The following is a 144,179-nucleotide window of genomic DNA, read 5'->3' on the forward strand; positions in this document are numbered from 1 at the left end:
AAGGTGGTAAAGTTCTAATCGCTATTCTTGGTATTTTCCATAATGTAAAAATACATTTCCTAGGAAATGTATGTGTTATTACATTATGGTGGGAGGTCATTACCCAGACCGGTTTCAGCCTTTTTTGAGGCTTCATCAGTGAGTAGCTGATGAATATCCCTTTAATTTAAATAATGTTTATATCGCCGAAATGAAGCCTATTGGCTCTTTATATTTAAGTAACTTAATGGGGCACTTTTTGACAACTCGTATAGCAGAGTATACAAGTTCTTTTCGCTATACCCTTTGGTATCTATTTGGTCTAGTTACTCACTGATGAAGCCTCAAAAAAGGCTGAAACCGGTCTGGGTAGTGACCTCCCACCATAATGTAATAACAGCATACATTTCCTAGGAAATGTGTTTTTACATTATGGAAAATACCAAGAGTAGCGATCAGAACTTTACCACCTGTTGCTGCGAGTTGTCCGAGATTGTATTACGTACTAGGACTACTTGCATTAGCTCACGCTAGTTATCGCCGATACTTTTATAGTTTACTATATTCGGCATGAAACTCTCTGATTACAATCTGTGGGATTTAATATCCCCTTAATTTAAATAATGTTTATATCGCCGAAATGAAGCCTATTGGCTCTTTATATTTAAAACTCCATGGTTAGATAGATTCTTCAATTCAAACTGATTTGAATCCATGGCTTTCTAACCCTAATGCAGCACATTAGAGTTAAGCAAAGAGTTCGCAAAATAGATTACAAACACTTTGTTTGTAATTTAATTTTTTCCTATCTCTTCCTAATACATGTAAAATTTTAGAGTATTACAGAATACTCAAATTAATCCGCCAGTATAAATGTTTCTGGACAATTTTGCTCCCTCGTTCAAGTTTTGTTGCTCATCAGTATCCGCTTTATGATTTCTGCAAGTATTTCGCATATTTTCAATGTAAGTGCTATCCAGGTCTGGTTTGGTTGCTTTTTCCTATCAGAATCGTGCTTGGAATTACTGTTCGAGCTCTTGTTTTCGCCAACAGAGGAAAAGGCGGATTTTATTTCTCTGCAAATTTGCTCATTTTCATTTCTTTGTCTTAAGATACAAATATTTATATCAATGAATTGCCATTTTTTAAAAAATCTGTTTGACAATATTACTCTATTTTAATTATTACTCTATTCGAATGTTTGGCATACATTCGGATTTTAGCGTACTATTTATAGGTACATAAGCTGCTCAGTGAATTTTTCTGCTGGTATACGGAATATTCTTTTCCTGGTTTTATATTTTCAATGGTGCTATTTGAATTAAAGTTTTGTAAGTTTTTTTTTTGTTGATTTTAATGCAGTGTTTACATCTGTGTGTGTGTGTGTGTGTGTGTGTGTGTGTGTGTGTGTGTGTGTGTGTGTGTGTGTGTGTGTGTGTGTGTGTGTGTGACTTCGAATTTCAAAATATCAGCATGATATCTCATCTCAGGTTTTATTGAAAGCCACAGCGTTGCTCAAGTGACGAAGTGTGAACGTTCTTAACAATCTTGCTAATCACGTGTTAGTCTTTTGTCTTTAAGTAATTTTATGTGAAATATATCTCTGTGCTAAAGAAAAAATTATGTATCAGAGAGAGAGAGCAAAGTTTTTTGACAAATTGAAACTAAAATCTCAAGCTTTTCATTTTTGGAAACAAGAGAAAACAGAATGCAATTCCAACATTGTTTAGAATATATCGTCTAAAGTAGAGTAATATTGTCAAAAATAGAATGCCAGATAATACCTATTCTAAGAGGGGACTTCAATCAACTTAGGGCTTTATTCTGTACCTACGTGCATCTGCAGGCGTAAAGCAAAGTTACTGCATAGACATTGTATATCGAAGAATTATGAGGTTTAGAAAATGAAAATGGCAAGCACACAAACCAGTGATGGTCCAAGTTTGACTCTTGGATCTGAGATAGGATTCGATGCATACGAAATAATATTAGCAAACAGATTGAATGGTTTTAGAAGAGATTTTGGGAAATTAAATTCATAAATATAACATTCTTTCGTTTTATTTTATTTATTTTTGCCCCGTTTCGACTCTTACTGATAAATGAGATGCTCAATTTGGAAGTGCCATCTCTAATTTAGGTCTCTCCAATTGTTTCTGACTTAGATTGTTTCTGATAGTTTGACGTCTTTTAAAATTAACTCATGGTGACATTAGAAAGAAAGTTCCAATCTGTAAGTGGTGCATTCTAATTTGCTCAATACCATTAGCTCTCAAGACACGAAGAACGCACAGAAACAAAATAAAAACAAATAGGAACTTCGAATTAATTCAAGTAATTTATTTTAATATATTTTTTATTGATGAGTTTATTATAGCCAATAAAGATTTAAGCAGAGGATTAGACTTGCGATTTTAATGGAAATACCAACTGGCTTCGTAAATTCCGTACTGTGCAGTAAATGTTGAGATTGTCTGCCCCCGCGACGAAATATTAATTACACTACTAAAACTTTTCATGACATCACAATAACATTAAAGTAAATAAATCAGGAATTTTTAAGAGAGCTGGAATAACACAAAGAAATAAAGGATTGCATTATAGTCAATCTCATCGCTTTCACAAATTTTCAGCTGTTGGAAACTCGGAGTTTCATCCCCGAAGAGAGGTTGATAAATCGGCAATGGACCCACGAAGCAAACTTACATAACATCCTTACATATGCTTAACTGCTTTGCGCAATCTAAACAAACTACCGTATACTATTTAATGTTTCTAATATTTCAGGAAAAAGCCATGGAATCATCATAAATGAAAACATCTCCCCTAGTAGAGGGGAAAGAAGGAAAAACGTTTCTGCTTAACAATCTCTTTCCAACTTCAAATAATGCGCTTCTTATTTTGAGGTGTTTAAAGTAATTTTAATAATCCTCGCCCTAGTATCAACTGTGGAAAAGAGAGTCGTGACATTTTGCTACACAATCCCCCATCCCATGAAATTCGTCTTTTTTGTTATCAGGTGCAGGTCTGCTAATACAGTTTAAAATATTCAAAATACACTCTGAAGCTGCATTTGCAATGACAACTGAAGACGCGCCTTTGGTAATTAAGTTGCAAACTGACGATCTCGTTTTTTTTAAAAATCACGAGTCATTCTCATTTGTAACAAAAGAATTCGATTTGAGGTTTTACAGCGGGACAACTCAGGCGAATCTTTCACTGTGGAACTTCTTTGCTAAGATTTATGAGTCTTCAGATACATTTCACAGAGTTATGACCTTATGTGAGGACGACTCAACATTTATCTTTCGTAGTATTGAACTTTATAAACGATTTTCATCTGGAAGTGAGTTTTAGCGTTCTCAAACATATTTTTTTTCTCGGAATCTTTGATTTTCAATAAGATAAATAGCTGACCGACCGGAGAATTTCAGCGATTAATAGATAAAATACACTGGTTATCTCAGTTTATTCGATATTGCGAACCAGTATCAAAGAATTTGGGAATTGTAGGGTGGAGTGAGTGCAAAACCACTGCATATATTTCAGTCTACATCTTCAATTAAAATCCCACATTTTACACATTGACACATTCACAAATCGGAAAGTTAGCTGTCGGGTCACTTCATAACCACATTCCCGTTTTTTAAGGCTCATAGACTTCGGTTATCAAAAAAAGAAAAAAGAAAAGAGATTGACAGGGATTGAAATGAAGTGTTGGAGGAAACTAAAACAGCTTGGGCTGAAATGAAAACCAATCAAAAGATCAAAGAAGAAATTCACTAATACTGTCCAATAATAATAATAATGAAAGAAAAACACTTACAGTGGTACGAAAGAGAAGGAAAAAATACTGCCAGGATTGATCAAAGTGATAAAAAAAAAAAACAGTAACGGTATAAGTGGTCTTCCGAACTCTTGCAGAAATTTAAATAATTTGACTGCAGACAGATTGAACTGGAAAGTTGCTGTTCTTGGTAGCCTCAACCTGCCTTAGGGGGAGTAGAGGATGATGAAATTGCGATATTAAGGAAATTTCTTATAATCGCAATAGTAATCAAGTATTTTATATGCATTTGACAGGGTTTTTGAAAGCCTTGCGAATATTGGATATGAGTGTAGATGGTCATTGAAATAAATTCTGAATAAATTGCCTCTTATTGCAGATTGTAAAGAATGTAACAGTTTTATCAATACTAGTTTAGATTGAATAACATTAATAACAAAAAATTTCATCGGCATGCTTATTTTTATGATAAGCTGAAAGCTTGTTTAGTGCTTTATTTCGGTAAATTATGCAGTCTACAAACGTGCTAGGAATAATTACTTTAATTTTGGCCCATATACTCCAGATGATGGCATATTAATGCCATCATCTGGAGTATACACAAGCTATATTACATTTCAAAGAGTATGCCAAAGTGACAATGATTTGATCAACAGTTATTATACTGGCCCTGACCTCTAGTGAAAAAAAAACCACATCAATGCTATATCCTATTCATAACGTCATCAAAGAACAAATTCATGTGGATACTTTTAATACAGCAAACTTGGTGGTCTAATCAATAATTTAACATAAGCATTTGTTATTTTTTTATTATTACAGATTACTAGATTATTACAGTCCTAATTATAATTAACTTTTAGAAGAAATATGAAGTTGAAACGTCGGAAAAATACTGTTAAATTATTACTAAAACGTAAGTAAAAAAGTAACTATACGAATAAGTAAATATAGTCGTAAGTAAATTATTACTAATACGGTTGTAGACTTCATAATTTAGCGAAATGAATGCTGATCACGTAGTAACACTGAAGGAAAGGAATTGTTTAGTGTTTGTTGGCTTATAAATCCTTTAACACATTTAAACGATATTTAACAGTGAAAGTTGAGTTTTGAGGATTAATATATATTACAATGGGGATAGGGTATGTAGTCTTTCGAAAGAAAAACGTATCGAATTAACTCGACATTTTTCCGTTTTTGAAGTGTGTTGAACCATTTGTCATTTCCGAGAAAAAAAAAGAGGTTATGCGAACTCATTTACGGTTTTCATTATTTTAATAATGCTCAACCACTTAAACTCGCTTGAATTTTTATTCCCTTGTTGTGATGCACGTTCATTTTAAGATCTGACAACCGTTTACAAAACATGCCAAACATTTTAGTATCGCTGACGTGGTTTTATTGCAATGGTAAGTAGAAATCAAATAAACATTTCGATTCCTTGGCGAAGGCCGCTCATTTTGAGACTGTTGAAGTGCCAGGAGGAATCGTTTTGCGTCTTTTTTCATGTCTTTTTTATTCTTAAGATGCCTGAATTCTGATTGTGACTTCTTAATGTGATGAACCTGAATTATACCCATTCAAGTTCATCACATTTACCACTTCATCCGCTGCATCTCTTTGGAGATTTAGAAGCACTAAGTGTCAAGACGGTATTTGGATGAAATTGAGTGGAAGATAGAACAGAATCAGCCGAAAATGAGACCATTTCACACGAACGTCATCAAGCCGAAATATATTTGTTGTTTGTTATCGGTAAGGTGCTCTCTTGATGTTACTAGAAATGCCATGACATCAGTCGAGAGTGTTTGCTGAAGATTAGATTAGCTGTTATTAGGAAGAAGAGCTCTTTTATGTTGGATCGATAGGTTCTCGCGGAGGGAATGCGCGTTTCTCGCGATCCTAGACGAATTATTCAAATACTAGCGTTGCTAATAGCAACGACATTCCGATATGAAAGAATATTGAGATTAAAGCACAGAGCAGGAATAGATGATAACCTGATGAGTAAGTGTAATGGGAAAGTGTTCGTGTTTGGCTTTCACACTCCGTACAAATTTACGCATAGTGAAAAACGTAGCGAAATAAATGAATAGTTTAAATCGAGTTTCGATCCACAACAAATTCATTAATAAGAACAGTCAATCTGAAACATTGTGTTGTATGGTGTGAATATTAAGAAATTTGACTCGCATGCATGCTACGAAGTGTTACTTTAATTTCTTTTGAGCTTCTTGGCGCAATTCCATTAAAGAAAGATAATAGAAATGCTACGAATATGTAAAGAGTCGTGGTGTTCAATGAGGAATAATCCAATAGTAATATTTTAATTTTGCGTAGAGCCTTAACTCATCATGTATTACACCATTTAGAATAACATTATTTTGAATGATTCGCTACAACAACAGTTCTTATAACTGTAATGACATTTAGACCTGAGTTTAGGACGCCAGAAATATTAGCAATTTTCAACAACACACGAGTTGTTAGTGGTATTATAGCAAATAAGTTTCCCCATCCCCCTTAGAAAACTCGATGTTTCCCTCATATAGGACAGGTAACACGGATGTAAATACATCTGAGTGAGTTTTTAATATATCAATTGAAACATTTCCTATAAAATATTTAACGACAATAAGTAATGAATAAATATATAGGATGTGTTACATGATAAATCTAATTAATCCTTTTTTATAAATTCAAACGCCGAAGAGGTTTTAAGAGCGCTGGTGGTTTGAATAAGTTGGTGGCTGTGAAGGTAAACACTGTGATCTAAGCAGCAGGTGTAAGCGTGAAGAACCACAGAAAGAAAATAACCCGAAAAATAAATAAATCGAAAATGAATGAAAACAGAGGATTGCAAGTCAAGTGAAGCTCACTTAATATAATGAGAATGAGATGCCACTTCCTCAGACGTTACGAAGCCGCACAGAACTTCGTTAATTAAATATTTATTATGTTTTATGTGGTCTTCTCTACTGATATGTAAATTTGAAGATAGCGATATATATATATATCTCACTGGCAGCACTCCACTGATATTTAAATAAGCGAGTGCTGTCAGTAAGTGAAAGTTATAGTTCATCTATATTCTCTGAAGCTAAACCACATAGTAGTTTCAATAACGACTTTTAATTCAATTCAGTTAACTCTAATTATCTTCAATTCGGAAGGAATGTCTGTGATCATTCCTATGCAAAACTATTGCCGCATAATAGTAAACCCATAATTCTTTGAATGCATTATCATATAGTTAGAAAGTGGCCATTTGCGGTATCCGCACTACATTATATTTGTTGTCTGAGGCGCCCAAGGTAATCTGAGTTAAAACCTCTCACAAAACACTTTACAGGACTTAATGAAAATATATAAAAAGCGAAGCTTATAAATACACCATTCGGTTACTTATACCGTAAAGTATTATTTCTGATAGCAGAAAATTACGAAAGAACGCTTCCCAAAGTGCAAGTAATAAATGAGATGGCTTAGAGAAGGAATGATTATGACGTTGCCTAAGGAGATTAATCATCCTTTAGGGGGGATTAGTGTTGCCCACTTAGTTGACGACACATTTTGTGAATTAATATCTATTTAAAACATGTTACATTATTAATATTACATGAGTTTTCGGTGATAAATCTCTTTACAATTATTTTTTCACTAGTTCCAATACAGCTTGGGTACGTTTAAAATAAAGTAGTTTGATAGAAATAAAATGAGACGCTTAATGAAGCAGTAAATTGACATTGACACAAAGGGAGTTCATAATTTTCAGATGTTTTTTTTTAATGTTGCCTGCAAGTATTGATGATAACAACCCGAAGTGGAGCATCCCTCTCTTCATTCAACTCAGTGAAAAGAAAGAACGTCATTATTTGTCCCTAAGCAGCAGAATTTCTTAAAATGATATCGTTAATCGAAATTAGTTCACTAACAAATAAGTAATTCCAGAAGTTCGCTTTGTCACAAGTGATTCCGATGGGTTTTTTATTTTTATTTTCTGAAAAAGGAATTCTCTTTGTGCACTGTGGAGGATTACACAAATATGAACTAGTTATTAGTCTGCCAAGTCGCCACGTGCCCAGTAGACGCGTGTTCAGTATTGTGTACGTAAACACGTGACTCGCTAGTAATTTCATAGATAATATCAGTAATAGGGGCAGAAGCCGAGGGAATAAGCAGCTGGGGAGTATACTATCGCATCAAAATTATCACTGAAAAATGCTATAAAGGGGGAGGGCTATAATTAGGAAGTCATTAATCATTGCAACAGCAGCTTCCGTGGGAACGAATTCCTGTTGCCTTCATAAAGCTAGAAGAGGAAATTTAATTTGTCCTCTTTCCTCTCTATTCTAGTGGATAGAATTGTTTGCTTCTGTGAATCCCTTTGATTTCTTAAGCGAATGCGATCAGTACATTATAATTACACGGTTCATCTTTGTGAATGCCACCTGTATACAAATTTTGGTTTAATCGCATATAACACTTTTTCTTTTACTTCTTTGGACTGCAGTTACGCAGCATTAATCTAAATCACACTAAGCAAAATAAGCTCATGTTTTGAATAAGCACATTTCAAAAAAACTGAATCCAAAAACAGTCGTTTTGTTCATGTGTATCTTGATCAAATAATGTATTTTGATGATGATTCTAACATTTTAAATGGTAAAGGCTGGTTCCTTTCTAATCCAAGTTCAGCGGTGTAACTTCAGTTGCATATATCCAAAACCTTCTCGCATTCTGAATATATCTACATATCTTCCATTTACCTTCCCATCTCTGAGATTGGATTTTCATACGTAAATCACTCGTTCAGTCGGAAGCTCGAGTTTTTCATTTCGCAAAACAAGCAAACCGGAAATAAGAACACGCAATTAACAGACAAAAAATAACACTATAAGCTAATGAGTTCAGTCTTACTGGACTTACTGGACTCATTAGCCTTTGTTTCATCGACATTCATTCTAAATAACCCTTCCGAGACTGGCTCGTAAAAATCTAGAAAATATTTTTAGCGACACATTTCTGATGAGTTTCTTTTCGTAGTCAGAATTGCAACTTAACTTCGATGAGCAGCTCTGCTGTCTCTTGAGATGTTTCCTGAAACACTCAAAAGACAATGAAGAGCATGTACTTCTATATCATTCGAAGCACTTGCAAAGCATTTATCTTTTTATCGCTTATATTTTTGTGGCTCATTAATATATCCTTATTTTGATATTTAAATGAAATTTAACCCCATTTTCCTTTTATTTTTATTGCTCTGAGGAATATTTTAACCATCCCTAAGGCACGAGAAACTGAGGAAACCAAACGAATTTTGTACAGCTTTTCACCTTTGTTAATCCGAAAGGTAAATTGGCACAGTGAAAATGGGCAAGTCTATAGCAGATAGGTAAGAGTGGGTACTGTCCTCATGTATTGTTCTGGATGGTTATGATTCCTTAAAATACAGGCAACGTTGTCTATTACGAAATCATTAGCTCTTTGCTTATAATAAAATATAGTATTTAGTTTATATCAGAATTAGTGAGAATAAAGATGGAAACGATTTAAAAAAATTCTTTACCTGTATAAAAATTTAACAATAACAAAAATGTATTAAAAGATGCTGATTTACCCAGTTTACTCCGACTTTTGGTTCTAGGTTAAAACGATTAAAGATCGAATCTTTGGAATTCGACACGTTGAATTCCAAAGATAAGGTGGAATCTTAATGAAGGCATACATCCCATAAAGTTGACAAATCCATTTAAGAAACTATTCTGTTTATCCACCTTCTTTTATCCTCTTAACCTAGAACTAAAAGTCAAGTACAGAAGTTTATATCAGTTTTAGATATTTCTATCCCCCACTTACTTTCCTGCAGTTACTGAAGCAATCGAGGGGTGATGTCCAAATATTTAGATACTAGCCATTATGGGTTCCCTAATATCAGATTTTCGCTTCCAAAGTACACAGGACATAAGGAGTACAACTTATGTCATTATGCTGTTCATATAATATAATATTAATAGTGGTGGTGGTGTGCGTAGATGGCGTTGGTGTAGTTGAGGTTCGTTGTAGTTGGTGGGTTTTGAGTGGTGGAGATGAAGTTGAAGAGTAGGTTCCATCCCTCGATGAGTCTTTGGACTCCCTGTAGGTCTCATGTAGTAGTAATAATATCCAAAATATAATTTATAAGAATTTTTGATATAAGTGATAAGTTTCATTGCGATCAAATTCGCTAAATGTATGGAACTGTTGAACATTTCATGCCGTCCCATTTTTGTTGCCGTTACAGAACTGATCTTGGTTGAATAACTTTTGATGAAATTTAATAACTAGATTTTATTAAAAATTGTGAACCATTTTAAGAATTTTTCCGCGAAGATTTAATACATATCTGACCAAAACAGTGACTAAATTTATTCACTGTTTCAAAGCATTAGCAAAAAATGAGTAGAATTGTACTAATATCGCGATATATCAGCGTGCTATATTTGAATTGCAAATTGCCATCTTCGATGCTTATATCGATTCCAGTAGTGGTAATGTCGATATAAACATCCAGCTTCTCATATAGACCTTGAGAAGAACCAAATTTTAAAAACTTATGGAAATTGTAATTTCTTTTTAATTCACATAAACATCTGTGAAAGAAGTCAAACCTATGATACATTTAGGGAGTAAGGGTTTGACTCGGCTTCAGAGACCAGATAGTGTTAAATAAAATTGCTTCAGGCCTCTAGTAATTAGAACGGTATTCTGCAGTGATACAATAGGATTATTGTATCACTGAGGTATTTGCATTCATGTTCATGGTAAGATTTGAGCCCATGGGGTCAAAATTCATATATTATCACAAATTAAGAATATGTACTGTTTATTATATTGGACTGTACTAGTTTGTTTCAAGTCAATTTTGGATTTGCGTAGATATGCATATCTACAATCGTATTATATGTGTAGTATGGAATTCTACTGTCCACCTTTTCTAGCATTATCGTAATTCCAGACAATTCTTTCTTAGACGTTTCTTTAAATGGAACTACTTATCAATCAAGCGAAAAGTTTGTTGCGTTGTGAATTACGATATTTCATACCCATTCAATTACACTTGGTTACGGAGGAGATATTTTTAGCGAATTCATTGGTGAAATACGTCAGATTTCTTAACCGCCCTGATCTGGAATATCATCACTGGTCCATTGATGACAGTTATTTTGATTGTAATGAGAAGTTTTATTTGACAGGCGTTGTCTAAATCCATTGTGTAAAGAAAGTTAAACAAGTGCAATCATGCAAGCTGAAGACTTTGTCAGTTGCATAACGAAGTTCAGTTTAAGATACTTTCTGAAAGGACTGAATCGTTCATTAGTGGCTAATATCGTGTCATTCACAGTTGAATATGTGAAGCGAAAGGACGAGAGGAATTGTTTTTTCATTGACCTGAGATATTATTCAGTAAAAGGGTAACTCCAAAAGCGTAGAGAGAGTGGAAGGCGCAGATTGAAATTATTAATTTGCTTTATTTTTTGCAAATATGTTGTAGGGATCTCTCTCTAAAGGCCGGAAAATGAAGAAAAGTTATGTTTGTGTTTACATTCAAACTGAACAACAGTCTTCCACACATGAATTTTAATCATGAGACAGCACAGCGAAGACAATTTTGTTTCTAATTCCTATTTTGCGCAGTCTCAAGTTTACTAATATGAATTAATAGGCTAAAACTGCTCATTTATTTACATGTGAATGACATTGATTCCTAGTACACAAAATAAATCATGGCACGCTAAGCGAGATACCCCTGCATTTGGAATGAGGGAGAATGCTCGCATATAATTTTTAAAATTACTTTTTGAGAAAACTGTTTTTTACCTCTCGGTGTTCATAGAGCCTCCTTAGCTCAGTTGGCTTCGACGATGACCATCGCTTGGAAAGGTGCGAGTTCGAATCCTATCTAAGACGCGAAAAACCTTTATCAGGGCTTTTAAAAATGAAGGTAAGGTAGCCTGTCTCACGCGAAGGCGGCAGTAGCAGCCCCCATCCCCCCCGCAGCAACCAGACAAACCGGCCAGGAGAATTTACGAAACTGATGGACAAAATGTATTAAAACCAATAGCTTTATATTGGTTTCATTATTTATGATACTTGTATGGGACTCATGGCCATTGCATCATCACACTAAATAAATAGTGTGTCCGAACAGGTTGTAAAACTCAACCTTCATAATAAGCATCTCCGTAGCGCATTCGCTAGATTACATTCTTTATTAAGGAAGATCCTAATTTGAATCCTGACTCAGATGTCAGGAATTTTCAACTTGGGTTAGTAAATGCGAAGTTTATAGATATTTCTGGAACATTAAAAACAGACGAAATGGTAGAGGAGTTGTTAAATGGTGATCCTTTAGCCTCTTTTCTCGCCGATTTAAACTTTTCTCAGCTTTAAAGCAACTTCACAGCGATTTAAATAGGGGAAACGAAGAAAACATATGTATTTCAATAATTATAAACTGTTTATAAATTCGTTTATATTAATGTTTAGCAGATACCAAAACTGGTCGATGTTACGTATTGACGCAAGTTCTAGTTTTCAACTTTCCAAATCAGTTCTGGATGGATGAATATGATGAGTTATAACTAATAAGAGTGGCTACAATTAAAAAAAGTGAATTAATTGCAGTCTATTCTGAGGAATAATTTGTTCTCAAACCAAACTTAGCACACTGTTTATGGAAAATAATTTTAGATGAAGCACTACTGTAAATTAAAGTATTGAGATTAATTCACTTAAGAATATACAGTACAACCAAATTATCAGAGGAATCTTATATAATATTAAATTTATTATGAAAAAAATAATAAATTTAGCCCATCTTAGTCTTACTAAGTCTCTCTTAGTCTTTTTTTTTTTAATCAAAAAGATTATGCTTATATTTATTTTAGCTAAAATCCTTAGCATCTGGAGATATCGAATTGGGCAATATCCGATTTTTTATTGTTGTATTTCCCCAGAATTGCCCGCTATGCTAATAACCAGACCCTTCACTTTTCTATCACGAACTCGAACAGCTTTGCTCAAAAACTACCGCACATTTTCCACAATATGTTTTTTATTATTATTTTCTCTTTATTTATAGTTTGTGTGAGTAGCAAGCGTGTTCATCACAGTCTATTTAACTTTAATAAGTAGATAGAGCAGGTAATTTTATACCGGATGATAAAAAAAGAAAGCGTTCTCAGTGTTCATCGCACTCCATTTAACAACGGATACCAAAAAATAGCTAATCTGCTTAATCACACCTATATTTTAAAACAACCACGTGCTGCGCTTCAGAATGCTTTTCTTCGTATTTTTACACTGTGATGTAACGATCTTACGTTACCGTAAGTGAAAAAAAAAGTGTTTTCCATGGAATGAGAGCAACCTTAACAATTTTGATATTATCAAAACACAATTTCTGTACTAAACAAGTTTTAGAATTTTTTTTTCAATGTAGCATAAATAAGAATTTGATGCAGTAATATTTCGAAGATAAAACTTTGACATCTTCATAGGCCAAAGAAGGATCGAGAACCATTGGATATAGTTTAATTGAAAGATGGCTTGAATATGTAACTCTCCTCTCCTGTTCATTAAGATTTCTGAAAAATAAAAATACCGAAGACGTTGTTTCTCATAATTAATTCTCATTCCTTAATTGCTAATAAAGCGAAAATGGGCAAAACATTTAACACATTTTTTCCATTAATAACTCGCCCTTTATTTGTTGCATTTTCAGAGTTCGTACGTTGTAAATGAAGAATTAAAATGCATTGTAACACGGCTCATAACTGCAATATGCTTAAATGTTACATTGAAGAGGGTTCTCAGTAGACTACAGAAGATATTTTATTTTTCAATTCTTTGGACTAATAGTTATCTCAATTAAATCTTTCGCATTTCAAGACAGCTAAAATCATGATCGTTAATAAACCAGTTTTGCTGTTAACGTTGGATTGTTAAAATGGTATTTTTATGGTATTTTCATAAGCATTAATATATAAATACAAATATATTCTAAGAACTTTTATTGTTAAAAGACCATAAGATTTAATTATTACAAATAAAAAGAGCCAACAAGTTTCACTACCCACTGTCTAGCATTTTCAAGGCTGTACTGGTGTGAAAACAAATGCATCAAGTTACATCAAAACATACACTTTTACTAAAGTGTATGTTTTGAAATGCTAGACAGTGGCTAGTGAAACTTGTTGGCTCTTTCTATTTGTAATCATTAAATATTATGGTCTTTTAACAATACAAGTTCTTAGTTTTAACACATTAGACCAAATATGAACAGCATAACTTTACAAATATATTCTATAATTGCAGTTTGACGTGAAATTCTGCAAAACCAATCTCCTTAAAATTTCACCTTTAGAGGATAAACTACCTTATAAATATTTATCGATATCTGTATTATTATTTATTTTTTTATAATTATTGCAATGGCTGTGGTGGATGGATATTCCTTTGCTGGATTATATTCTCAAATATAATTCGATTTTGGTTAACATAAGAATGCAATCCTTATTACTTGATTCCCATTTTTAAAGACTCCTAGGAACATCGGAGATAATTTTTCTTAGAAAGCTTTAAGCAATGTTGAGCTACAATTTTCAGTAGATTCGAAACAAGCTTTTAAACAAAGTTGAGAGAATGGAATACTACATGTAAACAGATGGTCGTAATTACTACAAATTTGGCTCGTCTAAATATCTGTCGATTGGACGATTAGTAAAGAATAAATATTGTTTAAATGGATGTAAAGAATACAATAAAATATCTTAATTGAACTTACTTTAATCCATCGATATTAATAATCAAATGACCCTACCACAAACATACGAGTACGCCAAGTTTATAGGAAAAACATTTAAAAAATTTGAAAGGTTTTAAAATGAACAAAAATACTGTTCGAAAATTGAACACTTTTATAACCAAAGAACTTTTTTGTCTGACTAAATTCTTTGTTATTTACAGTAGGGCATTTGTTTTATAAAGTAAAGAGGAAGAGTAAAGGAATAAAACATAAGCAGATAATGGAATATGAGATACTTCAAGTAAATGAATCCAGAACCCCTCCTCCTCCTCCTCCTTCAGAGGTTTAGTGTTATGAGTTTCGTTTTCAAGAGCGTTCTCATAATAAATATCAAATTAGTTTGAACGGAACCAAAGTTATTGCCTTCCTTAGGTAATATTATATTAGATTATTTCTGTATACACAATAGCAAAACTTTTATGACAGACTATGAACTGTCATAAAATGGCAAGTTGAAGAATATTGTAAACGCGATAAATACATAAAGTGTAATTGAGTTTTAGAGTATGACCCTGAATTTCATTAAATGCCAATCTCATTTGTTATTCTCCTTAAATAACGGTGATTAAGTTTTTCTATCCTGCGTTCTTTAAATATTGAACCAAACTCTGAAATCAGTTTCTCTTGGGGGAGTGAAAGAAAATCATTATAAAATGTTCAAAAAAGATAGTAAACTTCTCGTTACAGTAGAAAGCTACTCATATTATTTAAGGTACAACTTATATATCAGTGGACTGAAATGGATCCCCTTAACTTATATAATGGTTCGCTTTATCACGACTGACCATTGTGCACTCTCATGATTGTCAATGCAGAATGAGCAGAACTAATACACTGGTGGCCAAAACCCAAGGACGAACACTTTCTGAAGATTATAACCGCAAATTCAGAGGAATAAACTTGTGGCAATTTGTCTAACTGCCGATTTCGAGTAAAAATCGGGTACACATTCAAATTTTCGAATCGCGCAACGGGGTCACGTGGTAGCACTAAACACGACAAAAGGTAACAGGCTCCGCTAAGCGAATTGTGCTTGAAGGAACCTATTTTCGTAAAAGAATGAATCTGTACACTTGGATGTCTTGTAATACCTCAAAGGCATCATCTAGATGATTTCACGCTGAGAAGAATTATTGGAAAGCTTGAAGGTCGAAGAATTACTGATATTGCCAGAGTGTTTGGAAGCTCACAGTGCGTTGTATCCAGCTTTTGGGCACACTTTCAAACCATGGAATATGGTCCAGACTTTTGCTAAGAGGGCAGCCTTGCTCTACCACGGAACATGAAGACGGATTTTTGGTTATAACTTCAAAACATAATCGCCGCACCACGGCAGGTTAGCTTGCAAGTCAGCTCCATTCAAGCACAGATATGCAGATAACTCGACAAACTATTTCAAGACGTCTGCGACTAATAGGCCTATAAGTCAGCCAGCCAGCCCTTTGGTCTTGTGTTCCTTTATCCACAGCTCATCACAGAGTACGTTTTCAGTGGTGTATCCATAAAAGTTGGGCAAGACATCAATGGGCTAATGTACTCTTTACAGGTCGTTTTAGTCTTTCCTCCGATTTTAGGCGACACTTGATCTGGCGTGAAAGTGGTGCTGCTTACCATCGCGAGAATGTTCTTGAAATAGATAGATATGGCGGTGCTGGAGTCATGATGTGGGTATTCATTATTCTTAATGGGCGCACTGAGCTTCAAGTTCTGGAATTTTAATGGATGACAATGCCACACCACATTTTAGACGAGTAGTGGAAATTCCCCTGGGGACCGAGGATATTAATCGAATCTAGTAGCCAGCACGCTTCCCACATCTCAACTCTACAGAACACGCTTGGAACGCAATAGGTTGACATATTGCTGCCCGAAATTCCCATCAGAAAACAAACAAGGCCTTATCCTTGCTCTGAAGGAAGAAGAGGAGTGGGCCAGTTTGCCTTAAGAACTCCTGAATGAATTGTTGTGAGAGGTGCATCGCAATTCTGGTTGGAAATAAAAATCGAAATTCCTTAACTACGTCCTTACAAAAATTTTAACTTTTGTTAAAAACGTACTGCCATTTAATTTGTAAGAAATTTATAATACATTTTTGTGTAATGTAATTTATTCATATACTGGCAATAAATTTATGTCCACATTTGGCTGTAATCATGAAAATGTTTTCATATATACAGGTAAAAATGTAGTTTGTCCTAAGCTTTTGGAAACAGGTATAATTATTATGATGAATGTGAAACAATTAGATAATCATATATAGAAGAGTTATTATAATACATTGAAAATTGGTGTATATTAGTACAATGAAGTCCTTCTCCCGTTTTTTCGGTATACTAGTTATCACAAGGTTTGATTGTTTACTTTGAAAACTACAGTGATTATCAGCTTATATCATATATTTGTTTATTATTAATATGTAAGAGAAAACTTGATATCCCTTAAAATGTGTTCTTCTGTCGTGAATTATGATAATCAAGCTTTATAATTGACACACAATTCTTTCTGTTCACAGAAATTACCCATGTAACGCTGTGGGAAAGACGACTCTGTTTCAGTTGATTGGTTTTTTTTTCAACTAATGAGACTGCTTCGCTGAATGTCACTAGTGCGAGCAACATTAGTACTAGGTAACAAAATCCTTCTCTGCTTGTTTTTTTTTCCGGATGTAAGTTATCATTTGCACGTAAAGATCGTATTTTTATATGCTGCCATGATTACATTGATTCTTGCTAGTTTTACACAGAGTAGGTTCATAAATAATTGCACTGAAACATGAAGAAACTAGTTTTCCGAGACTTTCCCAGGTCTACTGTGATTGACTTTCGAGTATGAAGCGGGACGAATTTACAACCAGTTGCATTTTGTTGCTTCTAATTTCCAAATGATAACTTAATAGAATAATTCCCTTTACCAAAACAATTATACATCTGGGAAAGATGTGCATATATTAACATCCAGTCGTTCATTAAAAATATCAGCATCAGTTACTCGCTTCCGTACTCAATAAGGCACGCTTTTTGCTAAGAAAACTCTTTTCATACATAAAAAAAAAAAAAGCCAAGCCAAAATAAAAGTACGAAATTGCGAAAGAAGCGGAAAATAATTCTCATGACAGACTGAACAGATGGATCTGGGTCAGAGGAAAATAGTACAAATAAAAAAGCAAGGATATCTCTAAAATGGTCATAACTTTATTATCGCTACTGCATGTGATTATTAATATCTGCTTTGTATTGTGTATGGAAAGACCAGTGTGACTATCGAGCAATAATAATGTGTGTATTTTATTAGTGTAATGAAATGAAAGTGCCTGAAATGACGCATAAACCCCACTACTCCGAAATTATATATTTCTTTTATAGCATATCTGATTGATTAAGGCTGAAAGCAGCTCTCACCATTTGTCACCACATTGTTCATTTGATAATATAATGGAAAAAAATTCATATTTTGTTCAGTTTCGTGATATACTGTTCTACAATACTAATTGATAATCCAGTATTCGTGTTTTTGCACGTCACAAAAAAAGCCAACAGTTTTTTTTTTTTGTTTGTTTCTCCGCTTAACGTCAAAATACTATTTAAACATTAACACATCACGTGCTATCCAGCTTCTGACCGCAGGAGTCATATTTCTTAATGATTAAATGTCCGATGACTTGTGAATTCATTTTCAATAGGAGTTTTGAAGTCAAGTCTAATAAAAACACTATCGCATTTCAAAGGTCAAGAAAATAATTACGAAATAGTCTTGAAAACTGAAGCTTACTAAATTAAATACAGTGATGAGTCCTGTAAGTGCTCATCTTAATTTTCTCTGTTGCCAACCGCCACTTCTTTGATTTCTGCGACTCGTTAACTCAGTGTGTGCTCATTAACGTCAACATCAGACTTCGATTTCTGTTGAATAGAGGAGAGATTTATAAGCCTTCAACTAAATGTGAGTTCGTTGGTCTTATACAAAAATAGCAGTTTTATTTCATCTCACAAACCGGCCAGAGAATACAAGAAATTTAAGGTCATAGTGCAGTCGACCCTTAACTTTCATTGCCCCGATGCAATGCACAAAATAAACCATTCTGCATATTTCCCATTCTAGAGAGAGCCCAGTCTACATTTTGAATTTTTACATCTCAACATCTCCTCCAATAATTTTCAGTTTGATTAGTGCGTATCGTTCTCCGAACTCGACCAGTGATTCCCAGCCATTTGATATTTTGTTTCCATAAACCATTTTCTGCCATCTAATAGCGAAGTCCTCTGAGACAACCTCCATTGAAGCGTTAGCTCTCATTAATGATCTCGTGCAAATACTTAACATTCCAACCAGGAGACCAGATAATCCGAACTACTTGCCAAACGCAGTTAATCACTTCCTTATCGACATTTCTTCCAAATGTATACCTGCTATCCAAATATATTCTTTGCGGGCAACACTTCTAATATGAAGTGTTTCCCGCAAAGCCGTGTCATCCACACGTTATTGTATTTAATATTTTCTGATGTCTTTGAATTACTATTTTCAGCCTTCCTATGTAAACGTTTGCGGCGATCGCAACATTCAATCGGTTGTTTACATTCCAATTCTTGTTCCTTACCTTTACAACTTCCTTTTTGCCTGCCTACACTAACGCTTTCCCTAATATCAAACTAGCAGGATGTTGAAACCTGATTTCGGAAAAGTCAAAAAAATAAGAAGAAACGTAAAATGCAAATATACTAGTGATTCTAGTTTCTTATTTAGCTCCTGCATATAACGTGTCCATCCTAGTTTTGCATAAAATAAGTTCAGTTGTAGATTTACTAATGGGAGGTTGAAACTTCCAAAATTTTCGTAAATAATGCAAATGAAACTTAAACTGCTAGAAGAATTTTAACAAATCTGTATGACGTAAAGTATACTAGTTCTGATCATATTTTCATTCTTCTTAAGACTATTTTTTGTTATTCTGTTTGCCCTCCTGTTGCACTGACATTCAGCTGCTGTGTATATTCGAAAATTAGCCATTCAGTAGTATTTTAAAGACTGCGGAAAATCGTTTCTACTGAATTACTATCCCCTTGCGCCATTTAAGATATTCCCTGGAAAACCATCAACAGTCACCTTGCGTAATGGTTGGAAATTTGACCCCCGATCCAACTGACACACTCTAAATGGATCTTTTTTTTATTCGCGTTTAAAGATAAACAGAAATTACGAAGAATTTGGTTGAAATTGTAAAACTTCAGTTTGGGTACATTTCAAACAATAAATAAATGCTTTTTAAATGTTGCATTGCTAACAAATATATATTCCTCCATAACAAATCCTTCTTTTCTCGCTGGAAATTTAAGATGTTTACATAAAACATCAAAATGATCCATTCTCCAACAGCACTGAACTTCTTTGACCATACTGACATTTATCGTTCATTTTTATCACCCACTTAACTGATATACCTGCTACCTCCATAACTTGGAAATTTATAGACCATGTTCTTCCTAATCCCTTCATAGATGAGAAGTAGTTCTCATCCATGAAGGGATTAGGAAGAAATTCTTCACCTTTCATGGTGGTTCCAGGTCTTTTTATTCTGGAAGCAAACTGTTCCACAAAGCCACTCAGTGAGGACGTAATGTACAAGTCTCATAGGCTTAATTGCTTCGGTATTAATTCCAACCAGCCCATCACACTTTATCTATCTTCGCGCTCTCTCTTCACCCACATACACAATTTGGAAAGAAGTCAACGGACATCCTCATGGGTAAGGTTCATCGTGCCATGTAACGATCAGGTGTTTGTAGCCGGAATAAATTGGAGGAATAAGATGCTCCCAACTCATTTCAACTGTGTGTCCGGGTGAAATGGCTGCGAGAAGGGAACTGAGGGAGTTTGAAAGAGGAGTTGTGATGGGATGCCATGTTGTGCAGGCCTATCTGTTCGGCAACCTGTTGACAAACTGGGTCATCCCAGGTCAACAATCACTGATACCATACTTAGATGGAAGTTTAGGGAGTCAACTGCGAGTGCTACCATCAGAGGTCGACTCATCAACATGACCATAATGTGCAACGAAGAATAATACGTAAAAATCGCCCATTCGTCGGTTGACATCCTGAATGCGGGGTTCCATTGACTGGAACACGAATCTGCACAAAAACATTTGGAACCGAGGCTCACAACATGAGTGTCCATGGTAGGACCGCAATATGCAAGCCCCCGCATTACCCGAACCAACATGCAGTCGTCTTCAGTGGTGGTGCAAAGAGCATGTACAGGGCACCTGGAAGGTTGGAAAGCTGTGTTATCGGAGCAAGCGTGTGTGTACACACACACACAACAGTATATAATGAATGTATTATATGTCAAAGAATAGTAGTTCTCTGTTTTTGCTCTAGAGATACCACTGAAGTTTTAATTTTTTGTTATTCCTCATTAAAGGTTGTAAACTTACAGTACTTTAGTTTCGTTGTTAGGATAAATATTTTCCCGTAATCCTGAATTCTGGTCTAGAGACCAAACAATGAAGTTTTTCCAAGCTATTTCATACTTCCAACGAGCGCTGGGGTGGTCTCAGATCGGGTAATGAAATTCATCTTCCGCTTAAAGACAGTCAGAAATATTCATCCTCACAGCTTGTTGATTAGAGAGCAATTGCATTTACCACTCAGCTAGAACAAGTTTTCTATAACTGCACGATAGTGTAAATTATTATCTGAGAGATTGCAGCATGGTTAACCAACACAAACACTAAAAAAGAAAAAAAAACATTGCTTCGGTGGGAAAGAAAGCTGCTTGAAGGGCGCGTGTTACTATTTCTGCTTAATATACTCTTTAACAGTACTTCGTGAATAAAATTCAGTTGAAAAAGTCAAGAATTCTATCATCCAGTACTAACCTTCTTTAGTGTGTACGGAACACGTGCATGAGATTTGTAAAGGTTTCTTACCAGTCGTAGTGTGATATCACTACGTCAAATAGCCGATAAGGGCAACCTTTACATATTGTGAAAGTGCCTATTCAGTGGTCTGAAACTAGGTCTATTTGCAAAGACGATGACAACGTGTAGTTTCGTTGTATTTGAAGAGTTACGGGTTCGATCCTGCCAGTCAAAAATAGAGGGTGAAAATAATTAACTAGCAGTACGAAGTTCAACGGAAATGAAAATCTCCGACAAGACAGAAGGAACGGATAGGTGTTGTCGGAGTTGTCTTTACTGAATACGTAATGCCCCATCCTATGTAATTACCATTAGATAGGATGGGGAATTCTTGGCGTATCGTTTCGCCTGGGCTCTTTTTTGGCTACTGTATCCGTTGTGTTTCATGCATAAATCCACAAAGTAGAAGATCTTAATTACTTTAGATATGGATTACTGTGCACAGTAATCCATATCTGAAGGTATTTTAAACGATGATATGTTGCAGAGGGTCCAGAGACGATTGACTAAGTTGGTTTCCGGAATGTGGAATATGAGGACAGATTGAGATAATGCAAATTACAGAACCTAGTGGATAGAAGGAAGAGGAACGGCATGATCGAGAAGCATATGTTGGTAAGGGATAATCACTAGATTAACGTGGATGAGATTTTCATAAAATATCTGGAGAGAATGAGGGGCATGAGGTGTTTGCACTGAGATTCGTTTGTCATTGGTATGCATTGCCTAAGAGTATGGTGAGTGTAGAGACAGTGAATGATTTGAGTCGAGGAAGGATGAGCTGTGCATGTGAGAGTGGGATCTACCACGATGAGCCTCATGACTATGTAGGTCTGTTGATGATGATAATAATAAGAATCTGTGGAACAGTGAAGAGTCTTCCCTAAGACACGTTTCTGTTACCATTACTTCATAGCTAAAATAAAAGGATCTCGGCCATGCCATAAACTTGTCAGTAGAGATGTACAGATGGTTAATTTTGCTCGGCTGCCATACTGAAATATCGTTGCGATTGGTCACTAACGATATCGAAGGAATCAAAGTATTTTTAAAGTACACAAAAATTAAAACTACCTTGTTCTTACTATTTTCTCATCCCTCGTCCTTTCCTCTGTATCATAACTACTTGGTTTTTATTTAATTTAATTACATAGCCATAGAAATTCCATCTGAATGTAGAGTTAGTTTCAGGAAATCGTATTGGGGAGAAACTCGGTTTCGCCTTTGTTCGAATCTTTTATTATGCTGATTAAAGATCTTTCTTTATTCGAAGCTTAATCTGGGATTACTCCATAATTTTAAATTGTGGCCGAATTACCAATTTGTATGCAGAAAACATTAATTAAAATGTGCGCTACCTGTACATCATTTCATTCAGCATTTGTTAATTAAATTGCACGAAGACTGCGAAATTCTTAATTGATTTCCCGCACCACTTGTTTCGGATGAATTGAGTTCGAAAACGAGATGCTGTAGAGAAGCAACCTTTGCTAAAAAGATGGCAATATTAAGCTAGAAAGAAATGTCGAAATTAACAAGTTGGAATTCTGCGGTTGATGCTTTGGGTTTGTCGTATTTGTTGCTCTTGATATATTAAAAACTTAATCACATCCTCAAAAAACAACTCACTTACATTTTGTGATTAACCGCAGCTATCCAGCTTAACAATTCGTAATTTTGATGCAGTTTAATTTTATGGTTTCCGATATAACGCAATTCATTACTGTCAGGATAAACTTTCTGCAGTTGTGCTACACTTTGCAATAATAAATAAAATAATGCAAGCCAAATTTAATACCAGATCAGTTATTAGACTAGACGCCCAAGGATCTCTCTTGACAAATGCTCATGCTCAGATCCATAAATGTTATACGTAATTGAGTACGACACTGATAATTACTGAATAGTGATAATTACTTGTTTATTAGTGCCGCATTGCTGTTTTATTGCTATGGAAATATGGAAACTCTGTCCCACATTCTACAAGTGCATGAACTAAAGAATATGTAAACCTGATTTTTAGGAGGTAGACAGACAGGAAACAGTTCGAGAATGAGCAATATTGTTTGCATAATAAGACGTTGCTCATTCTCGAACTGTTCCCTGGTCTACCTCCTAAAAATCAGGTTTACATATTCTTTAGTTCATGCACTTGTAGAATGTCCCACATTCTACATGGCAACAACGCATGTCTTAAAGAATGAAATAGACCAGTTGCGCAATGCTCGGTGAAAAGATGATCGGATACTAATTTCAAGCGTTCTGCAATTCAGTCCGAATCCAGCTTACGTTACAAAAATGCGGATTGCGTTTTGCTAATAATTGTGTTTTAAGAGTGTTCGGGGGAGAAATAAAGTCACAACATACTCGGCACTCCAGTCAAATGTGGGTTATTGCAAATAGGAAAAATGGAACGAAGTAGGCGATATTTTAGCACGATACATCCCCATAAGTCTGTGGGTTATATTGCGCATTTATTGAGACAGCACCTTTCTCGAATGATCTTCCAGTAGACTTATCCATCGGCTGCAAAGTCCTGGGATCGAATCTCCATATAGGACTCAAGAAACCTTTATAAAAGATATCTTCAACTGATAGCGAGTTAGCCGATCTCCTAGAAAAATGAAGGGGATTTCTCTCAATAAAAAGGCAGAAATAACCCACTTAACAAACGCATGACTGCACCTATTTCAGGTGTAATTCCATATAAACCTTGTTAAATAAAATCAGGCAAGAGAAAAGAAACTTCTCATTTCGTTCTCACTCCAGGTTTCTGCTTCTAACGTTGCAAACAGTGTCGTTGGCTGGCACCAGTTTTCTTTCTTTTTTATTCTCTTTGTGCTACTCTCAATTTTAATTCAGTGTTCTGAGCATTTTTTTAAGCTTTCGGTAAACATTTCTGGATAATTTTTCCATTAGTCTTAAGTAAGTTTCATCAGAATGGGTTCATAGTTTTCCGAGTTGATTTATGTGAGTGGTCGGCCGGATGGACATCATACATAACGAAAAAAAAGCTGCCATTCTCTTGCAAATACATCGAAACTAAATATTTTAATCACCACATTTAATTCTGCATATTTTGAGTTATCTCTTCTTCCAAAGTGAAGAACGCCCTATTGAGAGCAACGAAGACATTCGAAAGGCAGAATGCGTTAATTATTCTAGTAGATTCGAGAACACGAAAGTCATATTCTTGGTAAAAATCAAGTACGGCTGATATATATAAAGAAAAAAAAACAGCACATTGAACATAATGTTATACAAACAAAGGTAATTTGATTTATTAATTAAATTTATAAAGCCTTATGCCAAACCGTAGTGGAATAAGTGAAACCGTCTTCTTTCGGGAAGATAAAACTAATCGGAATCAATTTGAAAAGTAAATAAGACCTAAGAGCAGATTGCTGTCAGTCATTTTTGGTTCTCTCCATAATTGGAGAAGTTTTATGTATTTCCGTTAAACCATGAATTTCTTTGATTCTCGTGGAGACGATGACAGTCTTTTTAAACTCATTCTTGTGTAGTATGTGGAAAAATTAGAGAACGCTCGCTTGCTAAATTGATACTTTAAAATCTCATTACGATAAATTCTAAGTGAATTTATTTACTGCTTTCAATACAGACAAAAGAAGATGAAGTAGAAATACGTCGATTTCTATTTGTCTTCTTTAGTCTTCTAATTTTATTTTTTAAGGGAGCTTCATAGCATTATTATATTCTACAGTCATTTTTCGGTTTTTCATATTGAATTGCACACACTTTAAGTTTTTGAAAATATGATGAGGTGCTTTGCGTTTTTCAAGAACTTCGTAACAGTGAATTACAATAATTGATTGGTCTCTTGCAGTTTAACATTCAGTTTCGTTCTTCTAGTAAATAAGAAGACAGCGGTGAATCACAACCGAGTTTGGTTCAACAATAAGAAATTTCTATTGAATTTTCAGACAACCAGCAATGTTGACTATTTTGGCTGTGTTCAGCAGAAGTACACTTCGGTGGTACTGAATCTTATTGCATTATACATATACCGGAACTTATTAAACATTCCGAATGATAACATAATCTGACACATGTTTTATATTCAACTTGCAATTTTATTAGCATAATTTCATTTTTGAAATATAAGAAAATTTAGTCGAGTTTTCGAATTCTGTTATTCTAATTCAAAATTTGAAAGTGCGTTTTTTAATTCAAATTAGGCAGTTCTTCGGTGTTAACGAAAGTTAGCTTGTTTAAATGTAAATTCAGTCCGTTTACATATTTCAGTTGTATCAAAATAAACATTCTAACATTCAATTCGATTAAGTGAATCTGATTAGTTATTGATTGATCGCTTTCCTCTAGACATTCTAATTAATGTTGACAACCGTCTTGCGTATCTTAAAGTAATAGAAAAAATACTATAATTTATTTTCTGATGAGTTTTAAATTTTCAATTCGTCGTTGCAGTCTTTATAAACATTTTTATAAATTTGTTAAAAAATTATAAAGATTTCATTTGGTTATAAATTTATTTTCCACAACAAACAAGCAAAAACTTGTATACTTGACTCTTGCTCTCTTTTCCTGCACACTAAAGCATGATAACTAGATTTCATTTTCAGTTTTTTAATATAAATTTTTCCTGTTGCGCAAAACTTCTGCTTCAGAAGAGAAGGGGATTGATGAATATATTTATTCTTCTTTCTCTGGAATTTATAGAGCGATTCATGATTCTTAATATCGAAGTAGTTCACCTTGTTGCATTGTCCTTGAATAATTTTAACAAAATAACCTTATAATTAATAAACTAATAATACAAATAATTAACAATCCACTTGCTAATAATAGTTATTTTTGAATTTGCGTTTTTAGTTATTTTCTCCTGCATTTGTTGAGTCGAAGGTGGAGGTTCTCCTGTATGGTTTTTTGTACGCAAACAAAGTAATCAAAGAAAATAAACAGCTAAAAGCTTGATGCATCCACCTTGGTGACTTTGCTTTGTCGTAATACTAACTACCCAATCTTATCGATCCAATTGTCCATTTAAAATTACTAGGAAACGAAGTGCACTTTCGAACAAAGTAATCTCTGAATTTCCTTTTATGTTTATCCTGAAAGGGCTTGAAAAATAGGAAGAGTACATAAGAAAAAACTATAATACTAGATAGGTAATATTTAAAAAAAAAAACGCATTATTAGGTAGGTGCTATTCTTGGACAGCATCTGTGGAATATTACGGTTATTTTTCTCAGTTAATATTTTAAGCTTTATAATATAAATCAGGGCAGTCATTTCTGTTGCATTAAAGTTTTTTTTTCGTTTTCTGATTCAAGGAATATAATTTTTCCTCTGATATTTTCCTTATATTCACAACATATACTAATGAACAGATATCTACAAACACGAAAAAATCTTAACAATAAATGTGCTCACAAATGAAAACGCCATCAGACAACAGTAATAAAACTACCGTTTTCACTCTGTTTTTAATAAGTTTATTTTACAGTCCAGACGTGACTATTCAACCTACATGCTTAGATAATCTACGTGCACGTATAGGATTTTATGTAATTTATTTATTTTTCATTTAGTGATTTCGAAAGAAACGAATAATGGCATTGCAAATTTGCCTTTAATACATTTCATTATTATTAACGTGCATCACCATTATACAAATGTCAAAATGGACATGCTCAAAATTCCAGATATTATAAACCAAGAAAGAAAATATCTTATTTCGCTTCTATAAACATTTTCTAAAGAACGAGCAGTACGCAAAAGAAAATGAACACCGAGAGAGGTGACCTTTGGTTGTGCATGGCCGTGTAAGTAGCTGAAAATAACTTGCAATGACATAAAAGCGGCACTAAAGAAAGAAAAGAAGGGCAAGTGGTAGAAAATCAATCCAGTACAAAGTCCTTCCCCTCTAAATGGAGGCACCTAGTCTGAATTGAGCCATTAATTCCTCGTCAGCTGCTGATTAATAGCCGTGTCTATAGTTACAAGACAGCTGAGTGCTAACGCTATCGAATGTCTTCTGAACTTGTATCAATTTGGTGGGGCACAACATGACCTACCAGTGTAAGGTTAAAGTTGATAGTAGGCTTTTTCTCAAGATACGTAATTTTCTTTCTGGTGACAAACGTTTTTGTGTGCTTCATTTGAACACTCTTACATGGCTAATGGCGCATTGTTTTCTGTCTTCCACGTGTATCCTGATTTGAGAATGTGTGTCGAGAATACCTGTCTCACTTTAAACATACACGCGGAAAAGAAATGACTGTGTGAACTTTTTTTATTGTTACTTGATAATACCTGGAATTTGTGTATAGATATAATACCCGATATGTGTGAATAGATAGTGGATAATGCCTTTGTATGTACACGGAAGTGCAAGTATTGGATGCGGTAGATTTTATGGAGTGATACTTTCTGCGATGAGCGTTTGGAGGTGTTAGATAATAATAGTTTGTGGATATCATAAACACGATCGCAATTAATTTAAACATACACGAAATAAACTTTGTTACATGTATTTACTGTTTCTTGCAGAAGAAATTAGAGTTCATAGCTAAATAATTAGGCAGTTTGGAGGCACTTTTGCAATAAGTTTTCTAAATGATGTCATCAAAGATATTCAGGGAAAACTGCAGATGTTCTCTCCCTCTAGCTCATGTATAAAGTTAATGGGATATTCTATAATGTACAGTGACAAGCAAATTAATCCGAACACTCGCATTTTAAAGAAAAATTTCAATTTCGCAAGAAAATAAGTAAAATTTTAAACTCTAACTTCATTTAATAATTTATGTGCTCCTCTTTCAAATAAGTTAATTCACTTAGGCATAAACTCTACCAACGTAGAACACATTTTCATTATTTCTGCATCTCGAAACCATAATTTTATAATAGATTGTATTAAGTTATCTTTTGTATCACATTTAATTTTCCAAGTCTCTTTTTCACTATGGCCCACAAATTTTCTATTAGGTTAATGACGGAGAGTTGCCTAGCTTCTGAAGTAATTGTATGTCGTGATTTTTGAACTCTCACTTTTTTTTTGAAGTGTGGCATGGAGCGAAATCCTGTTGGAAGATGTCTTTCTTGATATGTAGGACCACTCTTTTCTCCAATATGTTTATGTATTGGTCACTTTTCATTATGCCGTCAACAGGCACAAGTGATGCTGGTCCGTTATGTGTAAAACAACTATACAGAACATTCCTTTTAGCTCGGTGTTTAGGAGCTTGTTGAAGGTGGGCAGGAGAAGTCTTCTCAGCCGCTCATTTGCGAACAGGTTGCTCGCTCATTATTTTATATTTTCAGTTCAGTACAACTAATGAGACTGACAGCGATTGCTACTTTGATCACTGGAAGAGGCATGTTCGCTATTTCGCAAGTAATCATATCAAGTATAACGTATTAAGTCTTACTGTATAGCAAACGATGCAGGATTCTGATTTTCGAAATTAAGCTCATTCACACTGAGTTATAAGTCACTGGAAAATTTGTAATGAAAAAGACGAGATGAAATTTCAGTTAGGTTAAAGTGATATGTTCTGTTTATGAAATGGCATAATTTAATAACTTATAATTAAATTATTTTAACTTACGTTATTAAATTATGTTATGGAAATAATTGGAGAGTATCGAAAGAGGAATTCTCATCCGCATTCTTGTACGAATATGTCTCGTATATCATCATCACAGCAATTGTGAACCAAGAGCGGTGTTGTATTTCTAGAGTTTTGACCGACTGTACGCACATTTCATGTCGGCTGCGTACATTTTAATGAAATTTAGGATTTTTTACTAAAATTTAAGACGTATCAGCGTATTTTAAATCGAGCTAATTTTAATAGTGATGAAAGAAAAATGCACAAAATATATGTTAAATAATAAACGTTAATTCACATGAGTAAGAATACTGTATGTGAATGGTGGTACTACAGACAGTACAAGTATTTATGATTTTATCAGATTATAGTCATATTTGTTGGCTTGTATGGTAGAGGCACTTTGTTGGCATTTATAAGATGGTTTTTCAAATTTTTGAATCCTTTGCTATTAGAAATGAACTCGTGGAATCAAAGCTGAGATCATGCAATAAATTTCAGTAAAAATCCTAAACACTAAATTTAAATAAAAAGCCGTCATGCCGGAGTAGATGTTTTATATGCATTCTGAGAAAAAGTAGTCTAATAGATGCGTATGCGCTTTGTAAATATATAAAATAAAGAAAAAATAATGAAGTAATAAATTGCAAAAAAAAAATTTTCATACTATGAAGTTAGATCGGTTGGAGAAACTGTTTTCCAGGAGTTGCCTTTGTTAGGGATTTGAGAAAACAAATATCTAAGGGAATTAGAATAAGATTTCTGTTTTAACTATTCTTCAACGGAAAACATTGATTATTTAACAGCAGGGTATAAGAAATAAATTTCCGGAGAAGAAACTATATACTTTGTTGAAACAACTTGGGCTGCATTTTTCCGAAGCCATCATTTGCGTTGGCGTTTTCGCCTTCAAAATCATGTTTTACTGAAGATGGAGTTTGTTCTTACCTAAGATTATTATAGTAACCAGAGTCAACGAAATCGATTTGATATAAGCGTTCCAAAAGTGAACTATGGATCTGACATAAAAATGTTATTGTATGAAAGTTTCATACAATAAATTCAATTTGCTAAACTAACGTGTGCTTTGGATCGCAACGTCATTACTTAACGCGCGTTCATAGTGATTTCCCGTCGCAGTTCGATATCCATTATTGGATGGTTTACTTCACTAAAGAGCGCTCCGTTGTAATTCTCTTGTTCCACACACACTGCAAAGACAGACAGACAACAAGCGACCTAACTGACTAACTTTGCACAACAAATTTCCCTGACCATAATGCAGTTATGTGAAGGTTGAATGAAATTCGCGTTCCTGCCTTCGTTCTCTCTAAGCTCTTCCTATTGGAGCTATTCCTGTCACATACCTTTAAACTTTCAAATCGAGGGACGTTGACATCCCAAATGCAGATCGTTTGTTCCCTTCGTCTAGAATGGAGGCGAAGCAGAGAAGTCTGCACTCCCAACTCGTGTGTATGTGAGACATTCCTCAAATTCCTCTTATATTGGTAAATTCGAAATTCATATAATACCCGAGTTAGAAATATTGTTCAGCTGTTCTAGGAGTTTGATGAGCACGGAAGATATCAATGAAATCCTACCTGCAATTGCGGAGTTTTGTGCTAAATTATAAAATCACCAGCAAGATCAAAATTATTTTTTTTTAATTGATGGGAAAAAGTAATTATTCTCGCTGCGCATATGGAACTTATTTTTTTAAAGTTTCTAATCTTATATAAATGCCATTACAGTATGCCTTTGCGATTTTCATGTACTTTTAATACACTAGTTTTAATGCTGTACTTTTTAACACCGATGTGAGAGTAAGCACACATTGCGTTAACGATACCTTCTATTAGGTATATAAACAACCGTTGTAAAAGAATTATGCCAACTTATTAAAATATAATAAATATCCGTTGATATCATATGACCAACTAAGCGTTGAAACGAGAAATAGGTTCACAGGTAAAGTGATTCGAATCCACGTATAACGCAGGGAGCTTTTATAAGGATTCTATTTTTCTAATTGAAGATGAGAAAACCAGACTCTTACCGAAATTGCAGGATTTGTATTCCTGAAACTCTGGTTTTCCATCTTTTAAAATAGGCAAACCGGTCAGAAAAACATACATTTTGCAGACTTAAGACACTGTCCTCTTGGCTTAGTTCTTAGCGACAATTTTAGTCATTTTCTAAGACAAACATTGATTGAGATCTTACAAGAGTACAACTCTCGGCACTAGTTGAGTTGGTATTGCACAATATTACATGGATCCTACCCTCACATAAGGATTCTGTTTTTAACTAATGCTTGTGTTTTACTGGTCTACCAGGATGTTTCGAATCTTTAGAGCTTATCATAAACCGGGCAGTTTGTCGTTTTCATGAAACTACACAAAAATATCCATGTTCCTCAAGATACGTAAAGTGACACGAAGATATACGTTTTTCAGAACGAATAATGTTATCTCGTCCTTCGAAGAGATGTTTCCATGTGTTCCTTGAACTGGTTGGGCTATGTCGATGATTTGGTTTGTATAGAGCTGTTGTTCAGGATTAGGATCTATTTCTTGCAATGCTGCTGTAATTGATGGACAGGTAAAGATGATAGTGGATATAAGTTCAGTATTGTAGCAGTTGTAGCAGTTTCTATGTTCTCGTATCATCTGCATTGATCTTCATTCCTCTATAATGTCCTGTTTGTAGTCTGGTAATCGTGGTGGATGGTCTTTGTGTGAGCATTGATTTTGGGAATTTGATGTTGTAGCACTGATTTCAGTGGAATTAGTGTATCTTTTGCTAGTGCGTTAGCATCAGCTATCATGTGAGTTTCTTGGTCGAGTTCTCGGCCTCTTTTGCTAATTTATCAGCTGTTTCACTGTAATCGATGCCTACATGAGCAGGAATCCATTGTAAAATGCAACTTTTTCCTAAACACTTGAATTGATTTAAGAGTTGATGGGTGTCTTGTGTGAGCTTGGTATTGTAATTTTTAATTTCCTCCATAGTTGATCTTGAGTCACTGTAAATTATAATTCCCTCAGATTATTGATTCCCTCAGTTAATTTCACTAATAAAGCTTCGAGTGCTTTATTAGTGAAATTAACGTACTCACAGGACCTGTTTAACTTTATTAATTTTTAATGGAGTCCTTGTTATTAATACATCTGTAGACTATTTTTTTAATATATTCAATTGCAAACTGGATAGTTATATTATTGAATCAGTTCAATTATGATCACATTTTAACTTTGCTAAATACAGATTACCCCCTCCCCCATGGCAAAGTTTATATTCTTTGCGCTGTTTTACTTTGACAAGGGCTCATTTCATTCGGTCTGAGTAGACGAAATCTTGCAATGAAAGTTACTGAATCTTATCTTGTAAAGTCCAGCAATGTTTTTTGATGGCGGGAGGGTGGCAGTAAATTCAGTGATGTGACTTAGTGACAACTTTGTTGTATGCCTTCTGTACACTTCGTCTAAACCGCTATTCCATATATTTTGTTCCTCTCGTTTTGCCTTGTGAGATAAATCAAATTGGAGAGGATCAATGATATAAACTGCTTACTGCAAAATAAAATAAAAGGTTGAGATATTGGATAGTTTTGATAGTGACGTTTCTGGAAAATTGCCATTCTGACCACCACACAGCACCACTTTAATTGCAGCAACTGGTAATCCACTGGGAAACTTTTGCTTTGCGCCAAACAAGTTCTGGATTCAAATGTTACCGTGATCTTAGTTGTGTTCTGAAGTTTTCCACTTCTGAAAATTTATTAAATCCCAGCACGTTTGGGGCGGCCTAATCTTGTCCGAGGCGATTATGTGATTAATTATATCATTACTATTTTTGTATAATCCATGTTGCCTTTGAAGGCGTTACGGTTGGAATACAATACCGTAATTTTATGCTAACATTAATCATCTCATTGACAGAACTGAATTTAATTACGTATCAACAAGCCATAATTAGTTCCGTGCATTTTAATATATTTCGTTAACTGCGATTTATGACAGAAGCATTACATAAACACGTGTAAATAACCTTGTTAAAATAAGTCCCAATTTCATACTGAGATAATGCTTGTTCTTATCGAATTACCTGAATAATGTGTGAAATAATTCGAAAAAAGGAAAAACGTGTAACTTATTTTTTTTTGAGTGACACTAAATATACTATAATTGAAGTAATCGCAATAATTAAAAACGCACCCCTTGTATTGCAGTGGCGTTTGTGACCCCAAAAGGAATTCAGATAAAAATAGTTATCTCCTCTGTTTTCAACAGTAACTTCTGTCGGTTTGCGCCGGTGTTGGCTCTGATCATCCGTTTCCGGTGAGAGTCTCCATAATTCAGTGGAAAAAGGGTTCGAATCCCGCTTACTACGCAAGGGACTTTTATAATAGCAATTCCATTTCAGGTTAGTTAGCCAGTCGTATACAGTACTGACAGTTTTACCTCCGGAGAATAGGCAACCGGCAGAAGAAAACACGCAGTTAACAAACAATACATTGAACTCATATGTTAGTTGCTTCAACTGTAGCCCCAAGCAATATCTGTTTACAGTTACTTTGTCGTTTTCAGATTGGCTAAAGTTTTGTCCGTTTATTCGTATAGTTCATTCTTTGCAAGTTTCTTTTCGTTCCACTTTCTGAAATTAGAAAGAATTAACAGAAGTTTCGGGAGTTATCCCCACGATAGAAAATGAAATTTTTTTATAGAAGTGAAGCCTCCGAAACATATTTAACCAGTTCTGAATTTATTTAAACAGAGCTAAGCAGATTTATAATTAAAATAGCACTTCTACATATCGTGAAAATTTAGACTTTATTGTAAGCAACTTTTCTAGAAATTTCCTAGTAGCATAACACCACGTGTATGCATGCATTTTAAAAGTGTTTACTAAACAGTACTCTCTCTCTCTCTTCTGTTTAATTTGTTTCAGAATTAACTTCTTCTTGAGACAGTTTCTCGGTAATGTTGGAAATCCCAAAACGGTACATTTTAGTCCGTTGTCATCAATTCCTAAAAGGTAACTTCGTTGGATGAAATTAGATGCCCTGATACTTGTGTCATGTTATCCATTTCCTTCATTGAAAGTAATTTAATAATGTAAATTCTTAAAGGTCTGTGACTAGTGGTGTGCCACAAGACTCTATATTTGGACCACTACTATTTAATTTGTTTATTAATGATATATAAGAAATGATCGGAAAGGAAAATGTTCTGATGTTTAACGATTATGCAAAATTAGATAGAGCAATAGTCAATAAAGATATTGATATCTTACGGGATGATTTAAATAGACTGACACTTAAATAGACTAGACGGGCTAAGAAGAATGGATGCCAATTAAATTTACGTAACGTTTGGGATCATATTTGACAACAATTCCTGTGATTTCTTTAGTTTATCTTTGAAATTATAAAGAACCAGCTTCTAAAATGGTATGATTATGATCAGTTATTGTTCGATACATGATGACAGTTTACAATGGGGTATTTTAATTTAATCATTAGTCAAGGAGAACAGTTGGAAAAGTTATAGTTGTCGGTGTGTTTTAAAATGCTGCATACATTTAATAAGGCAGAAGAGAATAACACAGAGGAGGAATTTATACGATACCATTAAGTGAAATGTTGATGGGATATACAATGATATTATATTAAGGATGCGATTCGTCTTGTATACACTTGTATGTGATTAAATATAACTCGATTCAATCTGATGAGTAATGTCGGGATAAAATTACCATTCTGAGTTCCCAAAGTGAAAATGGCAAAATTGAGCAACCATCGCGGTTAGTAACGCCTTCGCCGAGTAAAAACAGAAATAGAAGAGTGCGTGAGTGCCTTTTTACCAGCTTTCAAATATTCTAATTGATTTAAAAAGTCATGTAAAAATGACATTTAAAAATTATATAAATTTTAACTATAAGAAACGAATTTTTTAATCCATTCTTGACACTGTTTTAAATTCAGAAAAGAAAATGAAATGCTTGTGGATAGTCGCAAAGTGTGTTTCCTAATAGCATTATTTTGTAGTTTATTGTCATTCATTGTCGTTATAAGCACAATTTTAATTTGGCCTTATTTCGCCATGATCTCAGTGAAACGATAAAAATTAAATTCGTCCAAAATAGAAAGGATTTTTAATTTCAAATCGCCTTGCTGATATAAAACTAAACGTGAGTCAAGGATATTTTCCTGTGTACATTACGGAAAATCAAATCTCAGTTGTTACTGAACAAAATTTCAAAATATTTTACTCCTTTGTACCCCGGAAAATGGTCGAATTTGAAGCGAATATTAAAGTTCTTCCGCAATTTTTGTAAAAATGTTAGCTACCGAATTTCAATAACCATGGCCCAGAAAGAGACCAAGAATAATTTCAATTCCAGCAGTCGGAATGAATCTGATAGGAACTTTGGCAATTGAAATAACTACTACGGATTGTTTTAATCAAATATGGCTCGCTTAATTCTAATATTTATTTCATTAGTAGATAAATCACTGTTTATCTCAGGCTAATGTCTTTCAGTTCTCAACCTTTCGTAGTTTAAGGAAGAAAAACTTGTACCGATGCCTTAATGCATTGACAAATGTTGTCCGTTTAAATAAAAAAAATGCTTTTTTTTATTTTTAAAGTGATGCATAATAGTGTTTATTTAATAGTTTCGTTATTACTTTCCACACCAATATAAAATAAAGAAGAACTTGTTAAAATCACATTTCAGGTTTCTAAGTATTTCGAAATTTGTGGTTTTTGTTGCTCATCTGAGAATAATCAAAAATAACTTGAGCTTTCTTTTGTGAGCCTCAACACATTAAGCTTCACCGCTTTCGGAACGGAAATTAGTTCATCAAGATAACTGTTATCTCAGTAATGTATTTAGTTTAATGAACTAATTTCCGGAAAGCAGTTGGTTTAAATGTGGGGGATGTTCACAAAAACAGCCAACACTATTTTTGATTAGATTTTGAATACCACTGTATTCTAAATTTTTTAAGAAATACGCATGAAGGGAAATTGTTTCATCAGACAAGGAGTGAAGTGAATTTGTGAAAGGCGGTCATTAATCAACCAAATTGCTCTTGCGCACTTGCTGAAAAGTTTACGAAGCCCCACAAGGGAACAACTAGACGAAAAAGCTCAACTTTCATAATTCGAGATTTAAGATTTGTAATGGTTCGTTTGTTTAGAGAATAAGTTTAAAAGAAAAAGATGAAAACTATTTTCTTGGATACTGAGTATTCACTGCAGTGATATGTTTTTCCAAAGAAGAGAAATTCTGTCTTGTTTTGAAAGTTCGGTACTAATGAAAGTAGGATTTGGGGTATGACATGCTTTGTGGTTTTAAATATTTAATTTAAAATATCATGGGCATAAAGGAGGGAAGCGATGGATCAAATATTCTTTGGAGATAGGCAAGGAAGAATGCGCAACTTTTTGACAGTTTACTTAAAGAAATCTGAAAGGCTAAAATAAACGCCAAATGGAAATGATGTAGAGATCATCACACGCTGCACGAATGGTCTTCTGAACCGAAGGTAATTGTAGACTTTTTCATTCGCAAATCCTGAAAAATCGGAGGTAGAAATACCTCTCACTAATTCAGACATAATACAGTTCACTTATTGCATTTCGTTACAAACCCGCTACTTTCTGGAAATGCTACGAACATAACACTAGCTTTTCAGTTCATTTGGTGTTTCGTTACAAGTTTGTACGCATATAGTGTCAGCTCGTCTTCTTCCGCAGATCACCTCTTCTTTCCACTCATAAATCCATACATTATGGATTTATCGAATGCATTATACAATCAACTGTTTCTTTTGCATCACAACCGTAATGCTTGCGAGATGCCATTTTCCTTTCTGAATAAGTCATCTGGCATATACTCGAACAGCATAGAAGGAAGCTTTTATCCAACCCATCCTTGGAAAGGAGGATAGAAGTCGGCCATCAATGTGTCATCCCATTATCTTCACTTCAATACTCGTGAAAATAATCAAGGTCATTAACAACTTGTTTCTTCAACAACTTATGGCCAATCAATTAATAATCGCCAGTATGTATTCTTTAACTCTCGCTTAACAAAAATTCTCATTGCTAAAATTATCACATCTGGACTCAAGCCATGGACAAGTTTGGAGAGAGACTAGTATGGTCGTTCTTGATATTTCCAGAGCATTTCATAGACTCTAGCATGCAGATATTCTTACCATTTTTGATTGCGTCTCAAGTGCTATTTATGAGTATCCATTGCAAATGCCATGAAGGATGGTTTCCTCACTATGAATTTCTCTGAGTGGGTACGCAAAAGCACTGCGCTTTTATCCACACTCAAATGGTGCAAGGTCTTCTTGCCTTAATGATCTCTCCATTTTATAGTAGCGCAGAGTCTAGTCAGTTTCAGTGACATCAAAACACACACTATTTATATTTTTCCAGTTTTCTGTCTCTTCTTGGATTGATTTGTAAACTAGCTTGTTTTGACACAAACAGTGTGAGACTGACATTACATTCAGTCTCACACTGGGAATGAAGTACAAAAACCTCGGTAACAATGCGCTTCTATCCAGAAGAGCGAAAAAAATTGCAAAACTCGAATTTTTTAAGTATTTTCATGAGCCTATATCCAACGTAATTGCTTTCGTATCTATTTCCATATAATCAAACCTTACTTTGATTTGATAATATCGATTCGTTTACAGCGATGGAAAAATAACATTATTCACCGAACTAACCACCACCATTCCTGAACTTCCCTCGAATCAGATAAGGACATGAACAGTTGCGGGTCAATATCTGCGCATAGTTCAACCCTAGACTAATGTCATCAACTCCCCATTTACTGATACTTCGTATCTCTGATTCCTTGACCACTCTCAATGAATAACTGTGTTAGGAGATTTTTTTACTTCTCATGTGAGTGATTATAGTTAAAAAATGAAGTTTATATCCATAAATTTTGAATAATGTTAAAAGATAAACCTGAAAAATAAAATCCTATATGAATGAAAGCCTACAAGGTATAATTTTGATAATTTGTTTTAATAGTAATGGAGATATTAAAAAAAATGGAAAAAGAGACATATTACTATCAGAATATAGTATTGCATTAACAGTGGAAGTAGACGACACTGTTAAAAAGATTATTAACAGAGAAATTCATTGTAAAATGGACGAAATTCATTAAATATACGCTTTTAAGATGTAATATTTCTATTGAAATGTGGATATTTTATATTTAATTTTGTAATATGAATATTACTTGTGACACAGCAGATCGTTCATTTTCCAAATTTATTTATGAGCGTACCTGAACATTGAAGGAAAACAGAAATTAAAATTTTGGAAAGCTTCAAGATGTGGATTTGGAGAAGGATGGAAAAAATAAAATGGAGAGATAAAACAAATAATAAAGAAGTCTTAAAAATAATAGAAGAAGAAGAAAGGAATCTGTTAAAAAGGATAAAAAGAAGAAAGGGAAATTTATGGGACATATCCTGAGAGGAAATGGAATAATCAGAGATGCCATTGAAAGAAAAATAGAAGGAGAAAGACTTAGAGGAAGAGTGAGGAAAACAATGTTAGATGACATACTGAATGGAGAGAGAGATACACAACTTTGAAAGAGAAGGCTAAGAGCAGAAGAAAGAGGAAGGAATGTTTTTGCTACTAAAGGAAGAACCTGCTCAATTGCAAAATACTGAAGAAGTCACCTTTGGTGGTGTTTTTTACATATTCTGAAATAACGATATCAACCTATATTTACACAAGTGTTGTAAAATATACTTCAATGTCATTCGAAACTATTTTAATAAAGTAAGCTTGCGCTAATTCAACTGTCAAAACATCGACAGCAAGATGACCCACATCTGCTGTAATCGCCTTCATATTAAGTCGCCGGTACGAATCTGACGAACCATGATCTCGCCAAGGTTCGGCCCAATATAGATGACTCTGCGGCAATGAAAATGAGTAACATAGTATTAGTACCATGAAAGGTTAGAAGTAGATACCACATTTTAAAATGAGTTAGACTTTGTCATTCAAATGAATGTTATTCCATTAGAAGAAGTGGAGACAAAAATATTTAAAAAAAAAAAAAGAATTCAGTCTCCAAGGAGAAGTATTTACCTTATGATCAAATCGCGCCAATATCATGTTCAGTCTGAGAGATTCTGTTGTTATCCTTGTTTAATGTATACAAAAATAAACAACGTCCACATGACCAAATGATATTAAAGAAATCCTTTTCGTAATACATTTTTATCTCTAAAGAAAATTGCTATTTCTCTCTTTGCTCATTTGATTTTCTCGGAGCTATTTTCGGGAAGGCACACAAACACAGTCAGATTGCACAGATTTGTCTACAGAAGGTGTCTATTTGAGAAACTGAGCCAAATTGAATAAACCTATTGGAATAAAATGATTCTTGAGACCATCCAGTAAAAAGCTTCTGTTGTAAAAAAAAAAAAAAACGTTCTAAGAGCCATTCTGTATCAGCGTTCCTAAAGGTAGTTAGAGAGCGCATCATTTACGTTTGATATGAAATACTGAGTTTCACTGAGCTCGTTTTGTATTGCTTCCAAAATAAAAAAAAAAGGCATCTGGAAAAGCACTTATCAATTTCTAGTTCCCAATTTGCGACGGGGAAGCAAATAAATACGTGCACCAATTTGAGGAGGTGCTTTGTTCTTTCCTTCATACGTGGTAACGGTAGAACAGTTATTTTTACTGATCGGGCTGCAAATATCTTTTTATCTATCATGCTCTTTCTGGCAGGCGCTCTTTTACAACGCGGTGGATGTTACAAGGAGATCCATTAGTCGTGAGTAAATGATCTTGTGAAGCAAAGAAACAAAGCTCCGTATTCTTCAGCCATTTTCGACTAAATAAAACTCAACGAGCTTGTAAGAAGAACAAAATTTAGAATGAAAGACAGTGGTTATTTTAAATAAACGAAAGGGTGAATAAATGTGAGTTTTTGAGCATTACATACTGGTTTGAATTTTGATTTTGAGACAAAAATCCAAACGTGTATTTATGTATTTATCTGTATTTATGTACTGAATGAAAATCGTAGAAGCAGCAAACGAATCTACAGCGAATAATGAGGATCTCGAAACACACACGAGTTTAAATTCTGTTATGCTGATTGTTGTACGCTTGAAAAGAACTACACTTCCCAGATCCCAGTGGGAACAGCTTCAAGATCAATTTCTCTGAAAAGTTCCTAGTCTTTATTATCGACTACCATAGTAATTATTGGAATCCATTTTAGAAGAAGAATATTACTATATTAAGCATTTGGCAACTTGCTTCAATAGACGTCTACATCAGTTCTTGGTGATCTGATGGTCCTCTTGGTCCCATTAATGTATAAGGAGAGAAACTTCACTAAAGCACTAGTTTAAAAGAATCGTCAGTATGTAGGTAGCAAAGATTATTCATAGCGGATATAACAATCAGATATCTAAGTCAAAGCCCGCCAGCTTCGCACTCAGCCTGCACAGTATCCCACATTATCGGTTTAAAAATCCAGCAAACCAATTCCTAGTCGGACTTTCCTCACACAGAAAACAAGATAAACTTCTCTGCAGAGAACTTTTCTCTTCTTTCCTGCATGTGTGCTAGAAAAGACCAGATTCTATCTCGACTGGAGATCTGAGCAGCATCAAGCTAGTAGAGAAGTTAATCAAGATCTGTTACACGATCTCTACAAGAGCTGTTCGCCAGCAGCTCAGAAGTTCATCTGATTGTTCGCATCAAACTTTTGTTTCTCGTAAGCGAGATTTCATAATACTTAATCCCGGATCGAAATCCCATTTTTTGTTGAACTAACCACAACCCCCTCACCTTTCCATTATACAATGCATCCCGTCGAAATGGCCTTTTCCATTAGGGGCACTGAATGCCACTTTTACAGCGCTTGCATGCGTTTGTGTTGTAGTTCTTGAATTTGGGACAGTGAATATCGAGAACCACTATGAAATTCTTGATACTCTTTGGGTGGGCAATTCGCCATTACAAAGAGAATCTCGGGACATCTAAAATTTCAATGTAGAATAATATTTACGACAAATTTTTATGTTCAGATGTTCGGTAAAACTATGGAATATTTTCATCAATTAATTTAAATGCTGTCATGCGACTCCAATGCGCTGTGCATTGTATTCACATTTATTGACTATTTCCATATTTCTGTGCTGTTCGTATAACTGGTTTTCCAAGTTCTAAGATAAGCACACTATTAAACTTTAAATAATTTAAACGTTATATTTAATTAGAAATATGTGACTAGCCAGTATGTGATCATCTGATAGGCAAGGTGAGGAATAGCATAGCTTTTGACATTGATTGCAATGAATTTCATGCCGTTGTTGATGGAATTATGTTCTCAGAGGAATGCAACAGACTCCACACATAATCCTAAGCTTGCGCCATTGTGAATTTTGTATTGGTGTTAATTAATTGCGTGCTAATCTAATGCTAATTTATTATTAAATCTACAACGAATTCTGCAGGTAAATATGCTGTTGTGCAGTTTCGTGATTTCGTTGAGTATAAACCATTTAAAATAACTGACTGCCAACTGCGTTATTTGATTCTAATTCTTCATCATTACAGCTTTAACTGTAATGCCAGGTATGTTGACAGATTGCTCAGAACACTTATTAAGTAAACTTGCATTTGTCTCTAGGATAATATTCGTTGCTGTGCTCAGCACATAATCGTTCTGTTTAAAACGAACCGAATATTGTAAATGCAAATCTTTGAATTCAAAGCTACGGCTATGGAAAGACAATGCAACGGTCGCTGTTTTCGGGTCACGTCACGGAATTTTTGCCTTTCCTTTCTCTACGTTTTCATTCTGCCCTTTCAGTTGCAGGTTTTTTTTTTTCGACGATTCCTTTCGTTTCTTGAAGAAACAATTCCATACATTTTCATGTCGCTGACAGAAGGGAACAGTTCCAATCAAAACGCTCTATGCGATGTAACGCTCCCTTCCAAAATAGGATTTCTTACAAGGCCTCAAAAGACGCATCGCTCTCCGTGTACTATGAGAAAAAGAATGTCATAAATCTGTACAGATAGCATTTATAAATATATGTAGCTATTCATCGAGGCCTTTCCAAGCCCGAGCATCAAAAATATAGAACACATGTCTGCTGTGCGAAAGGTACATACATTTGAACATCACTTTCTTCTTTTGAAAGATGAGGCTGTCCGCATTTTTTCACGTGGACTAAAGGAAAGAAATATAAAGAATATGATCTTTACTTGGTACGCGTGGAATGAATATTATACAGAAACCTGCCTGGATTTATAAAGCTTGAAATAAATTTCATTCTATTTATTTATAGATAAACAATCTCTCCTTTTTTATCATGAATTTTGAATTAACATATTTTAACATTTTTCATACGTAGTCGCAAATTTCTCACTTCAGCAGTGTCGATGTAGAAGATGTTATAAATATTAAATCAACATCGATGTGTTGATTTAAGCGATGTTTTGTCGTGAAACAAGTTGCATTAAATATACTTAGATTATCACCTAGGAAGAATAGAAAAGTAAGAGGATGATAATTTGGCCAAGAATTCCTGTTCAGACAATACTAAATAATCAGCTCTCTTCTGAGAGCTGATTATTTAGTATTGTCTCAAGGGGAATTCCTGCTCTGGATTATTCTCTCTCCCATTGTCATTTATAAGCTGGTTAAATGATATTCAGTGAAATCAATGATCTTAGAAATGCATTTCTATCAATTATGCTTCACACGGGTAAACAAGAACGTAATGCTCGTTAATTAACATATAACAAATGACAAAGTCCATAATAAAGCTTTTGTACAGTATTTTTAATTCTGAACACGCCATTCTACTCAAATAATTTCAGATTTGATATTTTATACCTGCATATGCATTTTCACAATTTTCATAAAAGTATTTGTTTTGTCAGTTCGTTCACTGCTAGTTTCTGTTTCGTAGGAGGAGGACGTCTCCCGTAGAATCTGAGAGACCATATCTACCAGTCCTGTATGGGATTCACAAACATAGTGTCGAAATGTCCTTAGAAATACTCTATGTATCTTAGATAACATTCGAACCCACGGATTTCCGACAAAAGGATGTTATAGGTATGGAAATGATTTTTTTTTTGTATCTCAAAATGGTTTCAATCGTTTCCCCATAATGTTTCTGTTTAGATTGCAATTACGCAAATCTGATTTTTATTATTTTATGCTGATCAGATCCAAGAATTGTTAACAATCCATACTGCATTTAGTGCGGTATGTAGTTTAAGGGTTAAATCATAGATTATTCCGCTCTAGAGACTAAATGAAACATTATCAAAGCCCTTCAGAGTAGAGGCGACGAAAACTGTAAACAGCCAGATTGGAATTCGATCCTACATCCTGTGGTTGGAGAACGGAGACGAATTTCGCCTACTAATTGACTTTTTTTTTGTAAAGAAATAACTACTGTTGGCATATAGTTCTAGGAACAACAACTTCAGATTCAAAGAGCAGATCGAAAATGCAAATTCGAAATGATACCGTTTTGACATATATTAAAGGAACTGCATATATAAGAAATGATATTAAATTTCGATAAGCTTCTTGATTTTCTGTTTTGATCTTGCAATAAATTGTCCACTTTAGCAGGTGTGCATCCGACTATGTATATTGAAAGAATAAAAAATTCTTCAAATTATGCTTCAAGCTTCAACTTATCAGTAGCAACTAAATTCCCTTTAATATGATTATTCATGGTTAATAATTTTCGAGACCAACTTATTTATCAACCCTGGAAACCAAGTTATATTTCCCTTCCATGAATTGAATAGCTTATAACCAACAAATGATGAATGCTGATATTTTTTTCCTGGAATGTTGACATTGATAAAATTATTTAAAACAGATCGTTTTACTTACAAATGAATTTTATTATGAAACTGTGTGTGAATTTTCTGCACAGTGGATATGATGGATCAAGCTTAAGTGACAGATCAGAAATGTAGGTGTGGCCTTCCGAGTTATAGTAGAGAAGCACTTTCCGAAATCCAGCAAGAGTTAACAAGTAACATGCAAAAACTTGAATTAATGTTAAGAAGTGTTTTAGGAATGCAACTTTTTCTAATGGTTAATCATCGTCCATCAGATATCAGCATTAATGTCTGGCAGTTTTCTTTATTCTGTCTAAGGAAACTTCTTTTATGAAATTAGTCTTTACCCAACTAACCTTCTGGAAATTACAGCATGCTGTACTTCCCAAATTCTTGCGCCATCTGAAAATTATAACTGAAATAACATATCCATTTCTAACTTTTTCTTTAAACAGAAAAGATGCAGAAATCTACTATTACCACCGAGTTCCAGGAATTTATCTATAACACAACCAACAGTAGCACGAAAAACTGACTTTTCTCTCCTGACCTATCAGAAATTAAATTAGTAAATCCATCTGTATGTGGGGAAAATATTCCCCACATACAGGCGAGAATGAGAGTGAAAAAATCCCCGCATCTGTGGGAAGTGAAAAAATATTTCATTTCCCACAGTGAAGTGAAAAAAATGCAATGCAATTCTAGGGACTATATCCGATAATGTTGGCATGAAATTTTAAATTAACAGTAAAAAATGTTATCCCTCAATAAACACGTGTTATTTTGTGTAATCGCAATATTCAAAACATTCAATTCAAATAAATGTAATGAAATTATTTTAACAATTACAAATTACGTTTGGTATAGTTTGATATATAATTCGTAATTATAAGAATTTTGCAATTCATAAATTCAATCATTCTATTAAAATGACTGATAGACATATAGGAGAAGAATACGGAGTCATTTGCGGGGTTCCTAACGCTGCCTGTTATTCTTTGAAAATAGATCATTCTAGGGTCGATTTTGTTGTTGTATGGGATTAAATACTCAAGTTTTCATGGAGATAAAATCTACTTTCCCGTGCTAGAGATTGGTTAATTCAAGAATCGGTTTTTGAAAGATTTAGAAAAGATTTCTTTAGTTGTCAATTAGGGTCGAACTTAGAACGGTTTTTATTCGGACAGTCTAGCACTATAGAGGCTGAATGCAAATACCATTCTCACGACTGTTCAGATATGTCCTAAATCTGTAATTTTATTTTTATTTATTTCATGTTGAACCTAAATAGTCAATTTGCTAAGTTTGACGAAAAGTTGATTTTTCGCAATCTTAGTTACCTCGGCATAATTCCAAAAACACGAAAAAATCAGAACAAATGGAAAAGGGATACGGTCTTCAGTTTATTGAATTAAAAATCACGGCTTAATTTTGTCAAATAGCCGTTTAAAATTCTATATGTACAGAACCGAAATCTTAATGAGCTGAATGCCAGTTTGTTCCTTTATAATAACTACGTGTATTATTAAATGTCACTTAAGTTTTCTTGGAAGAAAAATCTTTATTTGTAAACTTTATACGATTAGAACATCGGCACGGCAATATGTTTAAAGAAAAAATACTACAAAATGCTTGCTTGCTGAGCGCATAACATCGAACTTTGTGAAGCTTCAGAATAAGATTTCAAGTATACGTTAACGAATATAGTACATTGTTTTTCGTAGATCTGTGTTAAATGCCTAACGTATACGAATTTAAAATTCTGTGGCTTTCACTTGAGAAAACACTTTCTGCTAGGGCTAAATAAATTCCCATGTAGACGCTTCAAACATCTTTCATCAAGTTGTCGTCGTGATATTCAAATTGCACTCCATCCACCGGAATGTCATGCAATATTAATGCTGCCGCTAAGGCATAAAATGAATTCCGAATAAATAAGAAAATTTCATTGGCAGTGGCAGAATATTTTTGTTCTGTTCCAGTAAATTCCAAAAGAAATCTCTGAATTACTTTCAGAAATGTGATTGAACCATTCTGTGTGACAAGCGAACTCAGAGAGAGAGATGTGTGCTGATAAAGTAAAAAATGTGTATTCCCTAACAGAAGCTAATTTTGGGAACCGAAAATTTGCGCGGTAGCAAATTTGGCACAGAATTCTAAAGAATATTCATTGGAGAAACAAAAGTAAAATTTGATGCGAAATTCGCATAATATTAAATACTAGTTGAATCCTTTAGAACACGATAATTCGGAATTAATAAACTACAGTGTGAAACGGCCTATGCGTTGATTTCATATTTGAAAGTATTTACATTTTAAGTTCATATTTTTTATTGCAGCACTGATGACAGCCTATAAAAGGGCAGTCTCGAAAACTCGGGGAGGTTTCCCACAAGGATACGAAACACATTCATTGAATATTTACTCATCAGCGTTATTTAAATTCAAATTTATTATTGTCAGGCAATAAACAAGCAGGAATCAATTCGAAACCTTAATTACCGAACCTTAATTTAGATTATAAATTAAATGTCGTAAACGGATAGTTCCCAAACATTAAATTGCAGAAAGTTTTGCGCAACAAAATTAATGCAGATCACTGCACCTATCTTTATTGGGCTTGATGACTAACCAAGTACCTGCTAAGTTTTTGCTTTGGGTGAACGAAGAGTGAAAATTGCAGTACTGCTATTTAATATTAAATGAAACTCAATTTTCTACGCATTTCGATTTTCTGATGCTAATCTCATAAATGTATTTGCTAGTTTAAATGAAATTTTACTCGTAGTCGCCATGCATTAACACTCAAAGCTATGCGCTAATTTATAACTTAATAAAAATGCTATTTGAGAAACTTTTCACGAAAAAAGTAGTCCAAATATTACTCACATGTTTTTCATGAAAACGTGATTTGTCTTCGAAATTCACGTCAATTTGTATTAATCTTTGTATATATCTTAAAACACATTTAATTTTATCACGTATTAATTGGTATTAGTATATTTCGGAAAATTAGCCATTATTTAAAAAACTGTTGAAAACAAAGGGACGTAATGAAAATGTACCTAAGACAGACTGCTGTTATCTTAAGATATTAAAAAACCCTGCTAAATAAAGTTCGGAAATAGTCATTAATACATTGAGAATAAGAATCTTATTGCTTATCCAACTTTTTTATTATTCCAACTATCGGTATATCTTCAGGCATTAGTTCTTTGTTATATGCAGCTCTTGGGCCAATTCCTAGTTCTGGGCATCTTATCTAGGTCATCGATGCGAAAAGTAATACAGAGTAATTTTTTCCCATCATCTAGTTCCAGATCCTACCAGAGCAAACCGAGTCCCTGCATCTCAGTCAGTATTGATGATGCCCTTTGGTTAGAAGTACCTGGGATTTTTTAACCATAAAATGTTGCGAGTTACTGGAAATTGTGCTAAAGTACTTTCCCTTGAGAATGATTTGATGGTGATCACTTCCAGTATCTTTAATAGGACTGATGACTAACCACCTACCTTAATATTAAGTTTTTTTTTTTTTTTGCTTTGGAGTTACTGCATCTGTCTTCAGACAACTCTAGAAGACAGAGCTGCAGTAGTGAGTACGTCCATCAGCCGAGATAATGATGTGATGGTTCAGCTATAATAAACCTCTGATTAAAGTATAACTGGCCTATTTTATGCCAATCTGGTCACCTGCATTTAAAGCGAATAAGTTTTTGTATTCTCTTGAAATCAAAACTATGAAACATCGGCAGTGAAGAGAGATATCTGGTTATGGATAAAGATAACGGATCATCCTCGAGTCCGGGAATCAAGAGAGTGAGAAGTAAGATTTGTGCGTGGAGAATGTGTGTTTGAACTATATTTTTAAGAGAGGAAAATAAGTGTGTAGACTACGAATTAGGTTTGAATAGTACATTTGTGGCCAAATCGCTTAATATTATAAATAGCTTCGACTGATGAAACCGTTGATTTGAACGATCTATTATGATACACAAATGAGAAAGTGGAAATATGAAGAAAAATTAGATTGAGAACATCGCGACCCTTTACTAAATGGATATTAAACTATGGAAACGATTTTCTTTATTGCTTACTGTGAACAGCATTTTCCATAACCATACTACAAATCTTCCGCGCAGCACCCATAAAGATGATAAATTAGTTAAGCTTTTTTTTTTTTAATAATTCTTTAGAAACAGTGTACACTGATATGGTTTTCATTAGCCAGTATATGATGTATATAGATTAAAGGAGCGAGAATGTCTCCAAATCCAGATAAACATACATTTAACTAAGTTTATTGAGAAAGGTAAAATCTGTGAAACTTCAGTTCCCAAAAATAGTTCTGGGAAATTACTGTTTTAATAATGTGTGCAGATTGCTTAATAAAGAATGCAAACGCGATTTATAACAAAATGTACATAAACAAAGAAAATATAATCCCCAGATATCGTTTTATAAGTGTTTTTATGAAACATATACTTCTTATTTTTCGATGAATTGATGCTCAGTGCTTTGGTAATTTGTTTCAATTCAGGTCTCTCTTTAACTAAAATTTCAATTTCTGCACTTGATATTTTAATTAAAGAGACTTGCTCTTTATTCTTTGGTGTAGAAATTGTCTCCTAACGAAAAAAGAGTGTCGTCATTTATAGTAAGTGCAGTGGCTACAAAATATCTTCCGCTTTATCTGTGTTATTCGTTTATTACCTGTTATCAAGGTCTCTGAATACTGTCCTTATTGTATTATAATATATATTACAGCTGCCATTATCTGCATTGTTCTTAGAGAGGAAGAGAGAGAATTGCCTCAGGCAGGTTTGTAGGGGACTAAGTCCCTACTGTCGAGATGATAAAAAAAAAAAAACAGTTATTGCGTGGTGTTGAAGATAAGGGACATGGATTCTGGTACTGATTAGGATAGTTTTCTGGAGAAAGAAATTCCACTTAATTTTTTTAGTTAATTTAGTCTTATAAATGAATATAAGATTCTTGTACACGTCTGTTATATTTCATTTAATTCCTTTTTTCCCGGCTGGAGACTACACTAGAGTTAGAAGTTTTAAAAGAGGTAAACCGTGAGTAGACATATCGGTACACAATAAATAATGGAAAAAACTCGCGTAGAAAGATTATTTATTAGTATAATTTTCGCCTGTGTGTCACAGGCATCTTCAGTACAGTAAGCTCAAAATTAAACACTAACTGACAATTCCAAAAAGCGCCACCTAAGTAGCTGGTGTAAGATAACTTTTTTTTAAGGAAAGTTATTGACCTTTTTAGTTATCTTACACCAGCTACTTAGGTGGCGCTTTTTGGAATTGTCAGTTAGTGTTTAATTTTGAGCTTACTGTACTGAAGATGCCTGTGACACACAGGCGAAAATTATACTTATAAATAATCTTTCTACGTGAGTTTTTTCCGTTATTTATTGTGTACCAGAGTTAGAAGTTAGATTGGTGTAATAACTAGTGCAGAAGGCCCCACATTTTTAATGATGGTTCTGTATGGCGCATATGAAAGGAATTTGTCGGCTGATTAAAGTATATAATTTTTAACAGACTGCCGCTAGAAAAAAAAAATTGCCAGGATATGATGCCTAAGTGAATTGCTTCCTAAACGATGTGCTCGTGACATGGTACAGGCAAATATAGTTTGATTATTATTGCAATAAAAATACGGAAATTTTACACTAAATGCATGCATGTGCCGAAATTGCCAGAGATGTTGTATATGATCTTACAAAAATAAGATGCAACGAAAAGTGGGGAGAAGGCCTTTGCCGTTTCAATTGCTTCGGGGTAACTTTCTTTTGATCTTGGTATATCTTTTGATGCATTTTTCTGTTTCACCACACAAATTCATTTCCTAGATGTATTCGTTGCTTTTATGCTGCTTTTTCTGGTATGCCCTTTCATCTCTAATGCTTTCTCACTCATGAATGTTAGGGCATACCAGGAAAACACAATTTATGTTGTGTAGTGTTTTCATTTTAGCAACGTGGGTTTAAGTGGAAGGATATTGTGTAGTGCCCTCCAATTGGAATGATGGAAAGCATATTTAAAATAGCAGTTTTTATGTGTTTCTGGGTTTCGTGTTTGTGGGTGTGCTGGGATTTGAAAATTATGTCACTTCTTAATTGCATGTACTTATTATTAAATTTCATTTTTTCGTGTATGTTTATAGTTCAGCACAATATTGATTGGCTATTTATCCTGTGCTCTCTGTTTTCCCCTTAGGATTTAGCACTACGACCAACCACTATGAACGTTTTGCACCTTAAAAAGGATCTTACAAACCGGCATTCGGTTTGTAAGATCCTTTTTGGGAGCATCTTTTTTTCCTGTGAGTAGAATGTTAAGTGTTCAATGCAGTTCATAATAAAAGACAGTGAATAGTTGAATAATTGCGTTATTTATGAACTTTTAATAACTATCTATTTCTCATTAAGGTGTATTTAATTTGCTTCTCATTTCCATAAAGAAAAGCAAAATGATTTTATAGAGCCTTTAAAAAGTTAAATGATATGTAAATATTTCGAAAAACCGTCATGGGTCATCGCTTTATACCCAGTCAAGACAATTTAATTGCTTTAAAAACGTCTCCTATGTGCTATAAACTGAAGTCATTTAACAATTTTTAGCGCCCAACTGCCACGAAGAAAACTTCTGCAGTAGCAAAGGATTTATGCAGCTTTTATTGATTATATTTTTTTAAATGATGTTTCGAGGGAATTGATGGTTTGAGTGAGAACAAATGCGAAACTGATACCAGATTTTATTTTAAGATATTTTCCTTTAGGCAGCTTCGTTAATCTCTTAACACTTTTTTAAACCGTGTTACCGAAGTATGTTTAAGACTGTGACTAAAATCTTATAGCATTTCATTTTAGCCGTCATGTTTTCCAGTAAAATTAAAACAGAAGACTCAGGACTTTCGACTGTCAGCAGACACTTCAATTCATCCTACTTATACAAAGTTTACAGCTAGAGATTACCGGAGGCTAGAGTACTATATCACTATATGCTCTAGTAGTATTTTATTTGCAGTTCACACTCTAAAAAGTGAAAAATAAGAACTTTAAAATGGCACCGCGGAGTATAATCGAAACTGTAATACCGAAATCACAACAGACTTATTGGACTTATTCTTATGCTCCGATCAGATAAGGGGTCAATGCCTGTTGGATATCAGTACACGATGCCGAGATATCAACGACATGAAACCCGTATCTGGCCTGGCTATAAAACCTTAATCGCTATTGTGGAAAGTCTAAACTGGGCAATGTCACTGTTGTCAAAATTTGGCTACTCACAATGCCGCTACAAGGTTGATTTCGTTGCGTTAAATGCAGAGGAGAGGAAATCGATGGCTTCTAGTCAAAGAAAAAAAAATTTTTTTTTTTTTTTTTCGCTCCAACTGTGGCCAACCGCATTTCACCAACTACGGAAGGTGAAAGCGATTCTTGGTCACTCAAAAACCAGCAAAAGTAAACTAAATAACCACACCAACAACTGCACAGATACCAAAGCACAAAGTTATCCCTCACCCACAAAGGACAAACCAAACCCAAACATGCGCCTCTACGTGGAGGTGGTAGCTTCGAAACAACCAGAAAAAGCCGAACCTAGTACCTCACCAAATGCAACAAAGTTGCAATCGTAAATAGCCACTTGACACGAAATGTTAATTGAGTTCTATGCAAACCTCAGCCAGGACTCCAAGAACAAGTTCGTGAGACATGCACAAATTATTTTTACTGTTCTAATAGATAGTTAACAAGCGTAGGAAATCACACTCCTCAGACTGTTCTGGAATGCTAATGCTCTAGAAAAAAACGGTCTAAACTAAAAGAATTTACGACACGCATCAGTGCTGAGGTAATTCTAAACGAAACGCATCTCCGACAACCCAAAGCTCAAAAAGTATGTTCTATACCGCAATGGCAGGCCAACATGAGAGGGGAAGGGGTAGACCGAGATGCTTGCTTGAGAAAGATGGCCGTGCCATCTTTGTCTAGAAAAATATAGAACACGATGAAATTCTGAGTTTTGTCACTACCAACATAGAAATCATAGGAGAGTTCCAAACTAAAAATGCAGGCTTTCTGGTTGCTGGAAGAAGAAATAACTGAAATTCTAGATACAAACCAAGTAGTGCTAGTATCAGAGACCCTGAACGGAAGAATCAAGCCTGGAATAGTAGACCTGCAAACTGAAACTGTAACACCCTCAAAATCTTTGCTGCTGCCCACATCGTTATTCTAGTCGCTAAAGAACCTACGTACTACAACGTGGGAGGATTTGCTGATTTCCGTGACGAAGCGATTCTACAAAGTGCGATAGACGATCACAGCTCTAACAACACCTCGATTTTTATCCAGTTGGGCTCACGGCACGGAAACATCCCGGAATCGGCTCCAGACGGTCAACTGCACAAAATTACCAAATGCTATAAAAGAATCTGTTAACCCAGTTTCGACCATCAACTCAAAGAAAAAAGTATTAATCGACGACTCAATTTTAAGTTTGGAGTAGCAGATAATTGCGTGAATAGCTGACACCGCTGATGTGCCACGTATAAACGCCGGCAGATTTTCAGACGAGATTAAAATCCTCATCTGTCAAAAGTATAGAGATAAGCTCCAATAGGAAAGAATGCTGGCCGGAGAACACCGACATGCGCCAAGCAGGGCTACGAGGGAAGTACGATAAGCGCCTTAAACCTGTCGAAAGTGCGATACAAAACTTCAATCAGAACCACCAAATTGCACCGGATACAAAATCCACATCCAACTGAATTCTCCCACAGGAAAATCAGCAAAATTCTCACCAAATTATAGCCTATTCAGCTTGCCCTTCTGCAAAGAGAAAAATAGAAGAGAAGTTAATACTAAGATGACTGCAGAAATTTATTCAAGAAATACATTTAACCCGTAATGAGTAGTTTGAATTCCAAGAGAACGACTTTATCGATCAAGTTCTCAGTGCTGTAGAAAACAGAAATGGAGCAGCACATAGAGGCAATCTTCCTGGACGCTGCCAAATTATTTCAAGAAATATGGCTGAATGAGCTTTTCAAGCTACTGTAGGATAAATTGTCAAAACACTTACCAGAATAAGCGTTCATAGACTCTGAGTGTAGCAGCAGAGAATTGAATCGTTTGAACGCACAGAAGGTGCTCGCGAGGGTTCCCTTTTATCACCTCTGCTCTTAGCCACCTATGTGGCTGACACCCACGCGCAGTAATGGCATGTTCTCTCTTTTCAATCGCTACAAATATTACCAACTGAAAAACTGCAGCGCACCATCTTTTAACAGAACAGCGGTTTTAGGTTTATTGATGTAAAAGCAAACAAGAGCACTACAGTGCTATTCAGAAGACGAGTGTCTGATCAGGGCGAAATAGTCATGTTTTGCATCTTCATTCCATTGCAAACAGTAGCCAAATAAGAGTACAACTAGACAATGGCCTTCGCTTCATGGCTCGTGTGCTCAAAAGCATATAGAACGATCATACACGTTAATCAAACCACGTAGGTTTAATAAGATTCTGATCAGCTCTTTCTGATGTATGACTAACCCTCACCCAGTAGTCACACGGCAGATTCAAACAACAAACTATAGATAATGCAAAAGAATGTTTACGAACAGCGTTCAATGTACTATGGTTGGTAAGAAACGTACAGCTTCGCCGAGAAACCCTTATCGCTTAGATAAAAACTCCTTACGCCAAAGGGCTACAAAATTGTTTGGAAATACCATCATCCAACATATCCCATATATCCCCAAGCGGTCATGCAGCGAGCGTGACCCCGCAAAACACAAACGTCCTACTATTATACTAAATAGGTAAGTTTCTTAAAACTTGCTGCAATAAGTCCGAAATGGGCAAGTCAAAGGCCGAATAATATTCCATATCCGTTGTGGCCCTACCTAGCGATAGTCTACAACAAACAGTTTCTGGACAAACGTCCCAAAACCGCACTGACCATGTTAGGTAAGCTTTTAATAAAAACAAACAAATACTTTGTGTCAATAGCCCACACTGAGAGAGTTAAGTGGTCAACAATTAATCTCTTCATCCAACGATTTAATCAGATTCGACAAAGGGGTAAGGGACCACAGGTTCGATCAGTGTTCTGTATTTCGGATTTCATAAATTTGCGATTAGTTGAATCACCATCACTTCAAAAGCTTTTTAAAATGTTCTCGTATATGCTGCCCTATTAAAAGTGTTGAGCCATGATCAATTAAAACCAAAACTTGTTTTTATTGAAAGGAATTAACACGTTGTTTGGCGCTCAGCCTTAATAACTGCTTCAGTGTGTCGTTGAAGACCACACTTTAAAGCACTACAAAATTTGACAAAGTTTTGGTCATTCCCTGATTCTGCGTTTCAGGTCGTCTCATTGCTTTCTCTGTTCTGGTTACTGCAATGCTCAGATGTTATTGCTTTCAAACCATGTGTTCAAAATCATTGCTTTTTGCTGGAAGTTGACTAGTCTGTACCATAAAATTGCCAATACAAAATGTTTGTTATGACTAACTGGTATTTTCTGGACAATTCTGTGGATTCTGTACCCCACACAGAATTCTCCACTCGTTATATTGTATCAAGTTTATTGATACAATATAACGAGATATAAAGCGTTCTGCAAGATGGTACACAGAGAAATTTGACTACTCTTAGTAAATGTTTTAAGGACTATTCAAGGTTGGCGAACCATGGGCTGTTTTTCACTTGTCCACTGCGATTTTAGTTCGTTATCGACTGTACATTTTGGAATGCTTAACTGCTTCTTTTTAATTGCAAGATGCAACACTTCTCCAAATGATATTCGACTATTGTTTGCTAACTATCCATCATGCAGCAGCTTTGTCCAAATAAACTTACAAGTGAGCCGTGGAACGTCTTTATTGGTCAAACAAAGTTTGCATGTTGCAGAAAATCGGAGCAAAAATTCTAAGGATAGAAACTCAGTTCTTTCCAATGAAAGGTCATCTGTCACAAACATCTTATTACAGCTGTTTCCCCGTAACAATGCATTGACGAGTTATCCTGTACTTGGAAATCCGTACCCCCAGTTATACATGGACACCGTTGTTATAGAATTCTGTGTAATTTTTGTCCTGAAAGCCATAATTTCTTTCTCAAATGATTACTCTTTCTCCAAAAATTATCGAGTTTTGATGTAATTTTCTGTATGTTCGTTTCTATTGCAGAAAACAAACAGAAGACAATGCAAAAAGTAGATTTATCCTTTTCTATTACGTACGACGGCGTTCTTTAGCGATTATTTTTTAATAATAATCGCTAAAGAATGCCGTCGCCCCATTTATCGAGCAATATAGTTTCAATTTACCTCTTCGCATGCGATTTGTAATATTTCAAGGTACTCTGCCAGCAAAACAAACCCTAATAGTGATGATGACCCTTGCCATTTTGAAGTAAGTGTATGCAATTCGATATATTTAAAATGAAGAACCTAGGATGCTCTGTATTTCAACTTGTCATAGGAAATTGGCTATAAGATCGATGAATTAATAATATCCTTATAATCAATATTTTGTTTTGAAAAATCTCCTGACCTGTTGTGTATAGCTTCAACTATACACAACAGGTCTGGGATACTTAATTCTGACTAAAGAAAGAATAAACTGAAGGAGAGGCACGATACCCTCTCATAGTTCGGCTTAATGTAAAACAAAATAACCAGCTTGGGACACTTTAATTGTATTAAAATTTAATGCATAACTTTAATGCAATTTAACATGTTAATATAATAGTTCCTCCTGAATTAATGTTGCTTTAATTTTGCTGTAAATTAATTTATAAATATTTTATTGACTTTTAATCAACATATCAAAGTTACATGGATATTTCCATATAGGGTCTTTCGCTAATCATTAAACTGCGTGGTCGCTTGTATTAAAATGTTCTGAAACGGTAATGTAATTCGCTAGCGCAAGAGTTAAATAATCCAAACCGAAGTAGGTCAGTTCACATCAGTGCTTACCGAAGATTAAGGCATTTTGCTTAATGATACTGATCGACTTGTTCGGTAATTATTTAGAAAGTTGTTGGAATTCCTTCCCATCTTTCGTCATAAATGAGGCCCACAATTCCTGATAACGCATGGGTTTTAAACCGCAACTATGAAAAATACATTAATCTTTGTTGAATTTACCGTCTTAAGAGTGATAAAACGAAATCAATTGAAATACTATAATGTGACGGGTCATAATACGAAAGTGTTTTGTCTTGCCATTTACTGTTCCTACAAATCGAATTTCGTCTAATAGCTTCAGACTGTAGGTGAGAACTGCAGTGTGGTGAATTAGTCTGTTCAAATCGTTTAATTCATCCTGGGTAATTATAATATGCATTAAATTGTTGAATATGGGATTCGATTATAAAATATCGGTACGGATAAGAGCATGGCTGATTGACAAAAAGTAATATATGGAGAATGTGAATCTGCAGGATGTGAGATAACCAGTGGTGTGCCACAAGGATCAGTCCTCGGTCCCCTGTTATTCAGTCTGTATTAATGACATGCGGAAGGATTTGGCATGTGATTTACAGCTGACGATGAAGTGGCGCGCCAGTTTCTCAACTACGTCATCACCCATGCACCAGCTGGCTCAGTATAAAATATAATATTGGGTTCGAGGTTATATCGTAGTGTGTAGTGTTCGTGCAAGCTCCTGATAAGATAAGTATTATTTTCAGTTATCGCTGATAAAATTAGTTAATATTGCGTAGTTTTGTTTGCCTTGCGTATTTTAGTGCTTCTGTTTGTGTGTTTTTGGTGTGTATAACTTATTATTTGATAAAACACGTTGCAATAATTATGGCACCTGTACGAAGGAAAATGGCGGCCAGTAATGATGGTTCGCCATCGTTATCAAAGAACAGTAGTATAAAAGAAATGAGTCAGTGTACTAGCTGTGAAATGTACGCTTTACGGAGTGCAGTCGGAGTGTGGATAGATGATAATAAAGGATTGAATGTGTGTAGAAAATGTAGGGAGAATGAGGAATTGAAGTGTATTTCGGATCGTGAGTGTGATATTTTTTGTCAACCTTCAGAATGAAGAAAATAGCGATATGACAAGAAACGGCAAGGTTGTACATGAGAATTATGAGAGTGTGAATGATAGTATTAATGGTTTCTCAGAGAATAAAAAAGATGAGATAGATGCATTGAATGAGATCGCGTTGTTGAATGGTGCGATAGAAAGGGCAAAACAGCAGCTAGAGTGCATGAACAAAAGCCGTGTGAATGAACCAACCAATAATAAAAGGTATGACAGGAAAAATAGGCGTATGAATGTGAACATGAACAAAATGAAGGATAGAGTGCTGTATGGAGACTCGTTAGTACGAGGTGTGTTAGTAGAGGATTTGACAAAATCGTACCAACCTGATGCGACCATAATGGAAATGATAGAAGACCTGAATGAATTGTTTGAGGTAGCAAAAGAAAAGAGTGAGAGAGTTAGAATGATTAGTCTTTTGCCACGGTATGACAGTGAAATGTTTAAAAGTAGGGCCATAATTGCGTATGACTTTATGCGTGGGTTATGTATGACGAGTGGTGTGGAATTTGTGGACGTGTGGAGGGAGTTTGATGGGCGAAAGGATCTATATAAGATGGATGGCTTGCATTTGAATGGTTATGGTGTAAGAAGACTTGAGAAAGTGTTGCTGAATGTAGTGGATGTGCATATTCAGGGAAACTAGATTCGTTAAGGGGGGGGAGTAGATATACAGTCCTTAGGGAGGCAGTTGAATGTAAGAATGAATATAATATGCTAGAGTAAATAAGGACAACAAACAGAGTGGGACAGTTAATATAAGGCATCAAGGTAGGGTTGGGGATAATGGGGATCTTAAATTCATGTACACTAATACTAGGAGTATTAGGAACAAGAAGGAAGAGTTTTTGGCCATGGTTGGCACTTCCAGATCACAGGTTATTGGTATTAGTGAAACATGGCTGACTGTAGATGATATAGCTAGTGGGATTGAATATGATGGGTATAGTGTGTTCAGGAATGACAGAGAGAATAAAATGGGGGGAGGAGTATTGTTGATGATAGCTGATGAGCTACAGCCAAGGAGAATAGAAGTTGAATTGCAGGATAGAGAAAAGAGCAAATTCGAGGCCATTTGGTGTGAGATTGTGGCTAGCAGAACTAAATATACAATTGGGTGCTGCTATAGACCAGGTGATGGAAAAGATGGTGGTGACAGTATGCACAAGCAAATAGAAGAAATGAGTGGAAGGAGGGTGATTATTATGGGAGATTTCAACTATGGTCGCATTGATTGGAGTGAGGAGAGGACACACGGGAGGAAGGAATTGGATTTTATGCGGTTATTAAGGGATAACTATCTGTGACAGCATGTAATGGAAAATACTCGGGGTCAGAGAGTGCTTGACCTAGTAATTACATCTGAGGATTTGGCTGTAACAAATATGACCACATTGCCACCAATCGGTGAGAGTGATTATAGGGTCTTGACTTGGGAGGTGGCTAAAGGTGTAGAATTTTCAATTAAGACAGGGTACATGTGGAATTATCGGGCTGGAAAGTATGACAAGCTTAGGAGTTTGATTGGCTCAGTGCCATGGCATGTACAACTGCAAGGACTAGAAGTTGATAGTGCATGGGAGGTGGTTAAGAAGTGCTTGCATGAAGCAATGGCTGACTGTATACCTAGAGTCCGAATAATAGATCAAGTAGGGGTTAAATGGATGAATAACACCATTAAGCTTGAGCTGCAAAAAAAGAAACGACTAAGGAGGGAATTTAAGGTGAAAGGTGACCTGCAGGCACATGAACGGTATAAAGCACAGGCCAGAAGGGTGACGAGTGTGGTAAGAAAAGCAAAAAAGGATTACGAAAGAACATTGGCCATGCGGGCTAAAGAGAATCCTAAACAGTTTTTTAGATATGTAGCAAGTAAAAGGAAAAATGTACATGGCAGAATGATTTTAAAGAATGCCGATGGTAGGGAGGTAACTGAATCTGTTGAGATAGCTGAGTTACTGAGTGAGCACTTTGCAAGAATATATCATCCAGGTGGTGACATTGCAGAAACGAATAAACCAGTAGATTATACGGGAATTGTGGTGAATGAAGTGGAGGTGAGTAGTCTATTGCATAACCTCAATGTCAATACGTCTGTGGGGTTGGATGGTATATCAGCTCGTGTAGTACGAGAAGCAGCTAATGAATTGTCAGTATACCCTTGACCATTTTGTTTAATTTGAGTCTCGGGTCTGGGTTAGTCCCGAGCGGGTGGAAGGAGGGGAAAATAGTTCCACTGCATAAAGGTGGTTCCAAGACCGCTGTTGTAAATTACCGACCCATTAGCATATCAGGAATCATTGTCAAGGTCTTAGAGAAATTAGTCAAGAAAAGAATACAGGATTGGATAGATGAAAATGGGATATTGTATGGGGGACAACATGGTTTTGTGAAGGGTAGATCATGCCTTACTAACTTGCTCACGTTTTATAACACAGTGACAGCTGAACTGGATGGGGGTAATGGGTTTACAGTGATACTACTGGACCTTGCCAAGGCCTTTGACAGGATACCACATGGAACCCTAATCAGTAAACTGGAGCATATGGGGATAGATATAGGGTTGGTAAGATGGATAGGAGGGTGGTTGAAGGAGAGATACCAGAGAGTGGTTTATTCAGGAGTGGAGTCAAAAAGACGTCTTGTGACTAGTGGAGTGCCGCAGGGCTCTGTTTTTGGACCACTGCTTTTCAATTTGTTCATCAATGATATTGGAAAGGATTTGAAAGGAAGTGTTCACTTGTTTGCTGATGATGCAAAGTTGGGTAGAGCAATTGCGAGTGCACAGGATGTCAAAATTTTACAGGATGGTTTGGAGGACTGGGCTTGGAAAAATGGATGTCAGTTTAATGTGGCAAAGTGTAAGGTTATGCACTTTGGGGTGAAAAGAATAGCATCAGTATATCGCATTGGTGGAACCGTACTCCAGGAGAGATGAGGCCATGGATTTGGGAGTGCTGGTGGATAGGGAGTTGAAGTTTAGGGGGCTCATTGCAAGAGTAACTAAAACAGCTCACCAAATCACTTGGCTTATGAAAAATACTTTAACATGCAGAGAGAAGCAAGTTGTTGTTCCTCTGTATCGAGCCTTGATAAGACCCCATCTGGACTTCTGTGCCCAGTTATGGGCACCAGGGTTTCTTCGTGATGGGGAGGAAGTGGAGAGGGTCCAGAGACGAGTGACCAAGATGATAGCAGGTCTGTGGAATGAACCTTATGAGAATAGGTTGAGGATTTGTGGGTTGCAGAAATTGGACGATAGGCGAAGGAGGGGTGATATGATTGAGACATTCAAATTACTGAAGGGTTTTTATAAGATTGATCCAGAAGATATTTTTGAAAATATGACTGGTGGTGGGAGGACTAGGGGCCATGCATGGAAGCTGGGCAAGAGCGTGGTTGACAAGGGTGTTAGAGCTAGGTTTTTTACTTGGAGAGTGGTGAATGAGTGGAATAAGCTTCCAGAGTCTGTTGTGGGTGCTACAACCGTGAATGAGTTCAAGGCAAGATATGATTGATACTGTGTGAATGTTGAATAGTTGTTCCAGACATGATGTTAGGGCCTCCCTCGATGAGTCTGTCGACTCCTTGGAGTTTCTCGGAACAATAATAATAATAATAACAATATATAAGTAAAATATATGCCAGTATTCTGAGTAACTTTTAAAAATAAACGTGTAAGTTAGGTATTGCTTAGAGCTTGATTTACATTTCGCTTAATAAGTAATAATTATCAGAAGAATTTTCTTAGCAACATGTCAAATAAAGTAGACGTTATGTCGCTGAAGATCCGTAGAGAATTGTTTAACCAAGGGTGGTTCAAAATAAATTAAAATGTTTGTATACGAGAATCACACTTAACCTCCTATATATATAACAAAAAAAATAGCAGACATCAAAATATCTCAGCTTTATTTCGTTGCTATGTAGTTTTGATGCTCCTGATATTAAGAAAAATGTGCAATTTTTAAACCATTCAAGCATACCCCTTTAATTGAAAGATGAGTAATAGATATGTCACGATAATTATGATACTGTTAATGCTGCGAGTACAAATTATATTTTAACTTGTCAAAAGCAGTAATTATTCAACTTGATTGCTTTTAAAATAATAGAAATGTCTTTCCTTAACCTTATTATGGTAAACATGGAATGATCAAATGTTCTTATTTAGCGGTGCAGGAGATCGGTTTCATTGCATTCCCATCTCTGCTCGTTCTTTTCTTTCACTCGAAGGACATGCCTGATTATCTCGTCATTCTCCTTTGTGCAACAGGACGTGATCTACGCACAGGTGAGCTCGCTAAAGAAAACTGTTTCCATAGTGGCTTAAAAAGAAATTCTGTCTCTGAGCGGAATGCCTTTTACTGATGCCCAAAATAAGCTCACGTTCTTCATAGACGCTGAGTTTCAATCAATATGAGAGTGCACGCGCGTGATTTTTTCCTACAGAAGAAATATTCGTTATATAAGTTAGGCAATGGAAAATGCACCAGTCAGTTTCTGTGTTTTGTAATGTGATTACTACGCTTTTAGCATTCAATATTATTTCACTTTTAATACCGAAATGCATCGAAATATTACTACTGTTGAGAAATAACTCATCGTCATCACATGTAAATATTATCAAGCGCTGTCTGGGACAAAACATTTTTGTAGACGAGCTGAAATCCAGCACCTGTAGCTCTGTGTTTCTTGATGATTAGGAATAGAAAAGTGAATTCATAAATTTAAATAACCGTTATGGAGATTTGAAAAGGAAAATTATTTATTCTCGAAGGCGTCATGAAAAATAATTATGCTAACTAATATTATCTTGGATCCCAGACCGAATATGCTGTCATTTAATGATAGATGTAGTTCGTCGCCCGGTAGTGGATCACTATTCTCTTAATATGTTACGATGAGAAGTCACTTGAATTCAAGTAACATCTCCGGCACAAAAGTTCTAAGCAAGAACGAAAATGTTTCTCTTTAGTACTGCTATTTAATTCTTACCCACCCGTACTACTTAGATGACAGATTGACAACCTCACATGGGCATCATAAAAATCGATTCGATCATAATATATCCAGTTATACTGAGCTAGGTTTATAATCATTCTTCATCTACCCTTTTTGATTACCGACTGCAGTGTGTGTAGGATAACATAGTAACCACTTATCCTGAGGCTAGACCTGAGGAACACTTTGAGAAAGATTTGTGCACCAACTATAACAACGTTGACTTCTTTTGAAGTAAATCGGAAAACTCATCTTTGCCATGTTTCTATTGCATGAACTAGTTATGATAAAAATATATATCATCCAACTGCTTACACTCACACGGACTTCCACAAAAATGTCGCTTTCTAAATCGAAATATTTACTGAATAACATTATGATACTGCAATAACAAATATTGTGAAAAATATTTGAAGTGCAACTTCCGGTGGGAGAGGTGGTGAGAAGCGCTATGTGGACTAACCATACCTGCCGCCTGTAACTCAGCTGTTTACCAAGTACATTTCATTTCTATAGCGATTGTAGCAAATTTTGTCCTTAAATTCTTGCAAATATGTCTCTTGATATATATGCACTTTATCTGCTATGTAATGCTGTCAAACAAAATGTCAGGGTGTACTTCCATGTAGCTACGAAATCATCCATTTCTGCTCAACCGCCTGTTTGGGAAATAGGCATCGAATGGTCCTAACACAATTTCCAAAATGTCGAGGTACCTGATTAGGTAGTTATTTTCTAACTCATCCAAAAACCAGTTTCATTTGATTTCTCTGAAAAAAAAAATCTCAGCACATTTTGTGTTGCAAGTGTAAGCCAAACATTTCTCACAGTATAAGAGAGCACGTGAAAAAGACTATCACGTGCTCAAATTGTCGTGTAGGTGACCAACTCTTTTAGGTTACTCTTCCTTGAAAAATATTTTCATTTGAAAACAGTCCTCCTAGGGAAATGTCATGTTATGTCAGTATACGTAAAGAAAGAAAAATCAGAGGATCTCGCAATGATCCATCAATCTTCCATTTTAATGGCCAGTCGTTCATAAATTATAAGCACTATTATAGTTTTGCTATCTCAATAAATGAGATAGCAAAACCACCGACTGACTCATTTATTGAGATAGCATGCTGGGTACCAGTATACCTTCAGAACAGCCCAATTATATGCCAGGACTTGGACAAATGATGTGGTTCTAAACCTTGTTCCAGTGTCCTATCCTCAGGTTGGCGTGCCTAATTTCCACCGTTCCATCAAATTTATCAGAGGGAGGTATCCGTCAGGAGTCACATTTCTTACATAACTTTATTTTCAGTTGGTGACTACGATATCTATTTCATGATTCTCTTGTTTTCATGAGAAATTTACAAATTTTTGCTAACTATGCACACTTTAACTACAACTTGAGATTAAATCATAGTGGATTTTGTTTTGTTCATTGGCATTGTGTTTCGTAATGAGAATGACATTTTAATATTTTCACATTACTACTTAAGTAATGAACAGAAGATTTTTTTGTTTTTCTAAGAATGAATACTGTATAAAACTGAAAGAGTGCCACAGAGAACAGAAAAATTACACAGTACTAGAAGCTGCGAATTGTATTTTTACTTACCGAGATTCCAGTTATTTTAGAATTACGCCAAAGCTGCTGAGGCTATGAAGTTAGCCTGTTAATATCGCTATCGCCCTAATTTAGAAATGCCTGAGTTCGATCTCGTCTTCGTTTTCATCCAGAAAAATAAGACAAAAGAATACATGCAATTAAAAGGAAATGTTTGTTTGTTTGGAATTATGGCCAAAACAACTTTAAACTATGAGAAGAATGTGCTACACACTGTTTTCATAGACCAGTGCTTCCCAAACCTCTGGATGTCATGGCCCCCTTTGGAAAAATTTAAATATTTCACGGCCTTCTCGAACAAAAATCGTAATATAGACATATATTATTATAATATTTATTGTATTTATATTCGATACAAAAAATACACAGCGAATATTGCAAATATTACATTTTTAGCATCTTAAAAACACATTCGTAAGATGGCACATTATCTCATATTTTTATATAGAAAGATATATTGTTATTGTACATTTGCAGTACAAGCACATGAAACGTAAAACGATTAGTAATAAAGAAAGAATTAAAAACATAAAAGAACTTTAATAACAATTTAATGTGATGGATGCGTTTCAATACTGCTACACCAATATTAGGTGAAATATTTGAAACTACAAATCTTAGCTTTCTACTTTGAAATGAAACTTATATGAATAAGCATAGGAAGCAAAATTTGTGAACCCGCACGAATGTGTGATTTTTTTCACATTAAAATATAAAAAATAAAAAGAAATAATAAATAATAAAAATTAATTATGTTTCTTTTAAGATAAAAAAATATGTACTTAATCTTGAAACGTTTTAAATTTGCTTTCATTATTTCACGCGGCCCACAGTTTGGGAAGCGCTGTCATAGACAAATGAAAACAAACTTTATACGGTAGTTCTATATAAAAGTGCTAATACTTTAATTCAACGGTAACAATTTCTTATTGTTAACATTGAAAACCTGTAGATTATACTCCTTAAGAAAAACATGAGGATCAACTTTTACAAAAGACAGTTTTAGAATTAATGAATAAAAAGAGAGAAAATTTTGTTACATGAGATGGGAGTTAAATACCAAGTGTACACCCTTTAATAGATATGGAGGATAACATGGGAATTATCGTTGCCAGTTCCTGTTAGTCATAATGCAAACATTTCTGGTTAATTCAAGGAATAGACACCGAAAACCTGTGTCAAGCAGGGAAGCTGATTAGTGCTGGACGGTTTCTGTACTGAGTGAATCATTTTTATTGAGCTCTTATGGATCCCCAACCCAAATGTAGGTACTGTGCCTTTATTCAACGGTTACAAGCATGTATGATTTATATAATCTGTTTGGAGGTGAAGATTAAGAAAGAGAAAACCTAATTATAATAAGGTCACTTTTGTACTTCGTTTACATTATCCTCCACCCCCAAAAAGATATCTCGTATTGTACAGAAATGCGTATTTAAGAGTTTCAAGTGGTAAAAAAAGTTCACATTTGTGAGAAATAAAGACGATTGATTTTATTAGCATTCAAGTTAACAAGATTAACACAACCCCGCTGAAAGACAGTTTGAAGATTCAAAAGCATGTGGTCGTAGAAATTGATATTCTGAAAGTTTTGTTGATTTCATGTAGTGCAAAGGGATGTAAAAAAAAAAAAAAAAGAATAGTTTCGTTGTCATCAACGAAACTTTGGTTGGACTTGCAGTTAAACTGAGAAATGGCCTTGATGTATATAAGGAAGAGTAAGAGGGGGGGAAAAGAAACCGGTTTGGAACTCTAGCTTTGGTTGAAAATTCGAAGGATAAAAACTCTTCCCGAGCAGAAAGTTGGCAACTGATTTCCAGAATCAGATGCAGATCATATGATAGAAATAAGAGAATTACCAAACCCAATCAATGTCGGAGGTATCAGGAGCAGCCACTTAAATTTCTCCAATATTTCTGCTTGGTAAGTGTCCACATTCGGTTGATATAAGCAAGCTATTTTTTATTACTGCTAATGGAATTCATGTTGATTATTAGTTGACAGGTTTCTGAGTACGACAGATTACAGGTATATGCACTTGTTTCATAACTGTGTCTGCTTCTTCTGTAATTTCAAACGACCCAAACAACCATCGGTAGTGTGAAGAATGAATTGACTGTGAGATAACTTCCAGGGTGTAAGATAAGATAGCAATAAAATAAGAGAAAGGCAATAGGGAACACAAGTCAACTCTGGTCTTTCAGAATAATTGGAGAAATTCCATCAGGAACACGAGACGTTTGTTTCATCTAGCTTAGATGAGATTATCCTGATTACTTTCTGCCGAAATGTCAGAGAGAGAGAGAGAACTGAGAATTACATGTTAGGAAAGAAGAGACCATTTACAAATTTGTCGCTATAATAACTGGAGGAAATTTAGTCAGTAGATTGGGTTTTTCTGTGCTTAAGGATCAGAGAACAGTAAGTATAAAAGAAATGAATCAAAATTAGACAAAGCCTATAAACGAAATTCAAATTCAGAAAGCAGCTTTATGTTAAATCATCTACTTTTTTCCCTTTCAAATCACTTTCAGATTGTTAATTTCCAACCGATATTTCGAACGCCAATTAGGATATGCATGATTCTTCTCTAGAACCACTTTGGTATGCTCCTTAGAGAACCCGACGCTAGAGTCAAAAGGGGGATAAGAACTAAAGTTAAATTAAATGGGGAATGAGTGCTCTCATACCAGTTATAATTTGTTATAGGTTCACTACAAATGTTTGAATGAAACAAGTGAAAATAATTCAACCGAGGAAGTGATACATGTAAATAACGCTGATCGTCCTTCTTGATATTTTATGAGAGACAAGCAGATGAGAGTGGTTGCATGAAAGTTGCCCCTTATGAAAAGAAATAAGAATTAAATAATGGTATAAAGAACAAAAGTGTCAAAATATATTTAGAGGAATCACTGGTGAAAAAGATCTTATGCTTGGAGTGGAGGTTGTCAGAGTTACTAGATATTCTTCTAGATATGTGAATGGTTTCTGTGAGATCATTGGAATACCAAATGGCTCTGCAACTCTACTTATTAATCAGTATTTGTAGGAATTGAACACCAGAATCCCAACAGAAGATGACATCACTCGCAAAAAAGTTAGAATGGAAAAATTCTACAATTAACGAAAGGAAATTAAAAAGTTCAGAATGGTTTCTGGCAATAGAAACTCGATATGAATTTCATAAATGAAGCAGAGAGAGAGCATGAGTGTGTGCGTGTGTGTGCGCGCGCGCTTTGATCCCAAAACATTCTATGTAAGAAAGATACATAATTTATTAGAGAAGAGATATAAAGCAGTTTCGTTTTTGACACAAAAAAGTAAAAAAAAAGTGCAATTTTGCTCTTAAAGAAAATGAAAGACAAAAAAAAGGGGAAAAAAAGAATAAAGTAACCTGAATAAAGAACTCAATTTAGTTTTCCTTTGGGTTACTTTTTTCTCCATTTTACTCTTGAGTTCACACGTGGTTTTGGTTGCTTCAAGTTTCCAATTAGCAAAGTGACAGTATTATACCTAGTGATGAAAGACTTTTGAGGTTAGACACTGAAATCATGGTGCTTAGTTTGAATATCCCAATAAGAATGTCACGTGAATTCCTTTTAACTGTAAAATACCAAATACAACTGTACAGTAAGTAGAAAACAGAGCACAGAGTTCAAAAGGAGCACATACATTTTGCTCCTTTTGAAAACGCATGTAAACAGTCCAACTGAAAAATAAAAAAAAAAAGCCTCTTCTCTAACCGACGGGCTGTAAGTTTGAAAGTCTCCCCGTGGGATATTTTGTGAATGTCTTTGGGAGGGAGATGTATTTCACCGTCGCCATGGAATGAAAATTGGTTGTCTGGAATACTTCTGAAAAAGTGGTATAGGAGTCGGCAGGTTTCCATAAAGAAGTTAACCAGTCATATGCTGCAGGACTCTTGGCATCTCACTACTGTAAAACTTATTTTACAAGACATTCATGTAGATTGACAGAGGTATTCAGTAGTTTGCTGATGATGCTGCAAAATTAGGGAGCTTTCAGGGATGATTAAGACCCCTGAGAAACATTTAAATAGACTTTTCCCTCGAACAAATGAGTGATACGTAAGGGGAGAACAGTTGGCCATATTGCATCACTGATTTCGATTTGGAGAACTGTGTGTTCTGTTGGTGGTAATACGCATCGTCAGGCATATGCACCAGTGCACGAAAAATGAATCAGATCATGAACTACTGTGTAGATTTGTTCACGTGATTTCCATTTAGTTGAACTATAAGGAAGGCCTAGAGATACCAAGACATTCGTCTCTAAGACTGAAACTTTGGCTAATAGAAGATTGGTTTATTAGATATCTAAAAGCGATAATATGATTTAGAGACATTCGAATCGAATGCTGGCGAACTTAAACACACAAATGCTTTTACTGAGTGATACCTAAGGGGAGAACAGTTGGCCATCTAAGGGGGATTGAACAAAAGCACTGGGAATAAGAACAATGAGCAGATTCTTTACGTGTAGAATGAGGGGACTGGATTGTCGTCAGTCCCCTCATTCTACACGACAATCACAAAAGTAAACTTGTGTGACCTGTTCTAAAATTCATTGTGTTGCTTCTATCATTTAAAATTTTCGATTCAAAATTGACCATTATAAAATTGAAGATATTATTAGATTTTCAGGATTTAAGTAGCAATGATATTAACATTTCGGTAAAGTTAATCGAAAACACATTTTCCATTATAAGGTGTAACCTTCAGGAAATATCGCAACCAACATTCGATTACTGTTTCCAAGTTTAATAAATAAATCATTAAAAAGGAAACATGTACGGAGAAGCAGAAAACTGAACCACTTAAATTCACTGCTGATGGAATGCTGCCATTGTCAAGAGACCCATCGTTCGTGATTTGAACTAATTTAAGCTTTGTAATATTGATTATTGTCGGTGTAATTTACAAGTCTTGAAATGGTGTAAGCACATCTAAGAGGAAATTAACACGACTTCATTTGCTAATAATATTTCGAGAACATACTCTTGGAACACAAATGGGATCTTGAAAGGTCCATATTAGTGGATCTAACTCAATACTATAGCTCTATAAGTTTACGACATAATCGTCGATGTCACCTAAATTCCAGAAACTTATTTCACCTCATTTATTTTAGTACTATTTGTCCTAAGTGTGCTCTTTATGTACGCGAAAATGGACCACTTGTATCATCACGGAGATGCTGGCAGACATCTGTAACAAGCGTGGTGATTGATGGAGGGCTCTTTACTGACTAATCTCTCTGCAGGGAATTACTGTCACCACTCTGCACACCTCCTTACGTTGAATGCGAACGACTTACTTGGTAGTCTAACTTCATAAAACTGAAAATTTTCTCACTTTGCTTCACCTGATCCCAAACTCTTAAGTTTGAACAACGCACAGGGAAAGAAGAGAGATGTTTGTTGTTTGCTGCTGTGCACTAAAAAGCGCATTCGCTTCCGCTTGGATGAACTTGCTCGTGAACTTCTTATCTCCGCTACTTCAGAGGTCTTGACGAGCTGCACGAGTTGTGTCCATGACAAAGTGCCTCGCACACCAACGCATGTTTGCAAGCTGGTGCTCAAGACGCCTTTGGCTGGGAATGCTTTTAATTATTTTATGCTTCTGGTGCGTACATCCAAAAGGTCAACAAAAGCTCGACCTGGTAGTGACAGGAAAATCTTTTTTTTTTCGGTTTGACTAAAAAGGTAGTTTGTTGTTTACAAACAAATTCTTGAAACTGAAAAATTCTTTACAAATTAGTTTTATATTCAGTTCGCTGCTAACTAACATTTGGACAGTGTTCAAACCCAGGATTATTCCAGGTAGCTACAGAACTGCTAAAACAGCGGAAATGCACCAATAATTCGTAAATTGGTAATCACTTCCGCACAATTTTATTCTCAGTTTCCTGTGCTGTTCAATAAACTACCCTATTGTACCCTTGATCTGTTCTTTATTAGGACAAAATCAAGGATTACCATTTTAAAATTTATGATGAATTTAAAAATACATTTTTTGGAATCCTCTAGGATTATTCGTTTGCTATATTTCCGGTTTCTCGGAAGTGAAAATGTTGCAATTCATAAGAATCTCTTTTCTCTTCCCCTTGGAAATGTGACTCCAGGAGTACTTACATACCTGATCAAACAAAGACCAGAAGATTAACAAATATATGGAATCTCCTCCTATTCTCAAATGGAACAGTTTCTCGCAATATGTATGTAATATGAGCATGATTTATTCAGCAGATTACATCGTCCACGAAACATAACCATCTGAAACTATTGTTTCAAGTAATCACTACTTTTATGATCTCAGACAGATCATAATGTCATTATTATAGAATAGTGACAATAATTGTAAAATAGTACCAAGTTCTGTCATAATCAGCTCTGACAAAATAAGTGAACCGATATCAGATGAACAGTTAAAACATTCATTATAGAAATTCGGAAATTTTTTTGGGCTGTTTAAATGAAGTTAGTGAAATATGAAATAAGCATGCAAGCAAACCGAATGAGATATTAGTGAGAGAAAATCGTTCTATTCGAAAGAAAGAAGAGAAGAAAATATAAAGAAAAAAAAAGGATTATAGAAAACGGAACAAAGTATTGCGGAACTAATTCCCATGTTAGAGATAGTGGAACCCAAGTCTTTCTCCATGACGCACACACGTATTATGCTTTATGGGAGGAAGCTAGTTGTTCAGCTCAAAAAGACTAGGACTCGCTTACGCAGGAAATGGTTCTACGCTAAACTCATTGAATGTTAAAGAAAATTCTGGAGATGCTTAGGTTTAGTTTCACCTTTCCATGAGAACCTCTACTGATGGAGCGTAGGAAAGAACTCTCGCATACTGAGAAGAGTAGACTGTATATTGACACTCTTTGCTACTCATCTTCCAAGAATTGCCAACAGATGTTTGTAATAAGCAAACTAAGATTGGTGGCCTTCATCCTAAGTGGGTTGAAGGGAGAATATGACAGCATTTATTTCGATGACAGTTTTCCTTCCTCTTAAATGTATGTAACCTCTCCTGACTTCATAAGAGAACCTCATCCCGTTGTCATCACTACTGTATTACAGCTGCATCATCTATTGGCCAAGTCCTTCATAAAGACACACTCCTACATTCCGGAGTCTTGGAAACGATGACCTTCGGTTTGAAAGTTTCAAACCGAAGGTTATCAAAAACCGTTCTAGGACAGGGGGAATCTTAATAGCTTTTCAACTGAAGGTTAATTAGCTAGTCTCATAAAGAAGTTGCAAAGATTTTGTTTTTCCTCTTGGAAAGTTGGTTTTTCTTCCTATAAACCAGCGAAAAATATCGAATAATATAGGTTAATCACAAACATAATATACTGTCCTCATAGACTTAAGTCTTCGGCCATAATTCAAAAACAATGACTACTCCGTCCGTGCGGTTAGCCTAGCGGGTGTGCGCTTCGCAACCATATGCCTGTGAAGGAGTGTCCTAGGTTCGATTCCCGTCGGTGACGTGAGGAGCTGAAGGATCTTCCTCAGCCATAGCCAAGTTGGCTGGTCTTGGGCGTGGACAGTAGGGTTTTTCCTCAGTTTATCCTGGGGTTTTTCATCCCGCAAAGCAGGCAAACTGGCCTTGATCTCAACACTAAAGGACATAGGATACACCGGAATGTAGGGCTGACCACCTTATCCTGTGAACTGTTAAGGTCCGATGATTAATAAACCCTCGACATCGCAAGGTAAAAGAGGGTAAAAGAAAAATGAGATGACTACTTCATTCGGAACATATATATTCCATGCTAGTAGAGATGATTTATTCCTCCCCTTGCTTTACCTAAAGTTATTTGTATTTTATCAATTTAGTTTCACTTTCTGTCCACTATTTCATTTTCTTTCGTCAAATTACTTTGATAGCCCAGTTTTATAAAGATTTATCGCAAAAGTTTAGGTTTTAATTCCTGTAAGCCATGAATGTTTGTAATGCCTACGACAAGATGGCATGTTGAAGGGCGCAACGATGGTACGTTGCGCCCTTCAATTGGAAAAGGTCCTATTTCGATTCTCGTCGGAATGAGAGGAATCTTTATATGGGCTTTTTCAATTGAAAGCGAGTTAGCCGATCTCATACGGAGGTAGCAAGGTTTTTATTCTCCCTGGAAGTTGGGTTTTTCATCCTTCGTACAGCCAAATCGGACATCCGAACACATACAATTTACAAACATACTATTGGTGGTAGAGTTGGACGGTAGATGGCATTGGTGGTAGTAGTTGTGTGTAGTAAGAAAATTAAGCAGTTGGGGAGACCGTGGGATGTGTATAACGGGGTGGAGTAGTGTGCACATCTGTGATGAGTCCTTGGATGTGTCACGTAATAATAACAACTTCGGCATACTTTGAGGTCAGTTAAATGTACTCCAGTTGTCATCTCTTTTTGTCTCTGATCCCCAATACCTAATGTTTGCTGAAAGCAAGGAAACCTCATGTTAATTTATTGACCAGAATAGCAAAAGCAGTCTTCACCAACTAATGAACAAGTCTCTGTTTCAAATAATCCTTCGAAGTCCGTAACGTTTGTTCCTGTGGTGCACAACCTTTCCGATACTTGAAGCCATTGTGTCAACTTGGCTTGCTAATAGCGTCAAATAGTTGCGTGTGTGGGTGTGGGCGAGCGTTATCAATTGCTAGATTATTGACTGTAATTCCCACCACAGATTTCTCACATAGATTACTAAAAGTTTCATGTTAGGTTAATTTGTTTTCACGTGCATTTTCCAAGCGCGTTTTTAAGAGTCCTTGGTTGTAAAAAAAAAAAAAAAAAAAAAAAGAAAGAAAAAAAAAAGCGAAATACAATTGCCAGCTGTGTTTTATTGCCTAAGTGCATGTTATAAAGAACAATTTCTCGGAAAGTGAACATAATTAACTGTTTATTCGAGAAAAAAAAATTAAAAGGATAATAGTATTAATCGGCTTTGTGCAAAAAAAAAAAAAAAAAAGACAAAGCGTTATATGCGAAGTAAATGAATAATAAGTGATTGCTCTTTCGAAATGGTTTAAAGATAAGAGGTTTAAAATAGTAAGTAGTCTGAAATGCCTAATAAATCTTTAAAAATGTTTCCGAATTTTGATGGGTAAATTTTTCTAGATATTCTGAATAACTGAATATAACGGTTCACGATTATCATAAACAATTTTTATTAAAGGTGCATTTCTAGTTGGTAATGCAGCGAAAATTTAGGGAATTTCACTAAATGATAAATGATTTGTGGTTGACTGTACTTGGCACTTTGTCAGTATGCTGTCTGGCATTAAAGGGAGTGGGAAATACAACTGAGGTAAATGTAAGAATGTCGCACCTCACCATACAGAATGAGGGCAGATTGGAAAGCTGTACTGAGAGAGTCCTGCAGCTGCCTTGCAATGTTTGCGTAAAATTCACTGAGAACGTGGAAGTTAATTCACAGGTTGACTTGCAGATAAGTTAGCAGACTATCACAAACTGAAAAATTCGCTATCTGCTTTAGAGACGGTTTTTAAAGAGTTATTATGGTGAAAAAGATCGTTAGGTAGGTTAAGGAATTGGGATTGATCTTATGTTCTTAACTGGAAAGTTTAGAAATATCTCAGTGCTTCTGTTCATGAAGAATTCACCTCATCCGGGTGATGTGGATGCCAAGCATATTCGCCATCATGTTACCTCACATACTCATTGATGAACTTTTTTTCCAGGAAGGAGATTTATTTTCTATGAGTGACTAACTGCGAAATGTAACTAATTGAACAGTTACTCCTAGCACAGCTGATCCTTCCTTAGGATCCTCGCCTGATATTTTGAGTACATGACCTCTCTTTTCTGGCAGTGTTACGTGGCCTGCGGTGACGTATTTCTTAATTCTCTCTAATAACTGAAAGGAATTGATTTTATGTAAGTTTGGACACACCTTATACCATTTTCTTCGTACATGAACTACTGCTGCATTATTTCGCCACGAAAATGAAGTGTCCTTACTCTTGTTCTACAGCGCGAGCACCTTGAGCACCCAATATTTAAATTGTGTCTTTTAGTCTTAGTTGCGTAATGATGATATGCTATGGTTGCTTTCTTATCCTCTGCGATATTAAAGACAGAATCAGCAGTGAAAATATAGCCGCAAGGTTACTTACGTTCTGCGACTGTAACTTCCATTATACGAATACATATACTAATGGACATGTATTACCAGCAGCATTGCTTTTACTATTGTAAAAGCACTTTACTTTTAGTCATTCTATTTTGAATGCTCTTGACAAATTACATGTTAACGTTATTATCGCATAATTGATTATAAACTTCATCTAGTTTCGGATGATTATATTTCACTTAAATTATAACAATTTTTCAATGTTTCGGAATTCCTTTCGTATGAGACTTTGGGAAAATTTCCAAAGAATTTTTTGTAGCTTTAAAGATGTGAATGCAGTTAAGCCTTAATAAAATAATTAAGCTTCCAAAATATTTTATATATCGAATTTTATATCAGATATATATGCACTTCAAAAATTAGTATATCACATAGTAAAGAAAAGGTTATTTTCTTACATTGGTAATACCAGTATCTCTCCATTTACAAAATCTCAGTCTAATCTGTAGATTTGCTAAATGGTGAGATACTGACATTATCAATGTAAGAAAATAACCATCTTGCTTATACTCTGTAAATGTTTAAGAAGTTTAGCATGACACATTTTATAGCGGAAAATGGTTTCTATGCTACTAGATCCCCCCCCCCCCCTCCTTATTTTTGAGTACGTACGACAAAAATTAAACTCAAGTTCATGCTATTTTATTGCTTGCCATGCTTGAAGAAATTAACTGAAAATTGCGTCTTTCTTTAAACAACTTGTTTTATTTATCGTGTTATAATATTGCTTAGAACTGTCCTCTTCAGGGACTGGTTATATGAATGGTTTAGGCAAAGCTGCCTCGGTATGATATGGCCGTTCTTTTAAGGTCTGTTCTGATTGTCAATGGGAAGATTGTGCAGGAGTAATGGTGTGCAGTTTATTGATGTATGGAGTGACTTTGATGAACGAAAGGACTTGTATATGCCCCACAGACTGCATTTAAATGGTTTTGGAGTAAAATGTTTGATCAAGTGTTTTAGCAAGCATTTTTGATAAAAATGTTTGATAAAACACTTTATCACACCTAAGATATTATGGAGGATGAAATCAAGCATGTGCCTGGCCACCCCCCCCCTGTGATAAATGAGTGTGTACAGTAATGATTATGCAATTCTGATTGGGATTTCACGGGTTTCAAATCTGAATGGGTTGGTAATGACATTACACAAGGGTAACGATGGGAAAAAATTGACATTGCAAATGTAAGGCTGTGCACTTCGGATTGAAAAGTTTGCATATGGTGTATCATATTGACGGCATTGAATTACAGGAAAATGACGAGGCTAGGGACTTGGGGATAATGATGGACAAAGAGTTGAAGTTCTTGAGGGGGAGTATTGCAAAAGTTGTAAAATAGCTCAAAGAATTACTCGACTGTTGGAAAACACGCTAACAAGTAAAAGATAAAGTTATTATTCATCTTTATAAGGCTCTGATTTGGCCACATTCACTACTGCGCACAGATTTCGTCACCGAAGTTTCCTGTACACAATGAGGTGGTAGAGAGGATTCAGAGGCGAGTGACCAAGATGGTGACAGGTCTGTGGAATACTCCATATGAGGATAGGTTGAAGGTTTGTGGGTTGGAAAGTTTAGTCGATAGGCGGAAAAGAGGGGACATGATAGAAATTTTAGAGATATTAAAGGGATTTTGTAAAATCGATGCAAAGGAAAATTTTCAATATATGACAAACAGAGAACTAGGGGCCATCCGTAGAAGTTGTGCAATAGTGTAGTTAGTACGGATGTGCGGACCAGATTTTTTGCGTGAAGAATTGTGAGTCAGTGGAGAGGATTGCCAGATTTCTTTGTGAGTTCCCTGACAGTGAATGGATTCAATGAAAGGTATGATAGGATTTGTGTGTATGACGGTCGATTTGGGTCTCCGGACTCCATGAAGATGCCGTAAAATAATAATAATAGCGTTGTCAGCTAGCAGAAGGGTTATTCTAAACCTATAGTATATTTTGTACCGAGGGTGGATAAGAATTTTTTGGCCATTTTTTATAACGAATTTTTTCGTTAATTTTTAAAATTATTTTTACATAGTCCGTGAATCCTGCTCTCTAGACCAAACATGGTATTTCAGGACTCCAATACGCAGGGAGGTGGTTTCACATCGGGTGATGAAATTCATATCTCACCTAAAGACAATTATAGACATCCACAGCGGGATTCGAACCCGCGATCTGTTGGTTGGAGAGCATGTACGATAGCCACTCGGCCAACCACTCCGGCAAATAATGTGGAAGTGATGTTTTCTCAACATAACACTCAAGCTTTTTACACTCCGCAGTGGACCATCACTTCCTAATATTTTGTTACACTTGACAGTTAGTGGATAACCCAAATGGCCCATCATCTTGGCAGCTTGGTTCGTTATCATAGTTTAAGCAGGAAAAAGAAGGGAAAAAAAGACTGAAATTATAACTTTCGTTGCTATGCATAACAGGATAAAGTACATTGACAAATTCATAAGATTGTGAAGAATTACTGTTCATTAACCTTCATGTTTTTCTTTAGAACTGTGTGCTTGGAATGAACCAATTATTTCTTTTCACGATTCCTCATTGGCGTGATTGTTGCGAATAAGGATTGATTTGACTCAAAAGGTTATCTGTAGTTCGTTTTATTTTCACTAAACATCGAGATTCTTCCAGTGTGTACCAGCTGTCATTCATAAGTTATATTTCTTCCCTGCTTATGTACAGATGCAGAAATCCTTTTCGGCGCGTGATCAAAATGTCCACATCGTCAGTGGAAGGTGTTTACATTTTACCTGTTATGAAACTCGATTGCATTCCCAAGAGCCCACATCAAGTTTTCGCCGTTTCTGTCACGGCTAAAATATGAGGAAGTTGTTTGTGTTTACAGCAGTGACTCTTCATGCGTTTCGCACGTACAGCACGTGCTATTTCCGCATGAATACATATTCGCGGAGATTGTGTGCTCTCCAGAGGTGATTCGCGGTACAAATTCCACTAAAGATGAGTGAATACGTCTAGATTTGTTTGATACTCCGGGATGGGATAGTTTCTCTTCCCTTTTTTCTGTGAAGGCTTCACGCAGTGGCATTTACGTATTTGGAATGCTATAAATTGCCCAGGAGAAATCATTCCTTCGAACTCAAACTTTCTTACGTGAAACCTCTTCCTGAATTCTTCTGCGAAGTGTGACCTAAAATCTACAAATGAATAAAAGTAATAACAACCTATTAACTATGGAAAGTTATAATATCTGCGTTTAATTTGCAGCGCATATAATATAGTGTACGCATTTATAATCTCATTTATGATCATAGTTTATATCCTCCCTTATGAAAGCAAATTACCAAACATACATCGCGTGAAGAGAGAAATATAATCCACAATCAGTGGAGTGTAGATTTTGTGGATTTGTTTTCCTACCTAGAACCGCTATCTCCTTCCTACAGTCAAATGAAAAAGATACGAGATTTGAATTGGGCTTCACATCACGTTTTGTGGAGCTCAAACTTTTTCGTTCAAAATTTTGAATCTACCCATTTCCCGTAGCCCATATTTCCCAAACTATCTGGAACGACCTCTAGTGTAGTTATATGAAATTCTTAGAACTGTAACATATTACAGCATAAACTGTAGACATTTTGACTTAATTTTTACTATTAAAATGGTCCTATTGACATGAATTCCAATCAGTCCAGATTTAAATAGCAATCCTAAATATCACATTTCATTCTCTTTTTTTTTTTCGTTCAGAAGCATTATTATTTGGAATCGCCTTGTTCATAAAACTTCCCAAATATAGCAAAAATATTTCTGAACTTGAAAATTACTATACTACAGCGACCTCATATGATCAAATATACATCTGGCTTTTCAGGCATATTGTTGACATAAACAACAGTCTGAAAATTTTTAAGATTTATATTTTTGACTACCGTAATAACTGAATATAACTCGCACTTTTTTTCCCCAAAATTAAAGCTAAACAATCATGGTGCGAGATATATGCGGGGATATTTGGAAACTAATGTTTTCAGGAAAAAACTGAAATTCGTACGACTTACCAAGAATCTCCTACTCGCTATCGCTACTTCCAGCCTCGAGAGCGTTTTCCTTATTTGTCATCAAAGTCATTTACCCAAATAGCGTCATCTTCTTTCCTATTATTTCAAGCAAAAATTACGAGAAATTTACAAGACTTGAGATACTTAATGAATCACGAATGACTAGTGAGAAGTGAAAGCAGAGCGCAAAACAGACAGCAATGGTAAGCCAGGACCCTTCATTGCTGCTCTACAGATAGAGCAGTAATGAAGATATGCATATGACTGGTGCGGTATTAACAAAAGATCGTGCGACTCAAAGACAAAGGCAAACGATAATTGTTGAGTTGAAATGCTAATTCTCTTCAACCCGATTCCATAATATCTGAAACTGCCATAACATCACTATATATTTCTTAGTTTTAATACGTTCACGACTGGGTGGTGTTTTGCCCGTTTATCGTTCCGACGGAAATTCTCATTACCGGTGGGCTCAACTCACACAAAATTTCAACCCTTTGGTTGACTTTTTATTGCTGCTTGTTTTCGTTCGAGCTGGGGGGCGAACTCACACATCATATGACATGTTTCAATTTGTGGTAGAATTTTATTTGAAGTTAGCCTTTGTGATCTATCATAATGACATCGAAAATTTCAAATGCAATAAAAAAATTATTACATTTAATTGAAAAATTGGACAATACTGTAGTTTGCAGTTAGATACTGTGTTTGCCAGTGCAACATATGGTTTTGCTTGAGTGTATACAGCATCGTTTCTGTGGGAGGGGACATGTGATTCATTAGTTAGTGCAATTAGAGACAACCAGAATAAAAACGACACTATCTGTTGAGAAATATATTACAAAGACCGCAAACGTCTCTGTACCTTATTCAGTGATATAATAAAACTGCGTACTTGTTTTTCATGTGTCTGCGGAGGGTGCATTGTTTACAGCGGGGAGCGAGTTACTATTACCCCGACGTGAACGTGTTTAATCTTTTATTCGTGTGCGAGATATATACGAAACTTTTTAATTTCTTTTTTCGTAAAATAAAATCAGAAGTGCGAGTTATATTCGAGTAAGTACGGTATTAGCATATTTTTCATTTTCACAAAAACAATCATGAAGTTTATGGCAAACGATGCATTCCAAGTAGGTCATTGAGTGGCGAAACTGCCACTCAATGACCACTCGAAACTGCCATGTATTCTGTGTAAGTAAAAAAAAAAGTGTCTAAAGTTGGAAAGGGGTTTATGAAAAACTCTAAATCATTTGAGGATGAAAATTATGTCGCTGTAGTTGAAACTTGACATGACTCGTAAAATTTCATTAAATTCAATCTAGCCATTGACAAATTATTACTATCAGCTTTTGTTCTCATGTTGAAAGCTTAATGGGAATGAAACAGCACTGGGAAAGGATTAAAATACTATTTTACAGACACGCACTTACAAAGGCGACATAAAACTAGTTTTCCGTTGACGTTGTGTGTGTGTAGAAGCCTCATTTGTATCTCTGTGGCTGAGACGAAAAATTAAAAGAATTAAATGGTATTTTTAATCCATTCTCAGTGCTATTTTAGTACATTGAGCCTCAAGACGAGTTCCTTCCAGCACGTAAGCCTTAACGTTTCCAATAAAACAATCCATAGAAACGAAAAAGTGAACCACGTGGAAATTTTTCAACAGTTTTATTTATTTTTTTTTTGTGTGGATTCCAAATACTAATTTCAATAAAAACTCTCCATCCAGAGTCCAGGAATAACTTGCGTGCTGATATGCAAAGCGAAAAATCTAATAAATGCTCACGCATTTTTGGACAACACCTCAGATTAATTTTAACTGCAGTAATATCAAAGCACATTAGAGTACTTTCCCCCTATTTTTGTTACTTTTGTTAGGAAAAAATGACGTACCTTTCTATCCTCGAACTCCAATATTCTAGAATATGAAGCATTTATAAGGACTTTTCGACTGAGAGGGACATATCGGGTCTCTTAGTTTTTTCTCTCCCCCTCTAGCTGCTGCAATAAATTTCGAAGTGCCAACAGCTTGATTATGTGGCAAGCGATTGGAAAAGAGAAAAACAAACAAGTATATGCAGTTTTCTCATCAGACCTACAAGTCTTATAAAACTGAATTTTGATCTCGAAAGCTTCACTTCTTGTTTTAACATAATAACAGACCGTTTCGTTTTTGGTTCGCTCGCTGATTCCCGTTGCAACTATTAGAATTCTACGAGAGATGGTAAATGACATTACAATCGATATGCAATTGCATTCGAGTTTAGAAGCGCCAGACACGATATTTCCAGAAAAATCGTGTTCCTTTATAGTATATCGTTGGTATATTTTGTTCATCAGATTAATGTACTACGGTAATCATTCATTTAGGGAGGTCGCTGAAAGTCATAGCTCTTGCGATGTAATAACTGCTGGTCCGGTCAGTTCAGTCGATAGCCTCTCCACTCAGGCTATGGATTCGAATTCCACCGCGTGACAAGGTTTCTGTGCAAGTCTTTAGAGGTTAGATGCCTTTTGCCGATCTCTTTGATACCACCACTACTACTACGACCACCAGTATCCTGTTTATTGAAGCGTGAAGGGGCTTAATATAACTTTTTAAAACGTTGCACAATTCGTTCTCTTTTTCTCTATTTTAATTTAAAGGAATGGAATTTTGGAATTCTTGGAAGCATTTGTTTCCAATGTCAACCTAAATACGATTAACAATTTTTGGTATAAACTATATCCCCAAAGGTTTGGAAGCGATGATGAGAATATTCCAACTTGCTTAAATTCTTTTTATATATTTTTTGTTATGTTTGCAAAGTTCTTTGCAAAACTTCACATCTGGTCTATAGATTCCGAATTGGTTCTCAGCCACATTCATGAGTTTAAAACCCATAAAACCCATAAATAGAAGCAGATTCTACTTGTGTCATATTATTTCTTTTTTCAATAAGTGTTATAATTTATATTTGTAGCTTTTTTGATGTAATTACTCTCTATTTTTCCTTTAGATAAATCTTACACATACCAATAATTCTTTGTTATATACAAAGTCTCCCAGAATTTTTTTCATTTTTTTTTCCATTTTGCTTCAGTTTTCTGTGACAAGTAATGAAGGCAGATATCAAATTATCTGCTCCTTAAATAATATTACACACGATATTTTGGTGTTATTTGTTCAAGAAATATCAGAATAACATAGCTTCATGTTCTTAAAATAGCACCACAGCGTCAAATGCTGCATTTGACGCCGAGGTCACCCAACTTGGCTCTTTCTCTTTAATGCCATCTCAAGTATGGATATATACGCGATATCGTAATCACATTTTTTATGTATTTGACCAGGTATTAAATTCCTGGTAAAAATAAAGATATTTATGTGAAAGATTGTTGGAGACCAAAGTAATAAATGAAGACTTTCCTGGTATTATTCGAATCTTAGTAGTATTGTATTCCAGTTATGTCTTCTTTGCTGTGCACAATGATCTTCAACACTGTCAGTTTGTGTTCTAAATTAATTGCTTACATTTCGTATTTCTTTGAGTTATCGTTGTGTTATTACACCCTTTAATTATCTCCTCTTTCCCATTTTTCTTACTTCAAGTTCCAAGATATTTCCTTCCGTGTAATATTGAGACATATTTTGGTCAATGATTTTAAATTAATCTCACGGATGAATCTCGCGCCTTCCGACAACCCAGCCCATAAAGGCACAAGAAACGATTTGCTGCGAAAGCACCAACTGCTCCCATATGCACCGTAATAACTAGTCCCGTAAGATTCCGCTTAATATTCCCAGCACTGTTTATTCATTTTACATCATCTCCCACTTATCAAGTATCACTTATGGCGGGATCAGCATCATTAATGTACTGCGTGCAGATCGGAGCCGTGAACATAAATTACGAGGCGACCACCAGGGTTCGTGCTCTGCGGTGTTGCCGCTAATGCCATCGATTATCGCCGTTGAGCAACAGAGATAGTGAAGAGCAATGGATTAACGAGAGCAACACGCTCATGCTTTCCGGAAACAGAATGGAAATAAGATTCAATCTGTGTCCATGTCGATATTCATATAATGCCTCCCAGGTGGGGCCTTTCCAGTAATAGAGCGCGAATACTCGTCTGCACACGGCTTGTTTATTTTGTTTAGGAAAGCCATTCTGGCCGCTAATACATAGGATTAAACAGAAATCTAACTTCAGAGATTTTGGAACGGTAGTCCTCTTGAGATTATAATATCATTTTCGGATGCATATTTAGCATTCTGTGTGCCTCCAACGCGTGATACCAGCAAGTTAAATCTCTTTGGCAATACTGGTTGATATTGCTTTGATGATATTTAGTACGTTCTAGCTAATCAACTAGCATATCTGATCAATGAGATATTGTCCGAGTTGCACGTAATTTATGTCACTGCTGTATAGCTAATTTCTCTGATAATTCTCAACTTACCATGAGCAAAATGGACCTGCCTTAGCGAGAAATAAAGCAAAAGCCAATACTGTAACATTTTGTAAATTGTCTTTGATTATTGGAATTTTTTCAAGTAACAGGTGACGTACAATGATCTAGGAAAGCAGTTACTGAACATTAACTCAGAGACAAATTCATATGCAAATATTCAACTAGATCGAGTGCAGATGAGAGACGATATGCTTTCAGTTTCAAAGATATACGATCTCACCTCGTGCAGGTCACGAAGGAATTTTAGTGAAAGGTTTCAGCGGAAGGTAAGTTAGTCGGTCTCGGTTTCTCTGATTTATGAAAGAGAAATCATTGGAAGATTTCCTCCATATTCTTATTCATGTCCCCCGCAGCAATGCATTCACTGTAGTCCGTCAGAATGTTCAGTAAAGGATTAAGTATGTTTAGGATTGAGCAGAAAGAACATGGAAATTAAAATGGTAAAGAAATGCGGAAAATTGGAACTGCGTACTTTGAGAATATGAAAGAGAAACACCTTAGAAGGGTGTTTCTGTTCTAATGTTGTTTCCCTTCAATTTTAACAGAAAATATTTTTCGTAGGCAAGTAATTTATAAAATGGTGATAACAACGCTCATAAGAAATATTTCAGTACAGTAGTTTTGTGTGCATAAAGAGTATGAACAAATACAATAATACAATCCCTTCATGATTTTTGGCAATATTTGTATAAGCTTATAATTGATCTTGTATTATATTATCAGTATCGATGATAATTAATAGGAAAGATCCTGGTTCGAATCCCCTCTAGCACCTACGAATCTTCATAAGACTTTTCGCTTGAAGGTAAGTTAGCCCATCATATTTCGAGATGGCGGTGTTTTCCTCCCACAAATCAGTCTCTCACCTCTCCGCATAGCCTCTCTGGTAATTCAAAATAAAATTATCATGCATACTATTATGAACATTCACTTATCATTCAGTCGATTATTATCATCTTTTCATAAAATAGACGTTTTTAGGAAATAGGTTAAACGCAGTCATGAATGGCTTGCATGTATCTCTATTTTTGACACTTTCGGTTATCCTATTTACAATGGTATACAGTCTGGGGAAATCAATGATCTTTAAATGTGTTATCCCTGCTGGCAAAATGTTATTTATTGTGAAATGAGTGCAGGTTACTTTTGAAGGCTATGTAGCCGAATCCAAGTGTAGCAAGCGCACTAATTTTTCATAGTAATCGTTACTGTGCGGTACAACTACTACAGAAATAAATAACATTTATAATTGGGCTATAGCAAAATTGTTATAGCTCTGTATAATGTAAACAAAATCCTATTTAAAACATTTGAAATGTTTCAGAAAATCATTCGTTATGAGGATTCAGCTTTTTTCCCAAAGTAGACCCATGATATAAAAACATTTTGATATAAAATCATCGCAAACAGATTAAAAAAAAACAGAATAACAAACTGAATCTATGTTAAAGATACCAAGCTATTTTAAACCTGGTTTTTATTCCATTTCCCAAGTAAGCAAACAGACAAGTCAAATTTGCGCCTGCAAGTATTGCAAGTCTAGGTGACCCCACACGTAGTGCAAGTCAAGGCAATTCATGGTAAAGGTGGAATAAGATCTGATCACTATTTTAATATTTACCCTTAATGCAAAGCACATCTCCTGGAGGAGATGTATGATGCTATGTATTAAAGGCAAGAGGCCACTACCCAGACCAGTTTCGATCTTTATTGAGGTCTCATCAGTGAGAGCCAGGCTTAGAAATACCAAGGTTAAGTAATACAGCACTTATAAGTATTTTACCAAAACAGGTTACCATAAGGTGTTTTGACCTTATTAAATAAAAGGTAAATATTAAGAATAGTGATCAGAGCTTATTCCACCTTTACCACGAGTTGGCTAGACTTGTACTACTTTACGGGTCACTTAAACTTGCATTACGTGCAGGCGCAAACTTGACTTGTTTGTCTGTTTGCTTACTTGGGAAATGGAGTAAAAACCAGGTTTAAAATAGCTTGGTATCTTTAACATATATTATACCCAAGGTAAAAAAAAAACTTTCTAAACAGACTCTATTTTTAATTTCCTTAAGATTTCAAAATTTAGTAGTGTGATATTATAGTATGCCCACAGATACGAGACCCTTCGACACTTCTGCGCATGTCAAAAGGAGAATCCATTCCGATAATAGGGTAATCAATCCGTATTGTGGGATGAGTGTATTATTACACTTCGGAAAATTAACTTCTCTTTTATGATCATTGTAGTTTTTAAAGTGGTAACTATTTTGCTTATATATAACAGTTGGAAAAATTTACCGATAAAGCACGTGATTTTGTGTGTTGGTGGCCAATTCGTACATCGCCTTATTTCTTTCTCCCCTTCAACATGAATTGACTCTTCTTGGCACCGAGCCAACGACAGCTCCCGCTTATGTGGTCGGACTATATTAACTCTAATAATTGAAATTATTACAATAAAATATGTTACTGTGTAACGAATTATAATTAAGTATGAAAATCAATTTGAACAGTGGTAAAAAGATGTTTCTTAATTGAAACAAGATTTACGTAGGTAGATATTAACTTTATATCTAATTTTGCTGCTAAAGTGATCTGATATGAAATCAAACTTGAAACAAATTCTCAAATTCAGTGAATCTTTGAAATATTAAGTACAAAATTTTCAATATATATAATATCCCCAGAGCTTAATAATTGTAATAATAAATAATTTATTATTGGGATTATATCACTAACAGTAAATAGTTGGAATAATTCCTATGAACGTTTGTTAATGAGAATTGTCGATAGAAACATTAATTACTTTTCATTAACATATGCGTGGCCTTCATTCGAAATTAAATTTCATCCGAAGCGAGATTGTTTGCAGTATGATAAATTCCAAAATTTTGGCTCCTTTAATATCGATCCAAGTCATTTAGTTGAAATAAGAGCTGCAGTGGCCCCACGTTTTTTCAACGATTTCAAATATCAAAATTCAATAAACAATTATCACTTCCGAATAAGCCCGAGATGCCGAACATAATGTCTGAACGATGTCCCGAAAAGTGTTTTGGAGTAAGTCGCGCATTTCCAGATAAAAATTAAGGAAAATCTTTCCAATATAGCATGGAGGAAGTAGATTTTGGATTTTTGTCAGAACTGTGAAGTACTGGAGTGGCCCGATAATGATATAAGTACCTGCCTGAAAACACATTTTAGCAGGAATCTCAAGGCGTATAAATAGGCTTTCGTTAAGTGGATTCAGAGTATAGGGGCAGCCTAACCAATATTCTAATGATTAGGCTCATAGCATTGAAAGCATTTTTTGGAGAAATAATCTGGAACCTCAAAAGAAAAAGGTGTTAATCTGATCTGCACCAGCACCCAACACACAGTCAACCATATTTCATCGAACATAACATAGTCAGTTCGTCGCAGCAGCATGCATGGAAATTTCTAAATAGGTGCTTAATTCTAGCTTATTACTAAACTCCTCAAATAAAAATAGCAGGTAGATCCTGCACACTATCAAGTTTCGCTTTTAGTCACGAACGTCAAATGCACTCTCAGAAGAGAAATCAGTCATAATAGTTCATGTAGTGTACACATAATTGCGCATCAGGAATTGCACTGAGTGGTAATGAAAATAAATACTGCTAATCCTGCATGGATAGAGATGAGAAGGCTTCGCCCAAAGTGTAGTGTGCAGAATAGTAATGTATTGTCTCCTAAGATTCATTATAATTAATTGAAATTGCGCTATTACCGAGCAGTTTTCATTCTGACGATTGCAACATGATGTAATAATTTGTTATAATTTAGTACCACTTGTTCCAATCAATCCACTTCTGTGCTTTAAGGGGATTTAAATATATTAGTTTCAGTAACGATATGTTTAGCAGAGAAGCAATTAGTTGTACACTAATGTCATTCCTGGCAGTAGACAGGCCGGCTTTGCGTCAGAACAAACCTGTTCTCTTATTAAGCGTGTATAGTGTGATCCGCTAAGAGTTCACTTGTACGCCATCTCTTACATGAATAACCTTCTTAGCACTCACACCTTGATAATTTTTTTTCCATACTCTACAGTAGTTACAGTAACAGAATTACCTTCTTCCTCCCACTTAACAACCATCGCCTGATAATATATTTTCTAGATTAATTTTTTATTTATAAATAATAAATACTTTAAGAATTTATCGTGTAATTAAAAGAAGCATGCTAATTACCTTATATGGAATAATGAAGTAATTATAATGTATTATTTCCTAGAGAAACTGTATAACATACTTCCTCCATAAAAGTAGACTGATTATTGCTCCTCAAACAATTTTCTTTGTGTTGTTTTTTTAAAAAAATTGTCATAGCTTATCTGTAAAAGCCAGGAGTTAAGGTTCTGAAGAGTAGCAAACGGAGAAAAAAAGAATGAATATACCCTTAGCAAAAAAAAAATAAAAAATAAAAAATTAAATAATGACAAAATCGCCCGCAGCAAACTCAGAATAAGGCAGTTAAACGAGTCTGACTTTTGTCTCTGTAAATTTCCCCTCTTCTGTTCATTAATTACCTAACCATAACCTCACTTTTCTGTTTTATCTAAACTTCTGTATGTTTATGCTAAATGTACTAGATATTTGTTCTTCACTCTCCATATTTTTTCCATTTATTTTACAAGGGTTTTCACGTAATCTATAAAGGCTAAATGTGCTTCGAAATTCTTATTCCTTTCTTCAGTTTACCTATATATGACTTTCCCGATGAAAATCCCGTGTTCTTCTTTTGTCTTCAGGATTTTGTGACAATGTATTTAAGCTTATTCCTTTGTAATAATTTCCACAGCCATATCTCCTTTCTTAAATATAGATATGATCTTAGTTTTCATCAATCCAATAGAGATCGACTCCTCCAAGAGTTATTTATTAATCTCGTGAATCTCTGATGTGAATACTACTCGGTTTAGTTTCTTTTCTGTTGTTTCATTCCTTCAGTTTTATATCTATATGGACTACTGTGAGTTTCGTAACCAATTTTGGTCATATCATAAATTCTTGCAATGTTGGATAATTACGTCGATTGTATTATATTGATTATATTGTATCGCTTTCAATGTTTGTTTATTTTGTGACTCATCTGGCAGAATATTTGTCTTCCATGTATATCTCCTAATTTTATTAAAAAATTTATCCAACTTCATGAGGTTTCTCTATTGTTTTTGTTACTTTTTATTATTATTGAATATTTATTCTACCTCCTTTGCTTTTAAATTAGCGTTCTATATGCAAGTCTTTTCTTGCATTTTCTGTACCTTCCTTCCGGAATTTTCTTTCATTATTCTAAAGATTTTGTCCTATACTTCAGAAGCAGCGTTATGAAGTTTCGCCGCTAACATTTTCCATTCTTCTATATTTTGGCTTCTTTTAAGTATAATATTAATAATAGTTAAAGTTGAATTTCTTTTGAGTATTCTAACTTGTAATATTTATTTATGTTTGTCGTTTCCCTTTTGATTCATTTCCTTTTTCTTTTTCACTAACATATGAAATGGTCTGTTTCTAGTATAATAAGATAATGGAACGTTTGTCGAAGAACTATTGCTCTTGTACAGCAACGATCCAAAGAAGGAAGAAAGAAGTACCTTTATGAAGTTCACTATTCTAATTGCGAAAACTTCTGTCTAGAAATTAGCGTTAAGTCAAGAGCAAGTTAACGTACTTCACCGAAACGATAGCTTGAAGAGGATGAACTATCATGAAGATACCGATTCATATCAAGTGTATTTTTTTTAGAAATTTATGCTATATTCCTGTCACTTCTTTTTTTTTTTAAATTAATATATCTAAAAAAGAAAAGTTTTTTTTTGTTTTCGATTATGAGTTTCGATTATGAGCATTAAAGGTTAAAGAAGTAGAGATTTTCCATGCTATATTATTATTAAACAGTAAACTATTGTTAATGAAATGTAGTTTTCACTGGAAGAAGTCAATTATGACCCACTTTGCTGTTAATCGTTATCCTTACATAACACCATGGAATATAAATAGACGGATTCTGTTTCTCTACCGTCGTACTTAGATGTGAAGCGTCGTGAGCGTCAATCTCATATAAACCAGTTTAGAAACCTCAAAGTTGCTAGATCTCCTGAAGCTATTTTAAAGCTTTGAGGTTTATAAAATACTTAAATTTATAAGACTTCAAGGCTTTGAATTTACTGTTCATAATTTTAGGCTTACGCAGGTAAGATTCGAAATTACCAATTCGGTACATCAGCTATATCGCTCATAATGATGAGTCAGACTTTTTGCATATGGCTCTGAAGTATATCTATGATATACTTCAGAGTATATCTATGAAGTAAATCATAATCTGCAAAGTGATGCATAATCTGTCATGCATAATAATAATCTGTCAACAGATGCATCACTTGTATCAACTGCTCTTAGCTGAGAACTAAGTATTAACCTAATGCAGAAAAAACTAAACTGTTACTTTCATTATGTCTGTATAATTTACATTTGCCCCTTCCGTATTTTGCTGTATTGATCCGAACTATAAATTCACCTCAAGGTCTTCCAGCATATATAAACTACATTAAATAGATCATGACACATTTCGTTTCTGGACGCGAGTGGTGATTGTCAGCCACCAGTATCATGAGTTAACCTATTTGTTAATTTTGTTTCTATTAGAGTTGTTCATTATTATTATGTGATACCTCCAGGGAGTCCAAAGACTCATCGAGGGAGAGTGTGTCAACAGCATCGAACGATCGATCCCCTGTACAAGCTCATATACATCATCAGATGTATATGATGTCCGTCATCAGATATGATAAAATAATTGTCTAAGGCTAATCCCACACTACTTGAATATCTTCGAAATTAGTTTGTATATTTATATAATTCTTATAATTTTCGTTCTGAAGTATTTCCAGATACTAATTTTCCAACCTATCTAATAAATACTTATCAGTGTATACTTAACCTGAAAGTACACGAAGATTGGAATTAGAAAAAACTACTATCGTGACTAAGTAAAAGAATTGATATAGGCTTTGTGGAACTTAAATTTATGTTTAGCAAGTTTTTTTTATTACCTGTTATTTACGGTGAATACTCTTAAAGATTTCGAATAATAATGAAAATGATACAAACTTTGGTGTAGTCATTCACGTTTCATATCTTCGAGTTCGAGAGAGCCCCGATTTTGCTTTTATGCATTTTAAAAGTAATCATCCGCATTCAATGAACGGAAGTCATTTCCGATGGGCAATATGTCTAAAGTGATGCACTGTAAGTAATTTCGGTATTGAGCAAACATAGATCTTGAGTAGAATAGTTACCATCTCCTGTAATGAGACTTTTAAAGTGAAACTAGATATGAGAAAATGGAAACCACAGCGCAATGACCTCCTTCTATTGCTATTGTACAGCAACTATCCAAAGAAGGAAGAAAGAAGTACCTTTATGAAGTTCGCTATTCTAATGGCAAAAACTTCCGTCTAGAAATTAGCGTGAAGTCAAGAGCATGTTAATGGCACTTCACCCGAAACGACAGCTTGAAGAGGCTATTTGCAAATATTTGCAGTTCTTCTTGTCTATTATTATTCTCTTTTAAGGTCTGGTGACAATCACTGTGTGTGTGTGCGTGCGTGTGTGTGTGTCGTTAATGATAATGAGAGTCTGGAACTTTGCAGCTAACAACCTGCATTAAAACAACAACCATTTTGATAACTTATTTGCCAGTGAAGACAGCAGCTGGTCCTATAACGTGTTGAGCATTACAGTGTACTTCGTTACATGAGCTCCAGTTTCGGCGTCTGAGGTCATCTAGACTGTGACGTTTATTGTTGCATTTCGTTATAACGACTTAAGACCAAACAACCCCATTTTAGAAATTAACCCTTGGGAAACATTGTAATGCAATCAACAACTGATTCATTTCCATTGTTTTGCTCGTAAGCAGAAGCAGGAAGTACTTTGGAAAGTGCTTTTTATAGGGTTATAATTAACGACCTCCTATCTTGTACATGCACACTACGGATGAAGTTTTTATTGATGCAGATTATTCTGAACACAGCACATGCGCATACTAACAATACCGTAATAGGAATGGCGTGTGCTTCATGTTGCAGTAGACACTTGACTACCCTTACATCTGGGCAGTGTACACCACAGATAAGCAACCCATAGTGTATTGTTTAATTTTGACATTATAAAAAATTCTCAATTAGATGTTCCTGTATTTAAGTATTTTTATTTATTCTATTTTGTTTGACTGGCTGAAAATGATGATAGAGAAGCTGATTGCTGGTTTATCGGTGTTCTGAAATCCGAAACAAGTTAATATGCCAAATGGTCATCGATATATTTTCAGGTTTATATAATGTAAAATATCTTGACAGGATTTACGTATAATTCTGAAATTAATTAACAATACTAGTAGTCATGAGTACAATCGTGACTAGATCGATGACAGGACCAGCAGTTGATGGATAAAAGTATCAATTTTATTTAACCAAAAATATTTAATTTTTTTTTATTTCATAGTTTTTGTAAACTTAGTGTCATAATGTTAATGCAACGTTCTTTATATCGCAGTATTAGGGTTAAACTACAGCTACATCCTTTGTTTGAACATCGAGTCATGGGATGCGCAAGTCGTTATGTATTCGGATTTTCTTCTACCATACAGACTAGCCAGTAGAGACTCGTATGGCAATATATCCTGACAAGAGGGCTTAGCTGTATTGTCTTAACTTAAATTCCTAAAGAACAGAAATGCATATATTTTTATACTTTGTGTTGTTAGCATGTTAGTTCAAATTATAGCTCAGAAATTTCATTAAAATTCATTCCATCTTAATACAAACAGGTGTATCTCTACGAGTTGCATTGTACATTAATCGTCTAGCAAGTTGCAAAGTATGTTAACCATTTATCTAAAAATAGCGATCTTCTCCATCATAGTCATAAAGCATGAATGGAATAATAAAAATCTAAAATATATGAACACTTAATTTTCAAACAGGTAATTTTCTGTTTAAAGTTTCAAAAAACATTTCTCATGTACCGTTGAAGTGCACATTCCCCACAAAGGTTGATGAGTATGGAATTCGAACAATTTTTGGAGTTTGAAATAATTCGCAATATTTTCATAATATTAATTTTGTTTGTATCAAAACTTGTAAATAATGGAGAAAAGGCACAAGTGACACCAAGGAGCACGTGCGACGACTGAGAGGCTGAAGTGGAGCGAAACGAAGCGCATTTGATGACTATCACAGCTCAGTGGAAGTAAGCAATCGTGGAGAGGGGGAGATTAATTCCCCACTGTTTATCAAATGTAATCATATGTTCAGGTAATCAAATTCCTTAATGCAACTTCAGTTCTGATAATTAAATCATAAAATTGAAATAAAGCCGCTTCTGAGTATCCTGTTGCAAATTAAATGTATTATTAATGCCACTAATCTTATTGTTTTAATTTTTTTTTTCTTTACATACTGTTTTAATTAAACTGTAATGGTTTAGGAACGTAACGAGAGGTCTAAAAATGCGAGATAAAACTGTGTTATCTTAGTTTCTGCATAAATAGCTCATGTCTGTGCACTTCTACTTACAATGGGTATCTTTATCAACCTATCCTGAAGATCATGATTAAAAAATGCCGTCTTTATAGTTGGGGGGGCAGAGAATCTGTGATTTAGATCTTATGGCTATCTTGACTGTTTTTTATCCGTCTTTTATTGTCTGTCAGATTCATTTCGGTGTACTTTTAACAAAGCATTTCTTAGACGATCTAATCTTTTATGGGTTTTATCAAAGAGGTTTTAAACTCCAAAAGATTTTCTTCAGCCACATTTCACAAAGTCCCCTCTATGATTGAGTTACTTCCTTATAGTGTCGATAATGCTTTTAGTGCGCGCTCGTGTTATAAGTAGAAGTATTCATCTAACCAAAACGACTTTCCCTTTAAGAAACACGCTCAAGGGTAGTGCTTTAGTATAGGAGCAGACGAAAGGCGCTCCCACTGTCGTTTATGCAAATTAAATACTGGCTTGGCTTAAAACGAAGCTTTCCACTTAATTGTACGCCCCACCACAACGTGAGATTAAAAAACCGTCTTTGACCTTAAGCCACTGCATTCCAATGCTGAATAAGCTTGGTGGTCATTAATTACATTTAATTTAATCCTTTAATTAGGAGAAATAAAAAATCGAACGTACAGTTTGCCAGCTGTTCGTGAATCTGCCAAGTATTTTCATGCTGCGCGTTATACTTTAAAGAGAAAGAAAAGCAGAATAATAATAAAAAAAATTGAAAGCCGAGGTGTATTCTTCCAGGCGGCGAACGATCAGGCCGTCATCAGCGTGTCGTGAAACAGAGCAATTAGTTGCAAATATAGGGAGATACGAGGGAGCTATTAGTTCAGAAATACCTCGTTAGCTAAGAAAGACGTCATCGGGGGATGGTTTGGCTGTCGAGTCGTTAAAAGTACAGAGTACGTGTACTCGCACGGAGGACCACTATCAACTCGTAGCTATCACCTTAATGAAACAACGCTTAATGACAGCACCAGAATTGCCGACGTCAAGAAAGTTATGATGACGAGATTTTAGCGGAGTAGTAAAGAGAAAAGTTGGCGAATTGCAGCGAGGGAGAAAATGGAAACCAACTAGAGAAGGATCGCTTTCCATCCCATTTATGTGTTGGCTCCGTGAAAGGCAATTTCTGAAATGATATTTACCTGGTCATACGTATGTGCTGCTTTGTTGGTTCAGTACAAAACGCGCCAGGAGGGCGATTTGTGCTTTTTTTTTTTGTATACTCTGTTCACGTGCATCTTAATGACACATTACAATAGAGAGAAATGTTAAGCAAGTCATTATTATAAAAAAACATTCGAATTTTTCCCCCTCCGAAGACGTGTTAACTTTTTTTTTTGTAATCATATTTATTAAGGTAGAATCATGTGTTATAATGAGAGTTCGCCGAGTTAGAAGGTAAATGTCGTTAGAAGAATGCTTACGATGTTATTCTGTTTATGGATAGTAGAGGACTGGAAATCAACCTGTTAGAGAGAATAACCGTCGATATTAACTGAGTTGCCCAGGATGAGCAAACTCAAAGAATAAATACTAAAGGAACTGTCGAAATGAAACACTAATTCGTCGAACGTAAATGATCCCCAGTTACGTTAACGGATGACTCAGCGGTTAACGCTGAGTCATCCGTTAAGATAGTTAGTTTATTATTTTAGCCTAAACTTGTGACATACAGGCTAAAATAATAAATAGCAGTCGATTTCTTTTGTCAAGGAAAGTACCTCATTTGACTTATGTTGGTGCATTTCTTCACTTCTTTATCCAGCAGATCAGGCTCGCCATCCGACGAACAGATGCAATTAAAAAAAATATCCATTGCTTCATTAGCATCTTTACTTTCCATTTTTAATCAGCGCCGAAGTGCACGTTTTCATTCCCAGCAGACCAGTTGCCATTTCTTCCTCTTTATAGCAAAAATAGCACTCTTCACAAGAGAAAAACAATCTTGTATTTCCCTTTCAGGCATTTTTGACCCAGGAAGGCTACTTGTTTTAGTAACTTGTATAAAAATTGAGCACTAATTGAATACAATAATTATTTACAAATAACTAACTAAAGAAACTTTTTTTTTACAAAACCGAATCAATATGATACCTTGGATGTGTCCTAAAGTTAGCTTCAGCATAAGATGCCTTCGCTACTATAAACAAAAGGCAGAACTCTCGTGCGAAAAGGATGTCGAAAACTTATAAGGAAGTCAAAACATCTCACTGTGAAGACATTGGCAGTTGTCATTAGAGTTGTGATAATTCATATAACTACAAGTGAACTCCCGTGCCGAGTATATGTCCATTTATAGGAAAGAAATATCCATCTGAAATCAAATACTGAATTGAAAAATTAATCATTTTTATGTTCAGCATAGAATATATGACATCCCGTGAAACCGAGCTGTGATAAAATTCAAAATAATTGAATTATTTAACCTTTCGTATATGTTTGAAATTCATTTTACTAGACTGGTATTAATTAAACTTCATGCAAATTTCATGCATTGTAATCAAATTTGGGTAATAAATCATACGCATTTTGGTAGTCACATCAAAATTAATTGGTTGAGTTTAATTAACAAGAAAATGAGTTAATTTAGAATTGTGGGTTAGCTTCGAACAATGTTTGCATAATTTACGGAGACAAATTTTGCGCTAATATTTCAACATAGGAAAGAAACAAGCAAATGCTTCTACCCTCCTGTAAGTGATATTGCAGATATGCAGGCATCTTTTGTGGGGTTAGGTAAACACACCGTCGTGTTTTATGCTTTCTAGTGATGTAAGGAATAAGAAGAAAACTTCCTTTCCAATTCACATCTTTAGAGAAAGGGTGATAAACTGATATAAGTAATGCTAACGTTCGGGGAATAAACAAACCACAATTCAACATGAATTAATACATTTTTTAAATGTATATATAATGGATTTGAAATTTATTCTAGTTTGAGCACTCTGAGGGAGGATTTCTCATCGATGCACAAAGAAAAAAAAATAGCAATAAGAAAATGTGAAGGTAAACATATTTGCTATGTTGAAAAGAATGTGGTAGACACATTAATTAATAAGCCTCGAAACAAAGCCATTAGAGTGAGAAGAAACTAAATTCAGCGTTCTTTTAGTATAAACCAAAGGAATCCATAAAGACAGAAATTAAGCAAACATTTTCCAATTATGGAACAATTCTTCTTGGAATTTCATGTAACTAATGAATGAGGACGACTTTTAGAAGAGTTAAGCATCTCAGTCCCTCAGCACGACTAAATATAAATTTTGATATCCTAGAATTTAATGAGGGGTGCTTAAGGGTCAAAGCTATATAACTGAGAGGGAGGAGACCCACATAACCTTAAAAAGAATGCAGAGAGAACCGACCAGGGCTTCTGACCTAATGTCCAATCCTCACCTTCTCGTGGTGCAACCTGTTAGGTATCTACCTAGAAACTTCCAAATGATGGTACAACATGACAGAATTTCATGCTGCCTGGGGCGTCGCCCGGTTAAAAAAAAAAGGCCCCGTTGTTTTCGCCAGGGAACCAGGGCATACAGCGAAAAGTCAGCTACTGGAACAAATCTGAAAACACACCCCCAACTCAACATCACCAGAGTTAAAGATCGGTACTATCAACATAAGAAGCCTGAATGGCAAAGAAATGGAGCTAGCGGAGGAATTGGATAAGTACCAGGTCGACATAATAGGGGTGATTGAAACAAAAAGGACAAAAACTGTTGAGATCTTTCTGAGTAATAAATACAAATGTTATATTCAGGCAATGACAATCAAGGAAAAGGAGTAGCCGTAGTATTCAACAATAAATACGAGACTAATCTTCTTGAATGGCAGGCAGTCTCAAGTAGAGTGATGTGGGCAAATATGAGAGTGAGACTTATTTGTGCCTGTGGTCCCACAGAAGGTTATACTAAGAAGTGGAGGAATATTTTTAGGCCTTAGAGAAAGCAACTGACACAATGAAAAAGGAAAAGTTGGTCCTTGTTGGCGATCTAAATAACAGTGTAGGAAATTATTGTCAGATATACAGAAATATTTTGGGAAAATTTGGAGAAAAGAGCAAAGCTAACAATAATGGTAAATGCTAGCTGAATTTCTGCTCAGGATATGGACTGATTATTACTAACACCATGTTCCAACATAAAAATGTGCACAAATTCGCATGGAGAGAAGAGTCAACGAATACGAAAAGTCTCATTGACTATGTTATTCTTGACAGTGATGTTTTCTCCCTGGTGCAGGACACCAGAGTGTACAGAGTATTCGAACTTGGGAGTGATCACCATTTAGTCTTGAGCAGGATGAAATCGAATTTCATACTGAAAAGAATAACATGTAAGAACGTTTTAAAGCGAATAAAAGTTGAGCAGCTTTCAGATGTGAATTGTAGACTAAAATACACAAACATTATTCAAGAAAAAATGAAAGAGTTTGAGAACAGGAACTAAACCTTAGAGATTCATTGGCAAACCTTGAAACAAACATTGATTGATTCAACCAGAGAGGCATGTGGTGAAGTTGTTTGCAAGAATAGAAAAATCAGAACCCCATGGTGGACACAGGAAGTTAAAGAGGCATTTAACTGAAAGAAAAGAAGAAAGCACACCAAACGTTCCTGGCAAATAAGTCAGCTTGTGCTCTTAGAGAATACAGAGACAGATATAAGAAAGCTAAATACTGTGAAAAACTAGCTAAACAAAAGTCATGTGAAGACTTCGGTAATAACACAAAAAAATAAATATCAAGAAGGTGGCAAGATATTCTGGAGGTTGTTGAAGAAGCTCGGTAATAAAGGAAAAAGGGCTGTAGAAGGAATTAGAGATAAAGGTGACATGAAAACTGAAGAAAAATATATCCTTGATATTTAACAATTTTTTGAAAAATTGTTAAACGAAACAATCAATGAGAGCACAGTGGTAAAAACACTGATCAGGAATACATATCCATATTAAGAAGAAAAAGCCATCAAAAACCTGAAATGTGAAAAGGCACGTGGAGTAGATGATATTTGACCAGAAATGCTCAAGTATGGAGGTATGAAAGTCTTACAGTGGCTGCACTGCATGGTTCAGAAGGCCTGGACCAAGGGACGAATTCCAGATGATTGGAGTAGAGCTGTCATAGTTACTCATATATAAAAAGGGAAATAAACAGATTGTGAGAATTACAGAGACATTTCATTACTGAGTGTTCCTAGTAGAATGTATGCAAGTATACCTGAGAAAACGGTTGAGAAGGATTGTGGAAGAGAAGCTTGGTGAAGAACAAGCTGGATTAAAGCAAAATAGAGGCTGTCAGGATCAGATTTTTACTTTACGACTGATAGCTGAAAACTCATGGGAATATTGCAAAGATCTGTATTCAAGTTTTGTAGATCTGGAAAAGGCATATGAGAAGCTATTCAAAACGCTACAGTTATACGGTGTTAATTGGGCATTATATCGAGCAATAGTTAGTCTTTATTTGAGTTGTAAGTCAGCAGTTAGAATTGAAAGAAGTATTAAACCTGCTATCCAAATTGGAGGTGTTAATCTCAGCTCTTTGCTTTATACGGATGATGTTATACTTGTAAATAAATCCTCTACAAGTCTGCAAGATTCCCTGACTAAATTGAATAAATGTTGTAATAGATATGGTATGAAGGTCAGCATTAATTAAGCAGAAACATTGAAAATATCAAGTGCATTGTGAGTGGAGAAATTATAGAACAAGTAAAACATTTCAGCTACTTAGGCACGATTTTTAGTGAAGATGGTAAATTAAATATGGAAATAGACAACATTATCAACAAAGCTGGTATGGTATAGAGAAATTCTCCAAAACACTAAATTAGCTGTATACAAGACAGTGTTCAAACCACTTTTAACTTATGGATCTGAGAGCTGGGTTAGAAGTAAAATACTTGACCAACGACTGAAGACCGCAGATATGAGAGTCACGAGAAAGATTAGGGGCATGAACAGATGGCATAAATGGCATCATATTAAAAATGAGGATATTAGGAAAGAACTTGATATTGTCAGCATCCAGGAATGCATTAGCAGAGCTAATTTCAGGTGGTATGGTCACTTAAACAGAATGGAGAGGAAAGATTAGCAAAACAAGTATCCTCTGCCAGGTTTGCAGGAAAACAACCCAGAGGAAGTCCAAGATATAAATGGATTAATACGGTACAAAGTATGTTATACAATAGAAATATAAGACCTGATAATGCTGGAGTCTTGACAAGTAACAGACTGATTTGGAGGAAAATTGTTGATAGGAAGTTAGTAATGATGTAAAATTTTCATGTAGTACTCTCATATCTTGTACACCCCTTGAGGATATATATCAGGAATTTGATGATGAAAATTTAATGAACTATTAACCTGCATTGTAATCTAAGTAATTAATGTTTCATAAAATTCTTGTTATGAGACGATGTGCTTATTCCTTCATTTCTGTACGGGTGTCAAGTATAATAGCGGCTACCAGCGTGACAGAAAGGACCTGTTTCTGTGAATAGTTCAGTGACGGAAGAGAATGGATATAATGCCAAGATGAAATATCCAAATATGGCGAAAGCGGAGAATTGTTTCGATAACTTTAAAGGAATAGCAGAAAAGCAACGGCCTGAAGCCTTAGCAAACTTGACTCAAATTCCTGAATAATATTAAAGTTAATTTATATCGTGCTTTACCTCGAAGAGCAAATTGCATCTATTTAAAAAAAATGGCTTCAAAAGAATCCTATTGAATGACAAGGATAATTTTGTTCAGATCCGGCCAATCCCATTATCATTCCAATGATTTCACTGTGAACGTCATCGTTTAGAGGCCCACCAATTGATTTCTGATTATCAATAGAAATTCCCCCACTCTCGCACAACAGCAGATCTCCTGGCCATCAACAATCATCTTTTGGAAACACGCCATGCACAGAATAGAAGAAACACGTATCGTTCCGATCAAAGATTTTGATCGCGTCTAGCATAGACCTCGGCGTTTAAAAACCAATTTAAAAATAATCGGTAGTACTCTGCGATTGGTTTGCAAGCAGTTAAAATTAAATCCTCGCCTATGATATGAGGCTGCATTTTCGTCTCTTATTTCAGCAACTTTACGGCTCACTTCTTGTATTGTCCAACAATAGTTGCTCTCTTTTCCATATCTTTTATTTTTGTTTTTTAATTATATTTTCCATAACAGCAAACTGCTAAAAGAATCTTATATTTACTTGATAAATAGCCATATTTGGTATTCAGATATTTCAGTTTACTGGAACCCTAAGAGGCTTTCAGTTCTGCTGTAACCAAATTTAAACCAACAGAAGATTTGGCACTTACTGTATCAAGCTGGGTTCTCTGAATGGATGCATGAAATCGGTTTATTAGTTCTGTTTCTTTCTAGTACAGTTGGCTCATCATTCACCTTTTTCATCGAAGAAAGCAAAATAAGACATGCATCTTATACGTACATACTAAAAACACGTCGGATATTGGACTAGCAAACCGACAAGGAGAACTGCGCATGAGCGAATATCCCTATGATTTCGTTACGATCATCATCGTTTAGAGGCCCACCAATTGATTTGTGATTATCAATAGAAATTCCCGAATCACAGCAGCTCTCCTGGCCCTCAACAATCACCTTTTGGACACGCGTGGGATTAGCGTGTCACAGTACCTCATGGCAAAATAGTGTGCTGTGAGTAAAAGTTTGAGAACTAGAGCTACCTCTAAATGGTATACAGTAGAACCGTGTCACTTCTAATGTCTTGAGGAAATGGCAAAAAAAAATAGCTTCATCATTATATTTCTTACTTTCCTACGTTTTCTTTGACAGATGAGTCAAAATTATGTTCACACTTCTCATTCAGTTTAATAAACGAAGCCTTCAGGGTTTGAATGCAAGAATATGGAATTACCAGTTGATCTATTATAGAAACTTCATACCATTACATTCAAAGTACTGGTGTTTCCCTCATTCGGTACTGCCACATAATCTGTGAGTCAGTGTCATTAAATTTAAAATTCTTCAAACAAAAAAAAAGTGAAATGTATTCATATGTCGGATCTTATATTTCATCCATCAGCTTTCAAGTAAGAAATACAGATTTAGATAGAAATATATAAATTCTTTAACTCCCAAGCTTTTCATTTTTTTTAGGTATCACATGATCAAGTTTCATCGCAATGCATTTCAAATAGATAACACTTGGCTTTAAGGCAAAAATGCCTATGTAGGGTTGTTGGAAACTAGTAGTATGTGCCTTTTGATTGGGGGAGTTGAGTTACTCGATCTCCAGTGACTTTTTTTTTAACCTTGGAAATCACGTATTTACCTCCCGAAAATCTGACTCTAACCTGAGAAAGCGTAGTTGACAGATATGCATGCAGTTTTTCTTTCATGGCTTTAGTTGTTTCCCAGTAGTAGTCACAAACAGCCAGACCATTGACTAGGTCCGAATCCCTATTCTAGGAATATTTTGAGGCCAATTTCAAATAAAACGGAGAGATTTCTCTCTCTCTCTCTCTCTCTCTCAGAAACTAATATTTCCTGGCAAAATGAAAATGGTCCGATAAAAACTACGGCAACTCGTGCAATATGTTTCATCCAGAAGCACCAACCCTTGGAATGTTTATTTTTTAAATGTAGTTTTGTTGTTTGTGGTAAAGATTAATTATAATGCACAATACTGTCAACTTCTATAATTTTCTGTCCTTTTTAAACCTAAAATCCTTTTAGTGCATTTACCCTTATTCATCCATTTTAAACATCAATTCGCTGTAGTGAAAAAATTACATTTCTACAGAATTATATAAGAAACGTAAAAAATTTTTAATGATGTAGTTCTAATTGCAAAAATAAAAGTATAATACAATGTAAATAAGTAGGCATATTTGACCATGGCTATTATTCAAACTTTCACAAGTATTTTATATTTTTAAATTTCGGTACCTAGCATTATCAGTGGATTCTATTTGGAGAATGACAAAATGATACCAACTTGGTGATAATTCTGAACAATCCGGCGTAATATAGAATCAATCAAATATCCAAGAATGCTTTTGAGAATAGTTGTATAGTTTTTTTTTTTGTTTTGTTTTTCTATGATAAAAGTAATAAAAAAATAGGTTCTGCTTTTGTAGACCAGAAATTACAAGTGGGTTTGTTTTCTAAATTAGAATTTTCATCTTCAAAGTGTGTGACTCGTTGAAGCATCCCCTAACCTTCTCTCATGGTTGCCACTAACGTTAATTCTGTTGCTCGAGGAGCGTACAGACAACCGAATGGCTTCTCCTAGTCAGCTCAGGTTCATTGTTTCGCTGTCGTTAAGCGGCAGTCAGGCAAGAACTAACTTGATGGTTTCTGACTCTGTCCATTGATCTGGACCGAACAAATTCCTTGATTACAACATACGACCAGAGGGCTTTTTTATCCAAGCGAATGACACAGAAGTTATACCTTAAATCAACAACCTGACTTTTAGGGATAGTCAACTAAACTTTGCCAATGACAAATGCAGGCTGTCGATTTCTCCAGAAATTCCTTCCGTTTGTTAATAACGAAATTATTTTGTTCCATTGGATTTGAATGGTTCATTAAACCAGCATTAATTTAACGTTCATAGACTAAAATCTTTGGTTAATACGCTCTCTGGTACTAAGAAAAGTTTCCTTAACATTTTCCGAAATGCAAACTAACCATTTGCAAACACATGGTAGACCTCATTTCGGCAGTAACTTTTGTTTGAGTTTTAGAGGTTGTACAGTTCAACGCTTAGACTAGCTTAATATGGTCATACTCTGTTACTAACATGAATTATCAACAGAAAATGCGAACTATTTGGCATCCTGTTGGTACTGTTAAGGATTTCATATCACAGCTTGCGATGTCGTATGTTAGCAGTAACTCAAAAGTCTGTTGATTTAATTTGTTTATGCGCGCTCATAAAGAGAATAGTTCTTTGGATTTCATGCTTGCAGAGGCTGGATACAATGGCGGACTTTTGTCTTTGTTAAAACTTAGAGTTTCTGTTTGATCTTCCTCGTATCTAAAATAGTTAAAATAATGTAGTATTTGTTAACGTTATGTAGACTTCTAATCGAAGCGTTGGATTTTAGATTAATGCAAAGTTGAGTGTCTTTAAATAAAGGATGGATGTAGATTGCTAAGTAAAGCGCAATGAAATATGAGTCGTGGAAAGCGATAAAAGCGTTACATCTTAGTCGAAATTTTTTGTGACTATAATCCGTGTAAAACTGAAGAACCTTTTAACCTTTCCTGTTTCATAATAGTCGTGATGTTTCTTCATCATACTGCCCTACACAGAGAATGAAAAACAAACGACATATGCAACACCGTAACAAAAGTAATTTAATTGTTATATGGTTGGACATGGATGTTTGTGATTGTCCTTAGGTGACAGATGAATGTCGTCGCCTGATATCAAGACCAGCACTCTACTTACTGAAGGCCTGAAGTGGCTTGAAAAAAGTGCCGTGTTTTATCTCTAGAGCAGGGTTTCAGTACCAGGTAGAAATGAATAAAAATTACAAATATATAATTGATAAACAGAAAATCCTTTGCCTATCCACAGTTCCACAGCAAATATACTATACGTTATTACATTTTGTGGTAGGAGTCATAAAAAGTAAGTTTGCTGAGTAGTGATGCTATTTTGGGAAGTGGTTTTAGACATTTAATTAAACATGGCATTTGCAGTAATACCGTATATTTCTGAAGCATCCGATGATCTACGGGTCCACATGGTGTATTAAATATCCAGTGTAACAACAGCAGCAGCACAAATTTCTTTATCTACTTGGCAATTCATCAATCAGTGTCAACCAGTGAATTTCATTTTGATCACGTGACCCTCTGAAAATGTAATCTGACTTCTTCACCAATAAGAAAGAAACAGAATGGTTAATCTCTGCAACTGTTCTTACAAAATTTTCTGTAATTAGAGTAGAATTACGTAAAAAATCCATATTCACCGAACGGCAGTAATCCCCGAGGTATTCATTAATCACGCGTTAAACATTTCATGGGGAAGACGAGAATTGCTAGGTATGTATGCTATTTGCTGCTCTTGCAGGTGATAGGGGTAGGAGAGGAGTGACATCAGTAGTCTTGCGTGGAATGATGGATGGGGGTTCGCTCGTGCATTGTGCATTAATCATAATCATCAATCACAGCCTGCAGTCGATCACTAAGAGGGGACGTCCAAACGCCATCCCGTGCACATTCAGTACGCCCACCTCTTCTATGCGACGACCTCTAAATACGTCAGAATTAATGTTGTCATCGAGAGTCACTAAGACCAACGTCTCAGCATTGAAAAGTAACTTGGATAATTCGGTGTTATAAGGAAGAGAAATTCGCAGCACTTTGTCGCTGTTATCAACATCCATATTTCGTTATTTCTTACATTTGGAAATAATGATTGCTTGTAATATTTCCACTGATACTTCCATTAATACTTTCACTGATAAAATCAAAAAAAAAAAAAAGATTCAGTGGGAAATTGAAAAAGTGAGACAAGCTTGATGACTATAAATTTCCTGGTTTCATTTCTTAATTCTGTGAGTTTTGATTATCTAGACGGGCTTTTTTAGAATAAATCTGAAGTTGAATAATCACATGACCATTGAATGGATGAATTTGGGAATTTCATCTGATTTTTTTTTTCGGCCGGTAAAAACTTTATTTATTCGCACCGAATATTGATTCAGTAAGGAATTCTTATTTCACTACATTCAGTTGAAAATTAACACCGTTTACTATATCTGAAATGGCAGTTTATTGACATGAAGGAAAAGAAAAAGTATTGCTGAGATCTGCTGAATTAATAAGTAAAAAAAAAAGCTGTTTTTCCATGAACGAGAAATTGACACAGACATAAAATAATCAGTGGTCTGCGTTTTTGGTGTTATAGAAAGAAAATAGTGAAATATTGACGGTGACTCTTTTGATGGTTTAGCAATCGATTCCCCAATATTTCTGTAGATAATTATTTGCTATATAATAATTTACACCTACCACCTTTTGCTTATGCAGGGTGTCCAATAGTGGGTTTAAATATGAATAACTCATGAATAATAAAAATAAATAAAAAAAAGTTATTAAATGTTTAAACCCCTTCGTGACTTAAAGGCCATCCTGTAGTGGCTGTGTCAAAACGGTGTCCGTATAAGGTTTGTGATAAAATGTTTTGATTGAAGTCCATTAAATTTCAACAAAGCCATTTTGTTATTGTTCGATAGTGATTTATCCTTTTTTGCTTCTCAAATGATTCCTAATTTTATGACTGGGCGTACTGCGAGACCCTCGACACTTCTGCGCATGTCAGAAGGAGAATCCATTCCTATAATAGGATAATCAGTCGTCTTGTGGGATGAGTTGTTTATAATTCCACTTCAAAAAATTAACTTTTCTTTTATGAACATTGTAGATTTTAAAGTGGTGACTATTTTGCTTGTATAACAGTTGGAAAATTTCACGTATAAAGCACGTGATTTCGCGTGTTGGTGACCAATTCGTACATCCTTTCTTTCTTTCTTCCCTTCAGCATGAATTGACTATTCTTAGAAATCAGCCAGTCCCCGGTTCTATGAACTGTGGGCGTACAATAATGCTCTGATGTGTACTTTTCGGGCATAGTTGGTCAAGTGGTTACAGCATGCGCTCTATAACAGGCTGCAGTGTCAAGTCCTGCCATGAGCAAATGTGTTTGTGATTGTCTTTAGGTAGAAGATCTACCTCTTCGCCCGGTGTGAAACCACCGCCCGGCTTATTGGAGGCCTGAAGTAGCATGAAAAAAGTTACATGTTTGTTTTCTAGTAGGGTTTCCGGAGTATGAAAAAATTTATAAAAATGCAAAAAATAAATTTAAAAGAAAGTAGAAAGAAAATCCTTTGCCTACCTACGATAAGAATGTAATATAGTTTTTTCTTTCTTAATTTTTAACAGCCTACCAGCACAGCACTGTACCTTAAAATTTCTGAACATAGCCATTGTTCATGTCCAAATATATAATGTATTTTCTCATCTTGTTTACCTACATAATATATAGTTTCTTCAAGTGTGTCTTAGAAGTAATTTAACAGTGTATAATAGTTGAACATTGTATATTAATATTGACAAATGGAGCCATAAAAACAATGTCGGCATTAAAGATGCTTTCTGTCAAATATGCTGAATCCTAATCGTGTTATGATATCTCTACCACTTATCCAACCTAGTCGATATTTATTCAAACGCTCATATCGTTGTTAACAAATATGGATTCTTAAGGAAACATTACTATGACACGTGAAACTTTTTTGTTTTTAATTTTTATTTTTGAAATGTTTCACTGACCAACCTGACCGAAGGAAACCAGTTTTATTATTAATAGAACTAAAAATGTTGACATTAGTCGAAGAACTATAACTATTACGTAATGCTAGCGCATCGTTGTCAGTTTAATTCATCACTTGGGCGTAGATCAAATTGGCAGTTTGGTGGTAGCTTTACGTTTAATGACGTTTCATTTACCAGCATAGCAGCTGAGTGACTTTTGGCCTACGCCCTGCAGAGTCGATGTGTTTTGTAATTTTCAACATGTAATGTATAATTTCATAGTTTTCGCTAATTTTGTAACTAAATAGTCTAATATAAACTAAAATTAAAACAGTTTGAATTTATAAATGAGGCAAAATACTAAATTTAAATAAACTCTGTTGCCGAAATGCTTCACAGAAATAGACGGACGAACATACGAATCGAAAGTAATGACTAAACGGATTAAACGTAGCTGTGAATTGATCAAACAATGCGTTGAAATGTATCGAACTTGATCACCTATTGTCGTCACTCATTAGAAATTGATCTATACGTTGTTTGCTTGTTCCACTGAAACTTGTGAATTCGAAGTTCCATTAATAGTAATTATATTGTAGGCGTTCGTTCATTTTGTTGTTTCTTTGCTTTTTCGACTCTGAATACAGACAAAAAAATTCACCCGTAACTTTTGGAACACTATCATTAAATGGAGGCTTCCGAGAATCTCCTTGGCAACCAGTGATGAAATGACGCAGTGAAGAAATAAAACCGTCTTGATCTGTAACGGCAACGAGGTTCAACTCGCGCGTGAAGAAAGGTGATTCTTCAAGCAGTTAGATCAAAAACCGCTACTGTGCAACGAGTTGTGTAACTGGAGGAAAGCCGAACAAGCAGGCAGTCGGAATCTAACCGAACAAAATGAGAAGTAAAAAGAATTGAGAATTAGAAGAGCAACAAATTGGTGATGAATGTAGGGCCATATAAAATGTGTCTTCTGCTATTGTCAGATTATTTTTCTTTTGGGCCTTAGTGATTTAAATCACTAGGCGCTGCTTTAATATTAAATTGATTTATATTATTCATTAGCTCTTAGTGGAGTTATAATGCGTCTCATAATTTCATAAATATATTTGGAATAGCTTATTTAAAATTGATAAATATGTGAATGGTTTAATATTTTAATGCTCCGTGGATCTGTTAACATAATTTACAACCGATAGCATGCGACATTACCGTGCTATCATCATATGATCCAACGTAATAGCATTTGTGTTGCATGTGCACTTCACAAAGTTTAGTGTTACTTACAGCAATATGAATTTATAAAGTTCATTACAGATAAACTAATTTCACAAATTGAGCCGATTTTTGCACAGCGATAAGAGTGACTGCTTAAATAATTAACAGAAGACGCTTTATTGAAACCGTTACCTCTTACTAATGGCATTTTGCTTTATTTTGAAGATAATTGTCATCAACATTCCCTTTAAAGAAGGAATTTTATGTATGTCTAGGTATACTTGCGAATATGAAAGAAATAGAAGAATAATTTGTCATGAAGGCCTTATCATTGAATCCAAGGTCATAGAGTATATAAAAGGCTACAGAAAGAATCATGGAATGCAGGTGCTACATGAGTTGAAATATTAGGTAAGAAAAAACTGTTTAGATATTAACAGTCCAACATAAAAATGTTGGACTGTTAATTTGATTATGGATATATATTAACTCGGACAATCCAGTAAAAGTGTCACAAACCAATAAAATCTGATTTGTTTGTATATTTTATAAACACATACAGTATAACAGAAACGAAACAAGAAATAATAATGCTAATAATAATTAAACTGAAAATAATTTAATGTTGGTAAATTCAAATGTTATCAGCGTTTTCTTCCGTATCATTGATTTAGGTGGATCTATGGGGCATTTCATTGCAAAGCTCTTACTTTATCCTAAGAAACGTAAACCCAGCCTATGAACACATTTTAGTACGTTTCGTCTTCAGTAGTTTTCATCAACGATGATTACAGTTATTTAAAGCATGCGACCCGCCAAAGTATCTTTCGCGAAAGCGAAGGATGCTTTCATAACCAATTAGTTTTACCACAAAAATAATTTTTGGGTTTTACATTGTGTGTTCTCCTAGATGGTTTGTTCTAGTTACGGATAAAGAACCGGAGTTTTCCGGGAAGAGGAGGAACCCTTGGCATCAGGGTGGATAACTGGTTTTCATCTTAATAGTTGTCTTCGAGTCTTAGACGGAATTTGCAGATAAGGTATTTTTTAGTATTTTTTCTGAAGAACTATTTGGGTTTTACTTTCTCTAATCTATTTCAAGGAAAAAATCCCAATAGTTTTTCTGGTCACATTGAATTTACACTCAATTATTTTTACCAAGCAATCAATGTCAAGCGCTGTAAAATTTCTCAATATTAGAATGCACTTAGTTAAAGAAAATTAAATTAAAAGTTGAGAGTGAGTAGAACTTTCTTGAACTAATTCTTACCTACTAAATGGTTCATTTTTCTCTTAAGGTTGGCATATCGCATTTTATTAAGAAAGTTAGAAAAACTCATTTTGGGAATCCTCTTTTATAAGTTGAATTCTGAAAGTTAAAAACTTGTATTAAAATTTAATATGTGCAATCTAAAAAAAGGTTAGATATATTGCAGTAAAGCTGCAATTGAGACGAAGTTCTTCCCTCCGGGCGTAGTTAGTGCGGAACGATGAACCAAGAGTATTAATATCGGAGCTTCCAGAATGGAACTGTGATTTTTTTTTTCTTCAAAATCTCAATTCATCTTACTTAAAGTAAGGTCATGTTCGGCCTCGTATGCTGTGTGTGTATGTGCGAGATAATCATAACTTAATAACGTTGGAGACACGTGACCTGCTCTCCAATTCTGCGAGCTACAAGAGCATTTGAGGAAATTGCGTTTTATGAAGAGTCAAAATAACAGGTCGTGAACCCATTTCTCGTCCTCTTCTCGCACACGAGGACAGGAGAACTTCTGAAAGAAGATCTATGTACTTGTCAGTGGTGATGCCGCGTGACATGACCGTGCCACTGTAAACCTTGGTGCACACTACCCTCGGATAAAACGAGCATGTCCAGTTAGAGCCACATCCATCATTTTCTGTCACCCTGCCATTGTTCAGCTTACTTCTGTCTGCGCGCGGTGACACCAGCGTCATTCTTGAATTCAGTGACCTTAGCTACGATGAATGAAGCCCCGGAAGGGAGACTTCTGCATTAAAAAGGAATATTAATAAACAGACAAGAGATTTGTTTCCTCTTCTAATAAGAATTTTAAAAGCATTCCGGTTTTTATCCCGTTTTCTTGGAAAAGAGGCGTTAACAGAAAGTTAAAACCCCTCCGCTTGCGTTCACGAAATTTTTTTTCGCGATGCAGTTTCATCTATTTGTAAGTGAATTACATGCATAAACTTTTTTATTTAACTGAAACTCATATGGGCGTTGGTTTTAATAACGCAACTTTCTCTTTCTGTATCCCTGGTAAAATATCAGAGTATCAACCGCCCTACTCCCTGTTACGTCATAGTTTGTCTAGATCTGAAACTAATGAAGTATCAGAATTGTCTTTGGCTGTCAGTTTGGAATTCTCTGAAATGTTAGATTTATGAAGTGCATCAGGTTGCTACTATATATATATATATATATAATACTTCGACTTTGCAATATGACATTACTCTGGATAAATGCTCCCATCAAAGATTGTCACCTGCTCGCCCATTATAAGGTGACAATTTATGGATGAATCCGAAGATGTTTCTCTAACAAAATTTATCATAAAAAGTTTAACGTCCTGAAGCGAATGCGTATACAAAATGTGACTTACCTTTACAAAGTCGCTCTCTCAAACTTGCGTGTACACATACAGCAGAGTGTAATGCGTTGATTTATATGACTGCAACACTTGCAGCCATGTTTTAGCATGAAATTTTAGACGGACAAGGGTATAATGAGCGGGATGAAACTAAAAAATTGAATTCTTCATCAGATCAATCCAGGGAAGTTGCCAAATAAAAGCTTGCCCATTTCTCTGGGCATAAAGATGATATTCCAATCCAGTTACGATTTCTGTAAGATGGTGCTCCCACACAATAACAGGCAATGTACGTTCTTTTGTTTCTTATTTCTATCTTTAAACTGTCTTAATCTTAGTGAACTTAAGATTAAGAAACGTCTTTGCCATATGTTCCACTATATGCTGCAATGTGGTTGTGAAGTCGAGTACGCATGCAAAAGAGATTAATATCTCCGCATTGTTTCGTGAAGAGTTATGCTAAATGGAAGATATTTCTGAAAATATTCAATTACCATTGAATATTTTCAGAAATGTTGATTACGTTTCTTCTCATTAATTAATTCACAATACATTGCAATGGTTACTGTTGTGTAGAACTTTTCAGTAAACTAATACAAACATTAATACGCCTTTCTTAGTTTTTCTCCTGCTGGTAATCACAACGACAGGGCTGTTTAGGCATTCCAAGTGCAGACCTCTGTGATTCCATCATTTTATGTCGAGTAACACCCTACATATGGAGAGAAATGCTCGCCCAACGAGAAATCAGTTGTGCAAGCATTTCAAATGAGGACTGGTCGAGATTAAAGATTCGGAAAGATCTAATTCGATGAGAATTCGGGGAGCAGGTGTTGATATTCCTTTCGTCACGCAATCATTCTAGTCAATTTCATGCTAACCTGTGTTTCGATAGTGTCCTGCCATCCAAACGATACGCCCACATTGCTACAACTGGAATGCTTTCGAGATCGTGACAACTCCGATGACGTTCAATAATACGGCAGTCGTTAGGACAGAATGTTCCTAATCCACTTATACATCTGTAGATAAATATCACTTAGAGGTACTGTGTAAGTCTACAGATAACTCAAGATATATCCTTTGAGACAGACTAGAATGTGTCATATCGAACTACTATAACAGCTAGTGTGTAGGGTCTCCATCTGCAGGATGATTTATGAAGATATCTTGAGAATTTAGCTTTTATTAGTATATTTTTAAATCTTATTTTTTACGGTATGTCAAATGAAAAGTGTAAGAATATTTCGAAATATTATTTAATGTGCCGTATCTAAGTTGAATTCTCAGTTGTGCTATGTATTTCTATCAGCATGAAGATTGGCATAAACGAAATGAACCAACTGTGCAGCAAGAATATATAACCAAACACGCATCATTTTCCAGCTGTTTCGCTCCGTTTATTTATCCGTGATGTTTGTAATTCAGAAACTAGAGACATGCAAGTTTAATTTATAACCCTTTCATTTCTGAAATGGACATTTTGGAGTACTTTAAATTACGCGAAACGCCGTTGAACAGTTATTGGCAGTCTGTACTGATCGAAGTAAAATATTACGTATTAATTTGATCGTATGTTAAAATGAAACTCATCATAAAGCAGTTTTGGCCATTTTCTGCAAGTGCCTAATTAACGTTTTCTAACATGATGCAGCAATTTATCGCGAATCGAGACTGATTGTTAATCAACAATCTCTGTTCCGATTCGCGTTAACGAAAAATAATCTATTTCGCTGAAACTTCCTCTTTAGCACTGGCGACTAATTATGTTGTCAATCTGTTCATTAATTTTTGACTGATCACTCGATTTTATTCTTTACGTTTCTTTCGTTCTGCTAAACGGAATTAGTTACTAATTTTCCATGGAAAATCAATGGCATATTCATTTTACATTCTCAATGACCTGATTTTCAAATCAACTTACACTATTAAAAAAATAATGGCTTAATAATATATATATATTCATAACGTAGGTGGAAGCCCTTTTAAGCTCTATATGCTCCACCGAGATTTTATTTATATGAAATATTAAATATGTGATATGGCATTGAATACAGGGTTTCGGTCCGGTCTCTGATCACAAACAGCAGTTACTAAACGGTTTATACACTTGCCTTTGACGAGTAGTCCAGTGCAGGGCGAACTCTGTGTGCCACTGCGCTCAAGGGAGGCTTCACGCGGTAGCGGCATTTACCCATGGATGCGTCGGGACTGACTCTTGGGCGAGGCCTGGAAATCATGACAGATCAGTTTTGGAGAAGAATGAGAGGGTCACTTGCTGTTTTTTTTTTTATATTTAAAAGAAAAAATTTCTAACTGGTGTAGTATGAAGAAACTTACTGTCTGGTCTGTGAAACGTCAAGCCAGTGAAATATCAAAACCACTGATAAAACGCGAATTTACACAACTGGGAAAGTCGGCTTGTGCAAACAGGCTTAAACCTAGCCTGTTTCGATTTATGAATTGGCAATGAGTGTTTCATAATAAGGTGTTTCATTTAATTTCACTTTATTGTAGTATGGCTTGTATAATAAAATTAATTCAGTTACTGTCTTTGCTGTTGAACTGCGGAAAGGTTTTTTTTTTAAGCGGTATTATCCCGACATTCCCTATACTAATATACTGGCACTGGCAGTTGAGTATTCTCGTTAAATTGTACTGTTTGTTCCTTGAAATTAATTCACTTATTTAAGAATCACGTACTTTACTAAAATTAATGCTAATGTGCTATTTCGTGTAATTAATGGCATTGTTAATAATTTTCGATGACAAACTCTTCCAGATAAAATGGTAAAACAGAGCATGGTTATCCCTAAAAGAAGACGCTCGGGTAGAGAAGAGAACCAAATACTCGCAGGCAATTATTCATTCACCACAAGAGAATAATTAAGCCCATGACCTTCTCGCAAGCAGGTTATAATATAGAGGGCGGTTCCTCCGAGTTATCCATGCGTGATGCAAATATGTAGATCGGTGCTTCTTACTATTGCAAAGTAGTTCACGCTCCAGGAACCAATAGATGATAACGAGAGAGTTATTATTTTTAAGGACTTCATTAATGTTCTGGACTCTGGCTTAATTAATTTCCAGTAACCACAGGCGTCTAATCGGCACTCGATTAATTAATCTCATTCGTATAAGGACAGTTCGGGGAAGCAATGCATCAATCAAAGAAAGCGGAATTCCTTTCAAAATACAATTTCTTCGTTTTCTTTATCCGAGTAATCATGTCAGTCCGGCAGAGGAAACACTCTGTTCTATTAGCTAGAAAATGGGATCTGACATTTACACGTTTCTCGCGACAGCTTGACAGTAGCCGTGTTTTGTTTTTATAGTAGTTTTGGGACTCCCTGGTAATAATTTGTGTTGTCTCTAAGAGGGTGTTCTCCGGACTTTTATTGACTTCTATATTGGCTCTTACTTAATCTATCACGTTCTATTCGAGACAGTTTCATAAATAGCAACATACGAGAAGAAACTTCTTTTGCTCAGGAACTGGTTCTACTCACACATTGTTCTTAAGTAGAAGCCATAATGTCTTTTAGGCCCTAAGGTAAACCATGTATGTGATATGTTTAGTGCTCATCTTAGAATAATTAGGAAAAATCCTGTTTTAAGCGCGTTTTCACTTTTGTTCTTATAATGAGTAAAAATATTTTTTCACCTCCAGTACTAACAATGAGTTCATTTAGTCCAAATTATTGATGTTTTTTCTTCAGTGGCTGATGTTGATTAATATAACAATGGAAGAAACTTAGGACCATGAATTCAGTATACCATGCATAACAAAACCGCTTGTGGTTTCTGGCTGTTTTTTTGTTTATAACAGTGGATAACTCCTCTGAAAAGCCCTTAGCCATCTAAGTCATTTACCATCAGGTAATGGTTTCACATCCCGCTGTAGGTGTATGTTAAATTCTTTAAGCGGTAGACGATTTTTGTATCCTGCGTAATACCACTCTGTTTATTGAAGGCCTGCATTGGCTTCAAGAAACAATTGGACAGATTATCCACCCTTAGCCCACTCACCGTACTTACATATACCATAGGTTTTACAACCTATTGCGAATTCGAACCGTGTCTTTACTAACTCGCTTCTCCTAGGTAACATTAATGTTTCTATGCACATTCAGGTAACCGAAAAGAAACATCCACTAATAGCTTGGTTATAACGCGGCGCGAAGGGCTGCTAAAAGTTTTGAAATGTGTTGTCATCCATAGGATTCAAACTATACATTATCAGATGATAACTTTACAGAATATTAAGATTAAGGCAGATCAGCTTTAAAAATAGAATTACATATTACTATTTCATGGCAACTTTATTGCCGGCCTTGGATGGCGGAGTAATAGGGTCTACTCTCTAAGCAGTAAAGCGTACAAGCTCAACTGGGTCGGCAGCCCTCGCCACGGGTTCGAATTACACTGTGTTTTGTGTAAATGACTCGATATTACGACTAGTAAAAATACCTATTATCTCGGCATATGTTCGTGTATTAATACTCAGTCTTGATTCCATATGATTTAGGCTTCGTATATACTAACTTAATAAAATCTAAATGGATGAGTGTAATATTATTAAATAATTATGCAAATTATTAAATTTGTATAAATTTAATTTCCTAACAAATCGCTGTTGTTTTGGACTTACTTTAGAATAATTATCTATTCTTGTATCTTCATTTGTTTACGTTTAGACTATTACTGGACATCGGTGTAGTTAACCATCATTTGCTACTTACTTTTTTGCTCTAATTTAAGTGCTTCTATTGAGTAGTTGGTAGCCACAACATTCTCGGAACTGAGTTGGGTTCCTTCGCAGTACTACGGGAATATTTTTCGCACGAGTTACACTATAGTTACCAGCCTCATGAAAAGATGATGTCTGTTTATCATAAAAGTGCAGATAAGATACACCGAAGATTATCATAATCGAGAGAAGGAACCTTTATACACCATTATCTTAGAAATTACAAAATATTTTATCCCTTAAAATTATGATTATTAGTATTACTAATATTGTCCTACTAGAACTAATCGTAAGAGACCACTATCTGCCATACAAGCCAATCCAGTTCCGTCCATTAAATCTGTTTTTTTTTATTCGATTTAATGTATTCTCCGATCAGTTTAGTCGTATTTGAGAAAGAGAGGGGGAAGAAACTTGGTACCTTACTTCTGTACGTGATCAACTAACACTTGAAAAATTGTACAAGTTAATTAAAAAATTCGTGTCAGGTTGAGCATTGAAATCGTGTCCTCCTTCCAACTATGCTAACGAATGCGCTGTGTTGTACCTTTTGTTTTCGCTTATCAATATTTTTCATTCTACAAAATGATAAAGCATGAGTACACTGAACTTAATGTGAGACCTCCGATTCATACATCCGTTAAATATGATTCTCCGAGGGAGAATAATGATTTCTCCCTCGGAGATCCAACAAATGTTCTATTCGACATCTTATTAGAGTATGCAATGTAGTCGCGTATTCTAATCGAGAAGTTCCTTTTTTTTGCTGATAAGTCATCCACATCATCTAGATGTTTCTCAGTTTCATGGACGAATTGATGCCTTGAAATCCAGCATTCTTATGAATTTCAGATGACTGTTGCAGCAGAAAAATAAGCTAATGTTTAGGAGGAACTTGAATTCCACTATTAGGTAATTTTTCCCTCAACTATATGACCGGCGATCTACCATGTAAATAGTCGTTTCTAAGATCCAGAATAGATAATATTCTGGATCTTACGATGTGAATTGCAAACACCCTGTCCTGTACAATTTATTTCCATTAGTAAATGTTTTAGTTTGTTATACATGTTATACATAATAACACCCCTGAAAGAATTGATGAAGCTTAGGCATACACACATGCAATTTAATGTTAGTAATCATTATTCACATGAGGTACTGATCTGCAATTTCTAGAGCAGCTGAACATACCAAATATGCGTTAGATATAATTTGAAGTTATAAAAAAACACATATGTATCGTAATGTAAAGAAGATAACAGTTCTAATATTCAAACGTATGCATTCTTTTATAATTTTATAATTTCGTTCAACATTGCGGATCGAAGCACACAAAGTGAGTTGAACTAGAGAAATTCTAAATTTCAGAAAGCGATAAATCTTCCCGAAGAACTGATAGTAAGTGGCGACGCAATTATACTTTTTGGCTTTTCAAAAAAAAAAAAAAAAAGCGCACATAACTCAATTAATTTTTCATTAGTAAATAAACTATACCAGAACAAGGAAAAACTTATTTGATGGCAGACTTTATAATTAATTTTAGATGACCGATACATATTAGGAATAACTACTACATATCGCTTCATATTTATTATGAAAAATCCCTTCAAAAACATTAATATCTTAATAGCGAATCCTGACTTTTATGTCTTATAAACTATTATGCACAATTAGATAAATAGCTGCACAGAGAATCCTATAAAACAGGAAGGACGTTGTTTGGCTCCTAGCAGTGAGAAGAGTTAGTTGAAAAATAACACTTTGAGTTTTGTTTTTGTTGAAACAGTGACACGTACTTTGATTACTGTACAACGCGTCCAAAAACCACAGTTTAAAAAAATTAAAGTGCATTTCGTATATATGAGTACGAGTATAAACATAAAATTGTTTATACTCGTACACTGGACCTTCATGTCAGAAATACACTGGACCTTCCTTTGTGTGTTTCCATTTTCCAAGTAGATCCCACAAACGCAACGTGCCTTCCGGAGAACAGTCGATGTGGCTAAAACTTGTTTGAAACAACTTTCGAAGTGGTTGCATGCAATGAAGAAATGCTTTACCGAGCAACTTTTCTTCCGTTTCTTGTGTAGCAGTCCGGAAAAATATTGCTTTGTTTCTACTGAATTAATTTTTTTTATATATATTTTTGATACAGAGTTTCTGTGGAATAGATTCTTCGAGGGTATTTTTGTATGGGCGGTTATCTGATATCGTCATAAAATATTGTAGCTTTGAATACAATCAGTTCAAATGAGTGCCAGTGAAAAATTGGTTCTGCACCATTTTAACAAAGATGCCAGGAATACTTTTGTCATCCCAAGATAAGAACTTGAAATATTTTTTAACAGTCACATTTTAATTAATTAGATTTCATTGTTGTGGGATTACATTCTTCTTAAAAATTAAAGATATAATTTATCCAAAATAATCTGCGTATTGTTTCTAGCATAACTCAAACAGTTTAGAAGTTGATACATCTTATATCAAGATCCCTACAGCATAGAGCAATGGACTTGTTTGCTATTTCTTTTATCACTCTGGAAGAATAAATATGTAGTGGAATATATATTTCAAATTGATTTTCTTTCTTGTGATATTCCGATTACGAGACCTTGAATGAACTTGATGTTGTTGCTCTTTAGAGCAGATATGGCAGCTTAGTTATTATAACTTTTGATTTTCTCAATCTGTTGTTTGCTCTCAATTTCAAACTGGGTAAGATTACTAAAACAAATGCGAAGAGAAACATCTACATCACAATAACGAAACTATATCCAAGTAAGAGAAGCGAATTCAGAGAACGCGCAATCGGAAGAACATTACTTGTACATTCTTTGAGAAACCATTTATTCTTCCCTTCAAGGTATTAGGTCTACCGGCCTGGCCTCTTTTTTTCCCTTTGGATTTATAATTTATTATTCGTTTGGTAATCTTTTCACTGACATTCGATTCATATCATGAATCGTTGTTTTTATAATTATATTATTGGTAAATTTGGTTCTTGAAAATTGCTGTATAACTGGCTGTTCTTCTTAGATATTTCGTTTTTGCTTCTGTCATTCTTAATTGGACTTCCATATAATAAATTTAGCTAAACATTGAATATTCTTAATCTCGTATTTCTTTGTACTAAATTTTGATTTTTAGATATCAATAATCATGCGTATGATTTTCGATCTGTTTCTTCAGTGCAAGCTTATATTAGTGTCAAGATATTACAATTATTTTCTTCAGCTGGGTTGCTTTTTTGAACTGTCTTCTTTCTGCAATCTTCCATTAATCTTTGTTTTATTTTATCAGAAAATATTCTTATGCCATATTTGGTAACAATCTTGTCCAGCCCGAAGTTAAGTGTTGTTAACTATATAACTACACTTATATAGTTAAGTGTAGTTCGTCTTCTGTATTAGCAAAATATGATGGGATCATCTGCATGTAATGTGTGATGTAGATAACTTAGTTTTAACTAATACTATATTTCAAAGAGGTTTTTTTTAACTAGATCAAAGAATTTTCATACACTATATATAGGATATTCAATACGAATTATTTATTTTTTCAATTAGCTTTTTTATTTTGCAATTAAGACGATCAATAACTTAGCTGCTCTTTCTAAATCATTCGTTCTATTAAATGCTGTATTAATAGTTATTTTCCTTTTAAATATTGGTACATACAATTTGTGTCCCGAATCCAGTAGAATTATTCGCCTGAATTTTGAGCATTTTGGTTTATCCTCTCTTTTTAGAAATACGCAGTAGGAATTCTTCCAGTAATTGGAAGCTAATCACTGTTTGCAGTACTTTATTTAATAGTCTCATATGTAATTCTAAGCCAACATATTTAAGTAATTCCACATTTATTCCATCACTTTCTCGATTTTTAGAATATACTGTTTAAGAATTTCATGTAATTCATGTGTTATTGTTAGGAATGCTAAAATCATTATATTTCCATAAGTTTTATAAATAATTATTCCATCCTTTTTACATATTTATATCTATTTTACTGTGTTTTTAATTTCTTTGTTAGGAAGTTCATGATTTATATGCTGATGGCGTTCTGGTTAACGCTGTTTCTAGTTTTTCCAGTTTTTTCTGAGGTTCTGATTTCCCTTTAAGCTATTGCAATTTTGATTAATTTTTTTTTCTAAAAGAATAAAATAACTTACAGATTATTTTCAATTGTATCAGAAGATAACTGTTTACTGTAAGCTTCATTTTTCTTGTCTTTGTTATATGTTCATTCTAATTTCTAATGCCCCATTCTGCCTTTTTCCTAGATTGTCATTGGCTATTTTCTTTATTATGTTACGTATGTTATTAAATTCATTTCAGTATTTTGATTTGTCTCTAGTAAATGTTCTTATAATTTTCTTTCATACAGTTCGCTAATATTTCTTCCCTTAAGCAATATTATTTTTAATCACTTCCTATTGGCTTGTTTTCAACTTTAACATTTTGAAGGTATTGACATCTTTCCAATAACTGCATAATATCTATATATATTATATTATTAGTATGCTTTCTGCTTCTGATCTTTCAAATTTCTTCACTTCACTATCTATTTGAATATAATCATTTAGTTCTGTAATCTGTTTAAATTTTCTTCTTTGTTTCTGTTATGGTTGTTATTTCTGCATCATACGTTTTGTTAGTATTTTCTCCAATTCTTCATCCTCATTTGATATTCCTCTAACGTTGAGTTTTAAACTTCTGATATTTTGGTTTTGTATCTTTTTTTTTTTTCACTTTTGAGTTTCGTATCCTTTTTCGGTTCAGTGTTCGTTTCCAATTTTCCCCTCCGGTTTCTACATGCGTGAGACTTAGGAAGAACAAATGAAGAATAAATGAACGGAGCAGGTGCCAAGAGTGCTATCTGTGAAGTCTTCAGACCAGGCGCATATATATATATGAGTCTTTCTGTGAAAGATGAGTTGTCTCTTATGGATGTTGTTAGTTTTTTTTTAATCCCAATAAGTGTGTGTGTCTGTTTTGCAGGAATTAAAAAAAATGAAAAAAACATACTCAGTGGATCTGTTAATACATTAAGGTCATATGCTATTGCTTGCACGTAAAAACAAATTCTAAATTGGCTTCTGAAATGTGACTTTGGTATACGACTTGATAGTACCAGGTTGTGAGCAAAATTCATATCACAATAAAACAAAATAGAATATTTTGTTGAATTTCACTGCATATTAGTGTAATAAGCGATCAACCGTCCATCTTAACGAGCTGTTTATCAGAAAACAGAGTATTGAAAATACGTTGCATTTTATATAGTTTCGTTTTAGTTTTATCTTATTAAATGGTTATTTAACTGAGATCAGCTAAGGCAGTTGTGGTCCATTATAGAAATCTTACTTGAGTAAGATTTCTTGATGATAATATGCTATGCTGAGATTTAATGATTGCACACAGTTAAATATTTCTTAGAAAAGAGAGAGAGAGAAAAAAATTACGAAGCCAGAGAATGAAGTTCAGAGTATATGAACCAGAGTAAAATGCCACCAGAAAGTGTTCGTTCAGGTCTAGCAAAAACACTCGGCGTTACGTTATGCTTCTCTCAGTTTCTTGTTTATCTTATGAGAACTTCCTGTTTAGCCCACACCAATCTTTTTTTTATTTTGACAATTTCGTCGGGAATAAAAATAACGGTTTGGTTTGAAAAATCCATAAAGGTACACATTTAATGATATTTTGGGAACCACAGGAAGGATATCCAGGGAATAGCTTACGTCTCAAATCTAAGTGGCTGCTAACTAATTGGTAGGTGAAACTGAAGCAGCTTAATACACTTAGAGATCTTTCCAAGTGTGAAAAGAAAAATATTTTTTCCTAAGAAGCTTTCTCTCAAATCAACCAAAGAAGGCAACGCATAGAACATTTTTTAGATAAATATTTTAATGGTTGATAAGAAAGAAGTCTCTATGGTGTAGACAAGTAATGCGAAACTAGTGCAGAATTAAACAAGCCGATCATATACGGGGGGAAATAAGCTTTACTTTTATTGATACGTGTAATATGGAGAGATTATGTTTAGTATAAGAAAAACTAGTAGAAGATTCCACCTCAGTAGTTTGGATCTTGCGTTTTTGTTTTGGTCTCATATTGCAAAATGAGGAAGGAGAGTCTCAGAAGGAAAGATGGCGATGTAGATTTTAATTCATATCATAGTTAAATTGTTATAACCATGTGTCTCATATATGAAAGGTGACAATTCATATATCTAAAATGGCGATAATTAAAAGAGTGATGCTTCTCTATGAATACCAATTTTCTGGTACATTCATGAAAAATAATTCCTGTTTAGCTTTTCTAAAATACAAACTGTCAGGTGGATGCACGATTCTTCTAAGGAATAAATAAAAATAAAATCAGACCTGTCTGTTAATACATTGTTTTCAAACGAAATTTTAATACAGTGAAGAAATCTATGCAAGATTTATTGAAAGAAGAGTTTTAACTTTACTCATCTCCGTTTAAAACGCTGAATGCAATTCGTTTTATATTTGTCTGGAAAGTTTTTTTCTTTCTTGTTTTTTTTAATTAATTTACTTTATTAACTGTCTTCGTGGAAAGAACAAAAATTATAAAAAAATACTTCCAAACGTAAAGGAATTGTTTAATGATATTTGTCAGTTTAAAAAGATTGCAGTATTCAAAAGTATTTCCACCTTCTCTTACTTCTATTCTATGGAACTTTTTCGTGCGCAAAGGTTTTCACGTCATAGGACACGGTCGAAAACTTCGTTGATAGACTGCAGAAAAGTGGATCAGCTTGACGCATTAGAGCACCATTTCTGCTGACCTTGCGACGTTACTCAGTGACATTGACAAAACGGTCTCTTTACGAAAATTCTCAGTTGAGGTTTAAGAGAATGCGTTAAGAGGCAGCAGTCAATTAATCATGTTATGAATATCAAAGACGTCTATATAACGTTGATCTTGGAGGGATGAAAAATGGGTTTTTTTCCCTCCCGTTTTCTTTCGAAAATATTTCTGCTCAAGATGATGTTTAATAGTACCGAGTAAAAGGTCTGCAGAGAGAGAAATTGATAACTTTTTCTTGTTAAAAAGAGATTTTCCAATCATAGAAAATAAATGGTTATATCGCAGTAGAAACGAAAAATACTTAATTCATCTAACCTATTTTTAACCCTTCGATCCTTTGCTCTATTTTAATAGCGATTTCTTTTCAGAAATGCCGTAGCTTTCTTAGGGATAGTCCATTTGTTTGCAGATTCCATTGCGATTTCGTATTTCTCATGCTAATTCAGATACTAAAATTAACCACAACTTATACTAAGTATTGATTGATTTATCTTGTCCATCCCATTAAGACAGCCCCCCCCAAATGAGGGGGGGTGGACAAATTTTTAATGCAACCGGTTCGTCTCACAACTTGTTGCATCCTCTAAGGGCAGTATTCATGGCTGTGAATCCGTGTGTTCACGTGGTTTTTCCTGTTCTGGGGCACGAAAAACCAGAGTTTCGGTGAAAAAAACCGTCAACCTCCGTATGAGACCGACTAACTCGTCTTTTATCGAAATAGACCAGATAAAGGTGCCACGTACAGGAATCGAACCCAGGTCTTTCCGACCAAAGGACTTCGTCTAAACCAACTGAGCTACGGAGACTCACTAAGTTTTGGTGTTACTTTTATTTTGCAACTTGGCATCCGCTACTACGAAAACCCAAGTACTTTTATCACTTTGCAATGCAAAACCACAAGTTAGGTTTTCTCTGCGTAAGGTAGTTCCTTCATTTATTTTTAATCAATCAAAGAGATAGCTAGATAGATGATCTTCATTTATGATAATCAATCTTAAATGTACTAACTTTTTTTATTTAAAACTTTTTCAAATGAAAGTTTGAACGTAGTCTTGTGTTCAAACTAATGCCACTAATTTAATGTATTGGCTAATTTCTGTCGTATTCCATATATATATATATATATTCATTTAATTATCTGTCTTTACTCTCGTTGCTTGCAATGCTGTTGTGTCATTCCACATTTAATTTGCCATCTTTGTTATATATATATATATATATATATATGCAATATTTTACTTGTTCTGTAGCTTTTCCATTGAAACTGCAGTTGATGTTTTCCATGATGCTACCTTTTCCATGGTTGGCTCTTATCTTCCATATCAAAATTCGTACAGCATTTATTCAATCTAGTCAAATAAGCCTGAGTACTTGCCTTGCACTAGGTTGATTTAGAAGTGTATCAAAACATTCAAAAAGAAAAAGCAAATTTGAACATCCCTAATTTTGAAATCCAATTTGATGCCACTTTCCTTCATAATGTGTTCATAGAAATGAGGAATAACAGCGTAGATAATGCAGATTCTTGTCTTATAACTGATTTTATTTCATCTTTCTGTAATAACCATTGATTACATTTTAAATAAAGACTGCGTATGTATATTCTGAAAGGTTATTCTCTTAGCACTTTGTCGCATATCGTCTCCAGATCTACAAAACTTAAGTATATATCCTAGTTTATATTCAAATCATTTCTAAACTGTCTATCTTAAACTTCATTCTGACAACTCTTATTTTACCTGAAACTAGGTTGTTGTACCCAAAGTTCCTCTTCCTCAGTTCTTCTTATTTTCAAGTATGATTGCATAAATCCTACCTTGAACTATCAGCAGTGAAATTCTTCCAAATCTCGCATTCGATTCTGATGGATGGTACTATGATAACCTTACTTCAATCAGCTGGGATTCAACTCTCTGATGATGCATTCTGAATGACGCAGTATAGCCACAGTGAAACGTTTATACCTCCATATTTTAGCATTTCTGGTCGAATGTGTCGAATCTGAGACTTCCAGGGAGTCAAGGACTCGTCGAAGGAGGCTATATATATATATCACTCTAATCGGCTGTCATACTTTCTCTTAAACTCATTCACACTCTAGACATACTCAGCACCTCAAGAGGCAAACTGTTTCAATCACTCATCAATTGTTTTCTGAGAGAAAAATCTAGCTCTTGCCTTTTCTTAACCACAAACAAACTGGACTTTCATGAATGTTCCCGTGTTCTCACTCCACCTTCAATATAACGAAAAATTTCATCAGACGATATCCTGTAACACTCATTCAGAAGTATTGACCTCTATTACATCCAGTTTTCTCATAACCAGAGTCTGTAGTCCACGTACTCTAAATCTGTCCTGAGTAGTTCAGATAATTTTTCAGTTACACAGATTATATCAGATTCCATAATCCGATATAATCTTTGTAACTCTTCTTTGCGCCATTTGTGCAGCTTTTTTATCCCCTTGATACCTAGGCGATGGTGTCCTAGGTACTTACGCGGAGTAGTCCAGGTATGGTTTTATCAAGGCTTTTTAAAGCAGCAAAAATGCCTTTTTTATCCTTACTTGTCAACTTGCGTTTCAACATCACATTTGCAATTTTGTATTTGCAATTTTTCTCTGTGTGGCCTCTGAAATTCTAATAATATTCTTATAGTATTACCCTAATATAATATATAATAAAATGATATAATATACCAAGTTAGAAATCTTATCACTCCAGAGTGCATAACTTTATACATACATTAGACTGGCAGCCTTTTATTAATTGCCCACACGTCGAACTTATTCATATCATTCTGTAACTGCAGGATATCAGTAGCATCCCTGATTGCGTTGCCAATCTTTGCGTCATCAGCAAACAATTGATCTCATGTTAGAACATCTCTAATGTTATTAATATATAGATGGAATAATGGTCCAAGAAATGATCCTCTGGGTACACCACTGACCACCTTAAGTCTGGAAGATTCAGATTCACACCCACTGTATACCAGTTTGTTGATACCTAAATGTTAACCATCTACTTATCCAAGTTAAGAGTTTACATTTCAAACATACATTTTCCAGTTATTGCAACAGTCATTCTTATAATATTCTTATCAAATTTCTCAGAAACAGTGTATCCATTCCCTCTATCCGACTCAGTACTAAAATTGTTATAAAATATGCAAATTGGTAAAACATGACATCCCTTTAGTAAACCCATGCGATTACCTTGAGGAGTATAGCTTTTCTCTCAACCCATTTCTGGATGTGAGTTCTTACCAAATTCTCTAAAATCCTCACTACCATTTCAGAGATATGACAGGTCGTTAGTTAAACATCGGCTTTTGCACCATCTTTTTAGAACGGAACTATCATACATTCCTGTGGTCTTTGTAATGAGCCAAGACTCAGCATCATCTACGTCAGTTTCTTTCCATATTTCAGGTTTTTGATGACATTTTGTACCTCAGGTATTGGTGACATATTCCGAAATACACTGTTGAATATTTTTCTGTCATGTATTCTGTCAGGCCTTGTATCATTTGGCGACCGTTTAAAGTAATTACTCCGTGTATGTACGTTATATTATTTTTATCTTCAGTTTTCATATTACGTTTATCATCATCTAATCCATTTGAAAGTATTCTTTCCTCCATTTCTAACGTTTTTCAACAGCTTCCAAAGATTTTTGCCATCTTGATATTTTTCTCTGTTCTTACCAAAGTATTTCCATGACTTTTGTTTTGACACTTTTACACATTGCGCTTTCTTGCGTGTTTCTCTGTATTCTACTAAAACACATGCTGATTTAATAGCTTAATTCATGAGTTCACCATGAAATTCAGATAATGTTTTCTTGTAAATAACCAGGATGGGTGAATCAATGTTTTCTTCAGAGTTTTATAATAGTATTTATATGATAGATGCATTTTTATCCTTCTCAAACCTAATCATTTCAAAGTAATCGCTTCCTTTTTCTAATCCCGTGCATTCTCTTGTCTTGAACAGATATCTAGCGGATATTAACCGTTATTATTATTTTTGCCTTTTTATCCAAAATTTCCTGAAGTATTTTAGGAATTATTTTTATTTCTTCATATATGTAAGCTCGGATATGTATTTTCTACTTGCTCTGTTTTGACATTGTCTAATAGTATGGTCACTCCCATCCACAAAATGTCGTAAACCTACGATTATAGTACATTTATATTATGGTTGGACGAGCTAAGATATTTTCTTTCATATTTATTTTCTTAAATCTTCTTTATCGTCGTTATCCAGAAATTTCTACTTTACCGAAGCATCTTTCAAGAGTGTTGTGTGCCCACACAGCAGCTGGACTTTATGGTAAAGACGTCTTGAACACTTGCCGCAAAAGGAAGGCAACTTCACTAACTCTTCTAATTATGAGGCAAGACATTTTATGTACCTGATACAGATTTTCCGATTTTATTTCTATATTCATTTGGAATCTCCGTTCTGGAGACCAACATGGAACTCTTTCAAGTCACCAGCAACCAGGATGGCGGTCACAGATCGGGTAATGAAATTTCTCTCTCCACCTAATGACAATGAGAAACATCCAAGTCAATGCAGGATTCTAACCCACAACTTGTTGCTTGCGGAGTTGGTAGATTAACCGTTCGGGCAAGTCAGGTCGACCTGGTTAATTATTGTTTGTTCTGTTATTTGATTTTATTAAATATTTTCATTCTTTTATATATTAATTTGATCCTATATTTAGTATCAAATTAATTAATTTCAATTGTTTCTTGTTACCATATCAGCATATGTTAAATGATTTTTTATTATTAAAATTAATCCGTTTTCTTTCTAACTTAGTTCATTAAGAAGGGCTCTAATACTGTATTGGATAATCTGAATGATACAGTATCTGAAATAGTCTCTTGTTCTAATGGATTTTCTTAATATATATATATAAGGATACTAGCAAGATGTTTTCGTATTTTATTTGAGGTATATAAAATCTTAACTTTTTCTACGTTTCGTCCTTGCTGTTAGTTCTATGCTAGTTAGATTAAGAGAAACAACTTGAAATATTCTAAGACAAGATGATAAAAACCTATTAAAAAAAAAAAAAAACTGTTCGCATTTTTATTTGTCCATTTAGGGTTTCCAGTTTTTCAATATAATCATTTTATACTGTAGTAAATCTACATGCAATCTTTGCATTTTCTTAGTGGACGCAATGTTTGCAGAGAGTCCATTTGCTAAACGCTTTCCGAATTCCAACTATTCATTAGACTTGATCTTTATCTAATAATCTGTTCTTTTGTTTGTTATTAGTTTTTAAATAATTTATATTGTGGCGACAGTAAGCTAAGCTTGAGGTCTGAAGTTAGTTTGCTGTCGTTTTCTTACTCCCATTTGTCAACAAAAGTACCATGAATGCATTGTCCATATTTGGTATATATCTTTCTCCTTCAAGCTTTTATTTAAAATATTTTAAGTTTTTCCATTAATATTTCCCTTACTTCTTTCATAAATTATATTATCGTTCCATCTTCTTTTGGTTTTATTATTTTTCTTCTTTCATGTCTTGTTCTGTTTAAAATTTTCGTAGTTCTGAGATATTATTTGGTCAGAATTTTTTACACTCCTTCCGAGTCTTGTTTTCAGTAGTGCTTGGGTATACTCTAAAAAATACTGTCTGGCCATTTCCACTATGCTATATTTTTTATAGTTAATGCCATTGGCCATTTCATTTCCTCATGTTGGTATTTTTTCCCTATTGTTTGTGATTGTTCCGTAGTACTTTGATATTTTTGTTTGCTGTAAAATTTTATCTTCTGTACCATTTTCCTGATTGTTTTACTTCTTTCTCCAATTAGTTTCATCTTTTTAATTATTTTGTTTTCTCTAATAGGTTTAGTTTTTAAATATTTAACCTTTGGATCCTAAGTTACATTTTTCTGTAATGGTGAAATTCAGATTTTTCCTTATATTATCCTATTGAATTTTTTTCTCATTCATGTTATTTCTGTGATCTCTTATTTTTTTTTTCAGGTATAATTTTCGTTAGCCCAACATAATTCACCTTTAGATGTTTGTTGTATTCATTTTTTTTTCTTTCGATTCAATGCTTTATTGGTATTTTGTTTTAATTATTCTGAGAAAAAAATTAAAAAAAAAAAACTGTTTCACATTTTTATTTGTCCATTTAGATTTATCATAAAAATGGAACATCATATGTCGTTTTCCTATTCCGCTTTTCTATATACATGCTTATTAATTTTCCTCGTTGTACATTAAAATATCACACTATTATGGAATGTGAGTAGGATCTTGTGTTAGTCGTATCAGAAAATCAAACTTCATCTTCATAACTACTTACTCGTTATATAATTTTAATGTTTTTTTTTTCTTCTTTCTTCAGCTTTTATTATTATGTATGTTATCCTGATATTCCTGCATATATATTAATATTCTGTCGTTTATTCGGAACTCGTTCTCGTTTACTTCTTGCTGTTTGTCATCGTCTGAGCTTATTCAGTGAAACACATTTCCCGATTTTAGTATTACACATTCTTCTTGTTTTCTTTTTAGCTGACTTAGTTCTGATATATTCCATCTTCTACCGTTTCATCACCCACTATTGTTCTTCCATATTATGTAGCAAAACTGATGTTGCATTTAGTTGGGGTCTTCGTATTCTATGTCCTTACGATGAAAGATACTGTGCGATCATTTTGCTCATTCATGATTTTAATTAACGAGTTCGTATTTTTCCCATGATGTATTGGTTGGCTTGGCATAGGATTGGCAGAAGTCCATTTAATTAGGACTGTGGAACGTCATCGTTGATATTATCACATTTACTATCCTAAAGAATAGGTAACCTATTTCTATTCCTAAAATCTACGTTAATCTTGCTTATGATAGGTTTAGTGAGCAAATATGCTCCGTCTCCAGTGAGTTATTTCCATCCTAATGCAGTAGTCGATGCTAAATGCCGCTGGGAAGCTCTGTACTACTATGACGTCCATCAGAATCCCGCTTGGTCTATTTCCTCAGTATCGACCTCGCCGACTTAGGCCATGCTATAGAATACATGAACATCGAAAATGCTTAATTCACCCTCGAAGCACGCAAGTCCCTTCACCATGCCAAGAATAGATAATTCCTGTAAAGCGGGTGGATATATTCTTTTTATACTCTCTCTCTCTTTGAAACAGAACTTTGAAATAAGAAATGGAATTGTACAAAATATGTGAAACGTACGGTTGTGTGTTTTACTTGTCAGTATAAAGTAAACCGATATACTACTCTATTTAACTGTAGGTATTTGTATCATCATGGCATGTGAAAAACTTAGGGGACTTCGAAGGAGGATTTGCTTGTAACATAATCAGGTATATTTGACTGGGCGTAAATCTTTGAAAACTCTTGAAATGGAGAGACGAATCACTTTTTAGCCTTTTTTTTGATTGGGGGGGGGGGGGGGAATGCCTTCGGAGCATCTTATGCCAGAGTGCATCAGTTTGGTGTGGAGTGTAATTGTGTTTCTTCATGTATGATCTGAGATCTCTGTTTTTGAAGGATGCACTCCGACAACATCTTAGCCCGTTTACTGAAAAGCAGTGCTCTTTCACCACTAGAACATGGCGTACAGCAGGTGCTACTATAACAAGTTTCGAGGGAAAATGATGTGGAAAAGTTCGGATTAGAACCGGTGTGAGCACCGTCTCACTCTCAACGAAACAGAGCACATACCAGTCGAAAGTTCGACACCTGGAGTAATGGATGGTGGTCATGTTAAAAAAACAATTGTTAAAATCCTATTATCATAAGTTGTGATGCGTATGATAAACATGTGGTGAAGCGTGATTGGAGCAATAAAAACGTCATGCACTATTCAGGTATACACTTCGGCATTTTTCTGAAATATAATGCTTATTTTAAAATTACATAAAATCAATGTTTGTCTGCTTTAAGAATTTGCACATAACCTAAATATAACGAAATAACCAACTTTTGCATACCCTTTCCACTTGCGTGCAGGTAAACGGAAGGTTTTGAATGCTAAATTTTATTCTTAGACATTTTATGACGTATAGACAATTATTTGACTCTTTTTTGTTGAAATATATATGCAGCTTGTGATTTCCTCTTTAGTCTTTCTTATTTAGTGTTTGGAGAGTCGGATATGTGAACGAACACTCGTCGCACTTCGAAGTGGACCAGTACTGAGTAGAATACTGATGAAAACACAGTGTTAAAAGTGTAGGCTTAGTACTGATAACCGAGAGTAATATTCTAAGAGATTGCATCTGCAAATCGGATGTTATTAAACAGATGTACACAATTTTACGAGAAATTTCATCTCATCCGAAGAACAGCTAACTTTTTAATACATTGAATTTGCAAGCAGAATACAAATATATGATTGTCATGACCTTAGTTGGTTTTGCACAATATTTATTAACAAATACACCCTATAATGGATTAATCGTACGATAGCAAGGGTCTATCTCTTAATTTAGAAACCCTAAAAAAGAAATACCCTTGTTCGTATTTCCTGCGCTGAACAATGAGCTATATCATAGCTCATTGTTCTAACGCCAATTTTAATGCTGCAATAATACTTGATTTTTGTAACTTCGTCACTTAATGTCAATACGTTTTTCTTAACATTTCCCAAATATCCTCATAATTGTCAGAACGCTGACTTCAGATTAAAGAATTTCATTTCAGATTCGAAATTCGGTGTTTTCCTCTGCAATTATTTTCTGGTCACCACGTTCATAATATGTTATTTTAACTGTATTTACCTTGATGAAAGATTTGCATGTGCAATTTATTACTACAGCCAAGTGGAATTGCACGAAATGGAATAAAATCGGATTATTACTGACAAGCTGAAAGATCTGTTTAATTGAGAGCGAAAGACTGTTCTTTCGGAAATTTGGTAAGTTGTCTTTTTTCTCGTTGAATAAAGAACTTTGTCTTTCCAGTTTCGTCTTTTCTTTCTATCATCGAAGTATGAGCTAAAGTGCTAACACAGCCTGTTCTTTTAACAATATTAATAGGTCGTGTTTCTGAGAAAATTGAACTAATTACGTATAAAATTTTGCATTAAATTACGCTGCATTCTTTTTATTTGTCTTTCTATCGTTATGTGGTAAGCATCTGTCGTTCTTCGCCATTTATTCGAAAGAAATTCAGGTACTTCACGGAACAATAATTTGGCTATTTAAGCTGCAGCAGGCCACATGCACTCTGTTGCCACGAGCACAATTCTCATAAAAGGACAGCTCCGATCACCACTGTAACGTGATGATTTATTGCCAGTCATTAATTTCGTTAGTAATACATGCATATCTTATTAAGGCAGTAGATGGTTTCCTACGTGAATTCATCGCAGAGGTGAGTGGTTTTAACTGTCGCATAATGTTGGAAATTTTCCGTCTGTGTCGTGCTGGACATGTTTTAGAGACTGTCCACTTCATTGTATACTTTTAAAAAAAGAGAGGCTCGATTGACATGATTTATATGTCCCCAACATGTGAGGACGTAGAAGGCAAATTCACTGCTACGCAAAAGCCATTAATATCTGTCAAGATTGTCATTATGGCTCTTACTCCGCCCTCCATGAAATATTTATACCATATTAAATTGGCTAATTTATCTCACAAATTAATTTGGACTATATTTGAAAGTGTTGCAGCGTTTGATGAATGAATTCAAATACGAGTTTGGAAATCTTTCGCTTGAGTTGAAATGCTCATTGCATTAGAGAATTAAAAACTTGTGTAAATTTAGGAAATGTATACGTTCTAGTTGGTTTCACTGATCTACAGAAAGTGCAAAACTAATAGTACAATCGTTACATATAATGCACGTTCTTTCTCGAAAAATATATTTAACACCTTTTATTTTTTCCTGAAGGACTTAAGGATGCCTTTAACTGTTTCTTTAAAATTGACTGTAAAATGCACACAAGCACATAAAAATAGACACTAGCTCGGCTATGTATGAACATCTTTTGTTGTTTGACACGCAGTTCAAATGCGCTCTGACTAGGAGATGGTGGAAACCAACAGATTACCAATTTAGCTGAGTTTCTGCTTTTCTCAGAGATAAATCCTAATTACCAAAGATTGATTCATTCTGTATTGAGCTAAAACAGTTCCTCTGTAGTCAGTGACTAAAATTTATCTCGCGGGCTTTAATCTGTAAACTCAATATGAAGAGTGTAAACTAATAGCTAGAAATATAATCTTATAATATATAATTGACTGACAATCACTACATTTAATGATTACCTTTAGCATTGCAATGGATAAATGAATAGAGATCATAGCAGGATGCAAATTGAGTTCTTTAAGGTAGAAAAACACCGACTCCAGAACCGTATCTAGGGATTTATCGTGCCGAGCCTTAAAAGTTGAAGAAATATGAGAACAAATTTATATGTTGAATTTAGTATTATTAGAGTATAATAACTTATCAGTTTGCAGTTAAGTCGGAATATAATGTATGCTCGTTTACTTCTGATTTGCAGCTTTTCTCATTACGTATTATTAATGAAATGAAGTAGTTAAATTACGCTAAAATAGTCTCTGTAGAATGTTCCATTCAGTTGAGTCAAAAATATATAATTGAATTTATAACCCAAATTTTCAGAAAAAGGGTTGTGGAAACCTTTAGGAGGAAAATAAATGATAATGAAGGAAACATTAAGATAATGTGTAAAATAATGGAAATCCTGAAAAGAGAGACTCGTAGGTAAAGAATGACGTCTGTTTAGTAAATGAACTGGTTAGTTGTTGAAGGATCTGCACACTTGACTCTCTTTGAGAGAGAGAAAGGAGGGGAGGAGAAGTATTGAGAGCAACGCTAATAGAAGATAAACATATATGAAATAAAACCGATACGAAGGCGCACAAATACGTTCCGAAGATCAAATATTTCACTTTAAAACAGTACCTTTATTGATGTATCATATTTCAGCCGATTCGGCAATTTTTTTCTCGTAGTAGACGATTCGGAGCTGAAGTTGAAATTAGCAGATTTCTGTTTCAAATACGTTTGTGATTTCTGGTTATTTTTATTAGAACCGGCAACAGTCTCCAACATTCCACAGAGCAATTCTCTTTCATATATCGCCCACGGTGAATTTCGACATGAGTTGCCACCGAAATGTTCGACGCACTCCTGCTTTCTCCGTACGATTAGGTAGCGATTTCACTTTCTTTAAATCACTTAGCGTAAAACGTATTTCTTTTACCCGACTTCAGATATTCTTTATTTTGTTTTTTTTTTTCTGGTTGAATTGTATCTCAGTTATTTCTTCGCAATTTTTTAACTAAACTACGAAGGTTTTAATTGCTTTGTATAAAGAATATTAGTTTTGGAATTTAGTTTGTCCACATATACGAAATTAAAGTTAAGAATTCAGATAAAATGTAACACTTGAATGGGTTCTGGGATTTCTGTTGTCATTTCTCAATTTGAAATTGTCACAAAATATTTTTTCCCTTCTGATTTTCTGTCAATTTTAAAGTGGATTGCGTCTGATTAGGCATCTCGGTAAATATTCACGGAGAAATTTCGGCAATATTCACACCCCATTCATGTGCCATCTCCTATCCAGGAGGTTGACTAACATGATGTGACTCATGGTTAAATATGGGTGTAACGATATGGGGTTGAGAACCATATCTCTTCTGCATCTTGAAAGTATTCATGGCTGTGAATCCGTGTGTGTTTGTTCACGGGGTCGATTTTCCTGTTCTGGGGCACGAAAACTCCGAGTTTCCGGGTGGAAAACCCTCTACCTCTGTATGAGACCGGTTAACTCACCTTTAGTCGAAGGAGACCAGATAAAGTTCCTCACGTCACAGACGGGAATCGAACCCAGGTCTTTCCGACCAAAGGGCTTTGTCTATACCGACTGAGCTATGGAAAGTCTCCGGCAATGTTTACAACTCTGAAATATCCACTACTGTTTGTGGCAACGACTTAGCTTGAAAGAGTTGATTAGTAGTTAAAAAGTAAAATTTGGAACTTGTCAATGCATGTAACAATGTAACAGGTGCAATTTTAGAGGCGTAATAATTAGTTTCCGAAATTATGTTCAACTTCTTGAGATTTGGGAAACTTTAATTCTTAGGCCTCTCCCACACAACAGTCTTATCTAACAGCACCTAGAGGACACATCTCATAGGACTTTATACCATGCCTTTTTTCTCTTATTGTTTTCAGCGTTTTTTTGAGGACTTTTACAATTTTGAGAATTTATCTCTGATGATATCTCTGTGAAATGGACGAAATGTAGGATCTAATTTCGTTGTTGCTCTGTGCTGCATTCATTCCATTTAAATTTTATTTTATTATACTTCGTACTGATAGAGCAGTACTATTACGTAACGTCCAAAAGGACTTAACATGTTCGCTGCCAACTACGAGTATACTCGTAGTTCGTATATTAGCTTCACAAGCCAACTACGAGTATACTCGTATGTCGATTACCAACCTCCTATGCCAAGCGCGAGTTAATCCGTAGTATAACACGTAATTTGTAAATCAATTTAAAACTAGTAAAATAAATAAAAATAAAAACCAATCAATGAAATAAAAACGCACTCAGTAAAATTCGGCTTTCCTCAATATTTTGCAAAGCATATAAATTGGTTTGTTCTACTAAAATTGTGAGAAAATCTTCAGAAAAGTTCAACTAACCTTTTGATACTGAAATTTCCAGTGTTAATTTTGAAACCTGCAGTTTCAACAAAGTCAAATTGTGGGGGGGGGGCTCTTCTTCTGAATTTTCCCAATAGGTTGATGTTGATGTATTTGGCTGGTTGCTAACTTCATCTTCAAAAGTTTCTTCATCATCGGAGTCACTGCTAGAGTCGTCTGTAGGATCATCTTCGGAATCGAACCAAATATTTCATGAAATTCATCATCGCTCATATTAGCATAAGCTTCTACTTCTATATCAGTAAGTTTTCTTTTACTGGCCATGGCGAAATTGAAGGTTCTTAGAGACTAGAAACTAAAACTAAACTAGACGCAATAAACACTGGCGTCAGCACATGTAATATATAGATGGAAGTGATACGAGATTACTCGTAGTTGGCGTATGAAACAAAATTCGATCTGATAAGCCGGCTACGAGATTACTCGTAGTGACCTTGAAGACGCGAAAGCCTTGGCGTGCGGGAACAAACTATGACTGAGTAGCGTGGCAACGAACGTGTTAAGAATGCCAAAGCCTTTACATAAAAAGAAAGATTACAAGCGTATCACCTGACGCCATTCCGTGGTATCCTATTTGTCATGCACTGATGGTAAGGCCAGACCACCAGTGTACGCTGCAGGGCCCTCAAAGAAATAACTTTAACATCACTCTTGGAAAAATCAAGAAAAACTTCTCTTACAAGAGTGGAATCACTCTTATAGAGAGAAGATGATCTATTAAGTCCTGTAGGATAAGGAGAAGCACCCTACGAAGACACTTGATGATGGAAAACTGTCCGGTCCGGGGGCATATGAATTTGCAGAGAAAGCTGATTTTATTTCTTGAATGGATACGGGACGATAAAGCTGTGATTCAGGAACAGACCACAATATTTTATTGTTGCTTTGTGCTACATCCATTTCATTAAACCTAATAATGAGTTTCAAAGCAGCAAAAGCCTAAATACCAGACTGGCCGATATTTCATTTTATATTTTCATTTATTTGTAAGAGCAGAATGACAGTAATTTGTCGGTTTTGTTACATGCATTAATACGAATTATTGTTATACGAAGTATTAGAACTACATAAACGTTTTGCGTATAATACCTACTCAATAGAAATTATGTCTAAATAATTCTATGGTTTGTCTTTCATGCTTTGAGAGTAATCGATATATATATAAACTTTATTTGGATTTATTTCTATTTACGAGTTTAGCAAACCTTTTGATTTGCCTTTAAGGGAGGAAATAAATTAGCAAAACACGAATCTAAATTGTCAACATACAAAGCAATTTTTGAGTCATTCAAAAGTCCCTTATAAAGAGATTTTCTTATATCGATAATAGTCATCATAGTAAGATATCACATACGATCATCATTCTAGTACTGGTGATGCATTGCTTCTCATATCCCTTCTCCACTAAACCATAATGCTTTGAGAGCCATCTAGACGTGATTAAGCTTTGGTTCTTATTGCACTGCGTAGGTGTAGAAATCATCCTGGATGCTTCGAACTTTGTGAGATGTCAAGTATATTTGTTGCTGCCTATATATATATATATATAGTGTTATGTCTTCCTCGTTGCTTGGAAGGAAAAACCAAGTTTATGTTCACTGTTTTCGTATTTCTATAATATATTTACATTTGGGTTTGTATTTTCTTTGAGTGTGGTAACTGCCAAAATCAGGTATTCATGAGTGGTGGTTATGTAATATGAAGCAAACACACAAAATGTGCTACAGATACAGGGTGAAATAATTTTTCACGATTTTAAGTCATAATTCAATCCAGTATCTTTGCGAATGTATGTAAATGAACTACCACTCAGAGTTTGACACCAGTCAGTAAATAACATCCATTTCGATTATTTTCGAAATTTTAGATTGCAATATCTGAGATGTAAGTGATATCTAATGTCATTAGGTCAAATATTTCTTTGCAATTTTCCCGCATATCAAAAGTACCTTTAAATTCTTTATTAAACGTGTGATTTCATATTACATAGGTATTATGTATTTTTTTTTATGCGGCTCCACTCACGAAAGGTTCATTTGTAAACATAATGCATATGTACCGTGGATTGGCTCAGATTTTTTTCCTTTCTATTTTTACTAAGTTATATTATTTTTTAATTTATTTTTACGTTGTCCGAAAACCCTACTCTTGAGACAAACATACAACTTTTTCAAGCCACTTCAGGCGTCCAATAATCGGAGAGGTGGTCTCGCACCTCGCAATGAAATTTATCTCCCACCTAAAGACGATCACAAACATCCATTTACCAAAATAATCTTGATAATGAAATTTTAACCAGAATTCAAGAGTTGATTATTTGTTTATTAGCAAGCGTTAGTTCCTTTATTGCCATATGTTTTGGTTTCTAAGAGGAAGAATCGATTTTTTACACTTACATGTATCATTTTCTACCCTTTCACGGCTAAAAGAAAACTAGAGATTTAAAGATGGCATTCTTAATTTTAATAATTTAATATTCAACGATTGCAGTATATTAGAAGCCGTCTTGCGTGCAAATGAATATAAAGTAAAATTTGACTTTTTTTATTAAAAAAAATCTTCAACTGCGAGCGGAGGAAAGGTTACCATTCACTAATTATTAACGCGCTGGTCAACATTATTTGATGAGCCGTGATGAAGGCAAACAGATTCAACCACGACGCTCCCCATTGTTTTATCCTCTTCTATGTTTCTCGAGTAAGTTGTGATCCATAAACCCTTCAGAATCGCCGTGATTAATGAGAGAAGCGTGTCTCATTTCATCCGGGGATTCAGAGAGATTTCGGCTGACAGCTAGTAACCGCTGATTGAATGATGACCAGTGTAGGGCAACACTACGGATGATTAAGTCTACATTGGGGTTTTAGTTAATACACCGCATTCCAAGCAAAGCTTTCTTTTCCCCATTTCGTTCCCCCCTCCTTCTCTCCTTCGTACTACCTCTGTTGCAGGTTTGACATTAAATTAGCTCTGGGAGAAAGGCAGCAGTCAGCGCGCGCTTTCTCCGGTGTCAAATTTCTACTGATTAACTAGATACACATTGGTCTCTGGAGTCTTACTAGGTAACAAATACAGGAAGAGGAAGTGTAATGGGAACGCTTAGATGTTAGACTTATGAAGAACGGATCACCTCGTGTGCTGGGCTTCAAGTGGACGATGGCCTATTGCATGCAAAGGAAGAAGGGAAAAAGAATGTCATCGCGTATCTGTTGCTTATGCAGTTAGTATTCCCCCAACTGGGCTGTTTTTGTAAGAGACTGTTACGTAGTGTAGTTACCTGAGGCTGAGATGAGTTATCAGGGTTTTTTGTTATTTAATAATGCCATACAAGTTATTAGTGGTAACTTTTTGGTGGCCAATTTTTAGTAAACTTCATTTATTATTCGAACATTTTCCTTTTGCTAAAGAATTCATTTATCTTACAAGCAGCTGAATCGAGATAAAAGTTAAATTATTGGGAATAGATTAAATAGATTAAATATTATTGCATAAATGTGAAAATACTGTGGGAAGGTATGTTACAAACAATTAAAAAGTTTGTCTGAATTATTCATTAATAAAATATTTGTACTCCAAATAATTTCCAACTATTCAAGAAGATAAATTGCTTCTTAGGTCCTGCCGAGACATAACTAGTAATAGTTTTAAAACGTTCTGAGTGGCAACGTGATCTTAATATGTTTGTCAGATATATTTGCCAGTCATAAGAGATGCGAAAAAAACATTTCTAATCAATGGTTTAACGAATAATTCTCTTGTAAGCACTTTATTGGAAATATTTTGTATTTTTTTATTGACGAAAGTAATTTAATAATTTTATTTTTATACTTTTAATAGTATTCTTTTGATAATAACAGTACCTCTGTGTTAACACAGTTCACCCGTTATAAGCCTGTTGCAGTTTACTGCTAGACAACAGCTTCTGATCATTTTAATTCATTACTCTCACAGGCCATCCCCATCCAGTCTTTTCTTGATATTCCTATGATCTCCACCTTTCTCTGCATCTCTTGGTCTCTCTCTGTAAACTAAAATGTAGAAAGGATTGTTATTTTAGCTACAGGTTAGCCTGTTTCCACTTTAATTATTTGGCTTCGTGTGAATAGTATCAACGATTTTTTTTTCTTTGTGATATGTCTGTCAGAATTTGTTTTATCTTCTGTATGCTTTTCAATCCGAAGAATATCTTTCCATTGTTCCCCCGGCATATTCTGTGACATGTATTTCTTTTTCCATTGATTAAGCTTGTTTACTGTATGTTATTGGGGACAATGTGAGGATAATATAAAACAATCTATTAGTTTCCATTTAAGAGACGGAGAGCCAAAATGTTCTTCATATACTTTCCAGTCTCCAACAATTATTCTATGTGTCGTTATCTTGATCTGAATTTCTAGGTTTTATCTGTTGTTGAAAAATAATTGTAGTAGACAGACTCGGGAATACGCTTCATTTAACTTTTCTTACCAGTTTATGTTTAGTTTTAGTTCATTTATTATCTCTAGCAATTCATTCGAATCTTAATGAGAAGATGGGAATATCTTCAATTCGAAGTTGGGTAGTTTATCTAAGATACTTATACGTTTCTTGGTCAAATCAAGTTTACTGGAGATGTTTAAGTGCAGCTGAGCAAAGTCGAGTGGTTATTGGGCTACCTTGATAAACATCTTTAATGATTGGGAAGTAATTTCCCTATGCTTAGCTTGTATTAGTTTATATATTTATTGTCTACACGTTGTTCTAATTATTATCTTAAGCATCAGAATAGTATATGGGATTAAATCATTTGTTATAGTCGCTATAAGCAGTGTACAATGATTTTATGTTAATTAGGTTTTTTCAACAAGTCGGTTTATATGCAAGCGGTCTGTTTTTCTAAGCGACACGTTTTTCTCAATTCTGCTACTTAAATGGATAGTCTTGTAATTAGGAAGTAACAGTTAAGTCCAATTTTTAACTGTTTAACAATTATATCATTCTCTAGGAGTTTTTTATTTTTTGTCTTTCATCTGGCATTCTTAATTTCTGTACTTTTGCTACTCAGATGGCTCCTCTTTTCTTAATAACAGTCCTTTTGCGACACAAAAGTTGAGTTTAAATCGTTTATAGAAGGTTCTGCTATTTTGAAGATTTTGTCTGTTTGTGGGTTTTTCCCTTTTCATGTTTGGTTTGAACCACTTCTTGGCAGGCTACATTCCTCCAATCTTTATAAATTATGCAAATAGCAAAAATTTCGGGTTTTTATTTTATCATATTCATCAAAGCATTCTGCTCATTATATTTTCAGTTTTCTGCACGATCACTAAATTAAGCAAAGAGCTGTTATAAAAAATGAAACGAATTTCATTCACAAAATGACTGAGCGTATTTGCACTCGTAGCCTGATCATATGAGGAATGTATTGAATGTTCTTAACTATCAAGGCTGTCTTCATGTGACAACTTATAAAGAATTATGCATGGCCTTAGAAAGTGTGATAAACACCTAAGGCTCATATCGTTGAACCGCAACGAATGCTTTCTTCCCTACCCAAGGTTCTAGCTCAACGGGTATTTGATACTTTCTTATTGATAAAGAACAAGTTTGCATTAAATGAAGCAAAATTTAGCTAACATGGGATGACAGTGTCGTAGGGGATATGCTTCAGGATAGGAGATTATATGATGAAGCAAAATAATGATAAAACAACCTATTGTTTTATCATTATTATCCTTCTCAAACTATTGTTTTTTTTTTTTTCAAAGACCTAAAAATCAAGAAATGCCAATTTAATCTTTGTATGAATACATTTGTTTTAATGAGGATTTCTAAGCAACATTAGAAATTATCTTAGATCGTGCATGATGTTCTATATCTAAGATAGAAACATTTCATGTTCTATCTTAGATATATAACATCAATAAATTACTATAATAAATCCCGACAATGACATAAATATATATTAATTCTCTTAGTTTCTGTTCACATCAGCAGGATCAAAGTTAATGACATTAAATACTTTAGAAATGTAATCCTTATTAAGTTGCGTCTTGCTCATCATAAATTAATTATTCACACTTTTTTCTCAACTCCTTATCGCGGAAGTGCAGATTCACAACTACATTTCGCACTCCATTCTTTCCGAAATAATTAGAGTAGGCACCTTCTCATTGTCCAGCCGTAAATATAACACTCCGTAAACGCAGGGAACAGCGATTTAATTATGATCAATCTCTTTTTGTCATCCTCCATTTCCGCTGGAGCTAAACGCACCGGGAGCTTCCTCAGAATCTTGTTCGATCACGCATGTAATTTACTTTCCTAGTATTTACGCGAGTTTCCCATCTGATCCTCTATTCTGAGGATAACTGAGAGCGTTCATTAAATTTTCAATTAAATCTTATTGAATTATACCGTATATATAGTACCGCCATCCTCTTTCTCTAACGCTGTACATAATGCACGGCTTCCCGATCCTTGCAGGAAATAAATTTTTACATTTGTAAACGGATAGGTGGTAGAATTAAAAATAAGTTTTCCCTTTCATTATACGCAGAGATGGGAGTGCTGTTTCCTAGCATGACAGAAGCCTTTGGATATGGGGATGTACGCATACCACCTTCTTCAATTACAACAACAAAACAGTATTTTTTTGTTTTCTGCACTTGAATTACTTTTCTATAATTAAATCATCCTATTGTGTGCCAGTTTATGCAATTACAGTTCATTTTAAAGGATTTAAATCGGGTTTAAAGACTTGAACAGTATCCATATAAACTTAATATGATGCTATTTTGAAACCACTTTTTGGCCATTCTTCACTTGACCATGTGGAATAGCTGTGTTTCGTTAAATAAACAGGAAGGCTGAAACAGTTTAGTTCGCCTGCCCATTAAACGTATTCCATAAAGGTTTTTATTCGGGATGATAAATGGATTTTATTAAGTCTCCTCACATCCTGGTAATGGTCTCGTCCTCTAAGTATTCTTTCTAAAGAATTCGAACTCAAGCCATTTTAACTAAGACTTAGTCAATGCTGAGACTGAGGTGCAGTACAGTAACGAGGGTATGAAGCGCCTGTGGCAAGTACTAACTTTCGTCCCCCTAACCCAACGCAAGTGTCTAACTTGCGCCACCCCCCAACCCCAAAATCACAAACATTTTGAAAAATTTAAATGTAACAAGTTAAATTTTACTAAATGCAATGTTTTAAAGACTTACTATTAACCCCATCAAAACGAGTTACAGTGTGTTGCAGAATTTGCATGTCTAAAGCGGCGTATTGCCGAAATTTAAAAATACAATATAAAGTAGCGGACTTTTATATCTGTTTGTTTATTTTTAGTTTTTACATTTTTTACGTTTTGCGCCCCAAATCTAGTAGCGCCCGTGGCGGGCGCCTCTTTCGCCACGACCTCGTTATGACACTGCTGAGGTGAACGATTTCGGAGGGATGCCCAAAGTGAATTTTTAATTTTCTTTTTTAGCAAAGTTAGTTGCATTGAATTTTTACCGCTCGGTTAGCCTAGTGGCTTTGCGCTTCGCAACCATATGCCTGGGGAAGGAGTGTCCCAGGTTCGATTTCCGTCGTAGACGTGAGGAATTTGAGGATCTTCCTCGGGCATAGCCAAGATAGCCGGTCTTTGGCGCGGGTAGTAGGGTTTTTTCCGCCAGTTTTTCTGGCGTTTTTCATCCCGCAAGCAGGCAAATCAGCCCTGTGAACATACGCCTCTACAGTCAAAAATATACCCTCCCCCCAGCGGCAGACCAGGCGACAGGTCGGTTGGGAGTAGTACTAACAAGAAGTCGCATCTAAGTAACACGTGGATCCTGCATAGGAAGCGGGAATAACGCGTAGTGAAAGAAGTTACATTGAATTTTTATATTGCATAAATGGGAGATCATGACTGTGATATTGAACATATGAACATTAAAAAAAATACGTTCCACAGAAGCACTTTGTCTGATAGTTTTCTAAATGTGCATAAATAGCAAACAAGTCTAATAAAAACGAAACGCAGCTGGCAGAGAGATGCAAGCACTGGATACCAGAGGAGTGGAGGAAGGTTGTATAGAGTGGAGATGAATGCCACGTCATTTGCTCTGCATGAATCAACTCCATGCGAGAGAAAAATCGTGAAACCTATGGAATATCAATACTACCTCTACTTCCCAATAGAATTTAAGTCCCATAGAATATGTTTTCTATGCTGTTAAACGAGTAGTTTTGGCAGTGAATCACCAACAAGTCTTACAGAGTGTTAACGAATTCAGATTTGCAAGGAATGGGATGCTTGCGAAGTGATTTGTGAACTCATTTAAGCCGATGTTCCGTATATCAACTTTGTTCTGCAGATTTGGTTCAGCACCCTCTTGGTGAGATTAAGTAATGAAATGGTCACACAGTGTAGATAGGGTTGTTAAAGTTAGATTCTATCGAAAATTGAAGTGAAGCCTAGCTAGCTAGTCCTGCTGGACAGGAAGTGAAGCTCCGTCGTGTGGCCGTCCTGAACTCACAAGTGCAATCCATTGCTTGCCAAATGGTAAGCCTTCCTAGGCGCCTTGTACCCACTCTCCACCAACAGACTACGGGTTCGAATCGCGCTGCGGGCATAGATGTTTCTGAATGTCTTTTAGGTAGGAGATTAATTTCATCGTCTGGATCTGCGACCACTATCCTACTTATCGGAGGCATGAAGAGGATTGCAATGTCTCCATGTTTGGTTTCGAGAGCTAAGTTCCGGAATTATGCAAAATTAGTAGCCCACATTACTAATGTACAGTAGCTAGACAACCTTTCGTACATTGACTGAATAACAATGTTTAGAACAACGCCCACATGTTGAAATTTTTGAGTTAGAGGAAGGGAGAAAACCTGTATTAATTTTTCGTTTTCGCTTCATACGCCGTAAAATATCATTTATTAAATGCGAAAAGAATTTTGCAGAATTATTATTCGTGGTTTACGAATAATAATTCCGAGTTGTAAATAAAAGATACACAATTATGAAGATTTAAAAAGTTTGCATCGAGAATTATAACCAATATACGTAAACATGCCTTTGAAATGTAAATAGCAACCGATGTATGAACAGAGCCCGTCGGAACCACTACACTATTTTTAAGAGTGTATCAAGTAAAATGACTGTCTGAACATCTCGAGAAATATTATAACGTTTAAAATAATATCTTAAATCATTTTCCGAATTATCTGTTGCAATATATTAACGTGTGTTTATTCCAAGTTATTGCAGGTGACAGATCCGACACACACATGAAAGATAGCGCGGCCTTTCTCTAGCCTAGCAGGTTCATCGTTCTCACCACTTTCTAGTTTTTCTTTGGAGTACAGAAATAGTAAGAAGAGAAACGAAGAAAGCGAATAAAAATGTAATCGCAATACACTGAAAAGCCTTCCCCATATCCTAGACGAACTAGAATTCCTTACAGCAATTTCGAGATGTTTTTATTACGGTATAAATCTTAGGTAATCCCAGCCAAACGGGACGGGGAGGGGATTCTACACGATATTACATCTCCTGAATCAAGATAGTAATTCAGTTAACCGTGAGGAGTCAGCACATAAATCTTGAAGGACGAGTGAGGGAGAGTTGTTTCCTCTTTTCGTGGTTTTGGACTTAGTTTATGGTTTAGGTGTTCTTCCCATTCCTTGATAATTCAAGGTATTGATTATTGAAGTCTTCGCATCATGGAAAAACTGCACTGAGAAAAATCCGATTGTAAAGCTAGAAGAATATAATTATTTGAAATCATAAAGGTTTAATTGTTTTCAGTACACGTACAGAACTTTGTTTATGACCAACATACATCATTTATTCACGAAGAGTCGCTTTCTTTGTTTAGAAAATTGGGCATGGAACCTATTTTAAGCTCTCAAGAACAAAGTTCATATTATCAGAGGTCGTATATATTAAGCGAATCCACCAAAGTCATCTTCGTTATTCATTTTCCTAATTGGGAATTTTTGTGAGATATTCAGGTAACAAAAGATGACGTAACGACAAATCCTGCTACTGGTTAAAGTTTTGACATTTCATGAAAAGAATTCATGAAAGGCCAAAAAAAGGTTTGTTTCCATTCGGGTAATTATGCTAATCTTACTTTAGCACAATTACCAGAATTGAAAGAAACCTTTTCTTTTTAATACCGACTTTTTAATAAGCTGCTGATGTGGCATACTATGATAACCTCTTTCAAAGTGTTATGGCGCTATATGCCACTAAGTGTACGTGTCTACCAATTACTCCTCATTTGCACAAACCAAATTTATATGCAAATCTTGAAATTTTGTACTACCGAGTTAATGACATTATTTATTTATTTATCGCGACCTGTATTTTGAATGGCAAGTGATATATATTTTATAGTTAAAACGAAACAAATCTAACTAGAAATTAAAAACTAAATTATTTTAAATTTATTACATAAATCTACATAACTGTTGTCTTTAATACATGCAAGTATTTCAATTAGATAGATCATTATAATCACTAGAATTTTCCAGTGGATATTTTTTGAAAATACAGCCCAATCGGATTTCAGAATTTAAACAGTTTGAGTTTTGTGAAGAGATCATTTCGCTTCTATCCTATCTGATTATTAGTAATGGAAAAGTGCTATGTCTCAAGTAGACTCTAGTTGCTATCTTTTATGTAGTATTATCCTAAATTGCATAA

Source organism: Typopeltis vanoorti, chromosome 8, assembly GCF_054136105.1.
Source record: "Typopeltis vanoorti isolate ZY-2024b chromosome 8, IOZ_Tvanoo_1.0, whole genome shotgun sequence".
NCBI classification, from domain to species: domain Eukaryota; kingdom Metazoa; phylum Arthropoda; class Arachnida; order Uropygi; family Thelyphonidae; genus Typopeltis; species Typopeltis vanoorti.